General features: G+C 28.8%; 2 long non-coding RNA genes across 2 annotated transcripts; both read right to left on the bottom strand.

Moving 5' to 3' along the window:
• Nucleotides 1–11,216: 11,216 nt before the first annotated feature.
• Nucleotides 11,217–34,400, bottom strand: LOC145270818 (uncharacterized). Its single transcript, XR_013865582.1, has 2 exons — nucleotides 34,227–34,400; nucleotides 11,217–14,526 (listed from the first exon to the last, which is right to left on the bottom strand). It is a non-coding gene; the product is annotated as an uncharacterized LOC145270818 (long non-coding RNA).
• An 18,474-nt stretch (nucleotides 34,401–52,874) lies between these two features.
• Nucleotides 52,875–118,262, bottom strand: LOC145270817 (uncharacterized). Its single transcript, XR_013865581.1, has 2 exons — nucleotides 117,525–118,262; nucleotides 52,875–55,575 (listed from the first exon to the last, which is right to left on the bottom strand). It is a non-coding gene; the product is annotated as an uncharacterized LOC145270817 (long non-coding RNA).
• Nucleotides 118,263–125,435: the final 7,173 nt, after the last annotated feature.

Here is a 125,435-nt window from a genome sequence, read left to right as displayed (position 1 = left end):
ATACATATATATACATAAATACATATATTTTCATATACACATATATACACATACATACATATATGTACACATACATATATATACATATACTTATATATATACATACATATACATATATTTTTACATATACATATATATACATATATACATATATATACATATATATATACATATAAACATATATATACATATATACACATATATATACATATACATATATATACATATATACACATATATACATATATATACACATATATATACATATATATACATATGTATATGCATATATATACATATATATACATATAAATATATATATATACATATCTATACAAATACATATATACTTATATACATAAGCATATCCATATGTATATATACATATACATATATACATATATACATATATATACATATATATGCATGTAAATGTATATGCATATATATACATATATATGCATGTAAATGTATATACATATATATATATACATATATATATACATATTTATATACATATATATACAAACAGATACATATATATATACATGCAGATACATATAGATACATACATATTTATGCATATATATACATTTATATATACACATGTATATATATATATATATATATATATATATATATATATATATATATATATATATATGTCAGACGAGTGCCACTCCCTCAGGTACTGAAATCCATGAGGCGAAAATGACTTTAGTCCTGTTGGCAAAATACACACGCACAAGCAGACATGACACTGAAGACGGTCACTGGTGTATATACATATATATACATGCACGCATGCATACATATATACACTACACGCATACAAATAACCCACACATATGCATACATGCATACATAGACATACTTATACATACATAAACATGCACAAGACGGTCATTGGCATACATACATATATATATATAAACGCAAATACACACATACATATCTGTAAATATACACACATATATACATACACCATGAATAATACACATACATGCGTATAGACACATATGCATACATACAGATATACATACACATATACACATACATACATATACCCATACGTACACCTATGCATATACATATATACATACACTTACCTACATGTACATAGACGTACATAAATATACACTCACACACATATAATGCATACTCATACATACATACACATATATATGCATACATACACATACATACATCTACATACATACACACATGTATAAATACACATACACACGCCTATATACATACATGCACATACACCCACAAACATATATACACATACATATATACATACATATACACATAAATATTCACACATATACATACACATGTACATAAACATACATACACCTATACATAGATACATATAATGATGGCAGATCAATTATTACATGCTTCCTCCATTTCAGACTTACGCGCGTCACAACTTTTCCATAGCAATAGGACCATTTTTGTTTATAGACAAATGCCTGAGAGAGTATCTATACCTGATGGTGTTACAGAGTTTTAGCTTTGTATGACAGCTAAATCTCTCTCTCGGTTCAAAATGTTGACATCCAGCAACAAGAAAGATCAAGATAGCCAACAACAAGTCAAACTGCAGACCAGCTTAATGCGGGTACTGGTCTTCCGCTTTATGTTTTTTACTCAGAGATTTGCTTCTCCTAGAGGGGTTGCCTTTACCACGGCTTACAGGAGCCCCCTCCACCCCGCATACACATGGAAATAAACACATGTGTACATACAAATGTATGCCAACATACATATGCTTATGCACACACATACAAACATAATCATGTAGAGGCACACATATACGCACACATGCACACACATATACCTGCAACACATGTACACACACACATATGCATGCAAAATACACATGAATAAATAGTCCAAAAGTCATAAATAGTAAGTGATCAGCACATAATTTTCCAAACAAATTAACGTACGACTCGCCGAGAAAACAGTTCAACTGAAAATTATTTAAAGACGCTTGGATTTTTTTAAAAAATAAAGTTTGTTTTAGACTCATTCTTCTGTAGCACATGACAATAATATAAACAAACTCGCACATAATTTTCCAAACAAATCAACGTACGACTCTATTTATTTATTCTTTATTAAAAAAAATCCAAGCGTCTTTAAATAATTTTCAGTTGGATAGTTTTCTCGCTGAGTCTTACGTTGATTCAAGCGGATATGACACTGAAGACGGTCATTGGTATACATAAATATGTATACACGCGTGCACACATACATATGTACACATATCACACACATATATACACGCATACATACACAATACATAATACGCACACACACATATACATACACACACACAGACAAACATACACAAGACGGTCATTGGATTACATACATATAAATATATACATGCATACATATATACATATCTATAAGCATACGCTGATATATACCCATATACATACACAATGCATAATACACAAACATACATATACATACCCACATGCATACATACACATATACAGTGATGATCATATTTATTGGCACGGTAAAATAAAAGTTAAATTTTGTCTAATAAATTCTAAAAAAGGGATTAAATTAAAGAAAATAACAAAGTATATTATGTATTTTTAACTGGCCTTTCCGATGCAGCAATCGGATTTTAGAAAAAATAAATAACAAAGGAACAACAAACATAATTGCAAAAAACCCTTGTTCAAAATTATTGGCACGGCTTTGTTTTTCTTTTAGTATCAGTATAATATCAATCAATTTCCGGTTTACGTGCTTTCTGAACTTTTTTATAGCCATATTATGCTTGTTTAACGCTAATTCAGTGAATAATTTTTTCAGATAATTTTTAGATAGCGATTTATTTAAACTATTATAAGTGACTAAATTATAATTTTCAATCGCCATGGTAAAAACTAAGGAACACAGCGAAGACGTCAGGAAGCTTGTTGTAGCATGCCATACCAATGGGGAGGGCTATGATAAGATTTCAAAGAAGCTAAACCTTCCCAAATCCACTGTTAGAGCCATAATAAACAAGTTCAAATCGCAAGGCCACGTTATGAGTTTAGAGGGTAGAGGGAGAAAAAGGATTCTTTCCCCAAGAGATGAACGGAAAATTGTTCGACAAGTAAAACAAAACCCAAGGATCTCTGTTGGGGAGATTGTTGATGAACAGAGCACCTCTGGAGTGAATGTATCTCGACATACAGTTGGTAGAGTTTTGAAGAGAGCTGGTTTAAAAGCATGTCGTCCGAGAAAGACTCCCTTATTGAAGCCTATGCACCTGAAAGCAAGGCTAGCCTTTGCAAAACGTCATATTGATAAAGATGTTGCATTCTGGAAACGTGTTCTATGGACTGACGAAACGAAAATAGAGTTATTTGGCCATAATAAAGTGTCGTATATTTACAGAAAATCTGGCGAAGCTTTCCTGCCTAAGAACACCATACCCACAGTGAAGCACGGTGGAGGCAGTTTGATGTTTTGGGGATCCTTTGCTGCCTCTGGACCAGGGCGACTTGTTAAGGTCACAGGTAGCATAAAAAAGGAAGATTATGTTAAAATATTGGATGAAAACCTGAAAGACTCTGCTAAAGAGCTCTCACTTGGTCGTCGTTGGTGGTTCATGCAAGATAATGACCCAAAGCATTCGGCTAAACTGACTAAGAAATGGCTTTAGGGCAATCATATTAATGTTTTGGAGTGGCCATCACAACGCCCAGACCTTAATCCAATTGAAAATTTATGGAGAACATTAAAATTGAGGGTAATGCAAAGGAAGCCTAAGAATCTTATTCAATTGGAGGATTATTGTCAGGAAGAGTGGGCCAAAATTACTACTGAAGAGTGCAACAACTTGGTTGTAAACTATGAAAAGCGACTGAGGAAGGTAATCAAGGCCAAAGGCTATACAATTGATTATTAAATAAATCGTGCCAATAATTTTGAACAAGGGTTTTTTGCAATTATGTTTGTTGTTCCTTTGTTATTTATTTTTTCTAAAATCCGATTGCTGCATCGGAAAGGCCAGTTAAAAATACATAATATACTTTGTTATTTTCTTTAATTTAATCCCTTTTTTAGAATTTATTAGACAAAATTTAACTTTTATTTTACCGTGCCAATAATATGATCATCACTGTACATGCATATACATCTACACATATACTTCCACATCCACATAAGTACACATATGCACATATACATACATACACTTACCTACATATATACACATACATATATATGCATTCATACACATACACACATACATGCACATAGGCACATACATATACACATACACATATATGTGCATACATACACATAAACACATATATGCATGTACACACATGCATGCATACAAACATATATAAATTCTATATAAATACACACACAAACATATATACACACATATACATACACAGAAACACATACACATATATGTGCATACATACACATAAACACATATATGCATATACACACATGCATACAAACATATATAAATAGTATATACATACACACACAAGCATATATACATACAGACACATATACATACATATACACATAGATATAAATACATATACACACACATGTACATATATAAATATACATACACATATACATACATATATACATAGATACATATAATGATGGCAGATTAATTGTTACATGCATCCAGCATTTCAGGCGTACACACGTCACAGCTTTTTTATCGTCACGGGACTTTTTTTAATGGACAAATGCCTGGGGGAGTATCTATACAAAAATGATGTTACAGAGGTTTAGCTTTGTACAACAGCTAAATCTCTCTTCTCCTAGAGGGGTTTCCTTCACCACGCCTTACGGAAGCCCTCTCCAACCCACAGACACATGGAAATAAACACATGCCAACATACATATGCATGTGCACACACATGCAAACATACACACACAGTAGCACATAAATACGCACATGCATACACATGCGTACACATAATAGACATGAAGGAGCATTCCAAAAGTCTTAAATACACAATGATCAGGACGACGATGATGGTGATAGGCAGTATTAAAGAAGATTGACAAAAAAAAGGCACGGATTTACATCTTGTTCTTATTTTTACAAAAAAGTTTCGCTATAAGACTATCATTTTTGAAGTAGAAAATGCTGATGATGTGGACAATTTCACACATTATTTCACAAATGAAATCGACAACGAATCAAACGTAAACACAATCCAACAATCATGTATTAAAGACGCTTACACTTTTAAAAAATAAAACATATATATATATATATACATACATATATATATACATACATATATATATACATATATATATACATACATATATATATGCATACACATATATATGCATACATATATACATACATATATATACATACATATATATATATGCATACATATATACATACATATATATACATATATACATACATATACATATATATATGTACATATATATACATATATATATACATATATATATACACATATATAGATATATATATGTACATATATATACACATATATATATAGATATATATATGTACATATATATACACATATATATACATATATATACACATATATATACCTATATATATATATGTACATATACACATATTTTTACATATATATACATATATATAGTTACACACACATACACACACACATATATATATATATATATATATATATATATATATATATATATATATATATATACATAGGTCTCTCAGAAAATCATTTTTGCGGGAAACGGTTATCTCGCCTTTTGTGGTACTAGTATGGGACAACACTAGAATGTGCTTATGCAAAGAAAGACCATGAAGAAAATGAAGACAAGGGGTGCGGCATTCCGTAAAAAGCGAAGAACAAAAGCAAAACTTTGTTGAAATTAATCAGGAAGACTTCTACAGCCGAAATGACGGAAATAAAAGGCGAAATTTGATATTGTTAGCATTGATACTCTTAATTCTGTTGCGGTTTCAAAATAACTGCCTCCATTTTTTTTTCTGACTTTGCCCCCGCTGTTCTCTTAGCCTTCCCTTAAACAAAGGACACGATAGACTTACGCGAGCTAAACGTCTGAACATATCTGGGTTCAGTGAATACATTCACCTTCCCTTTCTTTTCATCATCAACTTCTCTACACACGTCGGAATTCAAACTAAACAAAACACCAATAATTCAGCCAATTGACTTTTTACTTTTTAGATGAAATCAATTTAAATGAAATCAACAAACTCCCAAGCTAATTTTGATTGCATAAATTTCGTTCTAGAATTAATTAGAGTCGTTTGTTTGTCTTATTCGGAGCGACACCTCTAACATCATGCTGCCCAAATAAATACATCCATCCTCGGCCCAACCAGTCAGTTTCGGCCCGGGACCAGACTCGGCCAGGGGAGTAGGAGGAAGCTCTCAAAATGGCGACGTTGACGCTACCAGTCACCTTGACCAAACCCACCAGCCGAAGGATTCCCTGCAGCAGCAGTTCAAACAGCAGGAGCAATTCCCAGCAGCATCAGCAGCAGTTCAAACAGCAGCAGCAGTTCAGACAGCCCATATCAAGGCTAAATAACCAGCCCTTATCAGGGCTAATAAGTTTTCTACTAATGCAAGTCACTACTGCTTGCCTCCTGAGACCCACCAGCAGTGAACTTTACTCCCAGTCTCCAGCGCTTCTAGCTCACTCCAGTGGCTTCCAGCTCATTCCTGAAGCCTTTCCAGCCCTTAGTGCCTCCAGCTCGCATCAGAGCCTCCAGCTCGCATCAGAGCCTCCAGCTCGCATCAGAGCCTCCAGTTCGCTCCAGCACCTTCAGCTCGCTCCAGCTGACTCCTGCAGCCTTTCAGCCCTTGGTGCCTCCAGCTCCAGCAGCTTTAAGGAAACCTCGCTTGCACCTTGCTCCTCCAGCCTGCGTCCTCGCTTTTCTGACCTGCAACCTTGCATGCACTTTGCCCCTTTGATCTGCAACCTCGCCTGCACATGGCTCCCTACTGATCGTCCGTTACTTTACACTGATCATACGTTCACAGTGTCGTTTGTTCCTGAACATTGACTTCCGACGTTCTCAGTGTCCACCATCCATTCCGGATCACCCTGATGAAAAACCGATCATCCAGACCCAGCGAGCAACTCTAAACCACGCTATGTCTAGAGTATCTGTTCCAGCTCTCCAGAGATTCGCCTTCAGTGATGTGCGATCTTCTGGACAACAGTTTCCAGATCATACGATTTTTGCTTCCTTTGCAAATAAAAGGCGAACCCTCGTCTTTAACCAAACAACCTGTGTCTGTCATTCTTTGCCTTTTTCCTGTTTACCATGGTCTACCGTTTCTCCAGGTAGCCAGTAACAGTGCCCATCAAAGTCATTCTTCTTTGCCTTTTTGCTGTTTACTTTTTGCCCATGTCTACCTTGTTAGTTGTTGGGTCGACCACCCCTGCAACACTTCGACAGCATTAAAAACTGTTAATGATGATGATGCATGTGAAGTTGAAGAATTGGAAAGGCAATCATTAGTTGCCGCAAAGACATACACTGCACCCGATTTTACAAATGTTGGTTTATAGACTGTTGTGAAATTCGAGCTATGTTTGTCCGGTAGGGATCTTCTGCTGTACAGCACTTCGTCATGGATTTAATGAAGTAGCTTGACCAAGAACGAAAGAAAAAGGCGACGTTAGTGTGACGTAATCAACCTGGGGGAGCAATTTGTCCTCATTGGGGAGCTGGGAGGAGCCGAATAACTATGCTGAGATAGCTAATCATTCCCGGGTGACGGCAGATAACCCGAGGATTTAAAATAGAGAATAAATATATATTTTATTTCTTGTCAAAATAGATATTGTTTGAAACCAGAGAAATATATTTTGCAGTAAAAATTGATGACAGGAAACTTGGAGCATAATATTGTCTGGCCTTGGTGAACTCAAAGGCAGATGTCAGGACTGACATGATGACCTTAGAGGTCTTTGGAATTAATATGTCTGTAAATCTCAGATCACAAATTGGGGAATTGCACACATGCAAAAATCTGGGGCTTTCCGATTCTGATTGGCTGGGAAGACTTCCACCCCCATACACATATCTCACTATATATACTACTATCGCGCGAAAATTAGCGAGTTTTCGAATGGTTTCTGAAAGCGTTGTGCACGAAACTCGAGGTAAATCACCATTTCCTGCAGATGGGAGTCCTCTTCCTCCTTATCCGCCCGTTTCACGCTGTCTGTGAAGAGATTTGAGACTTTGAAAAACTTACTAAGAACTGAATGATCTTTGTAAAAACGTTGTACATAAGTTTGTGAATTAATTCTGTAGAATAGAATTCACGTGTCTGTTTTTCTTTCTGCCTGCGGTTTCGATATTCGCTTTCAGCATACAGGATTCAATGTAACAACCCCTAGAAAAGGACCAGACAATTCGAGCCGAGTTTCCAGACAAAAAAGGGTCCTAGCCAAACTTCATCAGAGTGGGGTTACATTAGAAAGCTAACATAAAACTCGTTCTATCGGGTTTTGCGAAATGGCGAGAAAAGTTTGTGGACATGGATGATGCCTTCTCATTCCAAAGATTATTTTGAACTGGACTATAGAATTTTTCTGCTGGTTAGGGTTTATGAATTGGTGGAAGTTAAATCCAAACGTATATGAACACAAAGCTAGCACATCTCACACTTAGGTGTACCTCAGCTGGAAGGAGCTAGAGATCCGATTTGCTGAAGGAAAGATAATTGTCAAAGTAGAGCACAATCTTATTGAGAAGAAAACTAGGACGTGGCGGGAAATCCAAGCTAGATTTCTCGCCAAGCAGATTCTGACAGTACTAGGCCACTGGGAAGATATCAATCATGATGAAAGAGGTAAAAGAAGGGATCTTTTTAGAATTGATAAAATTATTGGCCAATGTATCTCAAAAGGATGAGATGAGTGAGGTGTGTTGCACTACATAAAAATTGACGAAAATGAAGGGTGAGAACTCGTTACTCCACTTCATCGGGACAAAGGGTATAAGTGCAGAGGAAATTTCTGAACTCATTTTTAGAGAACTTGAGAATGATGGGATTCAGCTTGGGGACAGTATTTGCCATGCATTTGAGAATGCCACTGTTATGGAGAAGCCAAAATCAATTGACCTCTTGAACTTTTGTACTTCACACAGATTTCGTCCTAATATTGTGATCTTGCTGTGCATTTTCCTTACCTGAGCTACTAGCGTTTCCAGCTGTGAGCGCTTTTTCTCGAAACTAAACCTTATTAGAAACTATCTTCGATCAACAATGAGACAGACAAGTTTTAGCGAGGGAACATGTTGTTGGAGAGGAGTAACTTTATCGAGAAAAAGCGCGAAAAGACTATTTGTAAATTTTCATTTGACTTGAGATCTTGTGACTTAAGAGTGTGTATGTGTGTGTTTGTGAGAGAGAGAGAGAGAGAGAGAGAGAGAGAGATAGAGACCCATAAAAATTTCAAACGACTGAATTCATTTGAAAAAAAAAAATAAACGAAACACAAAAAGTAAAAAAAACAAACAAAAACAAAAGCAACATGCAAAGCAACCGAGAAAAAAGAAGGAAGAAAGGAAAATGCGAGATGAAAAAAACAAAAACATGTGATGAATGACTTTCTCTTGTTTTGTGGCTTTGCACAAAAAATCGGAAATTTTAGGCCAATTTATTTTTCTATTTTGATGAAATATTTTTCTAGTTTTTTTGTTTAGTTTTGTTAGCATGTATAGACGTATATTTTCGTGCTTCATAGAAACATGTGCGAATACTTGTTTTTCCATGTGTAATTCACTGAGAGAGAGAGAGAGAGAGAGAGAGAGAGAGAGAGAGAGAGAGAGAGAGAGAGGGGGCCATCGTTGCGATGGTGTGTTTGGTTTGGAGAAGACGGCGAGGAAATCAGGTAGCAGCAACTAACAATTAAAAAAATAAAGGGAGTGACGGGAGTGGGGGTGAAAAGGTCAGCCTAGATAGAAGAAACGAGAGAGGGGTGTCAGAGGTTGTCGACTACAATGAAAAGTGCGGGAAGAGTTGAGAAGCTTAGTTTGATGGGAGAGAGGGGGTAGTTGAAAAAGAAAGAGAGTGAGCGTGGGGTCACGCACATCTGTGTGAACAGAATTTTTTAATATAGTGGGATTTATCGCAATTTTTCTATATTTTTTACATTTATGCTTAAAGAGATAGGGAAAAATGTGCTGTTTCTTTTAAAAAGAAAGACATAAGCAATGTCGTTCGTTTTGTATATATGTTTTCTTTTTTTTGCTTTCGTTGATAATTTTTTTCCTTTTGTTGTGAGGATTGATTTTTCCCTAGATTTTTTTCTGTTGGAAATCGCTCCAGGGGGAGGCTTAGAGCAGGGGCGGGGTTCAACACACTAATGTGGAGACTCCCATTAGGGAGGGGAACCTCAGGTGTGATAATCATTTCGGAAAATGTTGATACTAGATAGTGATTTGTATTGAAGGATTTTAAAAGTGAGGGGAGCAATTCACATATTGTGAAGTTTTTTCTCCCCACGTGTTGACTAGGAACATGAGATGTGGCCATATGCATCAACTCCGAACAGTTGCTAAACATTTCAACTTTTTGTCCTTATATAGGTCTTCTATATTTGTGGCAATGCGGCATTCTCCTGTCTTTTCACTCACGGTTTACAAGGACTGCTAGCAACATAGCACGCTTTATAAGAGAGATGTTCACCGATTTAAGGAATCTCCTCAGAAATTAGTCTGTTGTGGGAACAGAGATTTGTCTGACATCACGTGCTAGGTGATGGGAGGCTGGGGCGATAGTTAGAAAGAATTTAAGTCATGATGATTCTACTTGGCGAGGTTGTTGACGGAAAACAAAACGAGTTTTTGTGGGATGCAGGAAAATAAGCATCCAGGAATTCAGATAGTTAGGGATATGACACACTGGCACATTCAGTGGCAGACGAAGAATCATTGAGAAAAATGTGTTTAGAGATAGAGTGGAGGTGTGTAACATGCATCGACAGCGTGGATAAATGACTAGAAGATTAGGTGAAAATGTTTGCTGAGGATCAAGGTTGACATGATGAGTGATAAGTGGGATTTTATTGTTGTGAATTTTTTATCACTGTTCACGTGGTGAGTGCAAGCCGATGATCTGTGCGGAGAAGAGAGAAAGCCTTTCACTTCAAAAATAAAGAAAAAATGAGAAAAAAAAAGAGAATCATAGTGAAAATTTCTTTTTATTGAAATTGTTTATACCCACAAAAATGGAGACTGTTTAAATATTTTTTCTGTACATTTGCATACAAATTTTATATTTTTATCGTTGTTCAAAAAAACTGCTTAAATGTATTGTTATGTATTTCTTATGATTAAGATTATATCAGTTTCTTGCGTGTAAAATTACACAGGTTGTGGGTTTTATTGTGTTGAATTATGTTGTTATCGAAAACAGAAACAGTAGAGAAAATATTCTGTTTTGTTAACATGTTACTTGTTTTTGTTTCTGTTTAATAATGTTACACATGTTGTTAAAGTAAAAAAAAAAGATGATGAGAGACCGGACAGGTTCGGAGGGGGGGGTGCACAAGGCTTTCCCAGTGGGAAGTGAAAAAATCCTCCTGACGTTTTTGAAAGGAGAAAGGGGGAGAAGAGAGGAGAGCGGCAGTAGTCATATTATAGTTGAGGTGAAAAAAATTCCTCAGTATTTTTTTTTTGTTTTGTAGGGGGTGAAGCGAAATATTGTGGAAGTGGTTAAAATTTCTCCTGTTTATTTTGTGGGGGTGGGACAAAATGTGGAGATTGTTAAAATTCCCCCTGTGTTTTTTCTACCTTGATGGAGGTGCGAAGTTGATTTTCCCTCTCTGGTATGAGAAGCTGTACCAGTTTCCAGAGCCAGTTAAAAAAGAAATTGTTTTTTAAGGGTATTCAAATACACCTGGAATACCGGGAGAGCTAGGTGCACACCTGTGGATATACCGAATTTCTGCTTCGTTCTTTTTTTGATTCTGAAATGAATGACATATCTCTGCCATTTCATTATTTATGTAAAATGTCGTTCTGTTTATTATAATTGATTATTTTTTAATTAAAAATTACAGTTACTGAATTATAAGTGGTTGGCCATACTTATAACTAATTGTGCACTCAACAGATACCATAATACTAATTGTGCAATGAGCAGATACACGATAATATAATGTTATAGTTAAATTCAAATTTTTATATATTTGCTTTTTTACATCGTTCATTTCCGTATTACATTTAAGTTATTTTAAACCCCACTCTTCCCATGTTAAATAATAATTTCGATAGAATAACATTAATATTTCAGTGCGCATGTCATGAGCGCAGGTCATGCACGCATGCGCAACTGGATGTCATAAAGTGGGTTACATACATCGTTACAAGGTCATGTGAGTTTTATAATTATATAGATTTATGTTGATATGATATTTTTTTGTGATTTATGTAATAAATGAAAAGTTGAGCATGGGAGGCGTATGATATTATAAAGTGGACCTGAGTCACTAGGGGGTGGCAATAGACAAAGGAATAGGAAGTGTCCTTCAATAAACAAAGAGATGGGAAGTAGCAAACAATGAATCTGTAGGTATTTTTAGATCGAGCCTTTTAGATTTGACAATGACAATAGAAACCTACAGAACATATAACACAGGAAAGGGCAGCTTCCGGTAGCCAGGTTGGGGGAGCCTCAGATACCGATGCATAGAAGAGAGTTGACATGATGACGATGGGAACTGATAGTGACAACAATTGGACAGTTTTCAGAGCTGACTGCAAAACAGAGATAGAGATAAATTGCGACTGACAGACGAATGTAACATTGATAGAACGGGGAGAAGATACACACACACTCACAAGTCCGTCATATGTGGAACATTGGTGTCTGTGTTTTTCCTGTTTGCTTTACTTTATTCCTTTTGCTTTGTGGACCCATATGTGTTCCCATCAACAGCCGCCAGCGAGAAAATGATGATCTGGCCATAAGAAGGATAGTGAACAAAAATACTATGCAGACAACATTGTGGGTCGGTGGTCTGTCGGGAACACACATGTATTTATTTATTTGTTTGCATAGCCAATTAATTTTTAAAAATTTCATATAATTTATATTACGGTTTTGTTTGAAAATCTTTGGCTTCCTTTGATGATGATGACTGTTTATGTCTATACATGTATATGTACTTTGATATATGACTGTATATCTATATACATGTATATGTACTGCAATAAGTTAACAGGTGGCAAATCTTACAACCACCCTGGTTGGCAAAAAACAGTTGCTACACCACTGGTTCACGTAAGTTTTAACAAATTTTTTTTAATATAAAAGAGCAATACATTTCACAAGAACATAATCTCTTTTAAAAACATTTCATATTATGCCTTGAATTTGATTGTCCTCCTCAACTACAGCATGTTTGTATTGTTTCTACTCTCATAGCTCTTTGGCATCAGTATATTCTTCAAACATATTTTTCCGTTTTGACTTAGCATCTTTGATGTAGCACTAAGCACATTTGTCATTGTAAGATCAGTATAGAAAAGACATACTACCTGCAAGTATCGAATATAGTCAGAGTCTGAACTAGCAAAAAGCTTAAGTTATGAATGAAGGGTAGGTTGCTCTTCAGTATGCTTCCGCATGTGCTGTAACATATATTGTTTCAATCTAAAAGAAGAGCCACATACTTCACAAGAATATGGCTTCTCTCCAGTATGCATTCGCATATGTAGCAACATAGCATGTTTTCTTGTAAATGAGAAGTCACATATTTCACAAGAATATGGCTTCTCTCCAGTATGTGATCTCATATGCTGCAACATAGACTTCTTTATGCTAAAAGAAGAGCCACATATTTCACAAGGATATGGTTTCTCTCCAGTATGTGTTCGCATATGTTGCAACAATTGGTGTTTCCTTGCAAAACAAGTGCCACATACTAAACACGAATGAGGTTTTTCTCCAGTATGTGTTTGCATATGCTGTAACATATTTCCTTTTTGTGTAAAAGAATAGCTACATATTTCACAAGAATGTGGTTTCTCTCCAGTATGTATTCGCATATGACGCAAGAGACTCTGTTTCACTGCAAAAGCAGAGCCACATACTTCACAAGAATGTGGTTTCTCTCCAGTATGCATTCGCATATGGCGTAACATATTTTGTTTATGTGTAAAAGAAGAGCCGCATATTTCACAAGAATATGGTTTCACTCCACTATCAGATTTATTGTTCATTATTGAAGACGAATTATTTGAAATTTTTTGTTATATTTTTTTTTGTGCAAATGCAATGAATTAAGTAACACTCATGTTTTTTTTTCAATGTTTTCATGGATTTTAAATGAAATTGATATATGCATGATAATGTTGAGCACCTCTTTGCCACAGTGCGGTATAGGATCCATGGTTTTGAATTGGTTCAGAAGATTATGAGTTTTCTTGTGTCAGGCTTTAAACTTTAGGCAAGGTGGATTTGATTTTCTTTGTACTGACTGCTGGATAATCTGGAAAAAAATAAAGACAATATGTTAATTATCTACATTTTTTTGTCAAAAATGTAGATGCAGTTATTTTTTTGCAAATATTTAGATGCGGTTATTTGTTAATTTTATACATTTTTTTGCAAAAAATATTTTTAAAATATTAATATATTGATGTGGTTATTTGTTAAGTTTATACATCTTTTTGCAGAAAATATTTTAAAAATATTTTTTGCCAAAATATTTTTAAAATATTAACATATAGATGTGGTTATTTGTAAATTTTATATTTTTTTGCAAAAAATATTTTTAAAATATTAATGCATAGATGCAGTTATTTGTTAAATCTACACAGTTATTTTCCAAAAACATTTTTAAATATTAATATATTGATGTGGTTATTTGTTTATTTTATATATTTTTTTGCAAATAAGTATTTTTAAATATTAATATATAGATGTGGTTATTTGTTAATTTTATACATTTTTTTTCAAAAAATTCTTTAAATATTAATATATAGATGTGATTATTTGTTAATTTTATATATTTTTTGGCAAAAATATATTTTTAAAATATTAATATATAGATATACAAGAAAGTTGCCCATTCAGTAACTGAGGAAAGAATAAGATTTGAAGGTGACGTTACTACTAAATTGTATGAACTGAATCAAAATATTTGAACTCTGGAACACACCCAATAGCGATTTTCGTCTAAAAGTGAATGACCTTACAGCTGAAACTGAAAAATTAAAGAAAGAAATAATCTCATCCCAGTCTTCAAAAAGAAGTGAAGCATACCATTTTTCTCTATGAAAAAACTTGATGAAGAATAGGACAGACTCGTAACAACAGTCGACAAAAGCAAGTGGGCCACCTCCACCATGCATGCAAAGAAAAAAATCTAAGGATATCAAAATGTGTGCAGACTTCTCCAATGGGTTGAATGCAGCTTCATACCCAGCACCGAGAAAGTATTTACTAAACTAGAGGGAAAATATTCTTATAGTAAATGAGTGAAGCATACTTACATTGAAGAAGAAAGCTCAACACTTTTGTGAATTTCCAAGGGATTATTTAAATTATTTAAATTATTTAAATTCATTTTCAGAATAAAAACCGCACCAGCTATCTTTTAACCGATAAGATATGATGTTGAACAGTTTGATTTTTCCATTGGGTAATTGGACAATATTCTAATGAAAATCGAAACTATAGAGCAACATAGAAAACACGTTTTTAATGTATTCAAAAGAATAAATGAGTACGGCTGCACACTTAAGGCACTAAATGTGAATTTTTCCTTTACAGAATAAAGTACATAGATAATGACAAAATAGATAGATGGCCAAATCCAGAAAGATCCATAGCAATAAAACATGTCTGAGCCACATAATATAACAACATTGCATCGTTTTTTTACTACCAATCCTTCATTCCTAATATTTTACTAATATGCACATATTGCATGCAACTTAAAAAAACTATTGGGTTGGATCGAAAAGTTAAAAGAGAACTGTTCCTGATTCACCACAACCCAGATTTATACAAAATCGTTGCAAGAGACGCAAGCACATATGGAATTGGTGTGTGTGTATCCTGCATAAAATACCGGGAAGATGTACAAAACCTATAGCACATGCATTGAGAACCCTACAACCTGCGAAAATGAATTATTTTCAGATAGAGAAAGAATCCTTCAGTATCATTTTCATGGTAACAAGATTCCACAGATACCTGCATAGATGACAGTTAAGCAAATCACAAGCCACTGATCTCTATCTTTGGCTCGAAGAAATGGTTACGTACACATGCAGCACACGGGCTCCAAAGATAATAAACAATCCTACTAAATTACGACTTTGATATGGAGTTCCTCCCATCAAAGAAGTTAAAACACGCAGACAACCTATCCCAATTTATACCAAGGAATGCTGGACCACTAGAAGACTTTATGCTCACATCCTGTTACCCTGGACAATATAAGGAAAGAAACTGAAAGCAAGGACTTTATATGAGAAACTGTAGACTGATGAACAAGTAGCAAAAGTTTTCTAAATATGCAACCAGGTATTATTATATCAGGAGAGTCTTTGTTCTATCGACCCTCCAAAAGAAAATCCTAAAGGATTTAAACACAGGACACCTTTGCGCCACCATAATGAAAAGTTAAATGCATTCATGTCTGTATCAGAGAAACATAGGCAAAAATATTAATGAAAAGTGAAAGCATGCAGCCCTAACCAATAAAGCACAACCAATTCAATTAAGCCCATGGTCCAAAGTGGACTACCCGTGGTCACAAATACATGTGAACTACATGGGACCACTTGATACTACCTCATAGTGTTAGACATGTTTTACCGGAAGTGAGGGTCAACTGATCGGATCAGTGTGTGAGTCACGTGATCAGGTTAGCTGGCGTCAGTGAGTTTGGGTTTGGACGTGGAGAAGAACAAACGGCTTCACAGGTCGTCCCCTCTCCTTCACTGTGAGGGTACGCTTACGTGTGTGAAAATGAGGCCTATTCAAGCAAAGATATTCACTTTCCATTCTTCTGCGATCAACATCTGGAAGGTGAATAAAAAACTATATAAAACCAATTCATCGTCTTGGAGTGAATGAATATTCGTCCAAAACAGGTTTCCAGTCTCCCCTCCAAGAACAAGATGAATTCCATCAACGACGCATGAAGTTAAGGTATGTCCAAAAATACATGTACCACACACACACACACACACACACACACACACACACACACACACACAGATACACACACACATATGAACAATTAGATATAAATATATCACAAATAGACAGCAACATTTAAACGATCACACACGGTCCCCTTTTATGATAACAATACAACAAACCCAATTTTGGTGCTTGTGTTCCAGTGCACCCATACAAGGGTGTGGAAAAAAATCGAACGTGGAGGTTAGCACGGTGGAGAAAAATAGACACAATGAAAAAAAAAAAGAAAGGAATGGTTCCGAAGAAAAAACAGACACATTAAAATTTTATATAGATAGATTTATATGCTAACTTAATAAGAAAAAATAATGGAAGAACCGTCTGTAAAAAAAGAAAAAAGTATGTTACTGTGTAGAAAAATAGAAGAAATAATAAGGAAAAGAAAACGATATATCGATAGACATACAGATTTTGAAATGAAAATTGCAAACATAGAAAATATAAGAAAAATACAAAAGACAATGTGAAAAACAGAAAGAAAAAAAGAAATAGAAAAGAAACATGAATATTAGTTACAGTGTCTGGTTAAAAAGACCTGTCAGCTTAAGAGAAACATGTCAATCAAAAACTGTTTGTTATGGAATTTAGCAAGTGTAAGTGTAAGTGTCGCAATTGTAAACTGTAATACTCGGTGTTCTTTTTGAGTGAAACAATTGACAATTTCTGCCAATGTGAAATTTTTTTTCTTCAATTTGTACGGTGTTTTTTTCTTAAATTCTTTTTTCTGATCCGGAAAAATGTTGTTGAAATGGATATAAACTGTATAATGAAATTTTAAAATGTATGTTTTTTAGATTAAGAAAAAAATACAAGTATTGTCTATGAGTGATTGGGATTTCCGTTGATTTCGAGTAGAATCAACATGGAAAAATATAATGTGTGGAAATCAGGATATTTTCCGCTAAGCTATATGCCTTGAAGGCAGTCACGGTTACCAATCTGGAAAAAAAAAGTTTTTCTAATATAGCAGAGCAGAATATATTTCTGTCCAGCCTCAGGGAGCAAATGGAATGCCCCTGACATAGCATAAAGGGCAGAAGAGGAAATGGTAGAAATGGCGATAATAATAATGACTCAGATGTTGATTTTTTTTCAGAAAATCCCAGAGTTTTGGTGACGTGGACAATTTTAGTTTCCATGGATCTGTTATTTTGTTGTTGAACTTTTATTTTAATGAAGGATTGTCTAGAAGTTTATAAGTGAATCATTTTTATTGGGGGGGGGGGAACGACTATGTATTTTAATTGTAAATGTCATTGTATTTTTTGTAAACGACTGTGATGTTTTTTATTTTTGATGAAATGGTGAAGGTGATGTAGCCGACCTCAGAATTTGATGACAATTTTGGGTTTCCACGAATCTGTGTTTTGTTATTTGGAATTTTATTCTTGGTGAGATGAGACTTTGTAAATGCTTATAAGGAATTTTTATTATTATTATTATTATTATTGTTATTATGTAATTGAAGTTTTCTCGAATCAGAATTGTGCAGGTTTTTCTTGTTCTTTGACATGTATTTTTTTCGCAGAATGGAGGAGTGATCTTTGCCTTGTGGGGTTTATTTAAATAATGATTAATTAAAGTAAGAACATGCTGTTAGTTAATTAATAATAATAATAATAATAATAATGATAATAATAATAATAAAATTGAGAAAAATAGAGAAAAAAGAAGACTTAAGCAGTGTACCAAAGTAAGAAATAGAAAAAAAAGACACACTACTGGGTTATGAATAAGGGGTCAACTAGTTCTAAAGTTTTGAAAGAGTCTGTATTTATTCAAGTTTTCGAGATGGTTGTGGAATTTTTTTGTTTTGTTTTTTCTCCGGATTCGTAATTTGGTGGGAGACATAAAGAAATGCTCTCGTAATGTTATAAGGAAAATCTTTTATCTCATAGGAGTCATGTGCTTATGGAAACGTGTTATAGCTGTGACGAGAGATTATCGTGATCTCTGCATGATCATAAGATGTGAGATGGAGGCCATGGGGTCAGAGAGAGTTGTTGACCTTGAAGGGCGCAAGGATTCGCACCACATGGTATTATTTGTGGATGGTATTATTTGTGGATGTTTATTTTTATTATTTGTGGATGTTATTATTTATTGGATAATGGTATGACATTTTTCCTTGCCAGTGAGGCGAGCTTATGTATTCCCTTCTTAGTAAATGTGGGTAGTAGAAAATGTATTTTTTGATAAATAAGGGGGGAAGGAATGTTAGGAAATAGGTCGAACATAAGAAAGAAATATGGTAAATCATATTGTAAACACGTTTTACTGGAAGTGAGGGTCAGCTGATCGGATCTGCGTGTGAGTCACGTGATCATGGTAAGCTGGAGTGAGTGAGTTTGGGTTTGGACATAGAGAAGAACAGACGACTTAACACGTTGTCCCCTCCCCTTCACTGGGGGGAACGACGCTTACGTGTGTGAAAATAAGACCTATTCAAGCAAAGACATTTACTTTCCATTCTTCTGCGATCGACACCTCAAAGGTGAAAAAAAACTAAATAAAACCATTCATTGTCTTGGAGTGAATGAATATTCGTCCAAAACAGGTTTCCAGTCTCCCCTCCAAGAACGAGATGAATTCCAGGTGGACAAGATCAACGACGCATGAAGAAGGTATGTCCAAAATACATGTACCACACAAACACACACAACTGCATATGAACAATTAGATATAAATATATCACAAATAGACAGCAACATTTAGACGATCACACACGGTCCCCTTTTATAACAATACAACAATAGAAGTCGACAGTTTCTCCAAGTGATCAGAAGTCTAAGTAGTCTAAGCCTCACTACGAACTTAACTATAAAAACTGAGTGGTCGACTGCTTAGCACTCAGTTTACAAATTGATCTCAAATTTTCCCAATTTTTTCTGATCAGAAAAATAAAATACATTTTGTACCCTGATGTTTACACCATTATGTGAACAAAAAATTATAATATTGCATTTGAATGTTTTGTGGGAATCACATGAAAATCACATGAAATATTTTTGTGAATTATTTTTATTTTATGGTGAGAATATTGAATAAACAATGCGTAATCTAATGATAATAATGATAATTCTAGAAATTAATTTTTCTTTGAGTTATATTGATTTTATTAAAACTTTTACATGTTTTTTGTTTAGAAAAAATAATTTTCAATTAAATCTAAAAATATTGTTAAATCTTACATGTTTTTTGTTTAGAAAAAATAATTTTCAATTAAATCTAAAAATATTGTTAAATCTTACATGTTTTTTGTTTAGAAAAAATAATTTTCAATTAAATCTAAAAATATTGTTAAATCTTACATGTTTTTTGTTTAGAAAAAATAATTTTCAATGAAATCTAAATATATTGTTAAATCTTACATGTTTTTTGTTTAGAAAAAATAATTTTCAATGAAATCTAAATATATTGTTAAATCTTACATGTTTGGTTAGTAAAACATTGTTTATCCATGTAATTCTGTTTAGAATTTTCAATAAGTTCTGAAGAATATTTACTGTATTGAGTCATTCATCTGAAAAATACTGACAATCACCAGTATTCACAACAGAAATTCGTAGAGCTGAGCAAAGATTAATTCATAACTAATTGTTGCTTAAATGAACTGCAGATTGTTTATTGGCACATGTTTACATTAAAAACTGGTGTTTGCGAGTGAATATATTTGAAGGGATTGAACTCTGTTTATTTATATACCAACATTCTTTGTAGGCTTTCCAATTTCTTTACATGGAATAAATATTGCAGATTTAATGATTTTATATGAAGAATAAACAATCGTGACTTACTGATATTTTTCCTATGGAATAAACACTGAAAATCTTTGCTTGAGACAACTATATTTAATATTCTTTTCTCTACAAAAGTTCTTTTACCATTTTTCGATAATTATTTTATTGCAATGATTGCCTTTTCACTCAAGAAATTTTACATGTCCCTCATTATATCAACATGTAAAATCAAGCTTAAAAAATTAATAATAAATGCAATGTGCACGTTTTACACGCATTTCAAGAAAATATAAGCCGAGAAACTACTCTCACCTTTTCACCATAGATATCATGAGATTTTAGAAGGCCTTCTACTGTAAACGATTTGGACTTCATTATTTTTCTCACTATATCAACATGTAATACTTTAATTGCATAGGAAAAACCATCTTAACTTTCTACTCCGAATTCCTTTATAAAAATTATCCCAAAATCATTTGGCCTTACTTAAGGTTCATTTTAGGAAAAAAGTAAAAATACTATAAAAAAATTAATAAATTTTTAATGCATTTGAAAAAAGTAAAAATACTATAAAAAAATTATTAAATTTTTAATGCATTTGAAAAAAGTAAAAATGCTATACAAAAATTTATAAATTTTTAATGCATTTGAAAAAAAGTAAAAATACTATTAAAAAATTAATAAATTTTTAATGCATTTGAAAAAGTAAAAATACTATTAAAAATTAATAAATTTTTAATGCATTTGAAAAAAGTAAAAATACTATAAAAAAAATTAATAAATTTTTAATGCATTTGAAAAAAGTAAAAATGCTATAAAAAAATTAATAAATTTTTAATGCATTTGAAAAAGTAAAAATGCTATAAAAAAATTAATAAATTTTTAATGCATTTGAAAAACGTAAAAATGCTATAAAGAATTAAATTTTTAATGCATTTGAAAAAAGTAAAAATTCTATAAAAAAATAAATTTTTAATGCATTTGAAAAAAGTAAAAATGCTATAAAAAAAATTTTATAATGCATTTGAAAAAAGTAAAAATACTATAAAAAATAAATTTTTAATGCATTTGAAAAACTTGAGACCTTATACTACATTATACAGTGCGTATTAAATTATTAACGAGTTTACATTTTTTTTTTAATATTTAAGTAACAAGTGAATATAAATCCATGAAACTTTAAGAAAGTGTATTTAGCTACTTCAGTCAGAAGATAAAAGTATTTAAAGCAGTATTAGTGAAACTATGGCAAAAGATAGGAATATCTGTTGATTTCAGTGTGTCAAGTTATTAACAAGGTTGAGAAAAAAACACAATATACCCATAACTTGTTTATTGAAATAATTTTAAAACATTAAATGAACTAGGAAAAATGATTAGAACCCAATAACTACATAGCAATTTCTATGTTGACATAATTAGTAGGGATATGCGATCCTTTTTGTCCACAGAATTAGTCAAATTTGTGATTTCATCAACAGTTATTCCTTGCCATACCTTTTGGAGAGCATCCCACAACTCATCCTTGCCTCGTCCATTTGCATAGATACATTGCTTCATGATACTCCAAAGGTTCTCAATTGGGTTCAAATCTTTTGTTTGCTGAATGCGAGGAAGCATTATCGTGCATAAAAAAATGGTTCTTCTGAACGTCAATCTTTGCTTCTTCATCCATGGTTCAAAGTGCTCTTTCTAAATTGGGTTCCAATCTGGTGAAATCGCAGGCCACTTCATCTTCCGTAGCCCAGAGAACCCTAGTTGTTCCAAATACTCTTTGCTTTTGTTTGCTGAATGCGAGGAAGCATTATCATGCATAAAAAATGGTTCTTCAGCCATGGTTCAAAGTTCTCTTTCAGAAAAGCTATGTAAGCATTTGACGTCATTTTCACGCTTTCTGGGATGCTCTATGAGCCAATTAAAGTACCTTCGATAATCCCAGCCCAAATCATTATCCCACCACCACCTTGTTGGTGCCTTAAACGCTGATGACGATGTCATCCATCTAGGACCCATCCCTTGCTCCAGCCATATGGGCCATCAAGAGTGACATGCACTTCATTCGTGGACAAAACTTTATAAAAATTTGTTTTCATGTTGTCCTCTGCCCATTTCAATTGGTTTTGTATGTGATGTTGATTTAATGGAGGCTTTGTCACAGGCTTAATAGACTTTGCCACTTATTCCAGAAGGTGACATCACATACTTTTTGAGACATTCCTCAATCTGGCTTGGTCAAAGACTTCTTGACTTGTCTGCCTAGTGTTCTTAACAACTTCACGTTTAATTTGGAGTAGAGAACAGCATGAAACAACTCTAGATTTACCTTTATCAGCTCCCCTATGTACTTTTGTAGTGTCCTTGACAAAGTTCTTCACAGTTTGATGGTACCTTCCTATCATTTTCGATATTTCGAGGGTAGTTTCACCTTTTGCTAGCTTTTCTGTAACAGTACTCTTTTTAGAACTACTCAAACGACCATTACAACCAATTTTATTGACGAAACAAACTGCCTTGTTTATAATTTGACACACCTCAAATACTGTGGATTCAGCAATTACAATGGCAATGTAAATACATTGCGTGGAACAGTATAAAAATCTCACAGTATGTGCAGCTCAGCATTGCCAACGTTTCCAAAGCTTTTGATACTAAACTACCGGTAAGTTTCTGAAATTGGTAAAAAAATGGAATTAATACTAAAAGACTGAGTAAATTTGCACTTGCCAAATACATTCTTGAATGCAAAGCTAATCTGCATTAATTATTGATGCACTAAATCAGTGTATCTGTAGCAGTTTTGTATTTTACTTTCAAACGAAAAGCTTATATTGTTTTTAATGTACAAGTAGATTATTTTCTCATAATAAATTGCTATTTCTGTTTGATGATTTTGAAATATTTTCCCTTTTTATTTCTTTATTTTTTCTCTTTTTATCTTTGACATTTCTAAAGCATGTGAACGTTTTAAATTATTTTATATATTAGCAAAATATTCTTATTCTCAATATGATAATAAGAATATATTTACTTAAAATGTTTTTATTTTTCATTTTAATTTCATTGCAATGTTACTTCCCTGGTCGTCTTTTCTGTTTTTATCTGTTTTATTTTTGTTTATCTATCTGTTTTATTTTTGTATCAAAATATTATAAAAATAGTCTTATTCTTATATTTATTTAAATTATGATTTCTTTAAAGTTTATTATTTCATAAATTATCATTTATTTTATCTTCAAATTATTTGTAATAATGTTTCTCCTCTTAAATTCTAATAAAAAATTTCTTTATGTCAAATTTAAATAACACCTCTTTTTTGTTACAATTTCATTTGCAAAATTTGGTGTTTTTTAATCTAAAAAATATATGAAAATACTTTTTAAAATATCGTAAAATATATTGTGTTAAATCTTATATGTTTGCTTAGGAAAATATTAATCCATGTCATTCTGTGTTTACATGTTGCAATCATTTTGGACAAATATTTATTGTATCATTTTAAAATCAAAGACTGTTATTGGAAGTATAAATATATTTGATCATAATTTTTATATAAAACACTATGGTTTTATTTAAATGTTGCAATCATTTATGAAGAATATTTTCTAAATTATTTTAACAAATAATACATGCTATTTAGAGTACAAATATATTGCATCATATTTTTCATTAAAAAATCAAGGCGACTGTTGTTTTAAATAAAAAAAAGTCACGCATAGAAATCTCTAAACTCTTATAACCTATATTGAGTTCATCAGCAAATTATTCCTAACATTTACTTTTTTTTTTATCTTCTTGCAGTTCTCATTTCTCCCAGTTCTCATTTCTCCCAGTTAAACACTAAAACTTGCATTTTGTAATTCAAGATTATCCTGAGCTTCCTGATATCCTCATAGTTGTTGCAATGAAATGCACAGACTTATATATTTACTTGTTTAGCATTGAATGTAGTTTTTTTTAAAGTACAGTGTCGGGGTAGTAAGAGTGTCTAAAATTTGTTTAATCAGGTGCTTGCATCTCCAGATGAAGATCATCTGTAAAGATGAAGCTGCATATTTCATCAAATTCAGGTTGGTCTTTGTTGGTGAAAAGGTTAAGTGCAAAGATTCATCTTTAGGGGAGTCCATTTTTCTACAAGCACTATTTTCCATTCATTTCAATAAAAAATCTCCCAATTATTGAACAGTCATTCACTAATCTTGACAATTGTAGCGTTTTTTTAAGTCATTTTGATTGCCTTTAATTGTAGCGTGTTATAGTTTACCATATCATATGTAGCTGTTTGGTTAAAACTAAGGCGATAAGTGATCTTCTGTAAGCACATCAAATATTTTTTACATGTGTTTATTATTTTTACTAATGCATCGAAACATTCACTCATTTGTTATGCAGCATTTTATGATGCAGAAGGTCTGCATACATCGGTTTCATTTTCAATTTGTTTGCTGATATTCAAGTGACTTGAAATGTAAATGATGCATCTAAACCCAGCAAATATATGTAAGCCTATGTCACAGTAACATATATTAAGTGAGTTTCTAACAGTATTTTGCATAATTTTTTACTTTTAAATCATTTTCCCAAACTTAACGTGTTCAACATAGAGTCTGCCGCCATTTGTATTTTTCAAACACTATGTTTTTTGAACAAAATAAACATTTTACATTAAATAAAAACACTAAAAAATTATCCAGTTAGATAGAAAAGGGCAAAACTGGAGTTTAAGTGGAAAAATAATCTCGAAGTGTACAGTTTTAAATAAGCAGAACTTAAAAAAAAAAATATGAAAACAACTTTTAAAAAAAGGAATAAGCACTTATTTTTTTTAACAATATGTACGAACGTTTAAAAATGTTCAACTATTTTAAAAGAGTAAAAATTTAACAATTTTTATTTATTTTAAACAACTTTTTTGACGCTTCTACACTATCGGAACGAAATTTCGGAAATTGTAATATTGAATTTCACATGAAAACAATGGTAACTACATTTTCATCGTATTTTTAAGATGATTATACCCCAAAACTACAAAAATCAATAAAATAGAAAATTATTTATTAAAGAAAATAAAAATAGAATAAAAAAAAAACGATCGTATTAGCTTTTGTAAGACAGAGGAAAGTTCAAAAGGGAGGTCATTTTCCGTTTCAATCTAAAAAAAAAATGGCTGCAATTCTTCACCTCCTTCAGTGGTGTTGCATCAGTTTGTGCTGCCTGGAGCGGTCGTAAAATTTGCCCCCCCCCGTTGGCATATAATTAGCTGTTTTGGTTCCTCCCCCCCCCGCTAGCATATAATTACCTGATTTGCCCCCCCCCCCCGATGGCATATAATTACCTGTTTTGATTCCCCCTCCCTGCTGACATAGAATAACATGCCTTGCTCCTCCCGCTGGCATATGATTATCTGTTTTGCCCCCCCACTTGTGACATTTGACAACCTGTTAAAACCGTCAAAATTCCGAACATCCCTCAAAATATTTATTTTCATTGAACTAACAATTCCCTTCAGATTAATGTTTACATAATTCCCTTTTTTTAAATTTTAATTTAATTTAACAATTTCTTTTCAATAATTTGAATAATAAGTATGTAAACATTAATCTGAAAGGAATTATGTAAACGTTAATATGAAACCAAAGAAAACAAATATTTTTTCAAAACAAAAATGTATAATTCAAATTATAAAAAAATGTTAAATTAAATTAATTGGCTACACAAACAAATAAATTTAAATGAGAACATCTGAAAATGTTACGAAATGATAAAATGATTTTTATTTATTTTTTTGTTGTTAAAGTCCAAATTTTCGCCAAATAACATGGTTTTAACAATGTATCAAAGCGAGGATAGCCAAATGTAGTTTTCTTTTCTTTTCTTCATAATGTTATTATTAAGAGGTCGACCCTCCCAGAAAAAAAATGTCTTGTATGGGCCCTTTTTTAAATACTTGTGTGTAATTGCTCGGTTTAAGTGCAAAATTTAAGAAATGGAAAGTCACACCTTTAAGCAAATATGTTTTTATAAATTAAAATGAGAATATTTGAAATTTGAATTCATAAAGAACACTTGAAAACATGAAAAGGTTCAGAAATGATAAAATCACATTTATTTATTTTTGTATTGTTGTTATCTCCGAATTTTTACAAAAATCATGGCTGTATCAAGGAGTCGATAGTATGAGGTAGTTTTCTTTTTTTTTTTTTTTACAATATTATTATTGAGAGGTCGAGACTCCTGAAGAGAAAAAAATGTCTTGTATTCATGCTTTTTGAAATCCATCGCTCAGTTTAAGCACAAAACTGAAATTTGTTTTTGTTAATAATGTTTCAATCCTTTTAAAAATAGTTTTTAACTTTTTTCAATAAATGTATTTATGAATTGAAAATGAGACTATAAATTTATTTTTTGTGAGAGAACTATCACAAGGCATCAAATCAGTTCAAAACTGACAAACATACTTTTTGCGCTTTTTTTTTCGGCAAAGTTATCAATAACTCCATCAAAATTGACTCTATCAACCAGTTCCCTCTCTAAGGAGAAGATTGCTAAGCCTGTAAGCCTTGTGTGGCTCATGTTTGATGGAAGGTAGATTTTTATGAGCTTCAGTTTCGAGAAAAAGTGCTCACAGCTGGCAACGGTATTAGCTTGGGTAAGGAAAATGCGTAGCAAGATCACAATATTAGGGATGAAATCTCCAAGGTGGTATCTCCGTATAAAGGTCAAAAGTTTAAGAGGTCCATTGATTTTGTCTTTTCCTGAAACTTTCACAAAATACTGTATTCTCTTCCTTTCGGCAAAGAATTTATCTTTTTCTATATCTTCACCAGCTTCACCAAGCTGACAATCATAATTATCATCAAGCAGTGTAAGACGGTGTAAGAAAAGCACATTTACTTGCATGATTGTGAACTTGCTGAAATCTGAATATATTTCTTCAGTCAACCTGTCTATGACCAATAGCATTCACCGTCTCAACTCAGCATCCAGTGCTGCATCAGTCAATCGTTCACCACCCATTTATTTCCTTTTGCAGACACGATGCTCCATGAGAGTTTTTTGACTCATCTATTGCAGTGTCGACCATCTTTTCTTTATTCTGAAGAAGGCAATCTTTCAACGCCGTCAGCCTGACTAAAATTTGTTGCAGATCCATCCACTTTTCTTGAAGATACTTCTTGGCATCATTGATTTCTTAGAAAATAGTTTCCCCAAAGGCTCAGAAATAAAACAGAAACAACAATACCAAGTTAACAATTAAAGATGCATCTGATCTTGTGGTTGCATTTTCTCCTCCTTCTGTGAGCTGTTCCAGGGCAATGACAACTTCCAATACTTTTTTTACCACATTTACAGCATCTGCTCGACTACACCATCTAATTTCCACAGTGTTTGATACTTAGACTGGTCAACTGAATCCAGCGATGTGTAGATGCAGAAAAAAACGAGAATAACCGGTGCAGTATGCAAAAAAATGTAACAGAGTGAACCGAACCGCTACAGAAGTGGCATGTACAAAAGCCAGATTTAATGAATGAGTGCATGGCACAAATAGAGCTTTTGGGTTGATTTTGGAGATTCGTTTCTGCATACCCGATCGGTGGCGTGCCATAATATCAGCATGGTCAAATGCCTGGCCAATATAGTTACCAATCTGAATTCCATCGTTCTCTAGTTCTCTCAAAATCAGTTTGGAAATGTCCTCCGCGCTTTTACCTTTTGTCTCGAATGGGCGGAGAAACGACTCCACCACTATCACTTTATTTTCGTCAATTCATCTGATCCTTGTGAGTGCTATCAAAAATTATGCAAAAATATTTGCTTTCTTTGATCTGATCGATGATTTTCTTTCTCAACTGCTTTGCCAAAATGCTCACAAATTCATTTTGAATTTCTGGTGACAGATAAGAAATAGCAATTTTCTTTCCCAGGTTAACTTTCACTAAATGTTCACGGAGCATATAGTCATACTTGGCCAATAAATTTACCAATTCTAAAAAATTCCCTTTGTTTTCTTGATCTCTTTCATCATTATGGATGTCTTTCCGGTGACCCCGTAGTGCCAGATTCTGCTTTGCGAAGAACCTGATTATATTCAGAAGTCTAGCTAGAATTTCCCGTCACTTCTTAGTTTCCTTTTCAATAAGATATTGTTCTACTCTGTCAACTACCTCTCCTTCAGCAAGTCGGATCACTCGATCCTTCCAGTTGAGAATCGCTTGAGCATGAGATGTGCTAGCTTCATGTTTATATACTTTTGGGTTTAATTTCCACCAATTCAGCAGAAAAACTCGATAGCCCAGTTGAAAAGTCTGCAGAAGCAAAATAAGTCTTCTCTAGAAGGAGAATGCACCATCCACGTTCTCAAAATTTTCTCACTGTTCCTCAATTCCCAATAAAACCATTTTGTGGTTAGCTTTCTAACGTCGCATTTTGTTTTTGTTCCTGGTCGGACAAGTACCTTAAATTCACGATCAAGGTGCTGCACTAGGTGTATCAGAATGTTGGGGGGAATTTTTGGCACTCCTAACAGAGAACTGCGAATAAAATATTAAAAAAACTCCTAATTTCTCTTTTTAAAATGGGTTGTTTATTTTCTGTATGGAATATACTTCCAAAATAAACTATTAAATTGTTTAAAAAATAATAGAAATATTAGTTTTATTTTTAAAAAAACAGTGTTTACAAAGTGCAAGTGCACGTTCAACCAGCCATTTTTATGTATGAAATCAATTGAATTTTACGGGTGAATTTTCTTTCAATTTTTATACTTTAAAAATCTATCGAAATTTTTCTATTGGTTCAATTTTTACGATATTTTCAGGGTCAATGTGAAATTTTATGCTCTTTCCGATAAATGAAATATAATATTTTAGACAAAGGTTTTTTTAATTCACACCCCCCATTTTGAAATGTCTATTAAAATTTAAATAATTAATTTACTCAACAGGGTTTTATATATCTCAAATTGAAAATAAAATATCAATAAATAAAATATTCTAATTTAAAACAAAAAAAAAGAAATGTTTTTTGGAAATTTACCTGTAAAGTCCGAAGTGTAAAACTTTTTTTTTTAAACCACGTTGATTTTTTTTAAAGAAAGCTCATGTTATGCTTATATCGTCAAGTAAATACCGGATGCTGACAGCAATTTTTTTATTTCATTCAATGTTTTCTTTTTTTAGATAATTAAAAAAATCCAGTCGATAAAGTAGAAATAAGATATAATAGTCAAAATTTCGTCTATTTCATTAGGAGAATTAAAAAAAAATCAGTCGACTGGATTTTTTGTTTAATGGGGAAAACTTACAAGTGAATGTGTGCTTTTTCTTACTATGGAGGACTAAAAATACTAATTTTGGTTAACAGCACGCAATAAAAAAGAGACATTAATTATGTTCCTTTGACGAATCTGTATTTGGTAAAACGTTACAAAAATGCGATTTTTTACGACCCTCACTTTAAAAAATCCTATTTTTTGAAAACTACATGGAATACAAAATAAAATATAAATATGAACAATTCTTATAAATGAAGAATTGAACCAGCAATTGCTAAGTTTTTTTTTTACAGGTAAGTGATTTTTTGGCATTTATATATACTTAATAGATTTTGGTACCATTTAAAATTTGTTGAATTTTGTGAAATCTTTTTTTAAGAAAACCGATGAAAAAAAATATTGTATTTTATAGATTAAACCTTTTGTTATTTTAAAATTTGTCTTTCCTCATTTTAGTGAAAAACAATTACGGTTTGAAATTACATTTTCATATTGATTATAAGCTTCGAAACAGAAACAGTCTGTATAATCAGATATTTATTCAAGTTTTCAATGGCGGCTTCTGACACTCCTAGTGCTGCACAGCGGAAATAAAACAAAATCAAAGTCGAATAAAACAAAAGGAAAATATGATTTTTAGTCAAGTGTGTTACTCTAAAATTCTTACAATTTTAGTAAAAAGTATTTCTATTATAATTATCTGTATCTTGATTTTTGTTTCGTTTTTTTTTGCATTAAAACAAATCAATCTACTACATATCTATGACATTGTCAGTTGTAATAATTGGGTAAATATTTATGATTAGGGTAAACACATGAACATTCTTTGGTAGAGAGAACGTATAGAATAGTTAAGAATACATTCCCATCCGTTGTTAAGTTAAGAATTGTTTTCTGTATAGTTACTGTTATTTAGAAACTCATGTTTAAAATGGAGGGGACTTTGTTAACTATTCTGTTTCTATACCATTTTATTTTGCATAACAATTGTTAATTATTTTCAATGGTTTATGAAATATTCAAATAGCATTTTGCCAACTAATGACAAATGCAAATCGGTTTTGTTTTAGAAGAGAAATGCATCTTTAGCTGTTTCATTATTTTCAATCAATTAAAAGGAAAACATTTGAGAAAAATATTTAGAACTTCCTGTATATTTACTATCTGTCCCTCCCACACACACAGTAAATGCATTTTTTGCTTGAAAAATATATGCAGACATGAGATGGTCTTAGATTAATTTGAAAAAAAACAAAAACAAAAATAAATAATTAAATATTTAGAAATTTAAAAAGAATCAGAATCGGAATCAGGAATCGTATCGGATCAGAAATTTAAGAGATAATTTAATTAAGAGGTAATTGAATTGGAATTGAGAAAAAATTTAGAATCGTCCCATCACTAGTATATACGCATACATACATACATACATATATATATACACACATACACACACACACACACACACACATATATATACACACACACACACATTGTATATCATCGTATAACGATTTGATCACTGTCTGCCTGACATAATGAACATTTAAATTAAAATGTTTAAAATTCAACGCTATTTCACACGGTTAATAGTAGCCGAATGGATACGGCCTCCGCTAATCGAGCCAGAGATATCTCGTGTCGCGGGGTTCGAATCGTTTGACTGGTAGTAATCGTGACACCCTGCACTGAAGAATCCCGAAAGGATGAAACACTAGTGTCTGTAGGTATTTAATTATTATAGTAAAAAAATAATTATGACAGCCCCTTTAAGAAATTCGTTTCTTATCGTTGAGCACTTTCAGTTGAATTAAAAGTCGGTCAATTTAGCTCTTATGCGTAGATCATCGTATAACGATTTGATCACTGTCTGCCTGACGTAATGAACATTTAAATTAAAATGTTTAAAATTTAATGCTATTTCACACGGTTAATAGTAGCCGAATGGATACGGCCTCCGCTAATCGAGCCAGAGATGTCTTGTGTCGCGGGGTTCGAATCGTTCGACTGGTAGTAATCGTGACACCCTGCACTGAAGAATCCCGAAAGGATGAAACACTAGTGTCTGTAGGTATTTAATTATTATAGTAAAAAAATAATTATATATATATATATACCTAGGGGAACAGACAAAAGGACACCGGACAAAACTCACCAGCTAATTAATGCAAAAACATTAAAAATCACTTTTAATATTTTCATTTTAATTTAATTAAAATTAGGAAAATTAGAGACTGGGAAACTAATTTGGGCAAAATATATGAAAATTAAGCATCTACAGAAAAAATGTCAATTGAAGATAAGCGTTGAGACCATTCTTAAAGGCGATAACTATATCGCCTTTAAGAATGGTCTCAACGCTTATCTTAAATAGGATTCAAGTGCCTCTCACAGAAATATACATATTTTTAAATATTTACACTTGTTTGAAAGCAAGTAAGTCAATTTTGCTAAGTTAGGTACGCGTTCTAAGGAGATTTTACTTTTACAATTATTATATTAATAAAGAAATAAAAAATTAAAATCCTATTACCAGAATAAATTCATCATATATATTTCGGTTTAATCATAAATACATCAGTGATTATAAAATTTTGTTAATAGTTTGAAAAAAAAATCAATTACTCTGTGATTGTTTGAAACTTGACAGAAATTCAGCAGTATTTAAACTATCGAATAGAAAGCCACTTACATAATATTTGAGGTGTAGTGCTTAATTCCTATTTAAAAATTTTATCCCCTGATATGATGATCATAAAATCTGTTGACAGTCGATTTTTATTGCGTATTTGCTTAATGTTTCTACAATTCTAAAATTATGTCATTTTTCTGTTTCTTCTAATTTTCTGTTGTATCATTTAATTATCAGTGATGTTTGAAAGTATTTTTCTTGACAAAAAGTTTGTTTGAATTTTCAAGATTTCCTGGAACATGTAAATCAACTGCTTCTTTGAAAGGTTACCTAGAGAATCTATGCAACTTTTTTAAAACTTTGCTTTACAAATAAAATAAATTTACATCGTATTTTGATGTTATCATTTTAGTTTGAGTGATAATTTCAAAACAATAAATATTTATCATTAGTACCAATAATGAACAATTAAATTACAAATTTAAAACAATCGGTTTTGGAATCGCAAATTAGGGACACATTTTTCCGATACCTCCAAAAGTTCCGATTTTTTACAACTTTCGGTAAAAAATTTCAGATTTTTGTTAACTTTTATTTATTTTTCCAATTTTTAGTCCAAGTCGAAAATTTTTAAAAGATTTTCGGTATAAAATTTAAGATATTTTGTTAGATTTATTTATTTTTCTATTTTATATTTTAACCCTCTCAAAATGCCACCCCTGACAAGGGCTGTTCGTAAACTAGGGGCAAATTTTTCTGATTCCGATACCTCCAAAAGTTCCGATGTTTTTACAAACTTTCTCGTAAAAAAAATTCTGATTTTTTTTTTCTATTTTTAACCTCTCAAAATGCGTCCCCTGGTGTGTGCCGCTCACAAAATAGGGACACATTTTTCTGATTCCGATATTATTGCACAAATATTAAGTATTTTGTAGCCTCATATTTTGTTTGTCTCTTTTGATCGAAAAGAAAGTATGGAAGTCGAACACGAACGTTCAGTAAAACCGTATTTCATATTTAATCTACAAATGTTTATAATATTATTAATCATTACACTATGTAAATCTTAAAACCTAACAAAATCATAACAAAGATTAAGTATTAATTGCACTTTGAAAAAGATAAACAAAGGTTTAAAAAAAATCATTAAAAAAATCATTTTTTTATGTTCCGATAATTTAATATTTCCATTATTAAAGGGTTCGAGATTATTTTTCCACCTAAATTCCAGTCTTCCCTAGAAAAGTAACTTTGATAACATTTATTTGTTATTTATTTGTTTTTTGACCCAAACATAAAATCAATTAAATGTAAGTAATACTTACTTTTTGTTTGATAAATGTAGTTCAATAAAAAAAAAAAAAAAAAGATTATAAGATTATTAAATGGGGTGAGTTTAACGGGTGGATGTCTAAATTTAAGATGGTGACGGAAAAACAGGTTCGCAGAAAATTAAAGTCGGGCTAATTTAAATGCATTATTGCGAAACAATCGATTATTCAGCGAACATTACGCATAATATTATTATTTAATTTGTATCAATATTTTAATCGGGAGGGAAAGTATCACAGTGCTTATGAAATTTTATTTTGATCGGTTGTTGACCGAGACAAACTACTTCCGGCCAAAGGAAGGAGTTAGTGTTTTTGACGGAGTTTCTCTTTTAAAATCTACCAAAAATCACGTAATCATTCAATCAATACGAAATTTTCACCGATTATTAAGTGAAGAATGAACTTTATAATGACGTACATTTTTTTTCATAATCTCTCTCTCGCTCTTTCTTTCTTTCTTTCTCTCTATCTATCTATCTATCTATCTATCTATCTATCTATCTATCTATATATATATATATATATATATATATATATATATATATATATATATATATATATATATATATATATATATATATATATATATATATATATATATCAATGACTTAAAAAACATTATTACAATGATCCAAACATAATTTTCAATGAAAAACCAAGACACGGAATAATAAAATAATGTTAAAAAATACACATTGTTGGTGACTACTCCCTTATTTAAATATACATCTTTCTTTCGTTGGAATTTATTAACCCATTATATATATATATATATATATATATATATATATATATATATATATATATATATATATATATATAGTGCAAGTCTATAAATGGGTGACAACAAATCTTTTATACAATAAAAATCTGGAAAAAATCTTTATAATGTACGTACTCGTCACTGCATGAAGATGTCATATTCCAAAAATCACGTAAATCGATCAAGTAGCTTTTTTCTATTTAAGAAAATCAAATATTATCGGACGTTTCCGTTTCATCAAAGGAAAAGCCCGACACCATCTTGTTTGAGAGATAACGCCACAAACGACCCCTGGCGGAAATATTGGTCAACAAGGGCAGTACATGCAGACCATCGAATATTTTATCAATCAAGTACGTTTTTTTTTTTTTTAAGAAAATCAAATTTTACGATTTCTAGGGATAATACTAATAATAGAGGTAATACAGACCTAAAGACACATTCTCTTTATTAAAAGAAGTCAATTTATTTATTTATCATCCCTAGAAATCGTAAAATTTGATGTTCTTAAAAAAAAAAAAAATACTTGATTGATAAAATATTCGATGGTCTGCATACTGCTCTTGTTGACCCATATTTCCGCCAGGGGTCGTTTGTGGCGTTATCTCTCACACAATATGGTGTCTGGCTTTTTCTTCGATGAAACGTCCGATATTTGATTTTCTTAAATAAAAAAAAAAACTACTTGATCGATTTACGCGATTTTTGGAATATGACATGTACGTACATTATAAAGATTTTTCAGATTTTATTATATGAAAGATTTGTTGTGGCCCATTTATAAACTTGCACCATATATATATATATATATATATATATATATATATATATATATATACTAGCAAAGATACCCGTGCTTCGCACGGAGCTTTGTTGCGCACTCGGGTACCAAAATCTGTGGGCACCTTTCCAGTAAGTTGATGTTGTAAGAGCAACGATTGCATAAGGTGATTAACATTTTAACTACCTCTTGTAGTGACTGAAATTCAATCAGGAACTTCAGAAAACATTTTCATCAAAAGGAAGGTTACTTGATGTTACATAGTAAATTTTTCATTGAAGTAATTTTCAACTCTTGCTTAAATTTTATCTTGCACATTCAATACTAAAAACTTACCACAATCAGATCATGTCAGTTTTTCCTCATATCCATTTCTCGAACTTTTCACTGAAGAGCCTCAGGGTAAACTACATTTCTGCTGCTTTGATTTGGAGCCAGAATGTAGAGTTTTTCTGAACTTCCTGTCCAGCTGATGGAGACGTAGAACATACCGTGACTGAAGCAGTCTGATGTCAAGTCTATGCCAATGGTGTTAAATGTCTGACCTTGACTTTTGTTTATGCTCATTGCAAAACACACCTTCACAGGAAATTGGAGTCTCCGGAATTTAAATGGAAGTTCCGAGTCCGATGGAACTAAGGGGATCCTTGGCAGTAGAACGGTTTCGCCTTTGTAGGGACCACAAGAAATGGTGGCCTCAAGTACATTGGTGTGCAATCTGGTGATAACACATCTGGTTCCGTTTGTTGTTTTTGGCGGTTCCAAGGATCGAAGAATCATGATTGGCGATCCAATTTTGAGATTTAAAATGTGTGGAGGCATTCCAGATATCTCCAAAGAGTTTAAAAACTCCACAGGGTAGTGAACAGCTTCATATTCATTAGTAGCCGAATCAACTGACTTGTATTGCTTTGTGTCTCCTGGAAATTCATCCATTATTGAATTGTTCAAATGATTCACATTGCTGTTTAATGGCGAAATAATAGCCCTCTCAGCAAGCCAATCCGGTGATTTTCCATTGTTTTGCAGGTCTGGGTACACTTTGTCTTTCAGTTGCTTCTGATTACCGACACATTTACCAAGCGCAGTTGGAATCTTAATTGTGTCAGGTGAAGAAGTGATAGGAAACTGACCATTACCGATTTGGAGAAGCAATTTTGAGAAGTCTGCTGCAGCTGTGTTATCAGAGATATAGGCTCTCATATTAGTAGTCAGTCTCTTCACTATAACGTGCCTCCAGAGATAGGATTGTTTCAAACTTGCATTGACAATGTTAGCCCTTGTGCCATTTTTAACCACTGGGAGGATTTGACGGAAATCACCGCAAAATAAGGTTGGAATGCCACCCATGGGATTCTTGTTTCCTGTGATGTCTTGCAGTGTTCGGTCAATTGCTTCATAAGCACTCTTGTGCGTCATTGGGGCTTCGTCTACAATGATTGCAGAGGTGTCTCTAATTACATTTGCCAAGGCTGAGTTACCAGTAATTTTGCAAACTGGCTGATCCATTCGATGAGTATCCAAGGGTACTTTAAAAGTGCTGTGAAGAGTGCGGCCACCTTGTAGTAGAGTAGCAGCAATGCCACTGAATGCTGTTGCAAGCACAATTTTTCTCATGGATCTAATCTTTGCAAGGATCAAATTGATTACAAAAGTCTTGCCCGTACCACCTGGAGCATCAAGAAACATCATGTTTTTGTTCATTTCACCTTGTGCTTCCAACATTGCCATGAATGAATTGTAAACTTCTCTTTGAGAATCGGTCAGTTTTTCTTGCATATTTTCTGCTTGTAGGGAAGGTTCTTCAAGATTATAAGTAACTTCACGTTGATACTCTCTCGCGAGTCTTTCATCTCTCCCTTGCGTTGGTGCAGGTAATCCATAGCTTGCCAATGGTTGACCGCAGATAAGGAGAACTTTTTCTTCAATTAGACAAAGAGTTTTATTGTAGATGTCCTCATTAAAATCTGCTTCTGGATTGTTAACTTCTTGCCTGTATCTGTGAAGAATGTCTTCAGATATTACATCACGAAAAGCCATCCAGATCTCAAGAGGATTTCTGGGCTCACAGGCTGTTAAAATGATCACAAATAGGCTTCGCAAATTTGAAGGTGATTGAGTGGCACTTGCCTCTCCTACTGCTTGATGCAAGTGATGGTCATTTTCTAGAAGGCCTCGAGCAAGGCACGCTGCTCTGTATGTTTCAAACACCTGACCATTGTATGCTCGCAAATTTTGAAATGAAGTTGGACCAGCAACCTCATTGAGCAACAGGCGTAAGAAATAACACTCCCCTGCTTTTGGACTAATCGTGTAGATTCTCCCAATGCATGGTGCCTTCCATACATCATCATTTTCAGTACCTTCAACTTGTACCCCACGAATTCTTCTCATCCATTTCTTTGTCGATTTGTTCCAAGTGTAAAACTCAGGGACTTCTACGTATTTGAGACCCCTTGCAAAGTCATCCTCATGGCAGAGTTGAAAAAATGCTGTCAAAGTTGTGGCAGGCGGTGGACCTTGGGCTCGTTCCAGAGCAGTATCAGCTGAGAACATGACACGCTGCCCATTTTCAAGATGAACAGAAAGTTGTACAATTGGGGGGAAATGTTCATGGATGGGATGTTCCAATATCCTCCAGGCCGCCTCTGAACTGCCGACATACCTTGCATTCTGGAACTGCTGGATCTCATCCACAATGTGACTTTGTACTTGGCCTTGTTGGTTAGCTGCTCCATCAGTTCTTTGTAGTTCAAACACTGCTTGATCACATCCTTTATTCACGTATTTGAGGACATATTTGATGCTTTGGATCGAGCTGCAAATTTCTACGTTAATGTGAGCGTTGAACTGCTGAAGGAGGACCTTGTTGTACGGAACAATCCACTGGTTTGTTATTTCTTGATTAACATACCGACCATTTCTCTTCATCCTTATTGTACCAGTCTGGCCTCCATCTTCTGGTTTTCTTCGCCTGTACTTGGGGTAAGAGTCTTGGCCTTGCTCGGTACACTGAAGAAATTCTTTTGGGTATTTTTTGGAACATTTGTTGTCAATCATACATGGACAATTTGGATTAAATGGTCCACAAGGTCCATGCACCATATGTGCCATCACTTTAGCATGAAGATCAGATATGCAGAGATCCATTTTTTTCTGGTAGAAGTTTGTCCTCTGGGGCCTGCCAGGTGAGGATGTGTGCATGCGGCAGTCCTCTTTTTTGATATTCAATACTGTACAGGAAAGCCCTCAACCTGCCAAATCCTCCCTTTTTAATAAATTCAAGTAACTTTTTTAGCTTCTGCCTGAAAACCCTGGCAACAATATCTGGACGATCCTGAGGGTCTTGCCCTTGAAGACAATTTTCTGTAATTTCTGTCCACTTTGGATTTGTTGTGAACGTGATGAAGAGGTCGGCTCGGCCCATTCGCCGAACATATGCCATGGCATCACTTTGACGCTCAAACATGTATCGAGGGCCTCCTGTATAAGTTGCCGGAAGTACAACTCGTTGACCAAACTGTTCTGGATTCCCATCCTCCCTAAGAATTGAATCTCTCAAGTTGCTATAATTGTCAGCTCTCAGGGTCTGTTGCTCACGCCTCAGGAACTGTAAACGTTCTGTTTCAATCTTGCAGTACACATCCACCAGCCATTGTTGAAATAGTCTTCGGTACCAGAGAAAATAGTTTCCAGGCCGAGTCATTAAATGGTACGAATAAAATTGCTGTTGGGTAACTTTTCGCCCATTGGATGCCTTCATGTAGATGTTGTAAGATGGAGAACCATAGGGGTACATTAACGGGTACATTAAAGTATCGTAGAGGGGATGTAGTTCGGAGATCCATTTTAATGTATCATTTCTAAAACGCAAGACAATATCCCGGTTAGCTGTTGGTTCATTCTCCATTAATATTCCAATCTCATACGTTGTTGTTGGAGCATTGAATCGCCGTGGATGCTCTTCTTGCGGCCTTCGGTCTTCCCTTATGACAACTTTATGTTCTACCAAGTGTTCTTCTTCAATCCTCTCCTTTGTTGTTTTCAGCTGACAAATAAAGCTGTTGTTCTCATGTAAAAATTCAGTAAGACTTTGGAGAATGTCTCTATTGAGTCTACTGTCACGTCCCCGATTATGTAGTTCCTCTTCCAGACTATCCAAGAAGTAGACTTGAATAAACTTTGCTGTTTCATCTTCAGGTGGTAAAAGACTCCCAATCTGGTGGCAAACCTGGCCTCGAATTCTAAAAGAAGGATTCCACCCATGTACTGCCGCAATTTTGTGACCAAATGATGTCATTGCAAAACAATTGTTATAACTGCGTAGATTTTGCAGAAAATCTTTAGAGATGGGACCATTGCCGGAGAGCAAATCTTGAAGCAACTGAGGCAGTGGTGGAAAGCTATCAAGCACAACTTTGCCAGAAGAACAACAACAACCAGGGGTTTCTCCTTTAAATTTTACAGCTGAGCAATGTTGATATACTTTGTCCATTTTTCCTATATCAGCTGTAGTGAGAGAGTCATTTTTGTTGTAGAGCAATCCTTTTCTATTGCAGTGTTCTATTTCATGGTGTCTCAAAGCAGTCATTCGTTGTCTAGCTGCCTCGTTTTCTGTCAATTGCTGGGGCAAAGTCATACTCTCTCTCCATGCAGCCTCTCGTTGTTGCCCTTGGTATAGGCGAAAGCTTCGTTGGGTTTCCGATTCATTCTGATGTCGTTGAGCCACTCTCAACTGACCTTGTGTACGTCTACTTACCTCATATAGTTCATTCGATCGTAATATTGCTTCTCTTTCCAGTGCATATCTTTGCCTTTCTTGAATTTCATCTTGTGATGAATTTAACCGCCTTACAGCATGTCTAGTTCTGTTAGCTTCACGTTGGGTTTCTCTTTCCAAATCTGACAGTCTTGCTCTCCTTTCTCTTTGACGTATCCTGTTAAGTTCTAGACGTCTTTCTCTATCAGAATTGTTTTCATTGGAGCGAATTGCAGCAACTCTTAGTCTATTAGCTTCCAATCTTTCCATTCTTTCTTCCTCACTTTCGTTTCTACTTCGTTTGGGTGGCATAATTTCGGTTTTAAACGGAATTGTTTAACGATATTAATGATTGTAAATTAATTAAGCGTAAAGGAAATGTATACTAACTGAAATGGACGAACTATAAATAATATTTCTGAATAGTACAATTATAAACAATTATATTGTACCTATTTACTATGCCTCCCCACGGGACAGAGTTAGACACCAGGGTCGTTTTTTAACGTGGAGAAAAGGTACAAAAATAAAAATTGTCTCAGTCGTGAAGGATTTCTCCTCCACCGAAAGAGAACAAGAAAATGAAGTGCAGCATCTGAGGAACAGATACTACACTTTGATCTTGACCAAAAGGAATGAATAAAAGCGACCTACGTGTGACTCATTACTTCCGGGTGTAAACGTCACAGTCTAAAAGTAATAATTAAAAAAAAAAAGTAAATGTAAAATAAATGTGATACCAACTTAGGTTAACTAAGTAAACAGTACAATTAAAACAGTTCTATTAAAACAAATAATTACTAAGATCTAGGTAATTGTTAGTCTCATTGTTATGGTTTTAAAGAAAAAAATGTGTAAAAAAAGTTCTGCTTTTGTGAGTACGTGTATTTCTTTTAAATTACATAACCTTTTTATTTTATTATTTATATCTCTTTTAAATTTATATATTTTGTTAGTAAACTGGAAGAAATTCAGTTGAATAAAACCTTGTTCGTGTTCTTTACGTTAAACTCATATTTTTATAAAAGGTTCATCCGGTTTAAAGAAAGCACTAAGTTTAAATAAGACTGGAAATAACTAATTCAATATATAAATAGAAAAATGAAATAAATATAAGCTTTAAGTCTTAAGATAGTAATAATCAAAATGTAATAAATTATTTGTAGTTCAAATCTATGATAAGACAGGCTTTCGAAATAGGCTCGACCAGAAAGATTAAATTGGAACGAAATTATAATCTCCGTGCCATTTTCAAAACAACCCCACAAAAGTAACGGTATCCTGCAGTTGGTTAAATGACAATGGTTGTAAGAAAAATGTAAAAGAAAATTCGCTTATCTGTTTATTTTGAACTGTTTTATTTAATTAAAAAAAAATTGGCTATAACTGGAAGAGAGCGTTATGTTTTGGGGGTTGTTTAAAAAATAGAATGGAAATAAAGTTAGTTCCGTTTTAATTGTCTTTAATTGCGGCAAGCGCTAACAAAATCGAAAAATCACTGTTTACATTCGAAATGTTAACTTTTATAGGTTTACAGGTTTGCTGACAAGGCTGGGGGTGTTTAATACAATTATTTTACTAAATTGATTTTTTTCATTTAAAAATAAAATTATTTCTTTTTTAAAATTACGATAGTTGAATTGTATTCTTTCAATTATATTGGCAAGTAAAATATAAACGATTAAAACGGAACGAAATTGAAATTTCCATTACATTTTCAATACAATCCCAAAACATAAAGCTTTCCTCGCCAATGAATTGTTTTGATAATATACGTAAAGTGAAATAAATCGAATATAAAATTAAATGAAAATATATTAAATAATTAAATGTTAAATAGATTTTGTAAATAGTACAGTTGAAATGATTAGAATATTTCCAATATGTAATAAGGTCGAGGTAATTAGTTAAAGAGATTTAATATAATGTGATATGCAAATGAGCATAAGTCATTCGATATGGGGGTCGTTTGTAGACTAGTATATAAAGAAATTAGGCATAGATTCTTATGTCTCCTATAACAGAAACATCCTAAAATGGGTTCTAATGTTTCTCTACCAGGAGAGATCTACCCTCTTACCTCCTTTATATTTCGTTGATGATGGAGAGCTGTACACACAGACAGAAACACACGAACCCTATTACTTTATAAAAATATATATATATATATATATATATATATATATATATATATATATATATATATATTAGGTACCTCCAACGCGCGCCACAGTTTTACCCCCCCCCGTATGTAAAACGATGTAACTGTACTTCATCATCCTAACATTTTTACCATCAAAAGAAGAAGCTTCAAATAAACTGCTAATATTTTTTACAAATTTTTGACACCATACAAAAATAAAGAAAATGTGAGACAAAAATCGTGTTTACATTATCGACGCTTTAAAACAACGTTCCTATGCAGTGACGTTTTTTAATCCGTTGACACACCCATGTTTTAAAAATCTAGTTAAAATCAAATAATAATCATATTTTCCTGAAACTTTCGATATTTATTCATTATTAAATAAACTTACATAATAAAAAATAGGTTTCGATAAATATATTAGAGGAAATATCTTATTTTAGGTGTTCTGCCCCTCCCCATATTTCATGTTACGAAAAGTAAAAAAATAAATGTAGGTCGATGAAAATTTGAACTCTTAAGATAATAAAAATTACAAAAGCAAAATCGACTAAAAAAAATTCGTTTGGATTTTATTATTTCAAATCAAAGAGGTGATAATCAAAATTTGCGCTTTTTTCCCCTAAAAAATGTACGGATGCCAATATTTTAGGCACATGCATCAACAAAATAGGTTAAAATTAATTGTATCGTCTGTGTAGTTCGTTATTAGAAATGTATTTGTTTTATAAAACGTAAGCCTTATATTGTTTTTCATCCATTTTTTATTGTGCACTTTATTTATTCATAAAGTTTTGCATAAATGATCTTCCATAGAAATTGACCCAAACACACGAAATGATGACGTTACTACTTATTGTCTATAATGATGACGTTTGACACAACGGTTTGAAGGTACCTAATATATATTTTGCCTACAAACCCCCTTTTTTATTAGTGGGACAAATATATTTAAAATAATCAAGCGAAATTGCGCAAAATATATTGTATTATTTGGATTCATAAGACTACTGTTTTCATCTTCAGTGTGATTTTGATACCGGTTCAGTCGATGTAACCTCTGGCCTTATATTGGTGTGTCTTTCGAACTCAGGAATTTGGACGGAATTTCGAGCAGAACCCTTTATTTACTATACGGGGGTAGCATGCTCTTGTTCCGCAGCCATGACTGGATAGATGTCCTATAAGTAATAACTATTCAGAGAGCATGACATCAACTGCAAGAAATCTGAACCAAACACAAAACGACACCAGTAAGAAACTCACCATAGTGTGTATACCATATATGAAGGATCTGCCTGAAAAACTTAAACGAATATGTAATTCATATGACATCAGGACTGTGACTGTGTTCCGGAGTGATTGAACTCTCTGGAAACAGCCTGTGAGAGTCAAGCCCCCTACATAAAAATCATGATTAAGAATTGTGTATATGAAATCCCATGTAAATATGGAAAAGGTGAGACATGTCATACACGGTTAGAAGAACATCAGAAAGCTGTAGTACGTGGAAAGATTATAAAAGTCAGGTATAGCTGACCATATTTGGAAGGAAAAGGGAAACCATCTACCATTAAGGGACGAAGTAAAAATCATAGACAGAGAAGGACGGTGGAGAGTAAGATGACTCAAAGAAGCAGCATATATGCTAGGGAGTAACTATTTACTAAGTAGACCTACTTTAGAATTTAATACGATATGGAAGCCACTAATTATAAACAATAGATAACATATACAAGCAGTAAGCAGATCCTAACTTGCCCTATATGTGCTTTCTGGTTGCACTCGTTCACACTACTGCGTTTATATTTACTCTCTATCGCTCCCACAACCGCGGAGTTACTATCTTTAAAAGCATATCTGAGAAAATTGACCAAGTCCTATCTGCTTATCCTTCATTCACGTATGTGGAGACTTCAATGTTCACAATGTGGAATGGTTAACCTACTCAAGCAAAACTGATGATGAGGGGAGGTTCTGCCACGATTTCTCCATTACTTATGACCTCACTCAGATTGTTCACGAACCCATCCATGTGCCAAACTCTGACGGCCAGTATGTAAGACCTTTTTCTCACAACTTGCCCTGAACTATGTTAAATTTCCGTTCTGCCCCTCACTTGGATCTTCCAGCCACTCTGTTGCATCAATTAAGATAAAAATGAAATGTAAAAAATCTTCAGACGTACCTCCCCATCGTACAGTATATTGATACTCTATGACAGATTGGGATAGCTTCAATACATTTATATCAGATCTACCTCTGTGTTCCATGTTTTAAAAAAGATGTGTCCTCTATAGCACCAGACCTGACAAAATGATTAATTGTAAGTATTAACTGTTTCATACCCTCGAAAAAGTTCCAGCAAAAACCTAACAGCCAGCCGTGATTCTCTCCAGAATGTGTTACTGCCATTGAGCACAGAAATCACTTTTTCCATTGCTTAATAGATGTACTGAGACTAAAGCTACTTTCAGAACTGTCAGCAACCACTGTGAGAAAGTAATAAAGTACGCAAGAGAGTTGTATGTTCAGTCCCTCAAGTCCAAAGTAGCTGAGTAGCGGCTTGGTTCCCACGTTTTTGGCAAATAGCAAACAGAACCCTGAACAGAAACGTGTGCTCTATCCCAACTATCATCAATGGACCTGAGGTAATCTCGTCACTATCAGATAAAGCTAAACTCTTTTCCAAGAACTTTGCAGCTAATTCTACCCTTTGCGATCAAGGCCACCAACCCCCAATATTTCGTCCTGTATCAGAAAACACGCTATGTGATATACAAATATCTGTATGTGATGTTGCCAAGCTAATCAAAAACCTTGATTCCAGTAAAGCAACCAGCCCTGACGGTATTCCAATTATAGTATTCAAAAAACTTTAACCAGAACTAGCGCCCATACTTACAAAACTGTTCAAACGTTGTCTTTAGGAGAATCGCTTCCTATCACCCTGGAAAATCTCATCAGTATGCCCTGTATTTAAGAATACAGGTTATCGGTCATCTCCCTCTCAGTACAGTCTCCTGTGTGTCATGAGTAAGTTGCTGGAATGTGTTAAATAGAGAAGTAATCAACCATCTCAGCAAAAATAACCTTCTTAGTGACACTCAATATGGTTTCCGTTCTGCTAGATCTACAGCAGATTTGCTTATAGTTATATCTCATAGGATTAGTGAATCCCTCGACGAAGGTTACCTTTCTAGTGCAATTGCTCTTGACATATCAAAAGCCTTTGATAGGGTATGGCATAAAGGTTTACTTCACAAGATCTCCAGCTATAGTATAGCTGGAAATGTCTACTCAATTATCAAATCATTTCTCTCTGATAGGTTCATAAGAGTAGTAGTGGCAGAAATCAGAATCTCACAGTATTAATGCTGGAGTCCCTCAGGATTCCATCCTGGGCCCAACTCTTTCCCTGATCTACATTAATGATCTTCCAAATCTCATCCTTACATCATTTGTAGGCATTAATGCTGATGACACTACCATCTATGGTAGCACATCTAAGACCGTAAACGACCAAGTTCTCTCTGATTCTCTCTCCTCAGATCTTGAGCAAATGGTACAATGGGGAAAGGAGTGGCTGGTTACTTTTAAGGCATCTAAAACCAAGCTTCTCTCTTTACATCATCAACGCTTTGATCCCTATCTGGCATCAATTGAAATGAATGGCTCTCGTCTTGGGGAGGCCTCATGTTTTGACAAGCTTCTGGGCTTGACCTTTACTTCTGATCTGAAATGGAACACATACATCAAAGCCGTTGGAAAAATGGTGGGATCCTTCTATAGATCTAGTAGATATGTCACTGCTGATGCAATTCTCTTTCTATATAAGAGCTAAGTACGCCCAAGGATCGAGCACTGTTGCCACAGGAACTGCTAGAAAGGACTTGATAGAGTTTAAAATAGACTTTGTAGCTTCGTAGATGTCCTTTTTCCTCTGCAACCTCTATTTCACAGAGATGTAGCGAGTTTGTCTTTGTTTTATCGTTATTTTCATGGCGAATGTTCGACTGAGCTTCAATCTATGGTTCCCCCTCGCCAAACTTTCACAAGAAACACTCGTCGAGCTGAAAACACTATCAATAATTCCCCTACTTTTATCTGTGTCTAAACCTAAACATAGATTCCATAAACAAAGCTTTTTTCTAAGAACTGCACGCCTATTGAATTGTCTTCCGTTTTCCTGCTTTCAAGCTGACTACAATATGGTTGCCTTCAAGTACAATGTAAACAAGTTCTTGATAAGCCGTTTCCATTAAGTTAACAAATTTACTGAATTTCCATTACTGACAATTACTATATTGTCCAATTGACTAATGTTCACTCTTTAATCCTTATCCTCGAGTGGCCCCTGAGCCGTGATAAGTAATGATGCCTATGTAAAAAAACATTAACATATACAGATAGATATCCGTTAATATATAGTAATAATTAGTAATAAATAGTGGTATCTACAAATAGAAATAAAATAGGTTTAAGGCTCCTAAACTTCGAACCAGAATTGTCTGTTAGAGTACTTGGCAAAATCAATTGTAAAAAGTGATATTCTCCTGAAGTTTAGGGTTCAATCTTCAGTGTGGGCGACCGAAAAATGCAATTGCGAATTACTTAGGAGGAAATAAAAGATTCAACTCGAAATTCCATCCAAATTCCTGAGTTCGACAAGATATACATGAAGAAGGTCGCAAGTTACATCGACTAAAACATTGTGAAAATCTCATTCAACATGACAACAGTAGTCGAATAAACCCAACTAATACGAATAACGAATCCTCATCACAAAATTCAGAAATGTCAAAAAAGAACAAAAACAACTGCGCATGTACCAGATTTTAAGGTTGAAAATCCGAATTTTGAATGCATTTTTCATCTTTTGTGTGAAATTCGTTGAATATGCTAATAATTATTATCTTTCAGATTAGCAATATATATATATATATATATATATATATTTCATTATTTTTGAAAAATAAATTAAAAATTTCCTAATATTGCTAATATACCATTAAATAGGAAAAGCTTGGAAGAATCGATACAAAAAACAGAAAAAATCGATAAATATCTGCACATTTTGTTAAATATACAATAATTTCTTTTGGCAATTTTTTGTTGATTAACCTAAGCTGGCCAAACTAGATGTAGGAGTTGTCATCCACAAACAGTGCTGTTTCGTTTTATCACAACTCATCGGTGTGGCTAGACATACACCTTTCCCCAGCCATGGATCGAAAATAGAACCATGGCGTTGACAGTCAACAGCTCTAACCGTCACACCACGGATAAGTGCCGTAAATATTTCTTCTCGAGTGTGCATTAAATCCACACCTGCCCGTCACAGACAGTGCTCAAACCATCATTTGTTTATAAGCAAATAAATAGTGGGTTTCGCTAAATTGCTTAAAATATGCGTTGGGTGAAAATATATTTACAAAGTGCTCAACCCAAACAGGGGGGGTAATTACTATATATATATATATATATATATATATATATATATATATATATATATATATATATATATAGCGTTTATGAAAAAAGAATTAAAGGCTTGCTTCACTTACTCGTAAAATCAAATATATGGCAAAATATAGTTTATTTAGTCCTATCCAGGCCTCCATAGTTAACTTTTAACTATCATTATCTTTTTTTTTAATTTCACTAGATAAATCTATAAAGTGATATAAAAATTTTTGAATGTATTAGAAATTCAGGTATTTATAATATTTTTTGCATATTCTTATAACAAATCATTCTAAATATTATTTAGAAGAAAAAAATATTTGGTTCAAAAACGTTTTTTTTTTTTTTTAAATATTTTAATGTTTTAGCGATTGAGACAAAAATGAATGGTGTGGTTTTGGGAAAATTTTTAAAGTAAAATATGTTTTAAATAATTAGTCGAAACTAAGCAAAATATATTGTATTGTGGAGAGAGTGATGATTGTAAATAAAACAAACACACACACACACACACACACACAAAAAAAAACAAAAAAAAAAACTGCGCATGTATCAGATTTTAAGGTTGAAAATCCGAATTTGAAATTCAGGTACTTATAAAATTTTTTGCATATTTTTATAACAAATCGTCCTAAATCTTATTTAGATGAAAAAAAAAATTAATTGGTTTAAAAACCTTTTTAAAAACATTTAAATGTTTTATTGATCGAGACAAGTATTGTGATGAATGGTAATGGTGTGCTTTGGGAAGTTTTTAAAGTTAAAAGTCTATTTAAAATAGCAGAAAGAATTCTATCTTTTTCTGCTTTTGGTAAAATTCAGGCTTTTATCTTTCTGTTAAAAAACTTGCTCAAGACTAATGAATTTTGAATTTGTTTTAAAAACATTTGCTTATTTATGCAAATTTTGCCATGTTTTGTATTTCGCCAATTCATATCAAAACTTTATTGAATTATAAGTGGTCTAGTTAGGATATTAAAAAAAAATATATAGAATAACTGCCATCATGTGCACGACTTTTAACACGTCTCGTATTTTTAGTGTTGACCACCTCCTAGTCTTCTCGGCTTTGGTCTTTTTAAAACTGCCGATTCGTTTTTATACAAATTAATGCATATCTAATTACACGTTCCCATGATACTTATGGATCATCTTGCATTATGGCCAAGGCTTCCAGGCATAGCTAGCCCACACTACATGGCTAGATACAGTCAGTAGTCAATACTCAGTTAGCAATCACTACATGGCTAGACACAGCTAGCATTCACTACCCGGCCAGTCACAGCAGCCAGCACTCACTACACGACTAGAGAGTTAGAATTCAAACGTGGCTCTAATTGTTTTTTTTTTAAATTTCACTCCTCGGCTCTAATTGTTTTTAATTTTCACTCCTCGGCTCTAATTGTTTTTTTTTTTTTAATTTCTCATTTAAAAGCGACGACTTATTTCATAAAAGTTAACTAAATCGCATTTTAACTACTTCAATTAACAGTGACGACGTTTTTCATAAAAGCCAAGCGAATCGCATTTTAAGCTCTTTATTTAACAGCAAGGAATCTTTTTATAAAATCCAAGTAAATCGTTTTTTTTATATTCTTCAGAAGGTGAGGACGATATTTCGAAAAAATCCGACTTGAATCGTATATTTTTCTTCTGCATAACTTGGCGTCGCCACCTGTAACGGATTTCTTCTCGCAATTTAAACCCCTTAATTTCTTGTCGAAATAAGCTTGTGGTTAAATTAGAATTAAAAAATATATATTAAAAATAACTCTTATGTTTTGTGCCTCCCCCATCCTCTTGCTTTTGTCTTTTTAAAATTTCTTTTTAAGTTTGCTGATTCGTTGATATGCAAATTAATGCATATCAACTCCTGTCGAAATAGACGAAACCATTTTATTTTCTCATGAGAAATACAACCCAAATACATATCTAGCCACTGGGTGTTTGGAGCAGTATAACAAAAATCTGGTCACTGTTGTGCCATGGAGGTGGCGGACAAACAACATAGATACGCTGATGCCGCTAATCCATCAGTGGATTCTGCCAGGTTCTCAAATCATTTGTAATTTGAGGCGGAGGCGCATAGGTGTGTATTTCCGAGATGGACTCTGTTCATTTACATGCACCATATTGAAGTACATGAACAACACTAAAATGAGTTCACTGTGAATTCCTAGCTGATTGAAAATTTTGTCGCCAGTTTGGTACATCGAAAAATCTTTTCCTCATGTTTTCAGGAATTTAGGTGAAGAAAGAGAGTGGGGCCTAATAAAATTGGCGAAATGCTATGTCGCATAGCACTCAGTAATTCTAATTTGTGAATAGTTCGTTTGAAATAATTACACTACACTTTCGCTTGTTATTTCATTTTTTATTTTTTATCTCATCTTATTCCTGAAATTATCGAAAAGGAAGTTGCAATTATTTTTTTAAATAAATGTTATTCTTAGCAAAGACTAAAAATTAAAAATATATCCCAAATAATAAAAAATATATCCCAAAAATTATAATTTAAATTACACAAATGAACAACTCTCGAGATGAACCTACTTAATAAAAAACATGTGACAACTTCCTTTTCGTTTGCAAGGTTTTCTTTGTTTTATACGAATTATCTTTAAATGGTTTTGGTAAAATTATCTGAAAAAGAAAAGATGCAAAAAGTCGGTTTTATTTATTTATTTATTTTTGCGTCAAAACTATTAAAATGCGTTTCGTTTCAGATATCCACATTTCACAACTTTAAGTTTCCAAGTGACGTCAGCATTTTCTATTCAACATTTGATAGTCAAGGTGAAATGAGATAATACAAAACATGACATTTGTGCATTTTAACCGTACAAAACAAATTGTTTTCATTTCAATAGAGTTCTATACGGTTACTAAAATTATTTATTTATTACTTGGTAAATTGTTTTCATTTCAATAGAGTTCTATACGGTTACTAAAATTATTTATTTATTACTTGGTAAATTGTTTTCATTTCAATAGAGTTCTATACGGTTACTAAAATTATTTCTTGTTAAGAATAGCTTCCTAAATTTGCTTGCTTTAAACTGTAGTGTTAAACTGTAGTTTTAAACTGCATGAATGCATAAAAGATGGGACGATCAATCTCTTTGTGAATACTGCGGGAAAAATTATTATTTTCTTTATCGCAATATTTGCTGCTTATTCACATTGGCATCAAAAACAGCCATTAAATGTAAATTCTAAAAATGTATGTATGACGTACGTAATTTTGGTCAAGTAATTTGGTCAAGTAATTGTTATTTTTATTCAAGCAAATCGAATTTGGTCAAATAATTGTTATTTTTATTCAAGCAAATCGAATTTGGTCAAGTAATTGTTATTTTTATCCAAGCAAACCGAATTTGGTCAAGTAATTGTTATTTTTATTCAAGCAAACCGAATTTGGTCAAGTAATTGTTATTTTTATTCAAGCAAATCGAATTTGGTCAAATAATTGTTATTTTTATTCAAGCAAACCGAATTTGGTCAAGTAATTGTTATTTTTATCCAAGCAAACCGAATTTGGTCAAGTAATTGTTATTTTTATTCAAGCAAATCGAATTTGGTCAAATAATTGTTATTTTTATTCAAGCGAACCGAATTTGGTCAAGTAATTGTTATTTTTATTCAAGCAAACCGAATTTGGTCAAGTAATTGTTATTTTTATTCAAGCAAATCGAATTTGATCAAATAATTGTTATTTTTATTCAAGCAAACCGAATTTGGTCAAGTAATTGTTATTTTTATTCAAGCAAATCGAATTTGGTCAAATAATTGTTATTTTTATCCAAGCAAACCGAATTTGGTCAAGTAATTGTTATTTTTATCCAAGCAAACCGAATTTGGTCAAATAATTGTTATTTTTATTCAAGCAAATCGAATTTGGTCAAATAATTGTTATTTTTATTCAAGCAAATCGAATTTGGTCAAATAATTGTTATTTTTATTCAAGCAAATCAAATTTTATGACTAAGCAAATCATGGTGTTTACGACTAAGCGAGTCATGGTGTTTCATCGACCATGATTAAATCTAATAAAATAAAGAACAGGGCACTTTGAAATCAATGTGTTGAGCCGAAAAAGCAGCCATATTTTCAGTGCAGATTAGTAGTAAAATCACAAAAAAATTGTATTTTTTTATTTTATTTTCAAAAATAAAATTACTTGATCGATTTATGTGAGTTTCGGAATATAATTTATTCTCTAACAGGTACGCATAGCATAGACTTTTCTGGATTTTCTTTACTTTTAATTGCCGTCATAAGGGCCAATCTGAATACCAACCCAATATTTTTTAACAGTTTACTTGTGATTCGTCTTTTCATATAATACATAGGTTTGTTTAGCGTTTACATAATCACTATGTCAAACTATAAAAGCCTAATTAATTTTTTATGACTGCTACAGTACTTATGGCGACAGATTTAGAAAGGTATACCATAAGTACTGTAGCAGTCATAAGTACTGTAGCAGTCATAAAAAATTAATTTTCACTCGTTAGTCAATGCGATTCAGCCACACACTGACCAATCAAATGGCAGAGCGTAATGATTCCACCTGTCCTCTAAGGAACTGTTTTCAATCTCATTTGGTAATCACAGAAAAGGATTATGTCAGATTGACACAAAATTTTTAATTGCTGCAATTTATAAGAATTTATTCTTCACTGAGTGAGGAGAGAAAATATAAACTATAGTGGCAAAACAGATACTACACTTTAACATTAATTTTATTTTGCAAGTAAAACATAACTAAATCCGGAAAAAAAGATATTGTAAAGTCCACCAATATTTTACAACGAGAAAAGAAAAAAAATAATGATTGAATTTACAGAAAACTCTTTTGAAAATATCAAGTTTTAAATGACTGAAATAGGATATCACCCTGTTTTGGCGATTTTAAATTGTTCTAGATTAGTAATGAAATATTATAAACTCATGTAGGGGTGTAAAATGTAAGAGTAATATACTTTACAATAATATGAATTGTTTATAATATTATTTATTGTATGCATTCACATTCAATGCAATAGATTTCTTTCAAACACACATACATAAAAGGTTATAGTGCTTTTCACAAGAAGCACATATTTTACAATGATTCTTTGTTTTAATTAACTTATTTTGTTTTTGCTGGGCTTTGGCTTTCTTCTGAATGCCAGAAATTAATTCACTATTTCAGATTTTAACGTTATTTTGAATGCGATTGTTTGCATTTCTCTTGCCCTTAGTTCATCGAGTATATTTTGCTAAGTAGCTTTTGAAATTTTTTCTCATGAGTCTGGTGACTTTTATATAATCTAGAATGATAGTGATCTTAAGATTCCAGTTTCCTTTCATATCGTAAATAAAGGTTTGTCATTTTGTTAGTGCCTCCGTCTCAGCTCTGGCAAGGCCAGCATCATTGGTGGCATTTACTTAAACGATGGTTACTCGTTTATTCTTTTGTCCTATATCAATTCATCAAACTTAGCAACCCTGTTTTTCTAAGGAATTTCAGTCATAAGGGATGATGTATAATTTCTATCTGTTACCATCATTTTCTGCTGGATACAAATTTACATTATGCCAGAGCCTTTTTTATGTATATATTCATGTGGTTGTTGATCCAGGAAATATTTGGCCCATTCTTCCAGCTTTCTGCATCTTGGTGAATTGTTTCTGACATTTCTGCATTATTTCCATTGTGGATTTGTTTTCGGATTCTGTTTTATTTGTAAGACTGTCTTGTCCAAAATGTTTACCAGTTGTGTGATGGAGGTGGCTTTACTGCCTCTTGGTTTTAATGTTCATATACGAATCTAACTTTTTATGACAATGTTGACGCAGTGTTAGTTCTCAATTTCTGAGATGCCACGTGCTTCTCTTGTAAGATATAGAGTTGGTTTACACTGATTTCTATACATTACTTTGTACAACGTCAGCATTTTTCAAGTTCTTGTGTCTAACTTGTTCATGTTCAATTTGTGGCCAGTCAATCATGCCATTGCTGTATGTCTCTATTAGCATGCCAAGCTCGTTAAAGGCAATTTTTTGGTTTTATTTCTTACCAATATGTTTTTGCATATGTTGCAACATATTCTGTTTCCGTGTAAAAGAAGATCCACATACTTCACAAGAATATGGCTTCTCTCCAGTATGTGTCCTCATATGTAGCAACATAGTTTGTTTCCGCGTAAAAAAATAGCCACATACTTCACAAGAATATGGTTTCTCTCCAGTATGGGTTCGTATATGTTGCAACATACTATGTTTTAGTGCAAAAGCAGAACTACATATTTCACAAACATATGGTTTCTCTCCAGTATGAGTCCTTGTATGTCGTACCATATGTTCCTTCTGTGCAAAAGAGGAGCCACATACTTCACAAGAATATGGTTTTTCTCCACTATGTGTTCGCACATGTCGTAGCATATTTTTTTTCTCTGCAAAAGCATAGTTACATATCTTACAAGAATATGGTCTTTCCCCAGTATGGGTTCGCATATGTCTTAGCATATGTTGTTTCCTTGCAAAAGAATAGCCACATACTTCACAAGGATACGGTTTCTCTCCAGTATGTGTTCGCATATGTTCCAACATATGTGGTTTTTGTGCAAAAGAAGCATCACATACTTCACAAGAATATGGTTTCTCTCCAGTATGTGTTCGAATATGTTGCAACATATGTTTTTTCTTTGCAAATGAGGAGTCACATACTTCACAATGATATAGTTTCTTTTCAGTATGTGTTTTCATATGTACCAGCATAACATGTTTTTGTGGAAACGAAGACTCACATACGACACAAGAATATGCTCTCTCTTCACTATGCGATTTATTGTTCATTTTTTAATTTAAATATTTGTTTCACTATATTTTCTTTCTATGACGGAAAAAATTGATGTTCTTTTTACATATTTCTATTTGAAATGTACACGTATGATGCTTGTATTTTTCTTATGTTACAATAAAATATTGTTTTAATTATAATTTATACCCTATGTGAATAAAATAAATAATAAACCATTACCAAATAAAATATAGAGATGCTTAGTATTCATTAAAATATAGAAAATTTTATATTTCAATGGATTATTAAAAAAACTTACGATATTTACATAATCAATCTATGATTCACTTTTCATTTTAGGAAGAATGTCTTCCTTTTCTATCATTTTGGATGCTTAACATTTTGCATTCATTAAAAGTGCATGTGTGCATTAGTCATACATGTCCATAGGTACATTAGAACTTGCTGTATAAATATTCCACACTAAAGAAGAGTAGAAATAGCAACAGAATGTTTTTCTTTTCAATATATTATGAAATGGGATTTATGTAGTTAAAAATGGTGTGATTTCTTTTGTTCCAGGATTTCAACTTTATATAATTTGCGTTTGCTTTTCTTTGTATTCAGTGTTGGATATTCTGGAAAATTGATAAAAAGAATTAAAAGAAAACTTCAGAAAAAAATATACTTACTTTATACTTTGTGCAAACAAATTTATTTTAAAAGATATAAAGATCTAGACTTTATTTTGTCAATGTAATATCATTCCTAGGCTTCAGCATTCTTACATAATAGAAAAATTAAATTTACACCTTATTTAAGGAGTCATCAAATCTATTATTCATAAAAATCAAGATATACTTATGATATTTGTATCAGTACTTACGTATTAATAAAAGTACTAAGTTCTTTTTAATGTAATTATTAAGAGTATATCTAAGTTTTCCTACTTAGAAGATCAGACCATAAGTACTGTCTAGCAGAACCACCAAGGTAAAGACATTGAAATGTACACAAGCCTCATGTAGTTTCATGCTAAGAACACTAACTTTGACATTTGTGTTGTATGCAGAATTACCAGATTATTACTTCAAAACTGTAGCAAGGCCGACTCAGATACTTCAATTATATATATATATATATATATATATATATATATATATATATATATATATATATATATATATATAGAGAGAGAGAGAGAGAGAGAGAGAGAGAGAGAGAGAGAAATGTTTGTTTTTGTTTTAGTGATATGTTTTGAATGGATTCACTTATTTACGAAAGTGCATTTTTACCTAAATGCAAGTTGGGGAAATTTTTCCCTTTAACCAATTTGGTACCCCCACATGGGGAGCGGTATATATATTATTTTTAAAATATAATTATCCACTGACATGTGTTTCATCATCTACGACTCATCAGAGTATGCTTTCATAGGACATGTCAGTGCCGACATAGGATTTGAAAAAAACTTAGAAGTTTAGAAAAATGTCTAAGAATTAATTATTTGAAAGGATCTGACAAGTTGAAAAAGAAAAGAAAATAATGAAAACGTTAAAAATATTTACAGAAAGTGAATTATTTTTTCAGCATTTCCATTTTTACCCAAAATATGGATAATCTAAAAATACTTGCCACTGTCTTGTTAGTACTTAGAAAAGCAATTGTCAATACAAAGTAGTGTCATTTGTATTTCCACGTGGATACAGTCGTAAAATAAAACTAGTTTCAAAATTAACAAAAGCCACTTTACAACAGCGATTCCAATAATTCTAACAATTAAAACAACAAAACAATTTCAACAAAAATTAACACAAAACAAACAATTTCAACAAAAATTAACAAAAAAAACAAACAATTTCAACAAAAATTAACAAAAAAAAAACAATTTCAACAAAAATTAACAATACAAAACAATTTCAACAAAAATTAACAAAAAAAACAAACAATTTCAACAAAAATTTACAATACAAAACAATTTCAACAAAAATTAACACAAAAAACAAGCATAACAGCAAAGGCATTACGAACAGGGGATGTTTTATAACTCAAAAAGAGAATGAACTTTGATTTACATAATACATTTGGTATTATGAAGTAGTGACCTTTCTGATAATGATCAAGCTCAATGTTTCTTAACTTAAGGGGGAGATAATGCCTAGTAGAAAACTACTTGGTTACTTGGTCTTTTGGCTAGTGTAGTGTTTGTTCTGATGCTGTGCTTCACTTTTGTTCTGAATTAGTGGAGAAGTTCTTTATGAATGAGAAAATTATTTTTGTTCCTATCAAAAGTTTGCCTTTTTAGGGAGCTGGATTTCCTTCATATTAAAAACCGAATTTGTTTACACCTCTGCACTCGTGGGGAGGAATGTAAAGAAAAAAACAACAAAAAAAGTACAGAATCGTTAAAACATAGCCTACCCTACCGATATTAAGAATGGCTTTCTTAATAACTTTATTATTTCAGCATAATCCGTATTCCGTATGTCAGTTCTTATTAATAAATTGTTAGGTGAAAGTACAAAATAATTTTTAAAAACTTCCCTCCCTATATTAAGATTGGCTTTCTAAATAAGGTTAATATTTCAACACGGTCTTTATTCCATATGTCAGTTTTTTTTATTTATAAAATTGTTAGGTGAAAGTACAGAATAGTTTACAAAAATACTTTCTCCATATTAAGAATAGCTAAGAACAGCACGGTCCGTATCCTGTGTGCCAATTTTTATTTTTTAAATTGTTAAGTTAAGGTACAGAATAGTTAAAAACATATCCTCCCCATATCAAGAATGGCTTTCTGAATAATAATGTTATTATTTCAGCACAGTCCATATTCCGAATGTCAGTTTTTCCTCCCCCCTCTTTTAAAAATATATATGAAATAAAATTTGAAATCGCAAATTGCTTTAACCATTTCCAGAACTGATTCCATCTCACCTCATCGCTTAAAAATAGATATAAAATAAAAAAGAATTGAGATCATAAACTGCTTCAGCCATTTCTGGGACTGACTCTATATCACCCCACCTTTCTCAAAAATAAATATGGAATAAAGGAATATTGAGATCCTAAACAACCTCAGCCATTTCTGGAGCTGAGCTCATATCCTCCCTGTATCATATAGACATATGTAAAAGAAAGTAATTTTGAGATCATAAATTACTTCAGCCATTTCTGGGCCTAACTCCGTATCCCTCCTTCCTTTAAAATATATATAAAATATTTTTGAGATCGTAAACTGCTTCAGTCATTTCCAGGATTGACTTCATATGTCTAGCCCTATTCTTAAAATATAGACTGTGTTGATTATTTTGTATTTTTGCTTAGTTTTGTTTTTTTAAGAAGGAGATAATGCCTTGTAGAAAACTATATTACTTGGTCTTTTTGCTAAGATCAAAGTGTAGTATCTGTCTGGTGCAGCATTTCAGTGACCTCATCTCTCCACCCATTTGTTCTTAAGGAGGAGATTATGCCTGATAAAAACAACTTGGTTACTTGGTCTTCATGACTGAGACATTTATTTTAAATTCTTGAGAAAATAAATAGTAAAAAACATATCCTACCCTCTCCATATATAGAATAGCTTTCTAAATAATAATGCTATTATTTTAACACGGTCTGTATTCTGTATGTCAGTTTCTTATTTAATAAATTTTAGGTGAAAGTACAGAATAGTTTAAAAAATACCGCCCCCTCCTCATATTAAGAATGGCTTTCTAAATGCTATTATTTCAGCACGGTTCATATTCCATATGTTATTTTCCACCCACTCACTCTTAAAAATATATATGAAATAAAATAAATATGAGATTGTGAAATAAAAGATAGATAACTACACTACGGTTGCACTCACATGGGCAGTTAAAATAATCTACAAAACATGCGTTTTAATAAAAAAACGAAATTCTTATGAAAATATTTTTAAATGTACACAATTAACATTTCAATTTTTCTCTAAAAAGATTAACATTAACTTGGTATCCGTTTCAAATTCAGTAATAATCTCTAATTACTGGTGAAGTCTCTTTACCAATATTTTCATTAAAATAAAATAAAAACTTTTGTAGAAATGTATGTACCTTAGTTCGAGTACGCATCGCCCATTGCTTCGATTTTATTGATACTTTGAAAATATAACTTATAAAAATAAATATAGCTTTAAAAGAATAAAAATAATAATATGGATACTGTGTAATGTGTGGAGTGCAAATCTTGATGCCTTTTTGAACTACATGTTTTGTCTAAGGTAATAAATAAAGAAGTTGCTTTTGATTATCCAATGAAAAATATTTATCTACTTTGAAAAACTACGTTTATGAGGAATAATTTTTTTGTTTTTAATAACAATAATTTAAATAAAGGAAATATTTAATTTTAATTTTTGTAATATGAAACATACTTAATAAAAAGACAACATTTTGTAATTAGAAAAATAGTTTGTTAATTTATTATCTCTTTAGATAAAACTCATAATTCAAATTAGTGGTCAAATGCTGTTTCTTTATTATAGTACTGCTCATTCAAAATTTCTTCAAAATAATTATAGTACTGCTCATTCAAAATTTCTTCAAAATAATTATAGTACTGCTCATTCAAAATTTCTTCAAAATAATTATAGTACTGCTAATTCACAATTTTTCAAAATAATTATAGTACTGCTAATTCACAATTTCTTCAAAATAATTATAGTACTGCTCATTCACAATTTCTTAAAAATAATTATAGTACTGCTCATTCAAAATTTCTTCAAAATAATTATAGTACTGCTCATTCAAAATTTCTTCAAAATAATTATAGTACTGCTCATTCAAAATTTCTTAAAAATAATTATAGTACTACTCATTCAAAATTTCTTAAAAATAATTATAGTACTGTTCATTCACAATTTCTTCAAAATAATTATAGTACTGCTCATTCAAAATTTCTTCAAAATAATTATAGTACTGCTCATTCAAAATTTCTTAAAAATAATTATAGTACTACTCATTCACAATTTCTTCCAAATAATTATAGTACTGCTCATTCACAATTTCTTCAAAATAATTATAGTACTGCTCATTCACAATTTCTTCAAAATAATTATAGTACTGCTCATTCACAATTTCTTCAAAATAATTATAGTACTACTCATTCAAAATATCTTAAAAATAATTATAGTACTACTCATTCACAATTTCTTCAAAATAATTATAGTACTGCTCATTCACAATTTCTTAAAAATAATTATAGTACTGTTCATTCACAATTTCTTCAAAATAATTATAGTACTGCTCATTCAAAATTTCTTCAAAATAATTATAGTACTGCTCATTCAAAATTTCTTCAAAATAATTATAGTACTGCTCATTCACAATTTCTTAAAAATAATTATAGTACTACTCATTCACAATTTCTTCAAAATAATTATAGTACTGCTCATTCACAATTTCTTCAAAATAATTATAGTACTGCTCATTCAAAATTTCTTCAAAATAATTATAGTACTACTCATTCAAAATTTCTTAAAAATAATTATACTACTGCTCATTCACAATTTCTTGCAAATAATTATAGTACTGCTCATTCATAATTTCTTAAAAATAATTATAGTACTGCTCATTAAAAATTTCTTCAAAATAACTATAGTACTGCTCATTCAAAATTTCTTCAAAATAACTATAGTACTACTCATTCACAATTTCTTCAAAATAACTATAGTACTGCTCATTCAAAATTTCTTCAAAATAATTATAGTACTACTCATTCACAATTTCTTCAAAATAACTATAGTACTGCTCATTCAAAATCTCTTCAAAATAATTATAGTACTGCTCATTCACAATTTCTTCAAAATAACTATAGTACTGCTCATTCAAAATTTCTTCAAAATAATTATAGTACTACTCATTCACAATTTCTTCAAAATAACTATAGTACTACTCATTCACAATTTCTTCAAAATAATTATAGTACTACTCATTCAAAATTTCTTCAAAATAATTATAGTACTGCTCATTCAAAATTTCTTCAAAATAATTATAGTACTGCTCATTCAAAATTTCTTCAAAATAATTATAGTACTGCTCATTCACAATTTCTTCAAAATAATCATAGTACTGCTCATTCACAATTTCTTTAAAATAATTATAGTACTACTCATTCACAATTTCTTCAAAATAATTATAGTACTGCTCATTCACAATTTCTTCAAAATAATTATAGTACTACTCATTCACAATTTCTTCAAAATAATTATAGTACTGCTCATTCAAAATTTCTTCAAAATAATTATAGTACTACTCATTCACAATTTCTTCAAAATAACTATAGTACTACTCATTCACAATTTCTTCAAAATAATTATAGTACTGCTCATTCACAATTTCTTCAAAATAATTATAGTACTACTCATTCACAATTTCTTCAAAATAATTATAGTACTGCTCATTCAAAATTTCTTCAAAATAATTATAGTACTGCTCATTCCAAATTTCTTCAAAATAATTATAGTACTGCTCATTCACAATTTCTTCAAAATAACTATAGTACTACTCATTCACAATTTCTTCAAAATAATTATAGTACTGCTCATTCACAATTTCTTCAAAATAATTATAGTACTACTCATTCACAATTTCTTCAAAATAATTATAGTACTGATCATTCAAAATTTCAAAATAATTATAGTACTACTCATTCACAATTTCTTCAAAATAATTATAGTACTGCTCATTCACAATTTCTTCAAAATAATTATAGTACTACTCATTCACAATTTCTTCAAAATAATTATAGTACTGCTCATTCAAAATTTCTTCAAAATAATTATAGTACTGCTCATTCAAAATTTCTCCAAAATAATTATAGTACTACTCATTCACAATTTCTTCAAAATAACTATAGTACTGCTCATTCACAATTTCTTCAAAATAATTATATTACTACTCATTCACAATTTCTTCAAAATAACTATAGTACTGCTCATTCAAAATTTCTTCAAAATAATTATAGTACTACTCATTCACAATTTCTTCGAAATAACTATAGTACTGCTCATTCAAAATTTCTTCAAAATAACTATAGTACTACTAATTCACAATTTCTTCAAAATAACTATAGTACTACTCATTCACAATTTCTTCAAAATAATTATAGTACTACTCATTCACAATTTCTTCAAAATAATTATAGTACTCCTCATTCAAAATTTCTTCAAAATAATTATAGTACTGCTCATTCTAAATATCTTCAAAATAATTATAGTACTGCTCATTCAAAATTTCTTCAAAATAATTATAGTACTGCTCATTCAAAATTGCTTCAAAATAATTATAGTACTGCTCATTCACAATTTCTTCAAAATAACTATAGTACTACTCATTCACAATTTCTTCAAAATAATTATAGTACTGCTCATTCACAATCTCTTCAAAATAATTATAGTCCTACTCATTCACAATTTCTTCAAAATAATTATAGTACTGCTCATTCCAAATTTCTTCAAAATAATTATAGTACTGCTCATTCCAAATTTCTTCAAAATAATTATAGTACTGCTCATTCACAATTTCTTCAAAATAACTATAGTACTGCTCATTCACAATTTCTTCAAAATAATTATAGTACTGCTCATTCACAATTTGTTCAAAATAATTATAGTACTACTCATTCACAATTTCTTCAAAATAATTATAGTACTGCTCATTCACAATTTCTTCAAAATAATTATAGTACTACTCATTCACAATTTCTTCAAAATAATTATAGTACTGCTCATTCAAAATTTCTTCAAAATAATTATAGTACTGCTCATTCCAAATTTCTTCAAAATAATTATGGTACTGCTCATTCACAATTTCTTCAAAATAACTATAGTACTACTCATTCACAATTTCTTCAAAATAATTATAGTACTACTCATTCACAATTTCTTCAAAATAATTATAGTACTGCTCATTCAAAATTTCTTCAAAATAATTATAGTACTGCTCATTCCAAATTTCTTCAAAATAATTATAGTACTGCTCATTCACAATTTCTTCAAAATAACTATAGTACTACTCATTCACAATTTCTTCAAAATAATTATAGTACTGCTCATTCACAATTTCTTCAAAATAATTATAGTACTACTCATTCACAATTTCTTCAAAATAATTATAGTACTGATCATTCAAAATTTCTTCAAAATAATTATAGTACTACTCATTCACAATTTCTTCAAAATAATTATAGTACTGCTCATTCACAATTTCTTCAAAATAATTATAGTACTACTCATTCACAATTTCTTCAAAATAATTATAGTACTGCTCATTCAAAATTTCTTCAAAATAATTATAGTACTGCTCATTCAAAATTTCTCCAAAATAATTATAGTACTACTCATTCACAATTTCTTCAAAATAACTATAGTACTGCTCATTCACAATTTCTTCAAAATAATTATATTACTACTCATTCACAATTTCTTCAAAATAACTATAGTACTGCTCATTCAAAATTTCTTCAAAATAATTATAGTACTACTCATTCACAATTTCTTCGAAATAACTATAGTACTGCTCATTCAAAATTTCTTCAAAATAACTATAGTACTACTAATTCACAATTTCTTCAAAATAACTATAGTACTACTCATTCACAATTTCTTCAAAATAATTATAGTACTACTCATTCACAATTTCTTCAAAATAATTATAGTACTCCTCATTCAAAATTTCTTCAAAATAATTATAGTACTGCTCATTCTAAATTTCTTCAAAATAATTATAGTACTGCTCATTCAAAATTTCTTCAAAATAATTATAGTACTGCTCATTCAAAATTGCTTCAAAATAATTATAGTACTGCTCATTCACAATTTCTTCAAAATAACTATAGTACTACTCATTCACAATTTCTTCAAAATAATTATAGTACTGCTCATTCACAATTTCTTCAAAATAATTATAGTACTACTCATTCACAATTTCTTCAAAATAATTATAGTACTGCTCATTCAAAATTTCTTCAAAATAATTATAGTACTGCTCATTCCAAATTTCTTCAAAATAATTATAGTACTGCTCATTCACAATTTCTTCAAAATAACTATAGTACTGCTCATTCACAATTTCTTCAAAATAATTATAGTACTGCTCATTCACAATTTGTTCAAAATAATTATAGTACTACTCATTCACAATTTCTTCAAAATAATTATAGTACTGCTCATTCACAATTTCTTCAAAATAATTATAGTACTACTCATTCACAATTTCTTCAAAATAATTATAGTACTGCTCATTCAAAATTTCTTCAAAATAATTATAGTACTGCTCATTCCAAATTTCTTCAAAATAATTATAGTACTGCTCATTCACAATTTCTTCAAAATAACTATAGTACTACTCATTCACAATTTCTTCAAAATAATTATAGTACTGCTCATTCACAATTTCTTCAAAATAATTATAGTACTACTCATTCACAATTTCTTCAAAATAATTATAGTACTGATCATTCAAAATTTCTTCAAAATAATTATAGTACTACTCATTCACAATTTCTTCAAAATAATTATAGTACTGCTCATTCACAATTTCTTCAAAATAATTATAGTACTACTCATTCACAATTTCTTCAAAATAATTATAGTACTGCTCATTCAAAATTTCTTCAAAATAATTATAGTACTGCTAATTCAAAATTTCTTCAAAATAATTATAGTACTACTCATTCACAATTTCTTAAAAATAACTATAGTACTGCTCATTCACAATTTCTTCAAAATAATTATATTACTACTCATTCACAATTTCTTCAAAATAACTATAGTACTGTCATTCAAAATTTCTTCAAAATAATTATAGTACTACTCATTCACAATTTCTTCGAAATAACTATAGTACTGCTCATTCAAAATTTCTTCAAAATAATTATAGTACTACTAATTCACAATTTCTTCAAAATAACTATAGTACTACTCATTCACAATTTCTTCAAAATAATTATAGTACTACTCATTCACAATTTCTTCAAAATAATTATAGTACTCCTCATTCAAAATTTCTTCAAAATAATTATAGTACTGCTAATTCTAAATTTCTTCAAAATAATTATAGTACTGCTCATTCAAAATTTCTTCAAAATAATTATAGTACTGCTCATTCAAAATTGCTTCAAAATAATTATAGTACTGCTCATTCACAATTTCTTCAAAATAATTATAGTACTACTCATTCACAATTTCTTCAAAATAATTATAGTACTGCTCATTCACAATTTCTTCAAAATAATTATAGTACTACTCATTCACAATTTCTTCAAAATAATTATAGTACTGCTCATTCAAAATTTCTTCAAAATAATTATAGTACTGCTCATTCCAAATTTCTTCAAAATAATTATAGTACTGCTCATTCACAATTTCTTCAAAATAACTATAGTACTGCTCATTCACAATTTCTTCAAAATAATTATAGTACTGCTCATTCACAATTTGTTCAAAATAATTATAGTACTACTCATTCACAATTTCTTCAAAATAATTATAGTACTGCTCATTCACAATTTCTTCAAAATAATTATAGTACTGCTCATTCAAAATTTCTTCAAAATAATTATAGTACTGCTCATTCACAATTTCTTAAAAATAATTATAGTACTACTCATTCACAATTTCTTCAAAATAATTATAGTACTGCTCATTCACAATTTCTTCAAAATAATTATAGTACTGCTCATTCAAAATTTCTTCAAAATAATTATAGTACTACTCATTCAAAATTTCTTTAAAATAATTATACTACTGCTCATTCACAATTTCTTCAAAATAATTATAGTACTGCTCATTCATAATTTCTTAAAAATAATTATAGTACTGCTCATTAAAAATTTCTTCAAAATAACTATAGTACTGCTCATTCAAAATTTCTTCAAAATAACTATAGTACTACTCATTCACAATTTCTTCAAAATAACTATAGTACTGCTCATTCAAAATTTCTTCAAAATAATTATAGTACTACTCATTCACAATTTCTTCAAAATAACTATAGTACTGCTCATTCAAAATCTCTTCAAAATAATTATAGTACTACTCATTAACAATTTCTTCAAAATAACTATAGTACTGCTCATTCAAAATTTCTTCAAAATAATTATAGTACTACTCATTCACAATTTCTTCAAAATAACTATAGTACTACTCATTCAAAATTTCTTCAAAATAATTATAGTACTACTCATTCAAAATTTCTTCAAAATAATTATAGTACTGCTCATTCAAAATTTCTTCAAAATAATTATATTACTGCTCATTCAAAATTTCTTCAAAATAATTATAGTACTGCTCATTCACAATTTCTTCAAAATAATCATAGTACTGCTCATTCACAATTTCTTTAAAATAATTATAGTACTGCTCATTCACAATTTCTTAAACATAATTATAGTACTGCTCATTAAAAATTTCTTCAAAATAACTATAGTACTGCTCATTCAAAATTACTTCAAAATAATTATAGTACTGCTCATTCAAAATTTCTTCAAAATAATTATAGTACTGCTCATTCCAAATTTCTTCAAAATAATTATAGTACTGCTCATTCACAATTTCTTCAAAATAACTATAGTACTACTCATTCACAATTTCTTCAAAATAATTATAGTACTGCTCATTCACAATTTCTTCAAAATAATTATAGTACTACTCATTCACAATTTCTTCAAAATAATTATAGTACTGATCATTCAAAATTTCTTCAAAATAATTATAGTACTACTCATTCACAATTTCTTCAAAATAATTATAGTACTGCTCATTCACAATTTCTTTAAAATAATTATAGTACTACTCATTCACAATTTCTTCAAAATAATTATAGTACTGCTCATTCAAAATTTCTTCAAAATAATTATAGTACTGCTCATTCAAAATTGCTTCAAAATAATTATAGTACTGCTCATTCACAATTTCTTCAAAATAACTATAGTACTACTCATTCACAATTTCTTCAAAATAATTATAGTACTGCTCATTCACAATTTCTTCAAAATAATTATAGTACTACTCATTCACAATTTCTTCAAAATAATTATAGTACTGCTCATTCAAAATTTCTTCAAAATAATTATAGTTCTGCTCATTCCAAATTTCTTCAAAATAATTATAGTACTGCTCATTCACAATTTCTTCAAAATAACTATAGTACTACTCATTCACAATTTCTTCAAAATAATTATAGTACTGCTCATTCACAATTTCTTCAAAATAATTATAGTACAACTCATTCACAATTTCTTCAAAATAATTATAGTACTGATCATTCAAAATTTCTTCAAAATAATTATAGTACTACTCATTCACAATTTCTTCAAAATAATTATAGTACTGCTCATTCACAATTTCTTCAAAATAATTATAGTACTACTCATTCACAATTTCTTCAAAATAATTATAGTACTGCTCATTCAAAATTTCTTCAAAATAAGTATAGTACTGCTCATTCAAAATTTCTTCAAAATAATTATAGTACTACTCATTCACAATTTCTTCAAAATAACTATAGTACTGCTCATTCAAAATTTCTTCAAAATAATTATAGTACTACTCATTCACAATTTCTTCAAAATAACTATAGTACTGCTCATTCAAAATTTCTTCAAAATAATTATAGTACTACTAATTCACAATTTCTTCAAAATAACTATAGTACTACTCATTCACAATTTCTTCAAAATAATTATAGTACTACTCATTCACAATTTCTTCAAAATAATTATAGTACTCCTCATTCAAAATTTCTTCAAAATAATTATAGTACTGCTCATTCAAAATTTCTTCAAAATAATTATAGTACTGCTCATTCAAAATTTCTTCAAAATAATTATAGTACTGCTCATTCAAAATGTCTTCAAAATAATTATAGTACTGCTCATTCAACATTTCTTCAAAATAATTATAGTACTACTAATTCACAATTTCTTCAAAATAACTATAGTACTACTCATTCACAATTTCTTCAAAATAATTATAGTACTACTCATTCACAATTTCTTCAAAATAATTATAGTACTGCTCATTCAAAATTTCTTCAAAATAATTATAGTTCTGCTCATTCCAAATTTCTTCAAAATAATTATAGTACTGCTCATTCACAATTTCTTCAAAATAACTATAGTACTACTCATTCACAATTTCATCAAAATAATTATAGTACTGCTCATTCACAATTTCTTCAAAATAATTATAGTACAACTCATTCACAATTTCTTCAAAATAATTATAGTACTGATCATTCAAAATTTCTTCAAAATAATTATAGTACTGCTCATTCACAATTTCTTCAAAATAATTATAGTACTACTAATTCACAATTTCTTCAAAATAATTATAGTACTACTCATTCACAATTTCTTCAAAATAATTATAGTACTGCTCATTCACAATTTCTTCAAAATAATTATAGTACTACTCATTCACAATTTCTTCAAAATAATTATAGTACTGCTCATTCAAAATTTCTTCAAAATAAGTATAGTACTGCTCATTCAAAATTTCTTCAAAATAATTATAGTACTACTCATTCACAATTTCTTCAAAATAACTATAGTACTGCTCATTCAAAATTTCTTCAAAATAATTATAGTACTACTCATTCACAATTTCTTCAAAATAACTATAGTACTGCTCATTCAAAATTTCTTCAAAATAATTATAGTACTACTCATTCACAATTTCTTCAAAATAACTATAGTACTGCTCATTCAAAATTTCTTCAAAATAATTATAGTACTACTAATTCACAATTTCTTCAAAATAACTATAGTACTACTCATTCACAATTTCTTCAAAATAATTATAGTACTACTCATTCACAATTTCTTCAAAATAATTATAGTACTCCTCATTCAAAATTTCTTCAAAATAATTATAGTACTGCTCATTCAAAATTTTTTCAAAATAATTATAGTACTGCTCATTCAAAATTTCTTCAAAATAATTATAGTACTGCTCATTCAAAATGTCTTCAAAATAATTATAGTACTGCTCATTCAACATTTCTTCAAAATAATTATAGTACTACTAATTCACAATTTCTTCAAAATAACTATAGTACTACTCATTCACAATTTCTTCAAAATAATTATAGTACTACTCATTCACAATTTCTTCAAAATAATTATAGTACTCCTCATTCAAAATTTCTTCAAAATAATTATAGTACTGCTCATTCAAAATTTCTTCAAAATAATTATAGTACTGCTCATTCAAAATTTCTTCAAAATAATTATAGTACTGCTCATTCAAAATGTCTTCAAAATAATTATAGTACTGCTCATTCAACATTTCTTCAAAATAATTATATTACTACTCATTCAACATTTCTTCAAAATAATTATAGTACTACTTATTCACAATTTCTTCAAAGTAACTTTAGTACTGCTCATTCAAAATTTCTTCAAAATAATTATAGTACTGCTCATTCACAATTTCTTCAAAATAATTATAGTACTACTCATTCACAATTTCTTCAAAATAATTATAGTACTGCTCATTCAACATTTCTTCAAAATAATTATAGTACTGCTCATTCACAATTTCTTCAAAATAATTATAGTACTACTCATTCACAATTTCTTCAAAATAATTATAGTACTGCTCATTCAAAATTTCTTAAAAATAATTATAGTACTACTCATTCAAAATTTCTTCAAAATAATTATAGTACTGCTCATTCACAATTTCTTAAAAATAATTATAGTACTACTCATTCACAATTTCTTCAAAATAACTATACTACTGCTCATTCAAAATTTCTTCAAAATAATTATAGTACTGCTCATTCACAATTTCTTCAAAATAATTATAGTACTACTCATTCACAATTTCTTAAAAATAATTATAGTACTGCTCATTCAACATTTCTTCAAAATAATTATAGTACTGCTCATTCAACATTTCTTAAAAATAATTATAGTACTACTCATTCACAATTTCTTCAAAATAATTATAGTACTGCTCATTCACAATTTCTTCAAAATAATTATAGTACTGCTCATTCAAAATTTCTTCAAAATAATTATAGTACTGCTCATTCAACATTTCTTCAAAATAATTATAGTACTGCTCATTCAAAATTTCTTCAACATAACTATAGTACTACTCATTCAAAATTTCTTCAAAATAATTATAGTACTGCTCATTCACAATTTCTTCAAAATAATTATAGTACTGCTCATTCACAATTTCTTCAAAATAATTATAGTATTACTCATTCAAAATTTCTTCAAAATAATTATAGTACTGCTCATTCACAATTTCTTCAAAATAATTATAGTACAACTCATTCACAATTTCTTCAAAATAATTATAGTACTACTCATTCACAATTTCTTCAAAATAACTATAGTACTACTCATTCAAAATTTCTTCAAAATAATTATAGTACTACTCATTCAAAATTTCTTCAAAATAATTATAGTACTGCTCATTCAAAATTTCTTCAAAATAATTATAGTACTGCTCATTCAAAATTTCTTCAAAATAACTATAGTACTGCTCATTCAAAATTTCTTCAAAATAATTATAGTACTGCCCATTCAAAATTTCTTCAAAATTATTATAGTACTGCTCATTCACAATTTCTTCAAAATAATTATAGTACTACTCATTCACAATTTCTTCAAAATAACTATAGTACTACTCATTCACAATTTCTTCAAAATAATTATAGTACTGCTCATTCACAATTTCTTCAAAATAATTATAGTACTACTCATTCACAATTTCTTCAAAATAATTATAGTACTGCTCATTCAAAATTTCTTCAAAATAATTATAGTACTGCTCATTCAAAATTTCTTCAAAATAATTATAGTACTACTCATTCACAATTTCTTCAAAATAACTATAGTACTGCTCATTCACCATTTCTTCAAAATAATTATAGTACTACTCATTCACAATTTCTTCAAAATAACTATAGTACTGCTCATTCAAAATTTCTTCAAAATAATTATAGTACTACTCATTCACAATTTCTTCGAAATAACTATAGTACTGCTCATTCAAAATTTCTTCAAAATAATTATAGTACTACTAATTCACAATTTCTTCAAAATAACTATAGTACTACTCATTCACAATTTCTTCAAAATAATTATAGTACTACTCATTCACAATTTCTTCAAAATAATTATAGTACTCCTCATTCAAAATTTCTTCAAAATAATTATAGTACTGCTCATTCTAAATTTCTTCAAAATAATTATAGTACTGCTCATTCAAAATTTCTTCAAAATAATTATAGTACTGCTCATTCAAAATTGCTTCAAAATAATTATAGTACTGCTCATTCACAATTTCTTCAAAATAACTATAGTACTACTCATTCACAATTTCTTCAAAATAATTATAGTACTGCTCATTCACAATTTCTTCAAAATAATTATAGTACTACTCATTCACAATTTCTTCAAAATAATTATAGTACTGCTCATTCAAAATTTCTTCAAAATAATTATAGTACTGCTCATTCAAAATTTCTTCAAAATAATTATAGTACTGCTCATTCACAATTTCTTCAAAATAACTATAGTACTACTCATTCACAATTTCTTCAAAATAATTATAGTACTGCTCATTCACAATTTCTTCAGAATAATTATAGTACTACTCATTCACAATTTCTTCAAAATAATTATAGTACTGATCATTCAAAATTTCTTCAAAATAATTATAGTACTACTCATTCACAATTTCTTCAAAATAATTATAGTACTGCTCATTCACAATTTCTTCAAAATAATTATAGTACTACCCATTAACAATTTCTTCAAAATAATTATAGTACTGCTCATTCAAAATTTCTTCAAAATAAGTATAGTACTGCTCATTCAAAATTTCTTCAAAATAATTATAGTACTACTCATTCACAATTTCTTCAAAATAACTATAGTACTGCTCATTCAAAATTTCTTCAAAATAATTATAGTACTACTCATTCACAATTTCTTCAAAATAACTATAGTACTGCTCATTCAAAATTTCTTCAAAATAATTATAGTACTACTCATTCACAATTTCTTCAAAATAACTATAGTACTGCTCATTCAAAATTTCTTCAAAATAATTATAGTACTACTAATTCACAATTTCTTCAAAATAACTATAGTACTACTCATTCACAATTTCTTCAAAATAATTATAGTACTACTCATTCACAATTTCTTCAAAATAATTATAGTACTGCTCATTCAAAATTTCTTCAAAATAATTATAGTACTGCTCATTCAAAATTTCTTCAAAATAATTATAGTACTGCTCATTCAAAATTTCTTCAAAATAATTATAGTACTGCTCATTCAAAATGTCTTCAAAATAATTATAGTACTGCTCATTCAACATTTCTTCAAAATAATTATAGTACTACTAATTCACAATTTCTTCAAAATAACTATAGTACTACTCATTCACAATTTCTTCAAAATAATTATAGTACTACTCATTCACAATTTCTTCAAAATAATTATAGTACTCCTCATTCAAAATTTCTTCAAAATAATTATAGTACTGCTCATTCAAAATTTCTTCAAAATAATTATAGTACTGCTCATTCAAAATTTCTTCAAAATAATTATAGTACTGCTCATTCAAAATGTCTTCAAAATAATTATAGTACTGCTCATTCAACATTTCTTCAAAATAATTATATTACTACTCATTCAACATTTCTTCAAAATAATTATAGTACTACTCATTCACAATTTCTTCAAAGTAACTTTAGTACTGCTCATTCAAAATTTCTTCAAAATAATTATAGTACTGCTCATTCACAATTTCTTCAAAATAATTATAGTACTACTCATTCACAATTTCTTCAAAATAATTATAGTACTGCTCATTCAACATTTCTTCAAAATAATTATAGTACTGCTCATTCACAATTTCTTCAAAATAATTAGAGTACTACTCATTCACAATTTCTTCAAAATAATTATAGTACTGCTCATTCAAAATTTCTTAAAAATAATTATAGTACTACTCATTCAAAATTTCTTCAAAATAATTATAGTACTGCTCATTCACAATTTCTTAAAAATAATTATAGTACTACTCATTCACAATTTCTTCAAAATAACTATACTACTGCTCATTCAAAATTTCTTCAAAATAATTATAGTACTGCTCATTCACAATCTCTTCAAAATAATTATAGTACTACTCATTCACAATGTCTTCAAAATAATTATAGTACTGCTCATTCAACATTTCTTCAAAATAATTATAGTACTGCTCATTCAACATTTCTTAAAAATAATTATAGTGCTACTCATTCACAATTTCTTCAAAATAATTATAGTACTGCTCATTCACAATTTCTTCAAAATAATTATAGTACTGCACATTCAAAATTTCTTCAAAATAATTATAGTACTGCTCATTCAACATTTCTTCAAAATAATTATAGTACTGCTCATTCAAAATTTCTTCAACATAATTATAGTACTACTCATTCAAAATTTCTTCAAAATAATTATAGTACTGCTCATTCACAATTTCTTCAAAATAATTATAGTACTGCTCATTCAAAATTTCTTCAAAATAATTATAGTATTACTCATTCAAAATTTCTTCAAAATAATTATAGTACTGCTCATTCACAATTTCTTCAAAATAATTATAGTACAACTCATTCACAATTTCTTCAAAATAATTATAGTACTGCTCATTCAAAATTTCTTCAAAATAATTATAGTACTGCTCATTCAAAATTTCTTCGAAATAATTATAGTACTACTCATTCACAATTTCTTCAAAATAATTATAGTACTGCTCATTCAATATTTCTTCAAAATAATTATAGTACTGCTCATTCAAAATTTCTTCAAAATAATTATAGTACTGCTCATTAAAAATTACTTCAAAATAATTATAGTACTGCTCATTCAAAATTTCTTCAAAATAATTATAGTACTGCTCATTCAAAATTTCTTCAAAATAATTATAGTACTACTCATTCACAATTTCTTCAAAATAACTATAGTACTACTCATTCAAAATTTCTTCAAAATAACTATAGTACTACTCATTCACAATTTCTTCAAAATAATTATAGTACAACTCATTCACAATTTCTTCAAAATAATTATAGTACTGCTCATTCAAAATTTCTTCAAAATAATTATAGTACTGCTCATTCAAAATTTCTTCAAAATAATTATAGTACTACTCATTCACAATTTCTTCAAAATAACTATAGTACTGCTCATTCACAATTTCTTCAAAATAATTATAGTACTGCTCATTAAAAATTTCTTCAAAATAATTATAGTACTACTCATGCAAAATTTCTTCAAAATAATTATAGTACTGCTCATTCAAAATTTCTTAAACATAATTATAGTACTACTCATTCAAAATTTCTTCAAAATAATTATAGTACTGCTCATTCAAAATTTCTTCAAAATAATTATAGTACTACTCATTCACAATTTCTTCAAAATAACTATAGTACTACTCATTCACAATTTCTTCAAAATAATTATAGTACTACCCATTAACAATTTCTTCAAAATAATTATAGTACTGCTCATTCAAAATTTCTTCAAAATAATTATAGTACTGCTCATGCAAAATTTCTTCAAAATAATTATAGTACTACTCATTCACAATTTCTTCAAAATAACTATAGTACTACTCATTCACAATTTCTTCAAAATAATTATAGTACTACCCATTAACAATTTCTTCAAAATAATTATAGTACTACTCATTCAAAATTTCTTCAAAATAATTATAGTACTGCTCATGCAAAATTTCTTCAAAATAATTATAGTACTACTCATTCACAATTTCTTCAAAATAACTATAGTACTACTCATTCACAATTTCCTCAAAATAACTATAGTACTACTCATTCAAAATTTCTTCAAAATAATTATAGTACTACTCATTGAAAATTTCTTTAAAATAATTATAGTACTACTCATGCAAAATTTCTTCAAAATAATTATAGTACTGCTCATTCAACATTTCTTCAAAATAATTATAGTACTGCTCATTCAAAATTTCTTCAAAATAATTATAGTACTACTCATTCAAAATTTCTTCAAAATAACTATAGTACTGCTCATTCACAATTTCTTCAAAATAATTATAGTACTGCTCATTCAACATTTCTTCAAAATAATTATAGTACTACTCATTCAAAATTTCTTCAAAATAATTATAGTACTGCCTATTCAAAATTTCTTCAAAATAATTATAGTACTACTCATTCACAATTTCTTCAAAATAATTATAGTACTGCTCATTCAAAATTTCTTCAAAATAATTATAGTACTACTCATTCACAATTTCTTCAAAATAACTATAGTACTACTCATTCACAATTTCTTCAAAATAATTATAGTACTGCTCATTCCAAATTTCTTCAAAATAATTATAGTACTGCTCATGCAAAATTTCTTTAAAATAACTATAGTACTACTCATTCAAAATTTCTTCAAAATAATTATAGTACTACTCATTCACAATGTCTTCAAAATAATTATAGTACTACCCATTAACAATTTCTTCAAAATAATTATAGTACTACTCATTAAAAATTTCTTCAAAATAATTATAGTACTGCTCATTCAACATTTCTTCAAAATAATTATAGTACTGCTCATGCAAAATTTCTTCAAAATAATTATAGTACTACTCATTCACAATTTCTTCAAAATAAGTATAATACTACACATTCAAAATTTCTTCAAAATAATTATAGTACTGCTCATTCAACATTTCTTCAAAATAATTATAGTACTGCTCATTCAAAATTTCTTCAAAATAACTATAGTACTACTCATTCACAATTTCTTCAAAATAATTATAGTACTACTCATTCACAATTTCTTCAAAATAATTATAGTACTCCTCATTCAAAATTTCTTCAAAATAATTATAGTACTGCTCATTCTAAATTTCTTCAAAATAATTATAGTACTGCTCATTCAAAATTTCTTCAAAATAATTATAGTACTGCTCATTCAAAATTGCTTCAAAATAATTATAGTACTGCTCATTCACAATTTCTTCAAAATAACTATAGTACTACTCATTCACAATTTCTTCAAAATAATTATAGTACTGCTCATTCACAATTTCTTCAAAATAATTATAGTACTACTCATTCACAATTTCTTCAAAATAATTATAGTACTGCTCATTCAAAATTTCTTCAAAATAATTATAGTTCTGCTCATTTCAAATTTCTTCAAAATAATTATAGTACTGCTCATTCACAATTTCTTCAAAATAATTATAGTACTACTCATTCACAATTTCTTCAAAATAATTATAGTACTGCTCATTCACAATTTCTTCAAAATAATTATAGTACAACTCATTCACAATTTCTTCAAAATAATTTTAGTACTGATCATTCAAAATTTCTTCAAAATAATTATAGTACTACTCATTCACAATTTCTTCAAAATAATTATAGTACTGCTCATTCACAATTTCTTCAAAATAATTATAGTACTACTCATTCACAATTTCTTCAAAATAATTATAGTACTGCTCATTCAAAACTTCTTCAAAATAATTATAGTACTGCTCATTCAAAATTTCTTCAAAATAATTATAGTACTGCTCATTCAAAATTTCTTCAAAATAATTATAGTACTGCTCATTCAAAATTTCTTCAAAATAATTATAGTACTGCTCATTCAAAATTTCTTCAAAATAATTATAGTACTGCTCATTCAAAATTTCTTCAAAATAATTATAGTACTGCTCATTCACAATTTCTTAAAAATAATTATAGTACTGCTCATTCAAAATTTCTTCAAAATAATTATAGTACAGCTCATTCCAAATTTCTTCAAAATAATTATAGTACTGCTCATTCAAAATTTCTTCAAAATAATTATAGTAGTGCTCATTCAAAATTTCTTCAAAATAATTATAGTACTGCTCATTCAAAATTTCTTCAAAATAATTATAGTACTGCTCATTCAAAATTTCTTCAAAATAATCATAGTACTGCTCATTCAAAATGTCTTCAAATTAATTATAGTACTGCTCATTCAAAATGTCTTCAAAATAATCATGGCACTGCGCATTCAAAATTTCTTCAACATAATTGTCGTACTGCTCATTCAAAATTTCTTCAAAATAATTATAGTACTGCTAATTCAAAATTTCTTCAAAATAATCATAGTACTGCTCATTCAAAATGTCTTCAAAATAATTATAGTACTGCTCATTCAAAATGTCTTCAAAATAATCATGGCACTGCGCATTCAAAATTTCTTCAAAATATTTGTCGTACTGGTCATTCAAAATTTCTTCAAAATAATTATAGTACTGCTCATTCAAAATTTCTTCAAAATAATTATAGTACTGCTCATTCAAAACTTCTTCAAAATAATTATAGTACTGCTCATTCAAAATTTCTTCAAAATAATTATAGTACTGCTCATTCAAAATTTCTTCAAAATAATTATAGTACTGCTCATTCACCATTTCTTCAAAATAATTATAGTACTACTCATTCACAATTTCTTCAAAATAACTATAGTACTGCTCATTCAAAATTTCTTCAAAATAATTATAGTACTACTCATTCACAATTTCTTCGAAATAACTATAGTACTGCTCATTCAAAATTTCTTCAAAATAATTATAGTACTACTAATTCACAATTTCTTCAAAATAACTATAGTACTACTCATTCACAATTTCTTCAAAATAATTATAGTACTACTCATTCACAATTTCTTCAAAATAATTATAGTACTCCTCATTCAAAATTTCTTCAAAATAATTATAGTACTGCTCATTCTAAATTTCTTCAAAATAATTATAGTACTGCTCATTCAAAATTTCTTCAAAATAATTATAGTACTGCTCATTCAAAATTGCTTCAAAATAATTATAGTACTGCTCATTCACAATTTCTTCAAAATAACTATAGTACTACTCATTCACAATTTCTTCAAAATAATTATAGTACTGCTCATTCACAATTTCTTCAAAATAATTATAGTACTACTCATTCACAATTTCTTCAAAATAATTATAGTACTGCTCATTCAAAATTTCTTCAAAATAATTATAGTACTGCTCATTCAAAATTTCTTCAAAATAATTATAGTACTGCTCATTCACAATTTCTTCAAAATAACTATAGTACTACTCATTCACAATTTCTTCAAAATAATTATAGTACTGCTCATTCACAATTTCTTCAGAATAATTATAGTACTACTCATTCACAATTTCTTCAAAATAATTATAGTACTGATCATTCAAAATTTCTTCAAAATAATTATAGTACTACTCATTCACAATTTCTTCAAAATAATTATAGTACTGCTCATTCACAATTTCTTCAAAATAATTATAGTACTACCCATTAACAATTTCTTCAAAATAATTATAGTACTGCTCATTCAAAATTTCTTCAAAATAAGTATAGTACTGCTCATTCAAAATTTCTTCAAAATAATTATAGTACTACTCATTCACAATTTCTTCAAAATAACTATAGTACTGCTCATTCAAAATTTCTTCAAAATAATTATAGTACTACTCATTCACAATTTCTTCAAAATAACTATAGTACTGCTCATTCAAAATTTCTTCAAAATAATTATAGTACTACTCATTCACAATTTCTTCAAAATAACTATAGTACTGCTCATTCAAAATTTCTTCAAAATAATTATAGTACTACTAATTCACAATTTCTTCAAAATAACTATAGTACTACTCATTCACAATTTCTTCAAAATAATTATAGTACTACTCATTCACAATTTCTTCAAAATAATTATAGTACTCCTCATTCAAAATTTCTTCAAAATAATTATAGTACTGCTCATTCAAAATTTCTTCAAAATAATTATAGTACTGCTCATTCAAAATTTCTTCAAAATAATTATAGTACTGCTCATTCAAAATGTCTTCAAAATAATTATAGTACTGCTCATTCAACATTTCTTCAAAATAATTATAGTACTACTAATTCACAATTTCTTCAAAATAACTATAGTACTACTCATTCACAATTTCTTCAAAATAATTATAGTACTACTCATTCACAATTTCTTCAAAATAATTATAGTACTCCTCATTCAAAATTTCTTCAAAATAATTATAGTACTGCTCATTCAAAATTTCTTCAAAATAATTATAGTACTGCTCATTCAAAATTTCTTCAAAATAATTATAGTACTGCTCATTCAAAATGTCTTCAAAATAATTATAGTACTGCTCATTCAACATTTCTTCAAAATAATTATATTACTACTCATTCAACATTTCTTCAAAATAATTATAGTACTACTCATTCACAATTTCTTCAAAGTAACTTTAGTACTGCTCATTCAAAATTTCTTCAAAATAATTATAGTACTGCTCATTCACAATTTCTTCAAAATAATTATAGTACTACTCATTCACAATTTCTTCAAAATAATTATAGTACTGCTCATTCAACATTTCTTCAAAATAATTATAGTACTGCTCATTCACAATTTCTTCAAAATAATTAGAGTACTACTCATTCACAATTTCTTCAAAATAATTATAGTACTGCTCATTCAAAATTTCTTAAAAATAATTATAGTACTACTCATTCAAAATTTCTTCAAAATAATTATAGTACTGCTCATTCACAATTTCTTAAAAATAATTATAGTACTACTCATTCACAATTTCTTCAAAATAACTATACTACTGCTCATTCAAAATTTCTTCAAAATAATTATAGTACTGCTCATTCACAATCTCTTCAAAATAATTATAGTACTACTCATTCACAATGTCTTCAAAATAATTATAGTACTGCTCATTCAACATTTCTTCAAAATAATTATAGTACTGCTCATTCAACATTTCTTAAAAATAATTATAGTGCTACTCATTCACAATTTCTTCAAAATAATTATAGTACTGCTCATTCACAATTTCTTCAAAATAATTATAGTACTGCACATTCAAAATTTCTTCAAAATAATTATAGTACTGCTCATTCAACATTTCTTCAAAATAATTATAGTACTGCTCATTCAAAATTTCTTCAACATAATTATAGTACTACTCATTCAAAATTTCTTCAAAATAATTATAGTACTGCTCATTCACAATTTCTTCAAAATAATTATAGTACTGCTCATTCAAAATTTCTTCAAAATAATTATAGTATTACTCATTCAAAATTTCTTCAAAATAATTATAGTACTGCTCATTCACAATTTCTTCAAAATAATTATAGTACAACTCATTCACAATTTCTTCAAAATAATTATAGTACTGCTCATTCAAAATTTCTTCAAAATAATTATAGTACTGCTCATTCAAAATTTCTTCGAAATAATTATAGTACTACTCATTCACAATTTCTTCAAAATAATTATAGTACTGCTCATTCAATATTTCTTCAAAATAATTATAGTACTGCTCATTCAAAATTTCTTCAAAATAATTATAGTACTGCTCATTAAAAATTACTTCAAAATAATTATAGTACTGCTCATTCAAAATTTCTTCAAAATAATTATAGTACTGCTCATTCAAAATTTCTTCAAAATAATTATAGTACTACTCATTCACAATTTCTTCAAAATAACTATAGTACTACTCATTCAAAATTTCTTCAAAATAACTATAGTACTACTCATTCACAATTTCTTCAAAATAATTATAGTACAACTCATTCACAATTTCTTCAAAATAATTATAGTACTGCTCATTCAAAATTTCTTCAAAATAATTATAGTACTGCTCATTCAAAATTTCTTCAAAATAATTATAGTACTACTCATTCACAATTTCTTCAAAATAACTATAGTACTGCTCATTCACAATTTCTTCAAAATAATTATAGTACTGCTCATTAAAAATTTCTTCAAAATAATTATAGTACTACTCATGCAAAATTTCTTCAAAATAATTATAGTACTGCTCATTCAAAATTTCTTAAACATAATTATAGTACTACTCATTCAAAATTTCTTCAAAATAATTATAGTACTGCTCATTCAAAATTTCTTCAAAATAATTATAGTACTACTCATTCACAATTTCTTCAAAATAACTATAGTACTACTCATTCACAATTTCTTCAAAATAATTATAGTACTACCCATTAACAATTTCTTCAAAATAATTATAGTACTGCTCATTCAAAATTTCTTCAAAATAATTATAGTACTGCTCATGCAAAATTTCTTCAAAATAATTATAGTACTACTCATTCACAATTTCTTCAAAATAACTATAGTACTACTCATTCACAATTTCTTCAAAATAATTATAGTACTACCCATTAACAATTTCTTCAAAATAATTATAGTACTACTCATTCAAAATTTCTTCAAAATAATTATAGTACTGCTCATGCAAAATTTCTTCAAAATAATTATAGTACTACTCATTCACAATTTCTTCAAAATAACTATAGTACTACTCATTCACAATTTCCTCAAAATAACTATAGTACTACTCATTCAAAATTTCTTCAAAATAATTATAGTACTACTCATTGAAAATTTCTTTAAAATAATTATAGTACTACTCATGCAAAATTTCTTCAAAATAATTATAGTACTGCTCATTCAACATTTCTTCAAAATAATTATAGTACTGCTCATTCAAAATTTCTTCAAAATAATTATAGTACTACTCATTCAAAATTTCTTCAAAATAACTATAGTACTGCTCATTCACAATTTCTTCAAAATAATTATAGTACTGCTCATTCAACATTTCTTCAAAATAATTATAGTACTACTCATTCAAAATTTCTTCAAAATAATTATAGTACTGCCTATTCAAAATTTCTTCAAAATAATTATAGTACTACTCATTCACAATTTCTTCAAAATAATTATAGTACTGCTCATTCAAAATTTCTTCAAAATAATTATAGTACTACTCATTCACAATTTCTTCAAAATAACTATAGTACTACTCATTCACAATTTCTTCAAAATAATTATAGTACTGCTCATTCCAAATTTCTTCAAAATAATTATAGTACTGCTCATGCAAAATTTCTTTAAAATAACTATAGTACTACTCATTCAAAATTTCTTCAAAATAATTATAGTACTACTCATTCACAATGTCTTCAAAATAATTATAGTACTACCCATTAACAATTTCTTCAAAATAATTATAGTACTACTCATTAAAAATTTCTTCAAAATAATTATAGTACTGCTCATTCAACATTTCTTCAAAATAATTATAGTACTGCTCATGCAAAATTTCTTCAAAATAATTATAGTACTACTCATTCACAATTTCTTCAAAATAAGTATAATACTACACATTCAAAATTTCTTCAAAATAATTATAGTACTGCTCATTCAACATTTCTTCAAAATAATTATAGTACTGCTCATTCAAAATTTCTTCAAAATAACTATAGTACTACTCATTCACAATTTCTTCAAAATAATTATAGTACTACTCATTCACAATTTCTTCAAAATAATTATAGTACTCCTCATTCAAAATTTCTTCAAAATAATTATAGTACTGCTCATTCTAAATTTCTTCAAAATAATTATAGTACTGCTCATTCAAAATTTCTTCAAAATAATTATAGTACTGCTCATTCAAAATTGCTTCAAAATAATTATAGTACTGCTCATTCACAATTTCTTCAAAATAACTATAGTACTACTCATTCACAATTTCTTCAAAATAATTATAGTACTGCTCATTCACAATTTCTTCAAAATAATTATAGTACTACTCATTCACAATTTCTTCAAAATAATTATAGTACTGCTCATTCAAAATTTCTTCAAAATAATTATAGTTCTGCTCATTCCAAATTTCTTCAAAATAATTATAGTACTGCTCATTCACAATTTCTTCAAAATAATTATAGTACTACTCATTCACAATTTCTTCAAAATAATTATAGTACTGCTCATTCACAATTTCTTCAAAATAATTATAGTACAACTCATTCACAATTTCTTCAAAATAATTTTAGTACTGATCATTCAAAATTTCTTCAAAATAATTATAGTACTACTCATTCACAATTTCTTCAAAATAATTATAGTACTGCTCATTCACAATTTCTTCAAAATAATTATAGTACTACTCATTCACAATTTCTTCAAAATAATTATAGTACTGCTCATTCAAAACTTCTTCAAAATAATTATAGTACTGCTCATTCAAAATTTCTTCAAAATAATTATAGTACTGCTCATTCAAAATTTCTTCAAAATAATTATAGTACTGCTCATTCAAAATTTCTTCAAAATAATTATAGTACTGCTCATTCAAAATTTCTTCAAAATAATTATAGTACTGCTCATTCAAAATTTCTTCAAAATAATTATAGTACTGCTCATTCACAATTTCTTAAAAATAATTATAGTACTGCTCATTCAAAATTTCTTCAAAATAATTATAGTACAGCTCATTCCAAATTTCTTCAAAATAATTATAGTACTGCTCATTCAAAATTTCTTCAAAATAATTATAGTAGTGCTCATTCAAAATTTCTTCAAAATAATTATAGTACTGCTCATTCAAAATTTCTTCAAAATAATTATAGTACTGCTCATTCAAAATTTCTTCAAAATAATCATAGTACTGCTCATTCAAAATGTCTTCAAATTAATTATAGTACTGCTCATTCAAAATGTCTTCAAAATAATCATGGCACTGCGCATTCAAAATTTCTTCAACATAATTGTCGTACTGCTCATTCAAAATTTCTTCAAAATAATTATAGTACTGCTAATTCAAAATTTCTTCAAAATAATCATAGTACTGCTCATTCAAAATGTCTTCAAAATAATTATAGTACTGCTCATTCAAAATGTCTTCAAAATAATCATGGCACTGCGCATTCAAAATTTCTTCAAAATATTTGTCGTACTGGTCATTCAAAATTTCTTCAAAATAATTATAGTACTGCTCATTCAAAATTTCTTCAAAATAATTATAGTACTGCTCATTCAAAACTTCTTCAAAATAATTATAGTACTGCTCATTCAAAATTTCTTCAAAATAATTATAGTACTGCTCATTCAAAATTTCTTCAAAATAATTATAGTACTGCTCATTCAAAATTTCTTCAAAATAATTATAGTACATCTCATTCAAAATTTCTTCAAAATAATTATAGGACTGCTCATTCAAAATTTCTTCAAAATAATTATAGTACTGCTCATTCAAAAATTCTTCAAAATAATTATAGTACTGCTCATTCAAAATTTCTTCAAAATAATTATAGTACTGCTCATTCAAAATTTCTTCAAAATAATTATAGTACTGCTCATTCAAAATTTCTTCAAAATAATTATAGTACTGCTCATTCAAAATTTCTTCAAAATAATTATAGTACTGCTCATTCAAAAATTCTTCAAAATAATTATAGTACTGCTAATTCAAAATTTCTTCAAAATAATTATAGTACTGCTCATTCAAAACTTCTTCAAAATAATTATAGTACTGCTCATTCAAAATTTCTTCAAAATAATTATAGTACTGCTCATTCAAAATTTCTTCAAAATAATTATAGTACTGCTCATTCAAAATTTCTTCAAAATAATTATAGTACTGCTCATTCAAAATTTCTTCAAAATAATTATAGTACTGCTCATTCAAAATTTCTTCAAAATAATTATAGTACTGCTCATGCAAAATTTCTTCAAAATAATTATAGTACTACTCATTCACAATTTCTTCAAAATAAGTATAATACTACACATTCAAAATTTCTTCAAAATAATTATAGTACTGCTCATTCAACATTTCTTCAAAATAATTATAGTACTGCTCATTCAAAATTTCTTCAAAATAACTATAGTACTACTCATTCACAATTTCTTCAAAATAATTATAGTACTACTCATTCACAATTTCTTCAAAATAATTATAGTACTCCTCATTCAAAATTTCTTCAAAATAATTATAGTACTGCTCATTCTAAATTTCTTCAAAATAATTATAGTACTGCTCATTCAAAATTTCTTCAAAATAATTATAGTACTGCTCATTCAAAATTGCTTCAAAATAATTATAGTACTGCTCATTCACAATTTCTTCAAAATAACTATAGTACTACTCATTCACAATTTCTTCAAAATAATTATAGTACTGCTCATTCACAATTTCTTCAAAATAATTATAGTACTACTCATTCACAATTTCTTCAAAATAATTATAGTACTGCTCATTCAAAATTTCTTCAAAATAATTATAGTTCTGCTCATTCCAAATTTCTTCAAAATAATTATAGTACTGCTCATTCACAATTTCTTCAAAATAATTATAGTACTACTCATTCACAATTTCTTCAAAATAATTATAGTACTGCTCATTCACAATTTCTTCAAAATAATTATAGTACAACTCATTCACAATTTCTTCAAAATAATTTTAGTACTGATCATTCAAAATTTCTTCAAAATAATTATAGTACTACTCATTCACAATTTCTTCAAAATAATTATAGTACTGCTCATTCACAATTTCTTCAAAATAATTATAGTACTACTCATTCACAATTTCTTCAAAATAATTATAGTACTGCTCATTCAAAACTTCTTCAAAATAATTATAGTACTGCTCATTCAAAATTTCTTCAAAATAATTATAGTACTGCTCATTCAAAATTTCTTCAAAATAATTATAGTACTGCTCATTCAAAATTTCTTCAAAATAATTATAGTACTGCTCATTCAAAATTTCTTCAAAATAATTATAGTACTGCTCATTCAAAATTTCTTCAAAATAATTATAGTACTGCTCATTCACAATTTCTTAAAAATAATTATAGTACTGCTCATTCAAAATTTCTTCAAAATAATTATAGTACAGCTCATTCCAAATTTCTTCAAAATAATTATAGTACTGCTCATTCAAAATTTCTTCAAAATAATTATAGTAGTGCTCATTCAAAATTTCTTCAAAATAATTATAGTACTGCTCATTCAAAATTTCTTCAAAATAATTATAGTACAGCTCATTCCAAATTTCTTCAAAATAATTATAGTACTGCTCATTCAAAATTTCTTCAAAATAATTATAGTAGTGCTCATTCAAAATTTCTTCAAAATAATTATAGTACTGCTCATTCAAAATTTCTTCAAAATAATTATAGTACTGCTCATTCAAAATTTCTTCAAAATAATCATAGTACTGCTCATTCAAAATGTCTTCAAATTAATTATAGTACTGCTCATTCAAAATGTCTTCAAAATAATCATGGCACTGCGCATTCAAAATTTCTTCAACATAATTGTCGTACTGCTCATTCAAAATTTCTTCAAAATAATTATAGTACTGCTAATTCAAAATTTCTTCAAAATAATCATAGTACTGCTCATTCAAAATGTCTTCAAAATAATTATAGTACTGCTCATTCAAAATGTCTTCAAAATAATCATGGCACTGCGCATTCAAAATTTCTTCAAAATATTTGTCGTACTGGTCATTCAAAATTTCTTCAAAATAATTATAGTACTGCTCATTCAAAATTTCTTCAAAATAATTATAGTACTGCTCATTCAAAACTTCTTCAAAATAATTATAGTACTGCTCATTCAAAATTTCTTCAAAATAATTATAGTACTGCTCATTCAAAATTTCTTCAAAATAATTATAGTACTGCTCATTCAAAATTTCTTCAAAATAATTATAGTACTGCTCATTCAAAATTTCTTCAAAATAATTATAGTACTGCTCATTCAAAATTTCTTCAAAATAATTATAGTACTGCTCATTCAAAAATTCTTCAAAATAATTATAGTACTGCTCATTCAAAATTTCTTCAAAATAATTATAGTACTGCTCATTCAAAATTTCTTCAAAATAATTATAGTACTGCTCATTCAAAATTTCTTCAAAATAATTATAGTACTGCTCATTCAAAATTTCTTCAAAATAATTATAGTACTGCTCATTCAAAAATTCTTCAAAATAATTATAGTACTGCTAATTCAAAATTTCTTCAAAATAATTATAGTACTGCTCATTCAAAACTTCTTCAAAATAATTATAGTACTGCTCATTCAAAATTTCTTCAAAATAATTATAGTACTGCTCATTCAAAATTTCTTCAAAATAATTATAGTACTGCTCATTCAAAATTTCTTCAAAATAATTATAGTACTGCTCATTCAAAATTTCTTCAAAATAATTATAGTACTGCTCATTCAAAATTTCTTCAAAATAATTATAGTACTGCTCATGCAAAATTTCTTCAAAATAATTATAGTACTACTCATTCACAATTTCTTCAAAATAAGTATAATACTACACATTCAAAATTTCTTCAAAATAATTATAGTACTGCTCATTCAACATTTCTTCAAAATAATTATAGTACTGCTCATTCAAAATTTCTTCAAAATAACTATAGTACTACTCATTCACAATTTCTTCAAAATAATTATAGTACTACTCATTCACAATTTCTTCAAAATAATTATAGTACTCCTCATTCAAAATTTCTTCAAAATAATTATAGTACTGCTCATTCTAAATTTCTTCAAAATAATTATAGTACTGCTCATTCAAAATTTCTTCAAAATAATTATAGTACTGCTCATTCAAAATTGCTTCAAAATAATTATAGTACTGCTCATTCACAATTTCTTCAAAATAACTATAGTACTACTCATTCACAATTTCTTCAAAATAATTATAGTACTGCTCATTCACAATTTCTTCAAAATAATTATAGTACTACTCATTCACAATTTCTTCAAAATAATTATAGTACTGCTCATTCAAAATTTCTTCAAAATAATTATAGTTCTGCTCATTCCAAATTTCTTCAAAATAATTATAGTACTGCTCATTCACAATTTCTTCAAAATAATTATAGTACTACTCATTCACAATTTCTTCAAAATAATTATAGTACTGCTCATTAACAATTTCTTCAAAATAATTATAGTACAACTCATTCACAATTTCTTCAAAATAATTTTAGTACTGATCATTCAAAATTTCTTCAAAATAATTATAGTACTACTCATTCACAATTTCTTCAAAATAATTATAGTACTGCTCATTCACAATTTCTTCAAAATAATTATAGTACTACTCATTCACAATTTCTTCAAAATAATTATAGTACTGCTCATTCAAAACTTCTTCAAAATAATTATAGTACTGCTCATTCAAAATTTCTTCAAAATAATTATAGTACTGCTCATTCAAAATTTCTTCAAAATAATTATAGTACTGCTCATTCAAAATTTCTTCAAAATAATTATAGTACTGCTCATTCAAAATTTCTTCAAAATAATTATAGTACTGCTCATTCAAAATTTCTTCAAAATAATTATAGTACTGCTCATTCACAATTTCTTAAAAATAATTATAGTACTGCTCATTCAAAATTTCTTCAAAATAATTATAGTACAGCTCATTCCAAATTTCTTCAAAATAATTATAGTACTGCTCATTCAAAATTTCTTCAAAATAATTATAGTAGTGCTCATTCAAAATTTCTTCAAAATAATTATAGTACTGCTCATTCAAAATTTCTTCAAAATAATTATAGTACTGCTCATTCAAAATTTCTTCAAAATAATCATAGTACTGCTCATTCAAAATGTCTTCAAATTAATTATAGTACTGCTCATTCAAAATGTCTTCAAAATAATTATAGTACTGCTCATTCAAAATGTCTTCAAAATAATCATGGCACTGCGCATTCAAAATTTCTTCAACATAATTGTCGTACTGCTCATTCAAAATTTCTTCAAAATAATTATAGTACTGCTAATTCAAAATTTCTTCAAAATAATCATAGTACTGCTCATTCAAAATGTCTTCAAAATAATTATAGTACTGCTCATTCAAAATGTCTTCAAAATAATCATGGCACTGCGCATTCAAAATTTCTTCAAAATATTTGTCGTACTGGTCATTCAAAATTTCTTCAAAATAATTATAGTACTGCTCATTCAAAATTTCTTCAAAATAATTATAGTACTGCTCATTCAAAACTTCTTCAAAATAATTATAGTACTGCTCATTCAAAATTTCTTCAAAATAATTATAGTACTGCTCATTCAAAATTTCTTCAAAATAATTATAGTACTGCTCATTCAAAATTTCTTCAAAATAATTATAGTACTGCTCATTCAAAATTTCTTCAAAATAATTATAGTACTGCTCATTCAAAATTTCTTCAAAATAATTATAGTACTGCTCATTCAAAAATTCTTCAAAATAATTATAGTACTGCTCATTCAAAATTTCTTCAAAATAATTATAGTACTGCTCATTCAAAATTTCTTCAAAATAATTATAGTACTGCTCATTCAAAATTTCTTCAAAATAATTATAGTACTGCTCATTCAAAATTTCTTCAAAATAATTATAGTACTGCTCATTCAAAAATTCTTCAAAATAATTATAGTACTGCTAATTCAAAATTTCTTCAAAATAATTATAGTACTGCTCATTCAAAACTTCTTCAAAATAATTATAGTACTGCTCATTCAAAATTTCTTCAAAATAATTATAGTACTGCTCATTCAAAATTTCTTCAAAATAATTATAGTACTGCTCATTCAAAATTTCTTCAAAATAATTATAGTACTGCTCATTCAAAATTTCTTCAAAATAATTATAGTACTGCTCATTCAAAATTTCTTCAAAATAATTATAGTACTGCTCATTCACAATTTCTTAAAAATAATTATAGTACTGCTCATTCAAAATTTCTTCAAAATAATTATAGTACAGCTCATTCCAAATTTCTTCAAAATAATTATAGTACTGCTCATTCAAAATTTCTTCAAAATAATTATAGTACTGCTCATTCAAAATTTCTTCAAAATAATTATAGTACTGCTCATTCAAAATTTCTTCAAAATAATTATAGTACTGCTCATTCAAAATTTCTTCAAAATAATCATAGTACTGCTCATTCAAAATGTCTTCAAATTAATTATAGTACTGCTCATTCAAAATGTCTTCAAAATAATCATGGCACTGTGCATTCAAAATTTCTTCAACATAATTGTCGTACTGCTCATTCAAAATTTCTTCAAAATAATTATAGTACTGCTCATTCAAAATTTCTTCAAAATAATCATAGTACTGCTCATTCAAAATGTCTTCAAAATAATTATAGTACTGCTCATTCAAAATGTCTTCAAAATAATCATAGTACTGCTCATTCAAAATGTCTTCAAAATAATCATAGTACTGCTCATTCAAAATGTCTTCAAAATAATCATAGTACTGCTCATTCAAAATGTCTTCAAAATAATCATAGTACTGCTCATTCAAAATTTCTTCAAAATAATTATAGTACTGCGCATTCAAAATTTCTTCAAAATATTTGTCGTACTGCTCATTCAAAATTTCTTCAAAATAATTAGAGTACTGCTCATTCAAAATTTCTTCAAAATAATTATAGTACTGCTCATTCAAAACTTCTTCAAAATAATTATAGTACTGCTCATTCAAAATTTCTTCAAAATAATTATAGTACTGCTCATTAAAAATTTCTTCAAAATAATTATAGTACTGCTCATTCAAAATTTCTTCAAAATAATTATAGTACTGCTCATTCAAAATTTCTTCAAAATAATTATAGTACTACTCATTCAAAATTTCTTCAAAATAATTATAGTACTGCTCATTCAAAATGTCTTCAAAATAAGTATAGTACTGCTCATTCAAAATTTCTTCAAAATAATTATAGTACTGCTCATTCAAAATTTCTTCAAAATAATTATAGTACTGCTCATTCAAAATTTCTTCAAAATAATTATAGTACTGCTCATTCAAAATTTCTTCAAAATAATTATAGTACTGCTCATTCAAAATTTCTTCAAAATAATTATAGTACTGCTCATTCAAAATTTCTTCAAAATAATTATAGTACTACTCATTCAAAATGTCTTCAAAATAATTATAGTACTGCTCATTCAAAATTTCTTCAAAATAATCATAGTACTGCTCAGTCAAAATGTCTTCAAAATAAGTATAATACTGCTCATTCAAAATTTCTTCAAAATAATTATAGTACTGCTCATTCAAAATTTCTTCAAAATAATTATAGTACTGCTCATTCAAAATTTCTTCAAAATAATTATAGTACTGCTCATTCAAAATTTCTTCAAAATAATTATAGTACTGCTCATTCAAAATTTCTTCAAAATAATTATAGTACTGCTCATTCACAATTTCTTCAAAATAATTATAGTACTGCTCATTCAAAATTTCTTCAAAATAATTATAGTACTGCTCATTCAAAATTTCTTCAAAATAATTATAGTACTGCTCATTCACAATTTCTTCAAAATAATTATAGTACTACTCATTCAAAATTTCTTCAAAATAATTATAGTACTGCTCATTCAAAATTTCTTCAAAATAATTATAGTACTGCTCATTCACAATTTCTTCAAAATAATTATAGTACTGCTCATTCACAATTTCTTCAAAATAATTATAGTACTGCTCATTCAAAATTTCTTCAAAATAATTATAGTACTGCTCATTCAAAATTTCTTCAAAATAATTATAGTACTGCTCATTCAAAATTTCTTCAAAATAATTATAGTACTGCTCATTCAAAATTTCTTCAAAATAATTATAGTACTGCTCATTCAAAATTTCTTCAAAATAATTATAGTACTACTCATTCAAAATGTCTTCAAAATAATTATAGTACTGCTCATTCAAAATTTCTTCAAAATAATCATAGTACTGCTCAGTCAAAATGTCTTCAAAATAAGTATAATACTGCTCATTCAAAATTTCTTCAAAATAATTATAGTACGGCTCATTCAAAATTTCTTCAAAATAATTATAGTACTGCTCATTCAAAATTTCTTCAAAATAATTATAGTACTGCTCATTCACAATTTCTTCAAAATAATTATAGTACTGCTCATTCAAAATTTCTTCAAAATAATTATAGTACTGCTCATTCAAAATTTCTTCAAAATAATTATAGTACTGCTCATTCTAAATTTCTTCAAAATAATTATAGTACTGCTCATTCAAAATTTCTTCAAAATAATTATAGTACTGCTCATTCAAAATTTCTTCAAAATAATTATAGTACTGCTCATTCAAAATTTCTTCAAAATAATTATAGTACTGCTCATTCAAAATTTCTTCAAAATAATTATAGTACTGCTCATTCAAAATTTCTTCAAAATAATTATAGTACTGCTCATTCAAAATTTCTTCAAAATAATTATAGTACTGCTCATTCAAAATTTCTTCAAAATAATTATAGTACTGCTCATTCAAAATTTCTTCAAAATAATTATAGTACTGCTCATTCAAAATTTCTTCAAAATAATTATAGTACTACTCATTCAAAATGTCTTCAAAATAATTATAGTACTGCTCATTCAAAATTTCTTCAAAATAATCATAGTACTGCTCAGTCAAAATGTCTTCAAAATAAGTATAATACTGCTCATTCAAAATTTCTTCAAAATAATTATAGTACTGCTCATTCAAAATTTCTTCAAAATAATTATAGTACTGCTCATTCAAAATTTCTTCAAAATAATTATAGTACTGCTCATTCAAAATTTCTTCAAAATATTTGTCGTACTGCTCATTCAAAATTTCTTCAAAATAATTATAGTACTGCTCATTCAAAATTTCTTCAAAATAATTATAGTACTGCTCATTCAAAATTTCTTCAAAATAAGTATAATACTGCTCATTCAAAATTTCTTCAAAATAATTATAGTACTGCTCATTCAAAATTTCTTCAAAATAAGTATAATACTGCTCATTCAAAATTTCTTCAAAATAATTATAGTACTGCTCATTCAAAATTTCTTCAAAATAATTATAGTACTGCTCATTCAAAATTTCTTCAAAATAATTATAGTACTGCTCATTCAAAATTTCTTCAAAATATTTGTCGTACTGCTCATTCAAAATTTCTTCAAAATAAGTATAATACTGCTCATTCAAAATGTCTTCAAAATAAGTATAATACTTCTCATTCAAAATTTCTTCAAAATAATTATAGTACTGCTCATTCAAAATTTCTTCAAAATAATTATAGTACTGCTCATTCAAAATTTCTTCAAAATAATTATAGTACTGCTCATTCAAAATTTCTTCAAAATAATTATAGTACTACTCATTCAAAATGTCTTCAAAATAATTATAGTACTGCTCATTCAAAATTTCTTCAAAATAATCATAGTACTGCTCAGTCAAAATGTCTTCAAAATAAGTATAATACTGCTCATTCAAAATTTCTTCAAAATAATTATAGTACTGCTCATTCAAAATTTCTTCAAAATAATTATAGTACTGCTCATTCAAAATTTCTTCAAAATAATTATAGTACTGCTCATTCAAAATTTCTTCAAAATAATTATAGTACTGCTCATTCAAAATTTCTTCAAAATAATTATAGTACTGCTCATTCAAAATTTCTTCAAAATAATTATAGTACTGCTCATTCAAAATTTCTTCAAAATAATTATAGTACTGCTCATTCAAAATTTCTTCAAAATAATTATAGTACTGCTCATTCAAAATTTCTTCAAAATAATTATAGTACTGCTCATTCAAAATTTCTTCAAAATAATTATAGTACTGCTCATTCAAAATTTCTTCAAAATAATTATAGTACTGCTCATTCAAAATTTCTTCAAAATAATTATAGTACTACTCATTCAAAATGTCTTCAAAATAATTATAGTACTGCTCATTCAAAATTTCTTCAAAATAATCATAGTACTGCTCAGTCAAAATGTCTTCAAAATAAGTATAATACTGCTCATTCAAAATTTCTTCAAAATAATTATAGTACGGCTCATTCAAAATTTCTTCAAAATAATTATAGTACTGCTCATTCAAAATTTCTTCAAAATAATTATAGTACTGCTCATTCAAAATTTCTTCAAAATAATTATAGTACGGCTCATTCAAAATTTCTTCAAAATAATTATAGTACTGCTCATTCAAAATTTCTTCAAAATAATTATAGTACTGCTCATTCAAAATTTCTTCAAAATAATTATAGTACTGCTCATTCAAAATTTCTTCAAAATAATTATAGTACTACTCATTCAAAATGTCTTCAAAATAATTATAGTACTGCTCATTCAAAATTTCTTCAAAATAATCATAGTACTGCTCAGTCAAAATGTCTTCAAAATAAGTATAATACTGCTCATTCAAAATTTCTTCAAAATAATTATAGTACTGCTCATTCAAAATTTCTTCAAAATAATTATAGTACTGCTCATTCAAAATTTCTTCAAAATAATTATAGTACTGCTCATTCAAAATTTCTTCAAAATATTTGTCGTACTGCTCATTCAAAATTTCTTCAAAATAAGTATAATACTGCTCATTCAAAATTTCTTCAAAATAATTATAGTACTGCTCATTCAAAATTTCTTCAAAATAATTATAGTACTGCTCATTCAAAATTTCTTCAAAATAATTATAGTACTGCTCATTCAAAATTTCTTCAAAATAATTATAGTACTACTCATTCAAAATGTCTTCAAAATAATTATAGTACTGCTCATTCAAAATTTCTTCAAAATAATCATAGTACTGCTCAGTCAAAATGTCTTCAAAATAATTATAGTACTGCTCATTCAAAATTTCTTCAAAATAATTATAGTACTGCTCATTCAAAATTTCTTCAAAATAATTATAGTACTACTCATTCAAAATGTCTTCAAAATAATTATAGTACTGCTCATTCAAAATTTCTTCAAAATAATCATAGTACTGCTCAGTCAAAATGTCTTCAAAATAAGTATAATACTGCTCATTCAAAATTTCTTCAAAATAATTATAGTACTGCTCATTCAAAATTTCTTCAAAATAATTATAGTACTGCTCATTCAAAATTTCTTCAAAATAATTATAGTACTGCTCATTCAAAATTTCTTCAAAATAATTATAGTACTGCTCATTCAAAATTTCTTCAAAATAATTATAGTACTACTCATTCAAAATGTCTTCAAAATAATTATAGTACTGCTCATTCAAAATTTCTTCAAAATAATCATAGTACTGCTCAGTCAAAATGTCTTCAAAATAAGTATAATACTGCTCATTCAAAATTTCTTCAAAATAATTATAGTACGGCTCATTCAAAATTTCTTCAAAATAATTATAGTACTGCTCATTCAAAATTTCTTCAAAATAATTATAGTACTGCTCATTCAAAATTTCTTCAAAATAATTATAGTACTGCTCATTCAAAATTTCTTCAAAATAATTATAGTACTGCTCATTCACAATTTCTTCAAAATAATTATAGTACTGCTCATTCAAAATTTCTTCAAAATAATTATAGTACTGCTCATTCAAAATTTCTTCAAAATAATTATAGTACTGCTCATTCAAAATTTCTTCAAAATAATTATAGTACTACTCATTCAAAATGTCTTCAAAATAATTATAGTACTGCTCATTCAAAATTTCTTCAAAATAATCATAGTACTGCTCAGTCAAAATGTCTTCAAAATAAGTATAATACTGCTCATTCAAAATTTCTTCAAAATAATTATAGTACTGCTCATTAAAAATTTCTTCAAAATAATTATAGTACTGCTCATTCAAAATTTCTTCAAAATAATTATAGTACTGCTCATTCAAAATTTCTTCAAAATAATTATAGTACTGCTCATTCAAAATTTCTTCAAAATAATTATAGTACTGCTCATTCAAAATTTCTTCAAAATAATTATAGTACTACTCATTCAAAATGTCTTCAAAATAATTATAGTACTGCTCATTCAAAATTTCTTCAAAATAATCATAGTACTGCTCAGTCAAAATGTCTTCAAAATAAGTATAATACTGCTCATTCAAAATTTCTTCAAAATAATTATAGTACTGCTCATTCAAAATGTCTTCAAAATAAGTATAGTACTGCTCATTCAAAATTTCTTCAAAATAATTATAGTACTGCTCATTCAAAATTTCTTCAAAATAATTATAGTACTGCTCATTCAAAATTTCTTCAAAATAATTATAGTACTGCTCATTCAAAATTTCTTCAAAATAATTATAGTACTGCTCATTCAAAATTTCTTCAAAATAATTATAGTACTGCTCATTCAAAATTTCTTCAAAATAATCGTTAATAGAAATTATCTCATTTTATTTTTTTTATATTTTTGTTGCCCAGAATCTCAGTTTTTGTCATTCATTTTTTTTTTTAATAATATATATAAAAAATATTATATATATAAAATCTTACATTTAAAAATATTATATATAAAAAATGATATATATAAAAAATATATATAAAAATATCATATATATAAAAATATTACATATAAAAATATTATATATAAAAATATTACGTACAAAAACATTATGTATAAAAATATTATATATAAAATTATTATATATAAAAATATTATATATAAAAATATTAATCTGATGTTTACATGTCTATGGCCACAAGTGAAATATTGTATTTCATTATAAAATTTATTTGAAAATGTTATCATTACCACATTAATACATACTGATATTTTTATTAACATTGGTTGAATTTTGATGAATTGTTAAGTGAAAGAAGGTTTAAAATATTTTTGCATGTTTAAGATCAGCCATTCATTTTGCACGTACCTATGTATAATCGTAAGAGAGAAGCAACAGTATAGTTGTCAATTATAAGAAACTGTTACTTACCTTCAATAGCCTCTTGTTCGGGGAGACAGATGCAAAAGCGCCTTCTCCTTCGTGATCGTTGGATTATGTTATAGAAGGGCTTATTTTTCACAGGCTTAAGACCCCCTTCCTCTTTACATTGCTTTCTACAGTCACGGTAGTTATTCTTTTCTAACAATTTGATTTGTGCACTTGACTAACATTTACAGACCTTCCAGGACTAATACCTTGGTCGCAACAAACGGAAACCTGTTTTTTTATCTTTCTCTCTCTGCCATCGATGTATCTAAAATAATTCCTTGAATTTAGATTTACGTCCTTTGACTGTACTTTGTAATATACTTTGACGAAACAATAATATAATTTACTTTGACTACACAATAATATAATATACTTTGACTACACAATAATATAATATACTTTTACTATACAATAATATACTTTGACGAAACAATAATATAATATACTTTGACGCAACAATAATATAATATACTTTGACGACACAATAACATAATGTACTTTGACGAAACAATAATATAATATACTTTGATTACACAATAATATAATATACTTTGACTACACAATATTATAATATATTTTTACGACACAATAATATATTATACTTTGACGACACAATAATGTAATATACTTTGACGACACAATAATATAATATATTTTGAGGACACAATAATATAATATACTTTGACGACACAATAATATAATATACTTTGACAACACAATAATATAATATACTTTGACTACACAATAATATAATATACTTTGACTACACAATAATATAATATACTTTGACGACACAATAATATAATATATTTTGAGGACACAATAATATAATATACTTTGACGACACAATAATATAATATACTTTTACAACACAATAATATAATATACTTTGACGACACAATAATATAATATACTTTGACTACACAATAATATACTATACTTTGACGAAACAATAATATAATATACTTTGACGACACAATAATATAATATACTTTGACGGCACAATAATATGATATACTTTGACGACACAATAATATAATATACTTTGACGACACAATAATATAATATACTTTGACGAAACAATAATATAATATACTTTGACGAAACAATAATATAATATACTTCGACGACACAATAATCTAATATAATTTGACGACACAATAATATAATATACTTTGTACGATACAATAATATAAAATACTTTGACGACACAATAATATAATATACTTTTACTACACAATAATATAATATACTTTGACGGCACAATAATATGATATACTTTAACGACACAATAATAATATATACTCTGAAGACACAATAATACATTATACTTTGATTACTTAATAATATAATATACTTTGACTACACAATAATATAATATATTTTTATGACACAATAATATAATATATTTTTATGACACAATAATATAATATACTTTGACGAAACAATAATGTAATATACTTTGACACAATAATATAATATACTTTGACTACACAATAATATAATATACTTTGAAGAGACAATAATATAATATACTTTGACAACACAATAATATAATATACATTGACGACACAATAATATAATATACTTTGACGGGACAATAATATAATATACTTTGACTACACAATGATATAATATACTTTGACTACACAATAATATAATATACTTTGACGGGACAACAATATAGTATACTGGGACCACACAATAATATCATATACTTTGACTACACAATAATATAATATACTTTGACGGGACAACAATATAGTATACTTTGACAACACAATAATATAATATACATTGACGACACAATAATATAATATACTTTGACGACACAATAATATAATATACTTTGACTACACAATAATATAATATACTTTGACGACACAATAATATAATATACTTTGACTACACAATAATATAATATACTTTGACGAAACAATAATATAATATACTTTGACGACACAATAATATAATATACTTTGACGACACAATAATATAATATACTTTGACGACACAATAATATAATATACTTTGACTACACAATAATATAATATACTTTGACGAGACAATAATATAATATACTTTGACGACACAATAATATAATTTACTTTGACTACACAATAATATAATATATTTTGACTACACAATAATATAATATACTTTGACGACACAATAATATAATATACTTTGACATGACAACAATATAGTATACTTGGACCACACAATAATATAATATACTTTGACTACACAATAATATAATATACTTTGACGACACAATAATATAATATACTTTGACTACACAATAATATAATATACTTTGACGAAACAACAATATAGTATACTTGGACCACACAATAATATAATATACTTTGACTACACAATAATATAATATACTTTGACGACACAATAATATAATATACTTTGACAACACAATAATGTAATATACTTTGACGAAACAATAATATAATATACTTTGACTACACAATCATATAATATACTTTGACTACACAATAATATAATATACTTTGACGACACAATAATATAATATACTTTGACGAAACAATAATATAATATACTTTGACTACACAATAATATAATATACTTTGACTACACAATAATATAATATACTTTGACGACACAATAATATAATATACTTTGACGAAACAATAATATAATATACTTTGACGACACAATAATATAATATACTTTGACGACACAATAATATAATATACTTTGACGAAACAATAATATAATATACTTTGACGACACAATAATATAATATACTTTGACATGACAACAATATAGTATACTTGGACCACACAATAATATAATATACTTTGACTACACAATAATATAATATACTTTGACGACACAATAATATAATATACTTTGACAACACAATAATGTAATATACTTTGACGAAACAATAATATAATATACTTTGACTACACAATAATATAATATACTTTGACTACACAATAATATAATATACTTTGATTACACAATAATATAATATACTTTGACGACACAATAATATAATATACTTTGACGACACAATAATATAATATACTTTGACGAGACAATAATATAATATACTTTGACGACACAATAATAAATTTACTTTGACTACACAATAATATAATATACTTTGACTACACAATAATATAATATACTTTGACGACACAATAATATAATATACTTTGACATGACAACAATATAGTATACTTGGACCACACAATCATATAATATACTTTGACTACACAATAATATAATATACTTTGACGACACAATAATATAATATACTTTGACAACACAATAATATAATATACTTTGACGAAACAATAATATAGGATACTTTGACGACACAATAATATTATATACTTTGACGACACAATAATATAATATACTTTGACGAAACAATAACATAACATACTTTGACGACACAATAATATAATATACTTTGACGAAACAATAATATGATATACTTTGACTACACATTAATATAATATACTTTGACTACACAATAATATAATATACTTTGACGACACAATAATATAATATACTTTGACGACACAATACTATAATATACTTTGCCGAAACAATAATATAATATACTTTGACGACACAATAATATACTTTGACTACACAATAATATAATATACTTTGACGACAGAATAATATAATATACTTTGACGACACAATTATAGTACTGCTCATTCAAAATTTCTTCAAAATAATACTAGTACTGCTCATTCAAAATTTCTTCAAAATAATTATAGTACTGCTCATTCAAAATTTCTTCAAAATAATACTAGTACTGCTCATTAAAAATTTCTTCAAAATAATTATAGTACTGCTCATTCAAAATTTTTTCAAAATAATTATAGTACTGCTCATTCAAAATTTCTTCAAAATAATTATAGTACTGCTCATTAAAAATTTCTTCAAAACAATTATAGTACTGCTCATTCAAAATTTCTTCAAAATAATGATCGTACTGCTCATTCAAAATTTCTTCAAAATAATTATAGTACTGCTCAGTCAAAATTTCTTCAAAATAATTATAGTACTGCTCATTCAAAATTTCTTCAAAACAATTATATTACTGATCATTCAAAATTTCTTCAAATTAATTATAGTATGCTCATTGAAAATTTCTTCAAAATAATTATAGTACTGCTCATTCAAAATTTCTTCAAAATAAGTATAGTACTGCTCATTCAAAATTTCTTCAAAATAATCATAGTACTGCTCATTCAAAATTTCTTCAAAATAATCATAGTACTGCTCATCCAAAATTTCTTCTAAATAAGTCTAGTACTGCTCATTGAAAATTTCTTCAAAATAATTATAGTACTGCTCATTGAAAATTTCTTCAAAATAATTATAGTACTGTTCATTCAAAATTTCTTCAAAATAATTATAGTACTGCTCAGTCAAAATTTCTTCAAAATAATTATAGTACTGCTCATTCACAATTTCTTCAAAACAATTATAGTACTGCTCATTCAAAATTTCTTCAAAATAATTAGAGTACTGCTCATTCAAAATTTCTTCAAAATAATTATAGTACTGCTCATTCACAATTTCTTCAAAACAATTATAGTACTGCTCATTCAAAATTTCTTCAAAATAATTAGAGTACTGCTCATTCAAAATTTCTTCAAAATACTTATAGTACTGCTCATTCAACATTTGTTCAAAATAATCATAGTACTGCTCATTCAAAATTTCTTCAAAATAATTATAGTACTGCTCATTAAAAATTTCTTCAAAATAATTATAGTACTGCTCATTCAAAATTTCTTCTAAATACTTATAGTACTGCTCAGTCAAAATTTCTTCAAAATAATTATAGTACTGCTCATTCAAAATTTCTTCAAAATAATTAGAGTACTGCTCATTCAAAATTTCTTCAAAATAATTATAGTACTGCTCATTCACAATTTCTTCAAAATAATTATAGTACTGCTCATTCAACATTTCTTCAAAATAATTATAGTACTGCTCATTCAAAATTTCTTCAAAATAATTATAGTACTGCTCATTCAAAATTTCTTCAAAATAATTATAGTACTGCTCATTCAAAATTTCTTCAAAATAATCATAGTACTGCTCATTCAAAATTTCTTCAACATAATTATAGTACTGCTCAGTCAACATTTCTTAAAAATAATTATAATACTGCTCATTCAAAATTTCTTCAAAATAATTATAGTACTGCTCATTCAAAATTTCTTCAAAATAATTATAGTACTGCTCATTCAAAATTTCTTCAAAATAATTATAGTACTGCTCATTCAAAATTTCTTCAAAATAATCGTTCATAGAAATTATCTCATTTTATTATTTTTATATTTTTGTTGCCCAGAATCTCAGTTTTTGTCATTCATTTTTTTTTCAATAATATATATAAAAAATATTATATATATAAAATCTTACATATAAAAATATTATATATAAAAAATGATATATATAAAAAATATATATAAAAATATTATATATATAAAAATATTACATATAAAAATATTATATATAAAAATATTACGTACAAAAAAATTATGTATAAAAATATTATATATAAAACTATTATATATAAAAATATTATATATAAAAATATTAATCTGATGTTTACATGTCTATGGCCACAAGTGAAATATTGTATTTCATTATAAAATTTATTTGAAAATGTTATCATTACCACATTAATATATACTGACATTTTTATTAACATTGGTTGATATCCTGAATTTTGATGAATTGTTAAGTGAAAGAAGGTTTAAAATATTTTTGCATTTTTAAGATCAGCCATTCATTTTGCACGTACCTATGTATAATCGTAAGAGAGAAGCAACAGTATAGTTGTCAATTATAAGAAAATGTTACTTACCTTCAATAGCCTCTTGTTCGGGGAGACAGATGCAAAAGCGCCTTCTCCTTCGTGATCGTTGGATTATGTTATAGAAGGGCTTATTTTTCACAGGCTTAAGACCCCCTTCCTCTTTACATTGCTTTCTACAGTCACGGTAGTTATTCTTTTCTAACAATTTGATTTGTGCACTTGACTAACATTTACAGACCTTCCAGGACGAATACCTTGGTCGCAACAAACAGAAACATGTTTTTTTCTCTTTCTCTCTCTGCCAGTTGCCATCGATGTATCTAAAATAATTCCTTGAATTTAGATTTACGTCCTTTGACTGTACTTTGTAATATACTTTGACGAAACAATAATATAATTTACTTTGACTACACAATAATATAATATACTTTGACTACACAATAATATAATATACTTTGACGACACAATAATATAATATACTTTGACTATACAATAATATAATATACTTTGACTATACAATAATATAATATACTTTGACGACACAATAATATAATATACTTTGACTACACAATAATATAATATACTTTGACTATACAATAATATAATATACTTTGACTATACAATAATATAATATACTTTGACGACACAATAATATAATATACTTTGACTATACAATAATATAATATACTTTGACTATACAATAATATACTATGACGAAACAATAATATAATATACTTTGACGCAACAATAATACAATATACGTTGACGACACAATAATATAATATACTTTGACTACACAATAATATACTATACTTTGACTACACAATAATATAATATACTTTGACTACACAATAATATAAAATATTTTTACGACACAATAATATATTATACTTTGACGACACAATAATGTAATATACTTTGACGACACAATAATATAATATACTTTGACGACACAATAATATAATATACTTTGACTACACAATAATATAATATACTTTGACTACACAATAATATACTATACTTTGACGAAACAATAATATAATATACTTTGACGAGACAATAATATAATATACTTTGACGGCACAATAATATGATATACTTTGACGACACAATAATATAATATACTTTGACGACACAATAATATAATATACTTTGACGACACAATAATATAATATACTTTGACTACACAATAATATAATATACTTTGACTACACAATAATATACTATACTTTGACGAAACAATAATATAATATACTTTGACGAGACAATAATATAATATACTTTGACGGCACAATAATATGATATACTTTGACGACACAATAATATAATATACTTTGACGACACAATAATATAATATACTTTGACGAAACAATAATATAATATACTTTGACGAAACAATAATATAATATACTTCGACGACACAATAATCTAATATAATTTGACGACACAATAATATAATATACTTTGTACGAAACAATAATATAAAATACTTTGACGACACAATAATATAATATACTTTTACTACACAATAATATAATATACTTTGACGGCACAATAATATGATATACTTTTACGACACAATAATAATATATACTCTGAAGAAACAAGAATATAATATACTTTGACGACACAATAATATAATATACTTTGACTACACAATAATACATTATACTTTGATTACACAATAATACAATATACTTTGACTGCACAATAATATAATATATTTTTATGACACAATAATATAATATACTTTGACGAAACAATAATGTAATATACTTTGACACAATAATATAATATACTTTGACTACACAATAATATAATATACTTTGAAGAGACAATAATATTATATACTTTGACGACACAATAATATACTTTGACGACACAATAATATAATTTACTTTGACTACACAATAATATAATATACTTTGACGACACAATAATATAATATACATTGACGACACAATAATATAATATACTTTGACGGGACAATAATATAATATACATTGACTTCACAATGATATAATATACTTTGACTACACAATAATATAATATACTTTGACGGGACAACAATATAGTATACTGGGACCACACACTGATATAATATACTTTGATTACACAATAATATAATATACTTTGAGGACACAATAATATAATATACTTTGACTACACAATAATATAATATACTTTGACGACACAATAATATAATATACTTTGACGACACAATAATATAATATACTTTGACTACACAATAATATAATATACTTTGACGAGACAATAATATAATATACTTTGACGACACAATAATATAATTTACTTTGACACAATAATATAATATACTTTGACTACACAATAATATAATATACTTTGACGACACAATAATATAATATACTTTGACATGACAACAATATAGTATACTTGGACCACACAATAATATAATATACTTTGACTACACAATAATATAATATACTTTGACACAATAATATAATTTACTTTGACTACACAATAATATAATATACTTTGACATGACAACAATATAGTATACTTGGACCACACAATAATATAATATACTTTGACTACACAATAATATAATATACTTTGACACAATAATATAATTTACTTTGACACAATAATATAATATACTTTGACGACACAATAATATAATTTACTTTGACACAATAATATAATTTACTTTGACTACACAATAATATAATATACTTTGACTACACAATAATATAATATACTTTGACGACACAATAATATAATATACTTTGACATGACAACAATATAGTATACTTGGACCACACAATAATATAATATACTTTGACTACACAATAATATAATATACTTTGAAAACACAATAATATAATATACTTTGACAACACAATAATTTAATATACTTTGACGAAACAATAATATAGGATACTTTGACGACACAATAATATTATATACTTTGACGACACAATAATATAATATACTTTGACGAAACAATAATATAACATACTTTGACGACACAATAATATAATATACTTTGACGAAACAATAATATGATATACTTTGACTACACATTAATATAATATACTTTGACTACACAATAATATAATATACTTTGACGACACAATAATATAATATACTTTGACGACACAATACTATAATATACTTTGCCGAAACAATAATATTATATTCTTTGACGACACAATAATATACTTTGACTACACAATAATATAATATACTTTGACGACAGAATAATATAATATACTTTGACGACACAATAATATAATATACTTTGACGACACAATAATATAATATACTTTGACGACACAATAATATAATATACTTTGACGAAACAATAATATAATATACTTTGACGACACAATAATATAATATACTTCGACGACACAATAATCTAATATAATTTGACGACACAATAATATAATATACTTTGTACGAAACAATAATATAAAATACTTTGACGGCACAATAATATGATATACTTTTACGACACAATAATAATATATACTCTGAAGAAACAAGAATATAATATACTTTGACGACACAATAATATAATATACTTTGACTACACAATAATACATTATACTTTGATTACACAATAATACAATATACTTTGACTGCACAATAATATAATATATTTTTATGACACAATAATATAATATACTTTGACGAAACAATAATGTAATATACTTTGACGAAACAATAATGTAATATACTTTGACGACACAATAATATAATATACTTTGACGAAACAATAATGTAATATACTTTGACACAATAATATAATATACTTTGACTACACAATAATATAATATACTTTGAAGAGACAATAATATAATATACTTTGACGACACAATAATATAATATACATTGACGACACAATAATATAATATACTTTGACGGGACAATAATATAATATACTTTGACTACACAATGATATAATATACTTTGACTACACAATAATATAATATACTTTGACGGGACAACAATATAGTATACTGGGACCACACAATGATATAATATACTTTGATTACACAATAATATAATATACTTTGACTACACAATAATATAATATACTTTGACGACACAATAATATAATATACTTTGACGACACAATAATATAATATACTTTGACGACACAATAATATAATATACTTTGACGACACAATAATATAATATACTTTGACTACACAATAATATAATATACTTTGACGAAACAATAATATAATATACTTTGACGACACAATAATATAATATACTTTGACGACACAATAATATAATATACTTTGACGACACAATAATATAATATACTTTGACTACACAATAATATAATATACTTTGACGAGACAATAATATAATATACTTTGACGACACAATAATATAATTTACTTTGACTACACAATAATATAATATACTTTGACTACACAATAATATAATATACTTTGACGACACAATAATATAATATACTTTGACATGACAACAATATAGTATACTTGGACCACACAATAATATAATATACTTTGACTACACAATAATATAATATACTTTGACAACACAATAATATAATATACTTTGACAACACAATAATGTAATATACTTTGACGAAACAATAATATAACATACTTTGACGACACAATAATATAATATACTTTGACGACACAATAATATAATATACTTTGACTATACAATAATACAATATACTTTTACTACACAATAATATAATATACTTTGACGACACAATAATATAATATACTTTGATTACACAATAATATAATATACTTTGACTACACAATAATATAATATACTTTGACTACACAATAATATAATATACTTTGACGACACAATAATATAATATACTTTGACGACACAATAATATAATATACTTTGACTATACAATAATACAATATACTTTTACTACACAATAATATAATATACTTTGACGACACAATAATATAATATACTTTGATTACACAATAATATAATATACTTTGACTACACAATAATATAATATATTTTTACGACACAGTAATATAATATACTTTGACGACACAATAATGTAATATACTTTGACACAATAATATAATATACTTTGACGACACAATAATATAATATACTTTGACGACACAATAATATAATATACTTTGACTACACAATAATACATTATACTTTGATTACACAATAATACAATATACTTTGACTGCACAATAATATAATATATTTTTATGACACAATAATATAATATACTTTGACGAAACAATAATGTAATATACTTTGACAGAATAATATAATATACTTTGACTACACAATAATATAATATACTTTGAAGAGACAATAATATTATATACTTTGACGACACAATAATATACTTTGACGACACAATAATATAATTTACTTTGACTACACAATAATATAATATACTTTGACGACACAATAATATAATATACATTGACGACACAATAATATAATATACTTTGACGGGACAATAATATAATATACTTTGACTTCACAATGATATAATATACTTTGACTACACAATAATATAATATACTTTGACGGGACAACAATATAGTATACTGGGACCACACAATGATATAATATACTTTGATTACACAATAATATAATATACTTTGACGACACAATAATATAATATACTTTGACTACACAATAATATAATATACTTTGACGAAACAATAATATAATATACTTTGACGACACAATAATATAATATACTTTGACGACACAATAATATAATATACTTTGACGACACAATAATATAATATACTTTGACTACACAATAATATAATATACTTTGACGAGACAATAATATAATATACTTTGACGACACAATAATATAATTTACTTTGACACAATAATATAATATACTTTGACTACACAATAATATAATATACTTTGACGACACAATAATATAATATACTTTGACATGACAACAATATAGTATACTTGGACCACACAATAATATAATATACTTTGACTACACAATAATATAATATACTTTGACACAATAATATAATTTACTTTGACTACACAATAATATAATATACTTTGACATGACAACAATATAGTATACTTGGACCACACAATAATATAATATACTTTGACTACACAATAATATAATATACTTTGACACAATAATATAATTTACTTTGACACAATAATATAATATACTTTGACGACACAATAATATAATTTACTTTGACACAATAATATAATATACTTTGACTACACAATAATATAATATACTTTGACTACACAATAATATAATATACTTTGACGACACAATAATATAATATACTTTGACATGACAACAATATAGTATACTTGGACCACACAATAATATAATATACTTTGACTACACAATAATATAATATACTTTGAAAACACAATAATATAATATACTTTGACAACACAATAATTTAATATACTTTGACGAAACAATAATATAGGATACTTTGACGACACAATAATATTATATACTTTGACGACACAATAATATAATATACTTTGACGAAACAATAATATAACATACTTTGACGACACAATAATATAATATACTTTGACGAAACAATAATATGATATACTTTGACTACACATTAATATAATATACTTTGACTACACAATAATATAATATACTTTGACGACACAATAATATAATATACTTTGACGACACAATACTATAATATACTTTGCCGAAACAATAATATTATATTCTTTGACGACACAATAATATACTTTGACTACACAATAATATAATATACTTTGACGACAGAATAATATAATATACTTTGACGACACAATAATATAATATACTTTGACGACACAATAATATAATATACTTTGACGACACAATAATATAATATACTTTGACGAAACAATAATATAATATACTTTGACGAAACAATAATATAATATACTTCGACGACACAATAATCTAATATAATTTGACGACACAATAATATAATATACTTTGTACGAAACAATAATATAAAATACTTTGACGACACAATAATATAATATACTTTTACTACACAATAATATAATATACTTTGACGGCACAATAATATGATATACTTTTACGACACAATAATAATATATACTCTGAAGAAACAAGAATATAATATACTTTGACGACACAATAATATAATATACTTTGACTACACAATAATACATTATACTTTGATTACACAATAATACAATATACTTTGACTGCACAATAATATAATATATTTTTATGACACAATAATATAATATACTTTGACGAAACAATAATGTAATATACTTTGACGAAACAATAATGTAATATACTTTGACGACACAATAATATAATATACTTTGACGAAACAATAATGTAATATACTTTGACACAATAATATAATATACTTTGACTACACAATAATATAATATACTTTGAAGAGACAATAATATAATATACTTTGACGACACAATAATATAATATACATTGACGACACAATAATATAATATACTTTGACGGGACAATAATATAATATACTTTGACTACACAATGATATAATATACTTTGACTACACAATAATATAATATACTTTGACGGGACAACAATATAGTATACTGGGACCACACAATGATATAATATACTTTGATTACACAATAATATAATATACTTTGACTACACAATAATATAATATACTTTGACGACACAATAATATAATATACTTTGACGACACAATAATATAATATACTTTGACGACACAATAATATAATATATTTGACGACACAATAATATAATATACTTTGACTACACAATAATATAATATACTTTGACGAAACAATAATATAATATACTTTGACGACACAATAATATAATATACTTTGACGACACAATAATATAATATACTTTGACGACACAATAATATAATATACTTTGACTACACAATAATATAATATACTTTGACGAGACAATAATATAATATACTTTGACGACACAATAATATAATTAACTTTGACTACACAATAATATAATATACTTTGACTACACAATAATATAATATACTTTGACGACACAATAATATAATATACTTTGACATGACAACAATATAGTATACTTGGACCACACAATAATATAATATACTTTGACTACACAATAATATAATATACTTTGACAACACAATAATATAATATACTTTGACAACACAATAATGTAATATACTTTGACGAAACAATAATATAACATACTTTGACGACACAATAATATAATATACTTTGACGACACAATAATATAATATACTTTGACTATACAATAATACAATATACTTTTACTACACAATAATATAATATACTTTGACGACACAATAATATAATATACTTTGATTACACAATAATATAATATACTTTGACTACACAATAATATAATATACTTTGACTACACAATAATATAATATACTTTGACGACACAATAATATAATATACTTTGACGACACAATAATATAATATACTTTGACTATACAATAATACAATATACTTTTACTACACAATAATATAATATACTTTGACGACACAATAATATAATATACTTTGATTACACAATAATATAATATACTTTGACTACACAATAATATAATATATTTTTACGACACAGTAATATAATATACTTTGACGACACAATAATGTAATATACTTTGACACAATAATATAATATACTTTGACGACACAATAATATAATATACTTTGACGACACAATAATATAATATACTTTGACGACAGAATAATATAATATACTTTAACGACACAATAATATAATATACTTGGATGACACAATAATATAATATACTTTGACGACACAATAATATACTTTGACGACACAATAATATAATATACTTTGACGACACAATAATATAATATACTTTGACTACACAATAATATAATATACTTTGACGACACAATAATATAATTTACTTTGACTACACAATAATATAATATACTTTGACTACACAATAATATAATATACTTTGACGACACAATAATATAATATACTTTGACGGGACAACAATATAGTATACTTGGACCACACAATAATATAATATACTTTGACTACACAATAATATAATATACTTTGACGACACAATAATATAATATACTTTGACGACACAATAATATAATATCCTTTGACTATACAATAATATAATATACTTTTACTACACAATAATATAATATACTTTGACGACACAATAATATAATATACTTTGATTACACAATAATATAATATACTTTGACTACACAATAATATAATATATTTTTATGACACAATAATATAATATACTTTGACGACACAATAATGTAATATACTTTGACACAATAATATAATATACTTTGACGACACAATAATATAATATACTTTGAAGAGACACTAATATAATATACTTTGACAACACAATAATATAATATACATTGACGACACAATAATATAATATACTTTGACGGGACAATAATATAATATACTTGGACTACACAATGATATAATATACTTTGACTACACAATAATATAATATACTTTGACGGGACAAAAATATAGTATACTGGGACCACACAATAATATAATATACTTTGATTACACAATAATATAATATACTTTGACGACACAATAATATAATATACTTTGACTACACAATAATATAATATACTTTGACGAAACAATAATATAATATACTTTGACGACACAATAATATAATATACTTTGACGACACAATAATATAATATACTTTGATTACACAATAATATAATATACTTTGACGACACAATAATATAATATACTTTGACTACACAATAATATAATATACTTTGACGAGACAATAATATAATATACTTTGACGACACAATAATATAATTTACTTTGACTACACAATAATATAATATACTTTGACTACACAATAATATAATATACTTTGACGACACAATCATATAATATACTTTGACATGACAACAATATAGTATACTTGGACCACACAATAATATAATATACTTTGACTACACAATAATATAATATACTTTGACAACACAATAATATAATATACTTTGACAACACAATAATGTAATATACTTTGACGAAACAATAATATAGGATACTTTGACGACACAATAATATTATATACTTTGACGACACAATAATATAATATACTTTGACGAAACAATAATATAACATACTTTGACGACACAATAATATAATATACTTTGACGAAACAATAATATGATATACTTTGACTACACATTAATATAATATACTTTGACTACACAATAATATAATATACTTTGACGACACAATAATATAATATACTTTGACGACACAATACTATAATATACTTTGCCGAAACAATAATATAATATACTTTGACGACACAATAATATACTTTGACTACACAATAATATAATATACTTTGACGACAGAATAATATAATATACTTTGACGACACAATAATATAATATACTTTGACGACACAATAATATAATATACTTTGACTACACAATAATACAATATATTTTACTACACAATAATATAATATACTTTGACGACACAATAATATAATATACTTTGACGGGACAACAATATAGTATACTTGGACCACACAATAATATAATATACTTTGACTACACAATAATATACTTTGACGACACAATAATGTAATATACTTTGACACAATAATATAATATACTTTGACGACACAATAATATAATATACTTTGACGACACAATAATATAATATACTTTGACGACAGAATAATATAATATACTTTAACGACACAATAATATAATATACTTTGATGACACAATAATATAATATACTTTGACGACACAATAATATACTTTGACGACACAATAATATAATATACTTTGACGACACAATAATATAATATACTTTGACTACACAATAATATAATATACTTTGACGAGACAATAATATAATATACTTTGACGACACAATAATATAATTTACTTTGACTACACAATAATATAATATACTTTGACTACACAATAATATAATATACTTTGACGACACAATAATATAATATACTTTGACGGGACAACAATATAGTATACTTGGACCACACAATAATATAATATACTTTGACTACACAATAATATAATATACTTTGACGACACAATAATATAATATACTTTGACGACACAATAATATAATATCCTTTGACTATACAATAATATAATATACTTTTACTACACAATAATAAAATATACTTTGACGACACAATAATATAATATACTTTGATTACACAATAATATAATATACTTTGACTACACAATAATATAATATATTTTTATGACACAATAATATAATATACTTTGACTACACAATAATATACTTTGACGACACAATAATATAATATACTTTGACAACACAATAATATAATATACTTTGACGAAACAATAATATAATATACTTTGACGACACAATAATAGGATATACTTTGACGAAAAAATAATATGATATACTTTGACTACACATTAATATAATATACTTTGACTACACAATAATAAAATATACTTTGACGACACAATAATATAATATACTTTGACGACACAATAATATAATATACTTTGACGACACAATAATAATATATACTTTGACGACACAATAATATAATATACTTTGACGACACAATAATATACTTTGACTACACAATAATATAATATACTGTGGCTATATAATAGTATAATATACTTTGATTACACAATAATATAATATATTTTGACTACACAATAATATAATATATTTTTACGACACAGTAATATAATATACTTTGACGACACAATAATGTAATATACTTTGACACAATAATATAATATACTTTGACGACACAATAATATAATATACTTTGACGACACAATAATATAATATACTTTCACGACACAATAATATAATATACTGTGACGACACAATAATATAATATACTTTGATGACACAATAATATAATATATTTTGACGACACAATAATATACTTTGACGACACAATAATATAATATACTTTGACGACACAATAATATAATATACTTTGACTACACAATAATATAATATACTTTGACGAGACAATAATATAATATACTTTGACGACACAATAATATAATTTACTTTGACTACACAATAATATAATATACTTTAACTACACAATAATATAATATACTTTGACGACACAATAATAAAATATACTTTGATTACACAATAATATAATATACTTTTACTACACAATAATATAATATATTTTTATGACACAATAATATAATATACTTTGACGACACAGTAATGTAATATACTTTGACACAATAATATAATATACTTTGACGACACAATAATGTAATATACTTTGACACAATAATATAATATACTTTGACGACACAATAATATAATATACTTTGAAGAGACAATAATATAATATACTTTGACAACACAATAATATAATATACATTGACGACACAATAATATAATATACTTTGACGGGACAATAATATAATATACTTTGACTACACAATGATATAATATACTTTGACTACAAAATGATATAATATACTTTGACTACACAATAATATAATATATTTTGACGGGACAACAATATAGTATACTTGGACCACACAATAATATAATATACTTTGACTACACAATAATATAATATACTTTGACGACACAATAATATAATATACTTTGACAACACAATAATATAATATACTTTGACGAAACAATAATATAATATACTTTGACGACACAATAATATAATATACTTTGACGACACAATAATATAATATACTTTAACGAAACAATAATATAACATACTTTGACGACACAATAATAGGATATACTTTGACGAAACAATAATATGATATACTTTGACTACACATTAATATCATATACTTTGACTACACAATAATATAATATACTTTGACGACACAATAATATAATATACTTTGACTACACAATAATATAATATACTTTGACGACACAATAATAATATATACTTTGACGACACAATAATATAATATACTTTGACGACACAATAATATACTTTGACTACACAATAATATAATATACTTTGGGTACACAATAATATAATATACTTTTACGACACAATAATATAATATACTTTGACGACACAATAATATAATATACTTTGATGACACAATAATATAATATACTTTGACGACACAATAATATACTTTGACTACACAATAATATAATATACTTTGACGACAGAATAATATAATATACTTTGACTATACAATAATATAATATACTTTGACGACACAATAATATAATATACTTTGACGACACAATAATATAATATACTTTGATGACACAATAATATAATATACTTTGACGACACAATAATATACTTTGACGACACAATAATATAATATACTTTGACGACACAATATACTTTGACTACACAATATACTTTGACTACACAATAATACTTTGACGACACAATATACTTTGACTACACAATAATATAATATACTTTGACGAGACAATAATATAATATACTTTGACGACACAATAATATAATTTACTTTGACTACACAATAATATAATATACTTTGACTACACAATAATATAATATACTTTGACGACACAATAATATAATATACTTTGACATGACAACAATATAGTATACTTGGACCACACAATAATATAATATACTTTGACTACACAATAATATAATATACTTTGACGACACAATAATATAATATACTTTGACAACACAATAATATAATATACTTTGACGAAACAATAATATAATATACTTTGACGACACAATAATATAATATACTTTGACACAATAATATAATATACTTTGACTACACAATAATATAATATACTTTGACGACACAATAATATAATATACTTTGACACAATAATATAATATACTTTGACTACACAATAATATAATATACTTTGACGAAACAATAATATGATATACTTTGACTACACATTATATAATATACTTTGACGAAACAATAATATAATATACTTTGACGACACAATAATATAATATACTTTGACGACACAATAATAATATATACTTTGACTACACAATAATATAATATACTTTGACTACACAATAATATAATATACTTTGACGACAGAATAAAATAAATCAGCAATAGAAGCAACACAGCAACAATGGAATTCTTTCTAAGTTGTCCTACCAAATCAATGTCGTCTGCTCAACCACGCATGCGCCTGAGACCCATCATTTTCGTCAGTTTTATTTTCTTTCTTTCTATTTTTTTTTTTTTTTTTGCTGTCAATTTTAGTATCGTCATCTCTTTTCCTTAAAACTATTTGGTGCTAATGCAGAGAGTGATCGCGCTATTTAAAATCGTATTTCCACGTTTAATTAATGTTTTATATGTTGTTTTTTTTTTTAATTCAATTGTAAGGTTAAAGTACAGAATATGTACAAACGCCCCTCCCTTCCCCATGTTAAGAATGGCTTTTAAAATAATAACGTTATTATTTCAGCACGGATCACTCTCTGCATGAGTACCAACTATTTTATTAAAAATAAATATTCACTATAAGTACTAAAATTTATTTATTTAGTTGCCGTTGTTTGTGATGTTGTAAATAGTGCGGGCGGGAGGGGGTAGTTTTTTTTTTTTTTTTTTTTTTAATGAATTCCTTCCGTTACCAAAACGTTTACTTTTCTTTTTATGCGCTTTGAGCCACTAGAGTTTAGGTTAATAAATGATCAACGTATTTGCGACGTTTTCAATATCAAAATCTTGTTAAGCAAACTCGCATAAAATAGAAACCTTAAAAACAACAACAAAAATTAAATAAATAAATAAATAAATAATAATAATAATAATAATAATAATAATAATAATAATAATAATAATAATAATAATAATAATAATAATAATAACCGATTGAAGATGATTTTATAAAATTATCATTCTTCGTTCACATGCAAACATGGGATGATGACTCATTTCTATATCAAAACCAAAGGGAAACATAATTGTAGTAAAAAAAAGAAGAAAGAATTACAAAAAACAAGCAAAAAACAAACAAACAATTAAATTCAAGTAATACTTACTCATTGTTTGTTAATCTGCTTTCAACAAGGAAACGATTATAAGATGTGTTGATTAAAAAGAAACGAGTTTGTGATGGTTAGAATTTAAGATGGCGACCGAAAAAGCAAGTTCGCAGAAAATTAAATTATTTCCATTTACCGTATTCAAGTTTTTGTGTGTGTGTGTTTTTTTTTGTTTGCTATTACATAGTGTTTTGAAGAAAAAATTACATGATTGTTAAATATGGATTTTTAGTGTGAGAAAAGAAATATTTGTTATGTGTTTGCAATATTTGGAATTGTGACTGCCGGATTCGTCTAATCGTCACAACAACAATTTTTTTTTTTACAAGGTAGTCACCACTTATCAAGGCCCGGAAGGCACTCGGGGATAAGGGTTATTGTGTGTTGGAGATTTGATAAAGTGTCTTACTTAAGGAGGCAGTTCATCAGGAACTTGTTTACATTGGACTTGAAGACATCCGGGTTGTAGTCAGGTGGAAAACAGGCAACCGGAACAGAGTTCCACAGGCGTGCACCTCTAAGAAAGAAGCTTCGTTCATGGAATCCAGGTTTTGATCTTGGCACAGATAAGGAGTGGGGAAAATTTTTGACAGTGGTTTCAGCTAGGTGTTTATCGTGAAAGATTGGCGAGGGGGGGCCAGAGACTGGAGTTCAGATGAGCACCTGCCATGGTAGTAACGATAAAACAAAGACAGGCTCGCAACGTCTCTCCTGTGGGAGAGAGGCCTCAGGGAAGAGAAAAGGGCATCACCCGCTCGCTCGCTAGGCCACGAAGCCTATTTTGTACTCTGCTAAGGCAGGATAGGCTGTTCTTAGCAGCTTCTGCCCAGATGTGACAGCAGTACTCCATCGGACGTACTTGGCTTTTATACAGATAGAGAATTGCATCAGAGATTGATGTCTACGTTGATGGAGTGCAGTGTTCAGTATTAATTGACACAGGGAAGAAGCTCACATGCAATAATAAATGCGAATCAATGTTTATCTTGGAAGACAGCAAAAGTGGACGTCCTTACTATAGGTGGCTCATCCTGCTAGTCTCTTCCCTAGCCAATCCGTCCCCTGCTAATCTCTACCCTAGCCAATTAGTGCCATGCTAGACTGTACCCTATCCAATCAGTTCCCTACTAGTCCCTACCCTATGTTGAAAGTCCGATAACTCTTGTATCTCTATTACCCCCTTTCCCTGTACATATCCCATAATCCCTTTTTTGTTCTTTCCCCTTAATAAAGAGTTCTTCTCATCAGTCAACACGTGCGTCTATTTTCCTCCTTTGAATCCCTGTTCATTTTGATCTCTTTTCCACTAAAAGGCACCACATGGGCCCAGCAGTATTTTGAAGAAGAATATACGTTTACATTCAAAATGGAGGACTACCACGTGCGAAAGACGACCTCACCCACGGGTTTGCTTGTTGACGCTGGTGCCACTTCTCACATCATTAGAGATGAGAAGAAATTAAAAAATTTCGACCAAACATTCCAGCCAGAAAACCACTGCATGGAGTTAGCGGACGGAACAAAAACCAGTGGCGTTGCATTAAAAAGAGGAGACGCAGAAATGCACTTAGTAGACGAAAATGGAAACCGCGTCACAGTTACTTTAAAAATAGCGTTATTGATACCTTCCTACCCACAAGACATTTTCTCCGTAAAAACTGCTACTAAAAACGAAGCAACAGTCATTTTTAAAGAAAATAAAAATGAACTCATACATAAAAACGGCAGAAGGTTCAAAATATATGTACATAAAAGACTGTACTATTTAGCGACAAGTGGCATAAAATACTCGGCCACTGTAACTATGACGACGTAACGAAACTACCCGCTGTAGTTCGTGGGATGAAAATAAAACCAAAAAACGCAAACAATAGAAATTGCCATATTTGCATTCAAGGAAAATTCCCTCAAAGCAGAAACAAACACCCGGACGAACGAGCAACCAGCATACTACATCTAGTTCACTCGGACTTAGCCGGCCCTATACACCCGGCAGACTTAAACGGAAATCGATACGCTGTCTCGTTCACCGATGATTTCTCTGGCGCTGTATTTGTGTATTTTATTAAAAATAAAAGCGACACCACACTTGCCGCCGAAAAATTCATTGCGGATATCTCACCCTACGGCGAAATAAAAATACTGAGGACAGATAACGGCTCAGAATTTAAGTAAAACGATTTCCAGAAATTAGTCCGCAAAAACAAAATTAAACATGAGACCTCAGCACCGTACTCACCTCACCAGAATGGAGCAGCTGAAAGAAATTGGTCGACACTGTTTGAAATGGCGAGATGCATGATCATAGAGAGTGGATTACCCAAAACCCTGTGGACCTATGCTGTCATGACATCCACAGTTATACGAAACAGGCCTGAAAAAACTCCATATTACGAAATAACCGAGAGGAAACCTGACCTCTCGAAAATGCACATCTTTGGTTCGGTGTGCTACACCTACTCCAACACAAGAGGGAAACTGGACCCAAAATGTCAGAGAGGGATATTTATTGGATACGAAAGAAACAGCCCAGCATACCTAATCTACCACCCTGAAAGTGGGAAAGTGTATAAACACAGACAAGTAAAATTCATCAACAACTCTGACGTACAACAAAACCAAACTTCTCCACCAAGCAATAATGACGAGGGCTTCCTCCAAAGAGATTTGACAAAAAATCTAAAACCAAAAGAAGACCGAGAACAGTCTAGTGTTGATGAACCACTCAATATCATAGAAGAAAGCAGTTGTTGTAGAACCAATAGTAATACCCCCATCCAGTCTTCCTCCCACTCCTCTCCCATAACCCTACTTCCGGTTTCGGGCTCACCGCCAAGCAGTTCCGGTTTGCAAGACTAGAAAATAAACGCGTTTCATTCCAGTCTCTCAGCGTTCTAGTTAATCACTAATCATCAGCACATGTAAATAATACAACATGGTGTTAGAAGTGGTTAAATGTAACTAGATATCTACGGTTATAGTAGAGAAAAAAAATTTAAACAAAAAAGAGAAGAAAAAAAAAACGAAAACCAATCGACCCATCAGTCCATGTACGAACGCGACGCAGGAACTCAAAAACGTTGTATCATCACGGTGTAAAGTGAACTAACGAAATACACGCGTCAACTGAATAACTCAACAACAAGGAAATAAACGAAGTCACAGACTGAGGAATAAAAGTAATAAAAAAAAACACAAAAAAAAAACACAAATAAAGACAAGACACGACACAAGGTAGGCGATTCGTTATTGTTATTGTTTTTTTAGAAAAGCAAACAAATACCATACGCCAATCAGACACTTTTATAAATCAAAAAAAAAAATTCTTATTTCTTCAGGTGCTAATTCCTTATCAACAATGGCTTGTCAAATACCGCAACCTTCTATGGATTGGCAGAGTAATAATTTAGCAAAAGATTTCGATAGATTCGTTCGACAGGTTATGTTGCACTTTAACGGACCCCTCAAGGATGTAAATGAGGACGTAAAAGTTAATTATCTGTTATTGTGGTCAGGGATTGAAGGACAGGATCTGAGTGACACATTTCAGTTTGAGGAAAGTGAAACACGTAATGTAGAAAATTATATTAAGAAATTTCGTGCATATATAGAGCCAAGATCAAACTTCCGCGTCTCGAGGTATCAGCTTCTACAGTGTCGACAACAACCTGATGAACCAGCCCACGCATTTCTTAAACGATTAAGGCAGATATTGAAACAATGCGAGTACGAGTCCCCCGTTGAAAAAACTCTTCTGGTAGATATTTTCATTTTTGGACTGAACAATAAGTCCACACAAAAATCCTTACTTAAGGAAGGATATAATCTCAACATCGCAGAAGCACTACATGTTGCAGAGACAGAAGAAGCAACATTGAAACAGGTAGAGGCAATACAAAACACGCATAGTGTCCCACAATTTTCCGAGGAAAAACCACAAGATGCCCATGCAATAAAGGCTGGGAAAGAATATTATAACAAATGCTATTTTTGTGGGAAAAGCCATTACAGAGGCGAATGCCCAGCAAAAGGGAAAACTTGTGGGAAGTGCAGGAAGACGGGACATTTTGCAGTCGCTTGCCGCACCAGAGACACAAAAGATTCAACTTGGAAACAAGACAGGCCCCCAAGAGCAACAAGAAACCCAAGAAACAGAAACGCCCATAATATTACAATGCAGAGCGATGAGGAAGATGACCACTCACCAACAGAGGTATATTTCCATACCATATCAGGACCAAAAATAACAAAATCCCATGTCCCAGCAGATGCTAGAGAGGCATATGCAGACTTGAGAATAGGGAACAAAAAATCACAAATAAAAATAAATGCGAAGGTGGACACAGGAGCCATGAGCAACCTTATCCCATGGGAGTGTTACAAACAACTCAAACATGTGCAACTTATAAACACTCCAATCAAACTATTTGCCTTCGGTGGTGTCCCAATCAACCAAGTGGGTATATGTCACCTAGGAGTTAGATATGGCGACAAATTTACGAGTGCCAACTTCCACGTGGTAAAAAGCAGGGGACCCGCACTACTTGGCCTCCAGACTTCTAGAAAACTGGGACTAGTTACCCTTAATTTTATTATAGGGACCAATACAGTGGAGCATGACCACACTGATTCAACTGCAACAACGCAGGCAAAACCAGAAGGAGACATGAAAGAAAGAAAGCGCATACTGAGAGAGTTTTCTGACGTGTTCAAGGGCATCGGGTGCCTGCCAGGGGAGTACAGCATTAAGATTGACCCGTCAATACCTCCAGTAATACACTCACCCCGGCGGGTGCCAATAGCTTTAAAAGAGAAATTCAAAGCAGAGCTAGACTCCCTTGTAGCCCAGGATATAATAACTCCCGTAGCAAAACCGACATCCTGAGTCAACTCCTTTGTGTGTGTCACAAAACCCAATGGATCTGTCAGGCTATGCCTGGATCCTAAAGATCTAAACAAGGCGGTGTTGCGACCACATTTTGTCACACCGACATTTGAGGAAATCATCTCCAGACTCCATGGAGAAAAATGGTTCTCAATAATCGACGTGAAATCTGGCTACTGGAACATGAAACTGGATAAGAAATCAAGAGAACTAACCGCTTTGATCACCCCTGAAGGACGCTACATGTTCAAGCGCTTCCCAATGGGAGTTAAGAGCGCACAAGACGAATTTCAGCGAGCTATATTTGATGCCTTTGGAGGCATCAAGAATGTTCTCTCAATATCAGATGACACTGATATTGTCGGATTTGAGGAGGATGGCAGCGATTATGACAAAGCGCTCAAGGAACTACTAGAAAGAGCTCGGTCTAAGAACTGCAAGTTCAACCCAGACAAATTAGTGGTCCGCGCACAAGAAATTTCTTGGACATGTCATATCAAGGGATGGAGTGAAACCAGACCCAAAGAAGATAGAAGCGATCGTTCAGCTGAAACCACCAAAAGATGAAAAACAACTAACAAGCTTTCTTGGGCTAGCAAATTACTTGAACAAATTTTCACCACATCTGGCAATGCTGACCAAGCCGCTCTGAGACCTTCTGTCGACAAAAACGCAGTTCATCTGGACAGAACAGGAACAGATGGCATTCAACAATATAGAAGAGGAAATAGGAAAAGCAATTGTGCTCAAATATTTTGACCCAAAAGCGCCAATCAGTATACAAGTAGACGCATCATCAGCTGGACTGGGCGCAGCCCTCATTCAAAATGGAATGCCAGTCGCTCTAGCAAGCAAAACCCTGTCAGGGCCAGTCCAACATAGAACGTGAAATGCTAGCAGTGATCTTTGAATTGGAGAAATTTCATCACTATGTATGGGGCCAAGCAGTGACAATACAAACAGACCACAAACCACTAGAATCAATAGCCTTAAAGAATCTGGCTAATGCACCACCAAGGCTAGCAAGAATGTTACTCAAAATCCAGGGCTATGACTTCACAGTTAAATACAATCCAGGAAAGTCTATCCCAATAGCCGACTGCATGTCCAGGGTATCACCAAGACCAGGGGAACCAATCAGAGATGTAGACATCAACATACATCTACTTAACGCACACCTCAATGCATCTCCAACTCGCCTGCAAGATATCAAGGCAGAAACATTCAAGGACCCAGTACTACAAGAGCTCACCAACACCGTTACGTCGGGATGGCCAGCAAATAGATCCAACTGCCACCCTCATATACAACTTTCTGGAACTATAGGGACGAAATTGGACTCCAGGATGGGATACTCCTTAAAGGTAATAAAATAATTATACCTCTCTCACTTCAATCAGACATCCTACAACAACTACATTCGTCCCACCAAGGGATAGAGAAAACACGTTTACTGGCTCGGACAGCTATTTTCTGGGTCGGTATCAACAAGGACATAGAAGAACTAATTAGAGACTGTTCTACATGTCAGAAGTACCAACCCAGTATCCCATCAGAAACACTACACCAGCATGAAACCCCTTCTTACCCATGGCAGTATATCAGTACAGACATCTTTGCTATGGAAGATAAGGAATTCTTACTAATGGGAGACCATTACAGCCGCATCATACGGCGTCTCCACTCCACCACATCAGCCGCAATAATTCGACAAATGAAACTCCTGTTTGAAGAACGTGGTGTCCCAGAGGTGGTATACAGTGACAATGGGGCACAGTATTCCAGTACAGAGTTTGCAGATTTTGCCAAATCCTACAACTTCAAGCACACTACCTCGTCACCACACCATCCCCGGTCAAATGGATTCGCAGAGAGGATGGTGGGTATTTGTAAAAAAGCTATTGTTGAAAGCTCGAGAGACAAACACAGACAGCCACTTAGCAATGATGGCTTACAGGGCCACACCGCTATCAGCTCAAATCAAATCCCCAGCAGAGTTACTGAATGGGAGACCCATGAGGACCCCACTGATATCGAAACAACAACTAGGAGATGAACAAACAAAGGTAGAGCTTGAGAAAAACAAAGAAGAAACAAAAAAAAATGGTACGACCGAAAGAATAGCCACCAACACACAGAGTTACAGACCGGTCAACAGGTTTATGTTCAAGACAAAAGAACCAGACTCTGGGAACCCGGAAAGATTGTACAGATTGCTGGTCATACCAGGTGAAACTTGCAAGTGGTGTAATACATCGTAGAAACAGACAGTCATTAAGGTCAACAAAGGGCAAGGCAGCCAATATGAAGTGTCAGCATCAACTGAAAACTTCTTGCAGAACACACAGAGTTCCTTATCTTCACAACGCTATTCCAGCACAAAAACCAAAGGCAAACCGATGGTCACCTATCAACCATCCCAAGGACACATCCATGAGTTCCATCGACGCCTGCCAAACCACGCAGATCAAGCAGGCCGAGCAAACCTATACAGAGAATCGACCTGTGACACATAACAAACGATTTATTACCCCCTCCCCACAAACCGTCCCCAGCCCATCACAACCCAATATACTTCTCCTTCAATAGAAAGGGAGATGTTGTAGAACCAATAGTAATACCCCCATCCAGTCTTCCTCCCACTCCTCTCCCATAACCCTACTTCCGGTTTCGGGCTCACCGCCAAGCAGTTTCGGTTTGTAAGACTAGAAAATAAACGCGTTTCATTCCAGTCTCTCAGCGTTCTAGTTAATCACTAATCATCAGCACATGTAAATAATACAACAGCAGTTATACACGGAGATACCCAGAGTGGGAACACAAGATGCCCAGCTACTTAGAGGACTATATAACGACAGTTCAAGACGAGAGTGGTCACACACTTGTCAATTTCGACTACTGCTACAAAGTCGCACATGGTGTACTGTACCACACACCTATAAAGCAGCTACGACCTCCCCAGTGGCACACCATTGGATCAAAGCAATGCAGGAGGAAATCAATTCCCTTAAAGAAAACGATGT

Source organism: Euprymna scolopes, chromosome 46, assembly GCF_053919585.1.
Source record: "Euprymna scolopes isolate OS-2025 chromosome 46, ASM5391958v1, whole genome shotgun sequence".
In the NCBI taxonomy this organism is placed as follows: domain Eukaryota; kingdom Metazoa; phylum Mollusca; class Cephalopoda; order Sepiida; family Sepiolidae; genus Euprymna; species Euprymna scolopes.
This window is presented reverse-complemented; position numbering and strand designations above follow the sequence as displayed.